The sequence below is a fragment of the Acomys russatus genome, chromosome 21, assembly GCF_903995435.1.
Source record: "Acomys russatus chromosome 21, mAcoRus1.1, whole genome shotgun sequence".
Lineage (NCBI taxonomy): Eukaryota > Metazoa > Chordata > Mammalia > Rodentia > Muridae > Acomys > Acomys russatus.
Genome location: NC_067157.1, coordinates 21562701 through 21706879, shown reverse-complemented (window position 1 = coordinate 21706879; position 144179 = coordinate 21562701). Strand labels below are relative to the sequence as shown.

Below are 144179 nucleotides of genomic sequence, written 5' to 3'. Positions count from 1 at the left end.
GAGACGTGTCTGTAAGGCGACAGCCTACAGACTGGGAAAAGATCTACACCAACCCTACATCTGACAAACGCGCAGCACACAAAGGAGAGCTGGGCATGATGCTCCACAGCTGGCTGAGGAACGGTCAGCAATTGTTAGCTGCTGGGAACTGGGCTGGTTTTCTTTAGAGTGTAGCTGCTGATAAGCCGACCTGCTCCAGTGCAGGACCACATATCCAAGAATACTTGAGCAGCACAAACAGGCTTGATTGGGGTGGGTGGGGATAGGCACATAAAACTGGGAGGGAAGGAGAAGTGAGGGTCTATATCCAAAATATATAAAGAAATTCAATACCACTAAACCAAATAACCCAATTAAGAAATGGAGCTCCGAACTAAACAGAATTCTCAACAGAGGAATATCGAATGGCTGAGACACACTTAAAGAAATGCTCAACATCTCTAGTCATCAGAGAAATGCAAATCAAAACTCTGAGATTCCGTCTTGCACCTATCAGAATGGCTAAGATCAAAAATTCAAGTGACACCACATGCTGGCGAAGATGTGGAGAAAGAGGAACACTCCTTCATTGCTGGTGGGATGCTAACTTGTACAACCACTTAGGAATTCTATCTGGTGCTTTCTTAGAAAACTGGGAATAGGGCTTCCTCAAGACCCAGCTATTCCACTCCTTGGAATATACCCAGAAAATGCTCCACCACACAACAAGGACATATGCTCAACCATGTTCATAGCAGCCTTATTCATAATAGCCAGAACCTGGAAACAGCCTAAGTGTCCCTCAGTTGAAGAATGGATAAAGAAACTGTGGTATATTTACACTATGGAATACTACTCAGCTATTAAAAACAAGGAAATCCCGAAATTTGTGGACAAATGAATGGGACTAGAGATGGTCATACTGAGCGAGTTAACCCAGAAGCAGAAAGATTCACATGATATATACTCACTTATAATTGGGCACTAGTCCAAAAGGCATGTCCCATGAAAGTCTTCACTTACCAGGAGATTGGGTTAGATGTGAGGACATCCTACTGAGACTCTAGGTAAGAGAAATATAGGAGATGGGGAAATAAAAGGACACAGAGGGTCCTAGAAACCTACAAGAAGAACATCATGATGGGTGGATTGGGGCCCAGGGGGTTCTGCTCAAACTATTGCACTAGTCAAAGACAAAACAATAGTAAACATTGAACCCCTACTTTGATCTACCCAGGACACAGGAGAGCGGGGACTGACTTTGACATGAACTTTGGTGCTCCATATTTGACCACGTCCCTTGGTGGGGAGGCCTGGTGGCACTCAAAGAAAGAAAATGCAGGCTACCAAGATGAGACTTGATAGCCTATGACCATATAGTGGGGGAGGAGGTCCTCCTCAGTCATAGACCTAGGGGAAGGGAATAGGGTGAAAGTGGGAGGGAGGGAGGAATGGGAGGATACAAGTGATGGGACGGCAATTGAGTTGCAATCTGAATAAATTAATAAAAAATAATAAAATTAAATTAAATTAAAAACCAAACCAAAGATCCATAGATCTCCAAACACTCGTGGGTTCAAATCTAGAATATTAGCCATACCTGAGCCTAAGTCTTAGAGTGGTGCACAGTGTGGTTCCATGAGCTCTCTGAAGTAAAATTGAATTGTCAGGAACCCATCCTAGAAGTCACAAACCTCAATTGACACTTAATGAGATTTCCAACAAATTGTGTCATTTTAAATTAGAGAGGCCCTGTTGTACACGCATCCTAAAGTAAGTAGTTAACCTCCTGAGGGTTCACTGTGGATAAACTGTACTTGCCTTCCTCTAAGGAAGAAAATTCCTTTCATCACTGGACAGTAATCCTAGGATTCAAGTTAATCCGATTTCTGGCATGGCAAATGCAATTCATAAAACAATGTCTCAGAAGAGCAAGACAGATTATATGGGGGGAAAACAGTCAAAAATGTAAGAGTCCTTCTCTTCTGAAAATGAGCCCCAGATTCTTTGAATGTGAATTTTGAGGGTATTCAGTTTCAGAGTAATATAACCGTAACTCCATCATCATTCTGTAAAATGATTAGAATTCTGCAGAATTCACTTGAGCCCATAGTTTACAATAAGATCAGTTTCCAATCACCTCATTGGAGTTTCAATCAATTTACTTAAAAACTTATCATCTTTAATTTTTTTTAAGTTGTAATAATGGAAATTGGGGCTAAAAAGTAATGCTGGAGGCTATTTAGTCAATTCATTTAATCGTTTAGTCTAAAGTTATTTACTCGTGCCATTAAAAGGAAATTAGCAGCAATAAAGTTATAGAGATCAAGAGCTATCTTTGATGCCAGATGTTATCGGACAAGATCAGATATATGTTAAAAAATCATTAGTTTAAATTTATTGTTTTTAATGTAAAAAAAAAAAGTGAAGTGAATATGTAAGTATAAAATCTTGGCTCTGTTGAGGTTGAACATTAAATTTGGAAAAGTCACAAATTTGATTCTTCAATAAAGTGCAAAAAAAAAAGGGGGGGGAAATTGTTGATAAAACCAAGCATGGAACAAAACAGGCTACACGCCAAGGGAACACTTGTAAAACTATTTTTAGAATGCCAGCAGAGAATATAAAGAAGAGTTCATGCAGCTGCTTGAAATCTCATATATAGATGCTCAGTTTGATCTAAACATACATCCCAAGAAAGATGTGGAAATTTGTTTTATAGTCAGTCAACCGTGACTGGTTCTTGAATATGGTGGTTTGAGTGAGAATGGCCCTCATTGGCTATTATGTTTGAATGCTTGATCACCAGTTGACGAAACTGTTTGAAAGGTTTTAGAGACTTGGTTTTGTTGGAGGGTTAGGTTGCAAAATTCTGCACCATTCTCAATTAGCTCTCTCTGCCTCATCCTTGTGGACCAAGATGTAAGCCAGCTCTTAGTTACTGTTTCAGCGCATGCCTGCCACCTATAGCTCTATTGTCATGCTCCGGCCATGGTGGTCATGGACTCTAACTCTCTGAAACTGTAAGTCCCAGGAAAACCCCTCTATAACTTTCCCTGGCCACAGTATCTAATCACAGCAATAAAAGCTAAGACACTGAATAAAGTCTAACATATAGTGAAAATTCCAGGACTGCTGAATGGAGTGAAACTGCTAATAGTGACAGTGTGGTTTAAATGCTTTAAAGAAAGCAGAGCAGGCTACGGAAATGTTGGGTTTTTAACTACTGCATTAACAACTAGCTTTAATGAGTTCAGTCTATGAGGAGTGATTAGCAAAAGATGGTGAGCAAACACTTTCTTTCCTTCCTTCATTATTCTTTATATTTACCTCTGGACCGCTAAAATATCTTTCGAATTTACCTTCCTGCCACCACTCTGAGCCTCCCACCCATTCACCACCAAGATACTTGAATTAGATCCAACATTTTCTTGTCTTATAAGGGAAGCAATAGAAAATAGTCTCACTGCAATTAATACACAAAAGCAATACCATCTAGAAGCCCTCATTTATCCAAAGGAAAGTCACGCACTCATAAATGGTTTCCCTAGCCTGATGCAATGTGTCTGTATGCGTTGTGGGCATGTAGGCATATGGTTGGGAGTGCTGAAATGACAAAAATCAGATGAAAATGAGACCTTGCTAACTACAGAATTATTCAGCATGAAGAATCTGGGACTGCACTGGGATTTCCTTCCTGAGAGACAAACTTAAAAAGTAGGAAAGCCATCATTGCATAGAAGGCTAAGATCAATGTGCTTTGGGGTGTTTGTTTGCTTGTTTTAAAGTTCACAAAATATACTTATTATAAGCAAGGGTGGTTCTAAAAAACACCAATATATGGAATAATCTAACACTGGCAGATGTTTTTCACACTCTTAAATATCTCATATCTATTTTTTCCTCCATCTTTGTCAATAGAAATAAAGGTGCATAGAAGACCTGTGGAGAACTCACTACACACGCACCACAGCCCCACTGCCTCCTTTACCTCGGGTCTCCCCCTGCATGCCCTCTGCCTCTCCTTGACTCCTTGGCCAGACTAGACCAGAAAAGATTTCTGATAGGTCTATCATCTAAAACTTGAAATACTTGCTCTGGAGATTAAACTTTCATCCCGTTGGTGTCTTACATTCACCAGATTAGCTACTAATGCAAGGTTATCACATTACCTTCCGTTAGTGCCTTATAATTCCCCTAGAGACAAAAAGTAACCCCTCAGCTTCCCGAACTGTCAGGGAGCCAGTGACTGTCCATCATTACCTCATTAGAGCACTAACAAAACAGTCCATGCAATGTGCGGTGTTGTAAGCTGAAGCACAAGCAGGCACACCATCTCCCCAAGATCTTAACAACTAGGTAGCCAAATGATGATGTTTCAAAGCTTCTGTGCGCAGCATGCTGACCCCTGTAATCTTCCCCAGTCAGCCTCTAAGTGTCCATAAGACTCTTAGCATCACTTTAACTAATGTCTGATGCAAAGGAGTGTTGGAAGGACCCTGCAGTTTGAGGTTGCAGCCCTTCCAGTCCTGACAGACAATCTGAGCTTTACTTAGGTGGAAGACTCCCTCTCCTCAGCAAGGCCTCCTACTCTCTGCCTGACTTCATCTGTAGGTGTCTAACCGCCTTTGATATATGGCCTTTGACACAGCTCCCTGCTAGCTCTCCCCTCCTCACACCTATAGGATAATTAGGTACTGTGTCTCGTTCATATGACAAGAGCGTTCTGCCGAACACAAATCAAGCATCACTAAAGTGCTTAATTTCAACCAATTATGTTCACCTATCCTGGAAGCTCCCCGACCCACTCCCCAAGGACTTTATATCCTTTGTTCTTTCCAAGTTGAACTAGCTCCTTGAAGGCTCTTGGCCTTCTGAGCTCTGTACCTCACCTGCTGCTCCTCCTGCCTTCATGGGCTCATGGCCAACAGCCCCCGAGGGGAGCAGAGAACCACAAAGAAGGCATCCACAAAGCTCTTCTTTCTAAAATAAAGCTTCATTTTAGGAAGATTCATTTGCCAGTCATAGGCTCAGAGGTTGAATGATAAACATATTTAGCCAGATAGCATTTGTCCTTACCAATGAGTTACTATTTGTGTACACTTTCTCACTTTCATCTAAAATATATTTACGTGTTCCCCTTTTTCTGACCCTGAATTTACCCATTTTTGTCTTATTTGCTGTAACAATATATATATATATCATTCCATAACAGCCAAAAGTGAAATTTTGATGTTTTTCCAAAAACATGAATAGCAAACTTTTGAAGCACTTACTAAAGACTAAAAATGTCATTTGTTTAATGTAATCTAAATTGACTTTGTTGGAACACATGATCATGTCTACTGTCTACTGTGAATGTCACAGTTTGAAGTTAGTAACATATGGTGGGATTTTAAAGAAACCGATGCTAGTTTGTGGATATGTAGCCTCAGCAGATCCCATATTCTTACCTACAGTAGTAGGAGCAGACAGAGATAAATCCTTAGAAAACTTCCCACATCCACACAGCACATTCCGGTATCCAGATGCCCATCCATTGAGTAAGGATGTAAAACGCACATGGAAGAAGAAAATACAAAGTAGGGACAGAAGTGTCTCAATGAGCAAGTGTTTATGCCAGGTTCAATCTTCAGTGCTGGGATGAAAGGGACTTACAGAGTTCATAACAAAAGGACTTAAAAAATAATTCCCAGAAACAAAGCAATGTGTAAAACAGATACAATTGAGAGGAACAGAGGTAGGCTATGAAATGCTTGTTCTTAGTGATGTGGTATCACCAGGCTGTAATCTCAGGCAAGAGCCGCCCTTAGCTATGGACCTGATTTTTCATTCTCCATCTCCAGCTCAAGTCCCGTTTCCTTGGTTGTTCTTCCAAGTATAGGTCCCTCATCTTCTGGACCACCAAGTGTAAGTCAAAGACTTGTCTGCTTTATAAAGAAGATGGAACCCTCAGGGTATTTGGGGAGGGATTTTTCTCAAGAAACCTTTTAATTTTAATCTTCACTAAAGACCAAATAGGAAAAAAACTTTCTATTCACACTTCTAAGATTCCTCTCCTTTAGCACTGAGCCTATATTTCTTCTCATTTGTTTAAGCATTATTTGAAGATATAATAGTGTCAAATTTGTGAGTACATGGACTGAGTATGCAAAATACAAATGATGTGAAGTGATCTGTACCATTGAATTATTAGTTAGCGGAAAAGAAATCTAGATTCATAGACTAGTTCCCCATCTGCCTTGGTAAGAGAAGCTTCTGTTTGCAATGGGTGATGGTTATCACAGATACTCATGACCGGTCAAAATGCTGGGAGTGATTGCTGCCTTCTCAGCCCTAGGCAGACTATCTGTATCATCCCAATACTGTGGAAGAGAGAGAAGAAATCACATAAGGGCCAGAAGCTACAGAGTATACCATGAAACACTGTGTTCTAGATAGGACAGGGCTGTTTTCACCATGAACTCATACCAGCTCTGTTTACCTGCAAACAGCCTGCATAAGCAGGAGCCATCAACCTTCTATCATGGATGAGGAAGGTACTCATGAAACCCCATGAGTAGTTGAGGAACTAGCTAATAACTAGGTAGGTAATGACTGCTGGGGAAAAGTAAATCAATTTTCTTTTTTTCCAACATAATATTTTTATTGATTATCTGGGAGTTTCACATATTGCAATCTGATCACATTTACTTCCCAGTCTTCCTAGGGTAACTTCCACCTCCCCCTCTTCATGGCCTTCCCCAAAGAAGAAGATGAGGAGAATAAGACAAGGAAAAAGAAGAAGAAGAAGAAGAAGAAGAAGAAGAAGAAGAAGAAGAAGAAGAAGAAGAAGAAGAAGAAGAAGAAGAAAACAAGAAGAAGAAGAAAACAAGAAGAAAAAGAAAAGAAATAAAAGAGAAAAAGAAAGAAGGAAGGAAGGAAGGAAGAAAGAAAGAAAGAAAGAATTCCAGAGTGAAGAGAGGAAGGAAACCAAGAGTGGTCACACACTCTCTGGAGCACAGTGATTTTTTATTTACACAACCAAGAACCAAACACAGTGGGCTAGGCCCTCCCATGTTAATTATTAGCTAAGAAAATATTCCACTGACCAATCAGATAAAGTCAATGTCTCAATCGAGGATCACTCCTGCCAAATGACTCTAATCGGTGTTAAGTTTGCAAAAACTAACCAGCACAGTCCCCAAAATATGATAATACTTTTTAAAGCAACAAAAAAGATATGAAGTTAAGAGAGGGACTTGTTGAAGAAGAAGTTTAGCTTGATGAGGAAGAAAGTGAGAGAGGGCTGTAGGTGGTGAACATATCCAAAATACATGTGGTATGAAATCATCAAATGATCAAACTAAGTTTAAAATACAGCTAGAAATATATCATAGAAACACAGTGATACAAAATTGTTATAATACAAGGATTGCCACACAAACCGCCGAGCACCAATCTCAATGAGATATTGATGGCTTATTAGAATGCCACACCCAAAGACTGACCATAGCCAGGGACACAGTGGACTCAGGAGCCAAACTGTGACACTGGTCTGCTTCTAAGGCAGGCTTTTTATTAGAAAAACCATAACCCAGTAACAATCAGGTAACCAGGTGGGAAGCAAGAGGGAGGGCAGCATTACATCATTTTAATTAGCTAAACGAAGAATCAGTTTTGTTCTGAGCACAATGTATCCAGGCAGCTAGACAAAGCATTTTAAGCTTATTGACTAAGATATAGGCTTGGGGGCTTTCCAGTTTCCCACCATTCTGGGAGAAGGAACATAGAAGGATGTTTCGGTCTTAACTCTAATAGAACATACATTTATCTTTAACTCAAGCAGAACATAAACTCATCATCTATTGGTTCATTCTAAGCAGCAAGTATTGAACTATCCTGGTCTTGGGCATGTAGGACCTGAGAATTTCAGTTTAATTTCATCTTATGATCAAAATGGAGATTTGGAGGCAAAATGGCTTCTGATAGACTAAAGGCAACTACAAGTGTTATCAGAGATCAGCTATGCTAAGAAGTAAAGCAGGTCTCAACAGAGGTATTGTAGAGTTTAAGCAGGTTACAACAACAAAATGAGAAACCATATTTTAGTATATCTAATTGTTAGACTATATCTAACAATTAGAACACAAATAAAGGTTATTCTAACCAACTGCAAACCTAGGCTTCTCTGTCCAAGTCTCCGAGTCTTAGAATCTCTGTCCCTCGCTATCTTTTCAGCTGGCTGAGAATTCAAATCTATGAATTATATTAATTCGCTTGGTCTTCATGGTCATTGCCATTTTTAGCTCAATAGATCATTGTTTATTCATAGACAGTTTACCCAATGACTCATCTGCTGAGTAGATAATTGTAAGCATGATTTCACAAACCCTTTATCAATTTGGTTGTTAATAATAATAATAAATTAATAAAATTTAAAATGGCTATTCCAATAGTTCAAGAAAACATACTTCACAATGTAAATTTTAGCAGCAAACTCAAAGTTAAGAAGCTGGGTTTCAGGTATCCTTTGATTAATTTGCAGTGTTGGCTTGCATAATTTAATTATATCTCTGGGGAGATGACTTTCACTGGTATGAGGAACACAGGGAGCACACATGATCTGAATGAAGCCCCATTCTGCTTGAGCTAGGAAAGCAGTTGGCACACATAGCCAGGCAGCCAGCTCTAGAGACAGGTGAAAGGAGAGAAGCTCAATGGCTCAGTGACGCTTCCTGCTCTCGGCACCTTGCCTGCTACACAGGGTAAACATGCTTCCATTGACCAGACATGTTTTAAGTAGGACATTTGATATAGTTAATATTTTGGTACCAAGAGAACTCACTTAGTTGCAACCTCCTGCTTTAAGATATTTTCCTAGTAGATTGAGGCCACTTTCATGCCTATAAAAAAAATAACAATGCAATTTAATCTTTCTTTGGTTGTATTCACTACTAAACTTATTCACTCAAGTCTCTCTGCTACAAAGTGAACAAGACTGATTGTTTTTAAATCTAATTTTGCATCTTTCTTGTAAACATGGCTTGCAAAAAAACAAAAATCCCACCAATAGGAAAACAGTGATTGTCAGAAATTTTTGTTGTCTAGGCTACTAGTTGTCTCTGTTTCTATGTCACAGACTTTTGCCTGCCAAAACCCAAACTTCTATCTACAACAGCCTCAAGATAAACCTGCAGTCTCGCCAAAATCGGGGAATTTTCATATCTACAGTCTGTGAATAACAGGCGTCTGACATCCTCCTATACTGCTTAGTTAATTCATTTATGCAAAACCAGCACTGGATGGAATTCTGTGGTACATGAGTTAATCTATCATTCCTCATAACATGCAACAGACATATCACCTTCATGCTGGTACAATTAAATTTTGTTTATAGACATAAATTTTTACTTTCTCATTTGATATTCTCATGAGATTAGAACAAATTATACTATTTGGGGAAATATGAAAAAATAAGATGGAGAAAATGCCCTGAACTGTTATGTACACTTGATCATTCAACACTTTTCACACTCCTCCATTTATTTTTTTTTCATTCCTCCATTTCTAAATATGCTTTTTCTTCTGATTTCTTGCTCATGTTTTAATGAAACCTTTTCACACTTACTGCCAACATTTAAATAGCTGTTTGCCTGGCAGACAATCTGTGTAAATGCTGTGTAACCTCCTCCAGGTAAAATTAGGTTATCTCAGCCTTCATGAACATAAACAACACCTTCCACAGTTCCTCTGTGGCTTCCCAATTTAGAGCCTCCTGCTCTGCCGACACTAACATCTAACTTTACAGCTCCTGGTGCAAATGAAACTGCCAAAAGAGGTACAGCCAGTCAGCAGAAAGTCAGACAAGCCTAATAATTGGCTGTCTGTACTACTCTCCTTGCCTTCAGAAGTGCCCATGAAACTGTTTAGCTATGTAGTTCTCATGTTAGAAACAATAAGTTAAAGGCTGTAAAAACAAACTAATACAGAAAAGCTTGGTGAGAGTCTACATATCATAACTTACTGTTGGTGTTTATTTTTGCCTAAAAGAAAAGTAAAAGGACACATAGGTAGGTGTGTGTGTGTGTGTGTGTGTGTGTGTGTGTGTGTGTGTGTGTGTGTGTGTGTGTGTGTTCAGTGTTTAGATGCATTCTCTTTTCTCATTTTTTTTTGGGGGGGTGGTAGGTTTTGGGTTTTCGAGACAAGGTTTCTCTGTGTAATATCCCTGACTGACCTGGAACTCGATTTGTAGACCAGGCTAGCCTCAAACTCACAGAAGATCTGTCTGCCTCTGCCTCTGTCTCTGCCTCTGCCTCTGTCTCCTTGAATCCTGGGATTAAAGGCATGTGCCACCATGCCCAACTAGATGTATTTTCTTAAAACAAATGGTTAATAAGAAAACAGACTCTGAGCATTTAACATATTAGCACCAAAGATTTAATACAACAACCTGGGAAGCAGATTAGAACATACACACACACACACACACACAAAAGTACCATGGAGAACCATTTCTAAGTAAATGGATTCTACAAGATAAATTATGAATCTGGACTTTAATGTTTCTGATTGCTTGTGATCCATGTACTATGGAAATGTGAGCACATTCTAACTCAATGTTCAGTGTATGAATATGGGAATTAAATGTATGCATATTCTAATAGCTATTTCCTTAAAATAAATAAATAATTTCCGGTCTTGAGACACAAAAGTCTCTGTTCTGTTCTACAGGAGATTCTATTTTAGTCTCTACCTGAAAATACGTATACATAGTAATATGTTGACATGACCATCGGGCCCTGTTAATTTCCTACAAATACCACCCAAAGCCACCAAAAAAGACAAGATGGCTGGTCACATAGCTTCCATCTATCACCTCCTAGCAGGTAGCACTGCTTAGTTTCAGCATGTTTACCAACATTTGGACAAGCACCTTGTACACTGTATGCTGGTGATCTTAAGTAATGTAGTCTACTGTTAAAATGTCCTTTGCCTTTTGCAGCCATCTCAATCTTCACACAAGGAAGAAAGCCAGAGGCTAACAACTGGTCATGTTGTTAAACGGTAGCCATATTTCACTCCTATTTTATATTGTCTTTTCCCCTCCATCCTCTCAGTAGCAGCTAGATACAAACAGTGTGGTGTTCTATGGGGAACCATGTTCTACCGCATAGAAAATGCTAACTTATGAGCAGACTTAGTAGGACTGCTCAAGGATGGCCTGGGTGAGTCTCATTTTAATTTAATTGTCTTATAAATTCAAAGTTTTACTATATTCGTTCCATGCATATTACAGAAAATAAGCAGCTACAAAGTCCTCTTATGTAACTTTAACAGGTATAAATGCTTTTTGAGCAACTGCTATATATACCATATAAAATGTGTATTCTATAAGACCATATATTATAGAGTTTATATAGAACTAAAAGACAATGTCTGCCCTCAAATAATGTGTGGAGCATATATGCATGTACCCTTACATGCAAAAGAAAGGAATAACTAAGCTGGAAGAAAAACATCTTATTTGTAGCATACAAACATGAAACATATCCTAAGTGAATTAACTAATATTTACTCAGTTGTCAGAGACACCTGGCACAGTTACAGTTTGTGCCAGCCCCTGTGCACAAAGGAGATTAAGATATAATAAGGAAGAAAGTAAGGAAGGGGGAAAAAAAAGAACTACAATCAAGGTAAATACACGCCGGTAACTCATGGATTTAAGAGGCAATCACTTCTAAAAGATTATGTTTAAGAGACAAAATGAATTTGTTTTAAATCTTTAATCCCCAGCTTTGAATTTTTAAACACTTGGTAATTGTTTTCAAGACATATACATGGGAAGTTGTTTAACACAATATTGCAATCTTCCTTCCCAACTTGATTCAAGCCCTTAATGAGGATCTCATTTGTCTCTCTTCTGTTCAGGGCCTCATGCTTAGCAATGCCTGGATGCAACTGCCAGTCCACATGGAAAAGAAATTATCACACTGTTAAAGAGATGCTGTTATTAAAACTAGTCTGGGGTCACTGACACAGCAGGAGGAATTTTGCTAAACAAAAATAAGGAAAGCTTACATTTTATACCAAGAAACTGATTCTAATATGAAGAGCTTATTCTACACACACACACACACACACACACACACACACACACACACACACGACCAGGGAAGCAGTTCAGCACTGAAGATGGCAGATTGCTCTTTCAGAGGACCTAGTTCTATTCCCATCACCTACACTGAGTGACTTACAACATCCCATAACTCTAATTCCAGGGCCTCCAAACTCTCTCAGCTCTGTGGACATCTGCCCATATGTGTATATGCTCCTCGCCCCCCCGACACACACACACTTAAGAATAATTAAAATAGTTTAATTCTTCCAAGTCAAAATGCAGACAGGTATTAAAGGTTTGAAATTTTTTAATTAAAATATAATTTTACCATTTATCCATTCACTATCGTCCCTCCAACCCCTCCTTATTTCCTCTCTTCAAACCCTCTCATGTCCCTCTCAAATTATTGGCTGCTTTTTCTTTATTATTATTGCACATACATACATACACACAGGTTGTAAATACAACCTGTTGAGTCTGTTTAGTGTTAACTGTGTGTATATATGGCTTTATTTCTATATCAACTTGATATAAGCTAGAGTTATCAGTGAGGAGGGAGCCTCGATTGAGAAAAGTTCATCATATGATTGAGTTATAGGTAAGTGTGAAGGGCATTTTCTTACCTAGTGATTGATGGGGAAGAGCCCACTGTAGGTTGGGACACCCTTAGCTGGTTGTCCTGTATTGTCTGAGAAAGTAGGCTGAGCAAGCTATGAAGAGCAAGCCACAAAGCAGCAATTTTCCATGGCCTCTGTCTGCATCAGCTCCTGCTTCCAAATTCTTACCCTGTTTGAGTTCCTGCCCTGATTTCCTTTGATGATGAACAGTAATGAGGAAGCAAGCATAAGCCAGACAAATCCTTTCCTCTCCAAGCTGATTTTGGAATCCTGACTAAGACAACCTATCACCCCCAGGAAAGAGTCACTGTCCCTCTTTCCACAGACAGTAGTTTCCTGTAGTTTTCTTGGGCTAGGGTCCCACAGCATTTTTTATTTTTACAAAAATTCTGAGGGCTACTTGAAGCACGAGTAGATATCCTGGATGTGCAATGCGAAAGTCCTCAGCTTTAGTGGGGCTGGAGGTATAACCTGAACACATGGCTGTCTTAGCTAGGGTTTCTATTGCTGTGAAGAGTCACCATGACCACGGCAACTCTTACAGAGGAAAACATTTCATTGGACCTGACTTACATTTCATTACAATTATTGTCCTGGTGGGAACCATGTGACATACAGGCCGACATAATGCTGGAGAGGTAGCTGATTGGCAGGCAGGAAGAAAAGAGGCTGACACTGGGCCTGGCTTGAACATCTGAAACCTCAAAGCTCATCTCAATGACATATGTTCTCCAACAAGGCCATACCTCCTAATGGTGCCACACCCTATGGGCCTATAGGGGTGGGGGCATTTCCATTCAAACCACCCTAATGGCAGATGGAATATTGAGGTTTGGCAGGTGCGAGTCTGTGACATAGAAGCAGAACCAGCCACCAGTAGTCCAGACAACAAGAATTGCTGGGAATCATTTATTTTTCATCAGCTTCTTCGCACAGACTTTGGAGAGGGTGTTGCATAGCAAATGCGTGCCACACAACCCAGTAGAAAGAAACACAAAGCTTATTCCAGCTGCAGGAGGCCTGACGGCAGGAGGCTGGGCAATCCTTGGCCAGAAGGGGCCACTTAAGAAGAGCATGCTAAGAAAGAAGCCAGCCAGTGTCTAAGAAGCACATGAGGGAAAATATAATAGCAGAAATTTATTTGTAATTTACTTAATGAGTAACATGCTAATGGCGCTAGGCTTAGCAATTACCTTCGTTTCATAGACTAGATGAAAACAACACAATTATGTGGTCAGATCATTTTCTAGAGCTCCAAATTCCCAACCAAATCACTAACTTCTAGAGGTTTATTTTTTCTTTTCTTTCTTTCTTTCTTTCTTTTTTTTTTTTTTTTCCTGTAACTCATAATTGAGTCTAGCAGAACACTGTTCTGTGATTATATTCCATTTAAACCTTCTGAAAGCTCAGAAAAATCATTTCAGTGCATGGGTTGAACTGCATTTGCTTGGAACATTTTATTTGTTTCCAAAGACATGGAAAACAAATGTTAAAAACTTTGGAGTACTTAGCCATACCACTACAGATGAAATATAAAATGGCGGTTAGCCCAGCCTGTAATCTCAGCTACTTAGAAGGCTGAAGCAGGACAGCCATAACTCTAGAGGAACAAAACACAGTGTTGAGGCTGGGGGATGGATCAGCTGGGGAAGTGCCATGTGCAAGCATAAAGACCTGAGTTTGAGTCTCTCAGCACCCACTCAAAGAGATGGGCATAGTGGCATGTGCCTACAGCCTACTGCTGAGGAAGTAGAGACAGGAGAATCTGTGGAACTTGTTAGTCAGTTAGTATTTGCAGATTTGTGAGCTGCATGTTAATAAAAGAGCCTGTCTGGAGAGAGAGAGAGAGAGAGAGAGAGAGAGAGAGAGAGAGAGAGAGAGAGAGAGAGAGAGAACATACTACAGTAGAGAAAGACGGCTGACATTGCTATCTGGCTTTTGCATATATCACACAAACCCACATACACATGTACACACATATACATACACATACAACAGAAACACAAAACACCAGTGTCATCTTTCAGTCTATTTTCTACATAAATCCTAAATGTGGGATCATGATTTGTATACAGCTTTTTAGCCCAAACAGTGGTTTCCAGCTAAATTTATTTTATATTCTTTGTTTCTTTTGGGGATTTTTGTTTGTTTGTTTGTTTGTTTGGGAGGTTGGTTGGTTCATTTTTTGTTTGTTTTTGTTGTCTTTTTGTTTTGGTTTGGTTTTGTTTGCTTGCTTAGTTTGGTTTGAGACAGGGTTTCTCTGGGAAAGAGAGCCCTGGCTCTCCTGGAACCCACTCAGTAGACCAGGCTGGCCTTGAACTCACAGAGATCCACCTGCCTTTGCCTCTCAGAGTGCTAGGATCAAAGGTGTGCACCACCACATCTGGTTATGTTCTTTGTTATAAAAATTTTAGAAGATATCTTTTCCTGCTATATACTGTTCCCATTGACAACAGTGCCGTGCTAGGCGTGGTGGCACACACCTTTAATCCTAGCACTCAGGAGGCAGAGGCAGGTAGGTCTCTGTGAGTTCAAGGCCAGCATGGTCTACAGAATGACTCTAGGACAGCCAAAGCTGCACAGAGAAAGCCTGTCTAGAAAAACAGAACAAAACAAAAAACAAAACAAGAAAAAAGAAAACAGTATCATAACATTTTGTCTATAAGTCTTGTGCACTAGGCCTGCACAGAGAAACCCTGTCTAGAAAAACAAAACAAAACAAACAATAACAAAAATAAAACAAAAACAGTATCATAACATTTTGTCTCTAAGTCTTGTGCACTAGGCCTTAGGCTAGCTCTAAATTTATAGGTTAAGCATAGAGACAACTGTGTGGTGACATGGCTATCAGGTAGATAACTGAATGCCTCACCCTATAGAAGCTGTTAATTACACAGTTGAATTCAATTCCCATGATACTATGGCCCAAACGTTACAGAAAAAATGGGCTCAGTGAGGAGGAAACATAGCTCACACTGACTGAAGAAAGAAGAGCACATGTTTAAGGCAAGACTTGTCAGGTGCCCTAACTTTTCTCTTAGGACATATTTATTTTTATTTTTTGTATATAGGTGTTTTGTCTGTGTGTACATCAGGGTACCCACATGTGTGCCCAGAGTCCTGGGTGTCCAGAGAGAGGAGATGATGTCTTGTAACTGGAGTGTTACTGGCTGTGAATGATCATGTGGAAACTGAGAATTGAACTCAGGTCTTCTGGAAGAGCAGGCACTGTACTTATACACCCAGCCATCTCTCCAGCTTCGGCTGCTCCTTTTCTTTGACTGGAAAGACCAGATTCTAATTGGACCACTATGGGAGAGTCTGAGGGAGCCAAAGGAGACCAGCTTTCTAAGATGCTATGAGCACATTTGAGAATCATGTCGCACTGCTGCCTAATGAGCATTTAGAGCTCTTCCATTTTAAATCTTTGCCAGTTTTAGAGATGCTCTTGACTACAGTAAAGTTCACTACAAGTTTATGGATGAATTTCTTTTGTCATAACCATTTTTTATTTCCTCTTTTAAAACTGTTGTTATGCGCGCTTCTGGGGTTTGCTTAGTTATTATGGATTTAGTAATGATTTCTGTGATCTTTACATTCTAAGAATATCATAGTCTTGATATTTAGGGTAAGTTTCTTGTTTAAAATTTTTCGTTGAAATTTTTAACAGTCAAAGCTCCATATTTTAGTGTTAATTCTGTCATGAGTTTTGCATTTGTAAAGATATTTTTATTTAGCTATCGCATGAGTTTTTCAAAATATTCAGTTAATTTCCTTTATTTTACTTCAGTTAGCTTTTCATAAGAACACATTTCAAGCATAAAAAAAGCACATAGAAGAATATGAACATCCTGTCATAATGATGGTAGTAAATATCTATTGTGTTGTTTGTCCACCACCCCTTTTATAATAACAGAGTTCCTTTGTTTTTTATAATTCTAATTTTTAAGGGCAGGTGATAGGCATAGGCTTATCTAGGCAGAAAGCATACAGAATGATAATTTGTGCCTAGCTAGGCATATTACCCTGGTTCATGCAACCAAAGTCAGCCTAGAATACTTTCAGGAAATCTGGAGAAATAGACGATGGTGTCTACAACTGTGTTCTGTTGTGACAAAATGTCTGAGTCTGGGTATTTATAATGTGTGTATGCTTGTTTAGTTCACAGTTCTGGAGGCTAAAGAGCATAATGCAGATGCGTACCAGGCTGTAGCGAGGTCTCATGAATGTACCACAGCATAATGACGGACAAAGGGATAGAGGATGTGCAGACAGAGGACATTACATGGTGAGTGAGAATGCCAAAGAGATTCAGAGGTCAAGCTCTTTCTCTCTGTAATATTTTAATTTTCACCAGGAGTAACTGCCATCCCGTAAGAATGGCATCAGTCTCATCTGGGCATGATGAGGCCAGTGACGTAATCAACTCCTTCTGCACCAACCCTCTAAAGTTTTTAGTAATCTCATCATCACCCAGGGGCCCTGTACCTTTGGATGATGAGGCATACTCACTCAAACCATAGCAAATAGTTTCTCAAAGCAGGCTTATTAAAATAACGAGTGATGGAAACCACTGTGGAAGTTGACAGAGTGCTTGTCTATCATTGATGAAACCCTGAGTGTAAGCCCCAGTATCCCATAGGGCCAGGAATGGTGCCAGACACCTGTAATCTCAGCACTTGAGAGACGGAAGCAGAAAGGGGGGGGGGGGAGGATTTCAAGGTCATCACTTAGCTACTCAATGAATTCAAGACCAGACTGGAATACATGACAATCTGAAACACAACAGCAAAAGCCTGAAGCTGCTTGCAGCTATAGCTGACAGCCCATTTAAAAAAAAAAAAAAAAAAAAAAAATCCTACCCAGGAGCAAAGGAAAGGCATCAGATGAAAGCAATTCAGGCTTCTGACAGCATGATTAGAGCGCTCCCTGGATAAGAACTGGCAAGATGGTCCAGCGTGTGAAAGCACTTTTGTTCCAGCCGAATATGACCCAAGTTTGATGCTTGGGACCCTATGAAAGAAGGAAAGAATCCATCCCAGAAAGTCACTCTCTGACTCACATGATGAACAGTAATAATAACTAAAAAATCATAATAAATGCAGTACTCAGATACTAGCCTAATTGTGCCCTTGCCATTCCATATTTGTGAACCAATTAGCAGCTTCCTCCTCCTCCTCTTCCTCCTCCTCCTCTTCTTCTTCTTCTTCTTCTTCTTCTTCTTCTTCTTCTTCTTCTTCTTCTTCTTCTTCTTCCTCTTCTTCTTCTTCTTCTTCTTCTCCTTCTTCTTCTTCTTTTCATTTTCTACCTACAGACAACTTAGCTAACATGGAAGACATTTATTACTGGCAAATGTCAGGTTGGCCAAACTGAAGTGGCCTTCAGGGTAGCGAGCAGTGCTCTTGTACTAGCTACAAAAGCAGTCCAGCTGGCTGTGCAGTAGGACAGCAGATGGCCACACTGCTGTCTGTCACACTTCACATTCAGCCTGTGTGGCTCCTGAGGCTACAACCATAGGCTATAAGGTAGGAAAGAGTCAGACTGCTTCAATGTCTTATCCAAGTCCTAAGCTTGCCTGCTTAAAACCAACCCCCCACACACACACTTATAAATCTATATTTAATAATCCAGTATAGCTGAGATTCATGTAGCCATAGGTTTTGAGATTAAAAAGGAAAGTTCTCCACCTAAGACAAAGTTAGCCTCAATGGCTTTCTTTTTGCTACCTTTGAGTTAAAAACTGGATCTAGGAGAATCAGTGCAATTCCCTAAGCCCTTCTCAGGCAACTTGAGTGCCGTTCTCTGGATGGGGAAATTAGGATGCTTAAAGTAAAGTTGACAAAAGCTTGATCTAATTATCTTAATTAAAAAACTGTGGAAAGAACATTCTGTCATAGCCACCTGGAGATATGGGGAAGATTAATTATCACCCCCAGTTCCAACCAACTGCTCTGTTTCACCACAAACCTGTAACCCAAGAGTTGAATTACAGCCTGGAGTTTTGGGGCCTAAATTTAAGAAACAGAAAACACAGACTCTCTTGAGAGGGTGAGTCACTGTAATCTTGGGTTCCAGTTACTAGTCCAAAACATTAACCAAATGCAAATTAACTGGCTGCCACCCAAGGCTTTAGAAGTTTTTTCAGTTGGGAGAAACTTCAATCCTGGCAAAGCAATTGTTTGGCAGTACTACCCACCAACATTCACCAGTAGGCTATAGTTTGCTAACATATAGCAACCATTAAATAGAGCATCTGCGCAATGTCAGTATCAAATGGGGCTATAAGATCATAATTATCAAGTAAAATCCTTCATGATTCAGACTGGCTGACTGGGTGAGCCAGTGAGTGAAAAATACCATCCCTGACCAGTGGAATCATTTCTCTCCTTTTATAATTCCAAGTGAGAGTTTTGTTGACTCCATGATCGTCTACTATGTTCATTGTACATGGTTAAACAAAAATACCATCTTAATTATACATTGCTGGGCTATCTGCAGCTATATCCTAAACTGAAAGAAAGGCAGACAGGAAACAAAGATTGTGGCCTAGAGATACATAGACTAACTATACAAAACATTATTTGTATGTTTTAGAGAGGGGATAATAGAGGGTTGTTATAACTTTTGTTGCATATGAAATAACTATAGCATGTTACACAAGAATGTTGCATGTATGAAGATAAACAGTGATTTATTAATTTAATAATTATATGTTTTATGAAAACTCAAATGTGTTGGAAACCTACTGATGTTTTTTTTAACCAACAACTCTAACAGCAGAGCTCTCCTTCTCATAGATTTTTCTGAGTGCTAGATGGCTGCCTTGGTTTTGGGTAATAGTCTTACTTTATGTGTTACATGTAGAATCCAGTTACTGGTTAGTATATGAACACTTGACCTGAGATTCAGCAGCCAAACCAGGCTTGGACTCATCTGGGAGAGCGTAAGTCAGGAACTGTCTGCACTCATCCTTGCTATGGATTACAGAGCTTCTGAGAATTAAACCTGTGAAGAAGGCAGACCAGAGAAGGATGGAGAGAAAAATTCTGGATAACATTCTGTAAATTCCTAAATTCAGCCATGCTTGAAGCATATAAATGCAACCTATACTCTCCAGTCATTTGACCCAACAAATTCACTTTTCTGCTTCACAAGTTTAAGATGTATTTCTAAAACGTATAGTCTTTAGAAGCATGACTGTACATCTCTCCATGGTACTCTCTGTGGTGATAACTTAATTCCATTTCTTTTACTTTGTTCTTGCCTGCTAATTTTTTTGTTATTGTTACAGTGGCGGTGATTATTTTGAGACAGTGTTCTGACTCTTCATTCCCTTTTTGTTACCCTGGAAATGAATATTGACCTCTTCTTAGCTTCAGCACTGAGAGCATAACTCATTTTGGCAGCAAGAAGACACTTTGAGAGTTACGGCTATTGCTTTCATCTTCATGCCTCTGAAAGCCTACAGGTTCTCTTTTGGTCAGTTCTAAATTACAATCTTACAAGGGAGACGATCTGGGGACCTGTGGTCCTTAGCTTAACCATGATGAGCCAGAACAAGCTAAAGCAGTCCTTTAGTTTAGGTTGCATATAAAACAAAAAGAAGTCCACATTTCTGCCTACCGCCATGCAGCCCTGTCTCGCACAACTGAGCACCTACTGTCCTTCTCCTGTTAGCCTGGAAATGGATGCTGACCTCTCCATTTCTGCACTGAGAGCATATCTCATCTTGGCAGCAAGAAGACAGAAAACAAAGAAAAAAAAATAGATTGTTTACTGTAGACACAAGAAAAGCTATGCTAAACAAAGGTGAAAATACTCATGACATGACAAATGAAGTCACTCTTGTTCACTTCACCGTATGGCTGTAGATGACATTTATAACCATCTTCTTCTACAAGCCACTCTGGATTTCATTTGCTCTCAGAAAGCACTTGAGACTCAAGTTGTAGGGAGCAGAGGAAACCCTGAGTGTGAGATCCTGAGTGAATGTGCATTGTTGGCATGAGCATGGCCGGGTCAATAAGCCTAGACTCACACTCAAAGGGAAATAGCAAACCGTCCTCTAGTCCATGTGTGGATGTTGACAGTATGTGTGGAAAATGTTCGCTATATCTTTCTTCTTCTCTGGCTATTTATAGCCTGAGGATTGTTCCCCTATAGACACTGCTCCTTTTGAGATCAGCTAAATCTATTGTCCTTGATGCACTGTGCACTGTAAACCCCACTTTCTTGTTTATCTGTATGTAATAACACTGTCTCTCTGTTCAACTGCATATAATAAACACACTGAGTGTCCAGCATGCTATGAATTCTCAATCAGAGATTCCAGTCCAACCAACACTAGTCTTTCTGTGTGTATGTCTGTATGTTTGTCCTTTCTTCTTTCCCTTGCCATACGGGTCACAGCTGTCCCCGGAGACTGAGCAAAGACTTGGTAAGAAGTGCTTCCCTACGGGTGTGTGCATTTCCAAGTCCCACAGACTTTCACTCATCTGTAGCTTCATATTAAACTCTGTCCCAGATAGAGTTTGTGGATCATGATAAGGACACCACACTTTGACTCCAGTCAGTTAGACAGCATAAGAAGTGCATACTGGTAGGTGCCAGTCTTAACAACTTGCTTAGTTAAATTATTGCTATGTCCCTTCATGAAAATTACCAGTTTGGGGTGGGGTATTGGAATCTAAGACCTCCAAACTCGTGGTCCAAATGTCTAGAAATGAGATGCATAAATGTCAATATCCACTCCTATTTCAATCATTTGAATTATAGTGCTAGGGAAAACAGTACCACATATTATTCTCAAACTGGTATCACTTACCACCTGATCCTAGAAGATGTTACTCCTTCTCCTGCAATATGGTTTTATAGTTGGCACCAGAGTTGAGTTCCCCAAATGTCTTTCCAAAGTCAGACCAGCTGTTTCAAGGTGATAGGTAGTATGCTAAGACCAGTGTGTTCTATGAACATGGGCCCACTGCCGTATTGCATTTGTTTTGATAAGCTCTGTTCTACCGATGGTTGGTAAAAATCCTATAATGTTGAATAAAGCATGCTGTATGGAGGATGAATTGGACTCAAAACAACCACGGGCAATTGGACAGTGGTTTTGGCGGAAGCACTGGAAGTGAAGAAGCCATGGCCACATCCAGAGGTAGATCTATTCCAGAGGAAACAAAGCTTCAACCTGTTTATGATGTAAATGATCTGAAGAATCACCTTGCCTGCACCCAACTCTTGGAGACTTCCAACAGTTATGGGAATGGCGCCGTACACCTGCCCAGATTCTGTCTGGTGGCAGGTTGGGCACTCAACATTCATGATCAACTTCCTTCTGTCAAGCCCATGAGTATCTTCCATTCCCTCTCCCATGGCTATCATCTGCGTTTACTTGGCTAGGATACAGGTGGCTGGGAAAGATCAAACCTTCACATGATTATTTAAAACCCCTTTTTGTTGTTGTCACTCTCTGAGGAAAATTCATGTAGGTCACAATGTTATTCTACTGTCTAGGCAGAGGCATTTGTTCATTTGCTTCTTCCGACTGTCTTGACTCATTCTCTAGCTGTGTTTTCAATAGTCTCTGACTAGTCACCAAACATTAAACACCGAATGTGGATCATAGTAGATTCATGACTTCAGCCATATTTCCTTACAGGCAGAAATAGACAACCCGCATCCTGCTCTAGTGATTTCCCTCACGACTGTCCTTTAGGGCTACCACTGAACAGAGGATTCGTGACTAGAGTTGCAGTTTTGTTCTTTTTAAATAGTGGCAGAAAATCTTGCTGAAATTCCTATGAACCATACCCAAAATTTTGTTCTTTCTAATCTGGTCCTCATAGGGAGTTCCACGTGCTATCACAAATTCAGCCTGATACGGAACAAGTAGAGGCAGAAGGATGGACCGTGAGCATCTCTAAGATTGGCTGGTGGACTAATTTGTGTCATCAGGCCCTGCTAGAGCCTAGTCCTGGGTAGGCTTCCAGATGATGCTAGAGTGCAGCACTTTGGTTAAGTGTCAAGTATGGTTCCTAACAGGCAGCTCCTATAGTGTGGCAATTTAATAGACAATGACCACAAATGTAGCTTGCCCAGTAGCAAAGCCAAAGCAGTTTTGAAAAAAAAAAAAAAAAAAAAAAAGTTTTTGTTTGCTTGTTTGGTTTTTGTTGTTGTTGTTTTGTTTTGTTTTTGTCTTATTTTTGCTTTTGATTTTTTTTTTTGTTTGCTTGTTTGTTTGTGTGTTTTACGTTTGCATAACCAGCATATATTGGCTAGGAAATCATCACATCTGTGCTAGGCTCGCTCCTGGGAATCTAGCAAAGCTCTCCTACAGGACTTCTCTCTGACCTTCCCGCTTCAGGAACCCTTAGCTCTACTCCCTTGGGAGAACCTGGTTCAGGAAGAGCTTTATGCGGGGGATTTCGTTTGCACTAGTTGTTCTCAAAATTGGCTGCAAAATTTGGTGAATGGGTTGAAACCATACACAAAAATGAGATGAATGTTGCCTCAGAAAAAAACCAAAGAAACCTCCAAGGTTCTGTAAAGTTTTGTTAGTGTTAGAGCAGGGTATCCATAGTACCATGTGCTTTATCTTCAAAAGTGATTCGCTGACGTGCTACAGGCCTCTGTTCCTAGAATAGCATTATGAAGGCTGTGAGCCCTAAACTAACTGACATTATACACACCTCCACATTCCCAAGGTTGTGAGCTTTCCTCTTAAACGTTGTGAGTCTGGTCTCTTTAAAAGCATCAACACTAATAAAGAACAGCTGAGAGAGAAGGAACAGGGTCTTTAAACCAGTCATCCAAACATGCCCTGAAAGAAAGCAGAAGCCCATGCTAAGAAAGGAGCCAAAGGCCACAGTTCCTCCTAATAGCCACTTACAAAGAGAAGAAAAGGAAAAAAGGGGGGCTGCAAAGTGCACAGCCACAGAATTATATGAAATTATCCCCTCACATCAAAGGCAGAATGCACGTGCCTATTTGTGCTCCTCTTCTTTCTTCCTTGCTTTTACCACCCTGTCTTCTACTCTCAGCCTAAGCTCTGCGTTTCATCAACTCTTCCTATGACATTATACAACGTTCAATGGACCTCTCTTGCCTACAAGTTTAATAACAAATGACTCCCGACTAAGAGGTTTCTTCAGATAAGGCTCCCAGTTGGGTTTACATCCCTGACTGTGAGACTTCACTTCGTGTAACCTTTTCTCCCATCGCATCAAATCTGTCAGGTGCCACAGGATGTAGTGTGTCTTTTCAGCTTCTAGTCCTCCCACTCCCTGGTCTCTTAGCAGGAGTGTTCTTTCTCCTCCCAGAGTGCTCAAGCCATTCTCGAGACTCAAGCCAAGTATCACCTCTCAGGCTTTCCTGACTCCTCTAATGTGTGACTGTATCCCATCCCTGCGTTCTCCCAGCCTGGAGAGTGGTCGGACATAGTACACATGTGATGCATAAATGAATGGATGGCTGTATCCCTTTCTGGTTTGACGAAATTCTTCACATTACCTCCCTTTCCCTATTCACTTGTAATTTACTCTTGATTTTTTTTTTTTTTTTTTTTTTTTTTTGAGGCCCTAAAGAGGAAATTTAGCACAACAGAGCAATTGTTTGAGAAATTATTAAATTCCATGATAGAATGCTTTTTTTTGCAATGATTTGCTTAGGGGTCACTTAGAAAAGCCTGGTATTTGATGTTTAATTCATTGGTTTTCTTTTGTTGATCAAGCCATGCATGAATTTCTATAATAAAAAAGAAATGATCCACTTAATTTAAATGTTAATTTTTTCATAGTTTACTCTGTTAAAATTATGTACTTGTCCCACTACAATAGGCACAGCTCTCTCTTAAAATTTCTCCTTCCAATATATTACCTGAGCCTTTTATACATGACCCCATGTGGTTCACTACTTCCCAGTATAGAAGGAAGAGAATTGTTACTGCCCAACTTACAGATGTTATAAATGTCTGGCTTTAAAAAAAAATAATAGAATCACTATTCAGATGCAAACATTCTGCATATTGTGTGCTGAATAAACACATTCAGACACTTTGTGTCATGTTCCATGGATAATCTCTGCGCTCTAAAGCTTATGCTACGTTTTGTCTGCACAATGTCCAAACAAAATAGGAACACAATTAACTCCTTTAAATGTCTGCAATTCAAAGCGTGTAAATGAGACAAGACAGGGAAATTTCAGGTCTCTCTGATTCTTAGTTGGGATTGTTTTTCTAAAAATACAAATGTTTACCAGATGACTGGACTATGATGAGGACTGATTTCCCCTAAATTCAAACCACCTGTGTCACTCTGTTCCACTTGGATACATTGTGAGGAACATTAAGCTCAAGCTTGTCTGACAGCTGCTTTGAAAAATCAGGATGGCACGGCTGGAACTGTGGGTGCAACAATGAAATAATGTCTTACACCAAGTGGGAGTCATTGTGTCGCTAACGATTTTTCCTTACCAGAAATCTTACCCTTATATTCATCACTCATTGCTCTATATGAGCAGTTGTGAATGAAATTCCTTAGAATTAGAAATGTTTATTCATTCCCCCAAAGGTGTGATAAGCTCTTTACATGTGGTATAAAAGAACAGCAAGCTGGGTCTGGTAAGACAAAGAGAAAAAGGCGTTCACCATAACCTCATAGACACAGACCTGGGAGCTCCACATGCAACTGTTCCAAGAAAAAAGCCAGAGACAGCTTCAGAGAGACAGAGATGACACTTGAGAAATCTTGAGAGATGGTGCACCAAACGGATGATTTCAACCATTTCTAGAGGAAGGATACCATAGTGTTTTAAAGCCCAGGCAACAATCTACTTTGTGAACTCTGAACCACAAGTAATTTAGGCTGTTTAGTAATAATGACTACCTAGCAATGGGTAGAATGTGGCGGGATAATCAGAATACGCATGGGTTGGATAGATAGGTTGTCTAAGTGAGAGAAGAAGGATATGGCAAAGGATGCTGCTGTCCTGTGGGAAAACCCCAGCATCTTGTGGACTTTCAGTCACTGTATTGGCTAAAAGAGAACCACAGAGGTTTGAACATGAAAAGGTAATTAGGAAGAAAAATACTACCCAGGGATGCTGATATACACCTGTAATCCCAGCATTCTGGAGGTTGGGGCAGAATGAGTGCAAACTTGAGTTCATCTGAGTTACATAGTAAGATTCTCTTAGTTTAAAACTAAATCCTAACAAGTTGAAAGTACTGGGATTATTAACTGTTAAAAGGATGGAACCAGGACTCCCTGCTAATAAGCCATATGGACTCCAAAGACTACAGAAACAGCAGATTAATGAGTGGCCATTGTGCCTTAGGATGAAACCGAGTTTGAGGATGAATTCACTTTTGCTTAACCTCCAGCCCTTTGCCCTATAGACTGAAATCTAGACCCACCTAGAGAAGCACAGAAGCATCACAACACAGGGAAGATGCCACAGTGGGATAATGGTGGAACTTGCTGAAAACACAACCTATGCGTTTTGAGAAGAGGTGGCCCATGGGAGATCCTGAAATAAACTGCATGGCTGCGGACATACAAGAAGGAAATACCTCTATGAGCTTCGCGGCCAAGTGCTGAAGAAACTGCATGTACTGGAGAGATCCTGGCCCTGCAGAAGGTCCTCACTCCTGCTGCAGAAGCCAACAGAAGGAGGGGTCTTTCTTCCAGAAACAAGACCAACACCTCTAGCAAGGAAACTTAACTCAGCCCCATTGCCATTTTCACAAAGCAGGTAAAAAGGTAGCTACAGAACGGTGAGACAGGAGCAAGAAGATCATGGATGGGCAAAGCCTTGGGGACTAGAAACAGCTTTGGCAGTGGACGTGGAGGCTAAGACGGGAGATCGCTGGAGAGATCCATGGATTCCTCCCATGAGTTTCTGCAGTGTAACTTGCCTTCTTCAACCTAGAAGACATCCTGGAATACTCTGAAGGCAAAACTGAGGTCTTTAGATTGGGAGATGCCAGGTTCAGTGTAAATAAATAAATAAATGGTAAGAATCGGCGAACAAAAACACACTGAATGTTGAATTCTGAGATCCCTGAATTATTCTTCAATAGTATCCTGAAGGCTAGCTTGACTTAACTTTTTAATCCCTGTACTTAAAAATGAAACAAACACAGGGCAACTGGACCCAAGAGGAAAACTGTAACATGAAAGATCCAGATAGAAAACACTGACTGACACATCGACCTAAAAAAAAAAAAAAGCATAAAAAATACTCTTAGAGATTTCCAAGACCATAATTACATGCACAAAACAAAACCAGGTACGAAGTGAAAGGGACCTTTTGAGAGTGAGGAGAAAACACTACAAAAACTGTCATGACAAGATAAGGAGCTCAGTAGTGATGGTGAGCAGCACCATCCAGGAAAGCGTCCAGAGGTTAGAGGGGGAAAACGAAGATGAGAACACAAGACAGCCCAGGAGGGATAGGTTTATATCTTAGATGCTCAGAAGAGCTCAACTTAAGCCCTACACCGGGGATCATGTTGTGTAATTACAGAGTATTCCCCAGCATTAGAAGACAAGAGGTTTTAGACTTACAATGAAAGCAAAAAGATCAAAACTACACTGGGCAGTGGTGGTGCTCGCCTTTAATCCCAGCACTTGGGAGGCAGAGGCAGGCAAATCGCTGTGAGTTTGAGGACAGCCTAGTCTACAAAGCGAGTCCAGGATAGCCAAGACTACACAGAGAGACCCTGTCTTGAAAAACCAAAAAATTTTTGAAAAGATCAAGACTGCATTCATAAAAAGACCATAAACCGAAAAGGCAAAGTAACAGATGAACTTAAAGAGAAAATAATAGGCTATGCCGAAATGAGGAGTGAAATTTGTTTCAGGTATTCAACCATACCACTGATGTCAGGTAGAGACTGAACCAACAGTTCCAAAATTGTGAGAAAAAAAAGTGTTTTTCAACATAGAAATTGATGACCAATTTATCAATGTTGTGATCAAACATAAATGTTTATTCTGGTAAGTTCTCAATGACTTTATTTCGTGTGCACCCATTCCCAAGAAATAAACAGTATTCTCCAATAAAATAAGACATAGAAACTGAAAATGTGTAAGCAGCAAGATGTCATTATTAAAAGAAAATCAAAAAATTTTTCAGCATAGTAAATGAAACAGACACCTGGAGGCTGTTTTTGCTTAAAAACAAAAACAAAAACAAAAAAACTAAAAACTAAAAACAAAAAAACCATTGATTCCTTATTTGAGCACAGAAGCTAACAAAAGCATGTTGAAACCCCTGATGTCACTGCCTTCATCTTGTGTGTTTAGGAAATGGCTGTCCTCTGAATGTAGGCATGTCAGTCACGTAATGTATGCCCAGTTACCTCTGTGCTTCCCTTTCAGGGATGAAGGCACAGAGATAAGTCATTTTCCCAGACCTACAGTCAACTTAGATGCCAGGAAGGACAGACCTCCAGGGAGAGATTTCCACCTCCAGGGAGAGATTTCCCCCTCCAGAGGAGGGAAATTATCTCTGTGCAGAGACCGGGAGCCAGATTGATGGGCTCAGGGGAATAATAGCGGCAGAAACTGAAACCAAGACAATGATGGACCAGATCAGGCCTCTACCAGAACTGCTTAATTATGCATGCCTCTTGTCTCTGGCCTTAAATCTTCCTCTGTTTAAATCGAAAGCTCTTGCAAAATGGCCTTGGGTCATTGCACCCACTAATTGTTCCTTTTTAAAGGTGAGCACATAAAATAAGCATGTTTGCTTCTCAGCATTACTAGTCTTTTAAAGTGGTATATAATGAGGGTGGGGGATGGCTAACGAAGTCTAGTTTTGGGGTGCTGCTTGAGCCCCTGGTTCTTCTCTGAAGCTGGGGTTACCTAAGGAATGTAAGTGCCTAGACAACTACTCTGCGGTGGCTCTAAAAAGCAATTAAAGCAAATGAACAAAATTGATGTCTCCATATGCCAATGAGAGTGACCTCTGGGAAAGAGGGACCAACAGCAATCGGAAAGCACATGAAAAATTGGCAGAAGGTTTAAGTGGCAACATTACCTTCTAATGGGAAAAAGAAAGCCTGTTACTAATGTCAAGAAAGGTGAGAGTTTTAGTAAAATTTTTAAATGGTCATTTATGTTATTTTTATCTTCATCATAGCAAGCAACTTTATTAGAGATAATAAGAAAAGAAAACCAAAGAGATGGATGTTTTTGAAGAGCTAAATCCTTAGCCCTAATGTCCAAGCGTCAATGTATTCTATCTAAAATGAAATAACAAAATATGAAACTCCTCTAGATCCCTAATATTTATAAAGATGGTGACATACAAGGAAGAAATCCGTAGAGCTGTCAAATGAGTTGTCTTCTAAGGAAGAAGGCTGGACCAGACTGTGCTAGAAAATTTTGTGCTTGGCTGTGTATCACTTTGCTTTGGTTACAGATTGTGTACATTAATTACTTTTTCAAAATTAAATTTAATTCGTACAATAATGAAAGAGTATGTTCATTTAGAAAGCTGACTTCATATTGACCCTTTATTGATCAAGCCCTGGGATAGACTCTGTTTCTAATCGTGCAAAGTTCATATTCTAGGCCAAAGAGAGAAATATAAAATGAACACACTAGAGGGCATTCTATGGAAATGCTACATGTGTGGTATGAAAGTGTAAGCCACCCATGCAAACTTTTCTACCAACATCTTTTGACTGCATCTTCAAAATTCAAATGAGGCACATTTTAGTAGCCTTACTGGAGAGAGGAACTGAGTCATAGATTTGTCACTTCAATGCGAAAGGCTGGCATGATTCAGACTCAGGGATGAACTACTTCGTCTTCTTGCTGTAAGACACGGTGTAGTTTGCAGGGTATGTGCCACAGTCAAGAAAAGCTGGGAAGTCTCTGGTACACATGACCAGAACGTAGCACTGCGACCACAGAAGATCTGAATGCTGCAAGATGCTTTTGTAAAGTAAAACATTCCTTTAAAAACCGAATTACAGCATGGTGGTGATAGTACATACATGCCTGTAATACCAGCAGTCCCCAGGCAGAGTTGGGCAAATCTCCATGAGTTCGAGACCAGCATGATCTACAGAGCTAGTTCCAGGACAGCTACACTAAGAAACCCTGTCTCAAAAAACCAAACACTGAATTGCAAATATCTATCTATATGGATGGATGGATGGATATATATATATATATATATACATATATATATATACATATATATATGTATATGTATATATATATACACACACACACACACACACACATATATATATATATATATATATATATATATATATATATATATGACCAAAATGTGTTTCCTTCTTCTTTAAAGAAACTTCTTTAAATTTCCACTTGAATGGATTCAAAGTGCAATCAAAATGTGTTTAAAAGCATACACTCCTCTTGTAATTTTCCTAATGCTAATATAATTCATCGTGTTGTTAATATAGTCTGGATAACTAAAATGACTGCAGATTTCGTTAGTTTCCTACAAGCGTGGTCCTTTGCAACTACCATATTTATCCCCTCACAACTTCAAATAAAGGATGAAAGCTGGTAACGAGCTCAGTTCTTAATTTGCCTTTTGTATTCATTCCGCCGACCTCCCACTGAGGCGGAATCTACGGTATAGCCCATATATCTCAACACTATATCATAAGTGAAATGAAATGATAGACACCATAAATATTTGATAGTCTCTTCACTCCCGCTCGCTGTGTGTGCTGCACTCTGGCATCAGATGACCACTTTAAAAGCAGTAGGATGAGATTTCACATTTGCTAAGAGACAGAATGCTTTAATATGCTCTGGAGTCCAGAGTTCACCCACTGCCAGTCTATAAAACATTATGTAAATCACAGAAGCTTCCTAAAAATTTCACCATTGAGGTCTTACGAAAGGCTACTTGTTTTCAGATTTAAATTTCCCATGAACTTATTTTCGGTGAGAAAATGAGTTGAGGGCTTCCATTAAGCTAGTGTGATTCCCTCACAGGTGTGATTCAAATTAATTGCAGTCATGTCAAAACAGGTATGTTGGAATTAAAGTTCCCTTGTTTTTTCTGACACATTTCCAAACCTGGAGGAAAGACATCCAGCAGCATCAAGCAGTAGGGGTCCTGGTGTGGGAAACAGGCAGATCTTTTCAGTGGATTTAGCTATCTAAAGCTGACCTCGTTTATACAATGCAAACAGCTGGTGCAAAGCCAGAATTAGGGAACTCCCCAGCTCTCTGAAGCTCAGCATAACTCTCCTGTAGCAATGGACTATGCAAAAGTCCATAGCTGTGAGAGTCACAGCTCTCCTGCCCTGTGGAGCACAGCTCTTCCAGAAGACGCCTTTCTTATTGCTTTTTACCCCCTGGAGTACCTGGCTGAAGTTTGAGACATATTTGATATCAACACACTAAATTTGTTAGCATTTTTATATTTGTTCACTAAAATAAGTTTTAAAAATTAAAGACATGTTCTCCACACCCTAATTTTCCAGAGGTAATATTGCCAAGTGTTCACCCTCTTTAGCTGGTATATAAATGCAGATATTCTAACATGCAAAGGAAGCAGGCATACAGTTCTTCCATTTACAATCGTCTATACAATAGCGTTTTTTTTTTTTTAAGAGATAAAATTAGTCGTAAACCAAGCTGAAACCTTAACATTATGATGTCTTCGGAATGCCATGCCCCATGTTGATAGGACTGTAGCTAGCCATCTGGTGATGAGACCACACCTAATAGTGTCGGTTTTAGAGTATGCCGTGTTGAGCTAAAAGACCACGATGTTACCCACAGCTCTGAACCGTGAGAGTGTGGGGTGTGTTTGATAATGATAATTTGTTCTGATTTTCTCCTTTGATCACCACAGAACAACTTCAAGGAGAAAGCAGGGCGGTGGAGATGGCTCAGTGATTAAAGGCGTTTGCTGCAGGAGCTCAACAGTCTGAATGGTTTGTTGATGCCACGAAAGCCTATGAAGATGGAAGGAGAAAACTGTCTCCACAAAATCACCCTATGATTGCTTCACAGACTACACCATACATGGCCACACACACATGTGCACACACACGCACGCACACACACACACACACACACACACAAATAAATAAATAAATAAATTATAAATACAATGCCTTTCAAAAGAGGAAGGAGTTGGCAGCCTTCAGCAGTAATTTGCCTAATTACAATCACTAATTTGCCTCAATTTGTCTAATTGACACGACTTTGCCATCCCATATATACTACTAATTGGATTATTTCTCTAAAGAGAAATGAGCCTTAAGGTAAAACTCTTATTCCTGGACTTTCCCACCCAGGGCCAAAACCTCTCAGTTGGGCTCAGAGGAACCTGGGTGATCTCTGTTGACTTTACCTCCCCTCTGCTCTTAATCCCATTTACCGTCCCCTGAGGGCAGCTGTAGCATAAAGTTCCCCCTGCATCTGACTCTCTTGAAGCTGGTGGCTTATTCAGAAAGCTTTGTTCGGGAGGGGGATGGGAAGTGGGTGTGCAAGTTCTGTCTTTCAAGCTCTATTTTCCAGGGTGTTCAGAACTTTTTTCTGGCCTTGTCTTGTGGAAGGAACTAGTTCAGACTCTGACTGGTTCTTTGGGATATACTTTATGCATCCCTAAATGATTGCCAGCATTATTTAATACGCTGTGCTCAGACAATTTGGCTTAAACACTTAAACTTTTAAAATTTATTGATATTGTATGGCCAAGTATATAATTCTTCGCTAACTTTGACATTGGAAAGAAAACAAAATATGTATTCATAGGCCACAAAAGCTTGCATAAGTTTATAAAAGTAAATGTTTTAAGATATAGTTTTTATATCAGTATTTTATTATCATCTGGCCCTGCCCTATTAAAAGATACCTTATGGTTATGTAATATCGAATTTTCTTTGTATTTTAAAGTATTCACTTTTGTGCATTTCAACAGATAATAGTGTATGTTGCAATATCTTCAATATTGATTTGATTTATAAAATATCGGTAGATTTCATCTGGCAACTGATGGGAGCAGATGCAGAGTACCACAGCCAAATATTAGACAGTGCCTGGGGAGTCCTGCGGAGATGGGGAGGAAGGATTGGAGGAGCCAGTGGGATTCAAAGATGCCTTTAGAATGCGGTGCACCGAATCAGCTTACCGGGACTCACGCGGGCTGACAGAGATCAGGAAGCCTGGACGGTTCTAACCGAGGTTCTCTGCAGATACATTATGGCTGAGTAGCTTAGTGTTCTTATGGGTTCCTAACCATGGCGGCAGGGCCTGTCTCTGACCTTTGGGACCCTTTTCCCCCTACTGGATTGCCGTGTTCAACTTTGATGTGAGAGTATGCGCTTGATCTTACTGTAGCTTGTTACGCAGTGTTTGGTTGATGTCCCTAGAAGGCCTGCTCTTTTCCGAGGAGAGGTAAAACAAGGGTGGGGAGGGGGAAGGGGAATTACAGTCATGGTGTAACATATGAGAGAAGAATAAATAAAAAAGGAAAAAGAAAAGAAAAGGCAATGCCTTGACAGGAAGAAACAGAGGCACTTACTAGCACCACCTAATGGTTGTCCATAGCCAGTTTCTGACTATCAGCAGAGATGGTGTTATAAATACCCCATAAAGGTAAAAGGGATTAGAAATACATTTTTTTTTTTTTAAAGCAAGCAAATTGGCATCCTACCCACCACCAATAACTAATCAAGGCTGTATTAGTATATAGGCCATGAGTCAGATATTGTATAAGCAACAAATCCTAACTTCACACATGCTTCTGTTCTTTGTGTATTTCATTTGAACATTATTACTGTATTAAAAATTATCTTAGACTACCTGTCAATGTTGTGTGTCATTTTATAGTATCTTTAATATTGTTTTGTTATATAGTACAAGTTCTAGCAAGTCTTCATTCAAGCCAAAGCATATGTTCATAAGGGCAGTCCATACTGTCTAAAGTATTTTCAGAGAGTGTATCTACTGTCCTAACTCAAAAGAACTTGATCCGAAGGTTCCAGGACTTGCATGTTTTTATTACCTTTGATGATCATGAGCAACAAGAATAGATTCTATTTTCCTTGTCATTTTCCATCCTAAACAATTTAAATGCAAGTAGAGATGCTCCTATCTAAAACATTAGTATCCCTGTTAATGGGAATATTTTCTAGAATTTACTACAGCTAGTTGCCCATTATGCCTCTTTTGTGGCTAGAGAGATGAATCAGGAGTTAAAAGCACTGGCAACTCTTCCAGAGGGCCTAGGTTTGATTCCTGGTAGCCACAGGGTGGTTCATAAATAATCTATGTGACTACAATCCCAGGGGGAATCTGGCGCCTTCTTCTGGCTTCTTTGAGCATTGCAGGCACATGATGCCCTGAATAAATACAGGCAAAATACCCATCCACATAAAATAAAATGAAAAAAAATTAAATACAAACATTTTACATGTGTTTTAAATAAAGCAATGCCTTAATAACATGGTTATCCCTTTATTCTCAACTACTTACCTCAGCTCTCTTAGACAACTTTGACCTTCTATGAATCTGAACTAAGAAAACATCTCTAATGAAAATAAACTTTTTTGCCAGGCATGGTGGGTGACACATGCCTTTAACCCTAGCACTCAGGAGGCAGAGGCAGGTGGATCACTGTGAGTTCAAGCCCAGCCTGGTCCACAAAGTGAGTCCAGGACAGCCAAGGCTACACAGAGACACCGTCTCAAAAAACCAACAACAACAACAAAAATAAATAAATAAACTTTTTTCCTATGAGTAAGTTATTTTAAAAATTAAGCTAGTCTTTTAAATCTGTATTCTTTTCAAATGGCAACTGTCAATGTTTATTAAACTCAAACAAGTCAGAAATTGAAACCTAAATGACTACATATTGTTGTGTGGCTTTCAGAATATGCTTCTCAGCCTGAAGTGAACAGTTTAAACCCACAATTTTATCATGGAGTTAGCTATAAGAATGGAAAACTATTTGGTACTGGGCTGGATTTTTAGTTTGGACTTTTGATGAATTAGTTATCTTCCACTCAAGTGTTTTAAGTTATTTTTCCATTTGGAAGAATATAAATTATTAAGTAATATCCTATATAAGTTGTAGGTTAGAAGCAGCATTACTGTTAGGTTATGGGTACAGTCATACTACAAAAAAGAGAGTCATGCCCAGGCTGTACCAGTCACTCTTGCAAAGACCTCAGTCTCTCAATCATAGAATGAAGTTGATGCAAATCCTGCAGAAAACTACTTTCTAAAGCAGTATTTTATATTCCTCCCCCATGGGAGGAAATTAAGTCAGTCTTAACTCTCCCTCTCTGTTTTTTTCTTTCCACTCAATAGACTGAACACTCAAACACTTACTCCCCTTACAAATCTGATTTTGTTTTATTTATTCGTTCTGATACGTCTCACAAAATGTGTTTTTCTAAGCATTTTTTAAAAATTACCTTTGCTGTTTAGGCTTTTCATTTTGAGCCACCAACTCCCATCATTGCCCAGGTTGGCCTCAAACTCTTGGGCTCAATTAACCCTTTTGTTTCAGACTTCTGAGTACCCGTGACTATAAGTACTTGTTGTGCTTCCCAGGATTAAAAACACTTGATATTCTGTAAGGAAGCTTCAGAAAAGACATTCTACTTTTTACTTTCGTCTACCACGAAAGGCAAAACCCTAGCAAACTCTTTGATATGTACCACATGAGAACATATGAAAAGCATACAATACCTAATTATTCTGTGGAAATCAACCATATCCAGACACCTATGCTCATATGGCTTGTCTAAAACCGTTGTAAGTATTCTAAGAGCAGTCACAAACCAAAGGAGAAGAGAGGAAGAAGGAGGCGGTGCCATGGGTTAAGTGGAGGAGAAGCACATGGCTGGCGTGGATGGAGATTTGGTCCAGATGACGATAATCAGTAAGTATTTGGGATCATGGATGGGAGGTAGCTGGATAGAGACTGTTAGAAGCAGGTGGCATAGAATTGGGGTAGGGTATGGGATACCTACCCCACTATGGGAAGTAATTTAGGGGATTAATATCTGCCCTGCCCCAGGTTAACTAAGGCTATTTTAAAATATAACAGGTGTCTGTGTCTTCATTGATTGCTAGCAGGGTTAGAAAACACTGCCATAATAATTGCAGGCCTGATAATAAACATTATTAGGCCATACTGATCCAACTGAATAACATAGACATTTCATACCAGCAATGTAGAAGAAAAAAAAAACATTTCTTGTACTAATTGTGTGATTTGAGTCTACTCAAAAATTTACCTGTAGGAAGAGGTTTAATAGACAATCTCTTAAGGGTCCAGATAGTTTTTACTAATATTTATTAAGCCCTTGCTGTATATTGCATATTGACAATAAAACATTGTATGACTTCATCTCTTCCAACTAGGAATTCATTATTTTCACCATCTCATTGGATAGCCAACTTGTTAGTACAAAACAGGTTATTGAGGAAAGCATTCTCACAGGGGCCAATCCAAGTTTTATCTCAATAAACTCATGATACCCCAGACTGACTTGTGGGCACATAGTTAGAAGCACTGGTTGTATGTAGCTGGGTGCCTTGGGACTTAGGTTCAATTCCATTCTATAAACTGTACTATTTCATCTTACTCACACTTTCTCAACTACATCATTCTGATGAAAATACTTATTAGTTAAAATTGAACATGGCTTACACATGAATTCCTTCTATGATCTTTGAAAATCTTGTAACATGAGACAATGCTATTGTAAAATGTTTGCGATTTATTTAAGAGAAAGTTGAAAGTTAGGTAGGGAACTTTCTTTTTGTTCATTTTTTTAATTAATTTATTCCTATTACATCTCAATGGTTATCCCATCCCTTGTATCCTCCCATTCCTCCCTCCCTCCCATTTATCCCTTACTCCCCTCCCCTATGACTGTTCCTGAGGGGGACCTCCTCCCCCTGTATATGCTCATAGGGTATCAAGTCTCTTCTTGGTAGCCTGCTATCCTCCCTCTGAGTGCCACCAGGTCTCCCCCTCCAGGGGACATGGTCAAATATGAGGCACCAGAGTACGTGTGAAAGTCATACCCTACTCTCCACTCAACCGTCCATTGGCTAGATCTGGGTAGGGGTTTGAAGTTTACGGCCTGTATTGTCTTTGGCTGGTGCCATAGTTTGAGTAAGGAACTCTCATGGAAGATAGTACAGGACATTTAAAGGCATCAAATGCTAATATCGTCTGTACTAAATATTTTCCTCAGACCAAAACAGAAGTGAGATTTTCTTAGAGGCAATTCTTCCTTATTCCTTTGCACTATGTCCCTGAACCAAAAGAACCAAAATATTTTCAAGGAGCTTATCAATTATCTGCCATGCTTCCAACAGGACAGCAAAGCGATTGTGGGTTAGACCATTCTCCGGTTTCACCACACTGCAGCAGGTATTAGAGAATAATTAACATCCGTGCCCCCCCATTTTGTTATTATAACAAATATAGACCCATGTGTTTTCAGCCGCCCGTTGAGAGCAGACACCAGCTGGTGGCACTGTCTGGCTCAATCCCGCTTCCCACAAAGGGAACAAAAGTCCTGAGAGGTTAAACAGCTTGAACTCACAAGGCTAATAAGAATTCAAATCAGCAGTCAGGCTTTCCTAACTCAATATCCTAAAGATGCATATTTGTTTTTGAATTCTGTTGAACTCAATTTTCAGGGAATTTTACATTTAGACTAAATATGAATCAATAAAACACTTCCAAACAAAGAAATAAGTAGAAACCCAGTTTGGTATTGGAAAGATACAGAGTTGAATAAATTTCATTATGTATGAAAATGCACATATATCTCTAAATAAACAATACTTTTAAAACTAAAAATAACTCTATTCAAAAGTGTATAAGATGTGTCAAAACTATGCTTAGAGAAACTCATATTTTTATAGTTAAAATTACTTGATAGGGAAAATAAACAAAAACTACAAACAGCTCAAAAAATAAAACAGAACATTAGGACAACAAAAAGTGAAACTAAAAATCTAAGTTGAGACAAAATGTAGCTAGATAAACAAATACAAAGGGTTTTGTTTTGTTTTGTTTTGTTTTGTTTTTGTTTTTTGAGGAAATCTTTCTGTCAAAGTACACTATCTCTTACCTCCCTTATCACGGTTTAGGACAGAGTTTAGAATTAGTAGGATAAAATATAGACTTATGACATTTTTTCTAAGGCCTGTTGTCACACTTTGTTCCACAAGTGCTGGATGTGAGTGCTGCGGAGTCCGGAAGTAACTGTGGCTCCTAAATTCTCCAAAGCAAGCTTCTGAGCTTTTTTTTTTTTTTTTTTTTTTTTTTTTCTTCTTCTTCTTCTTCTTTTCATTATTTTTTTTTTCTCCCCTAGTAAACACTACCCATTAACAATTGGTGATTCATCCAGTGCTTATTAAGTTCAAATACAAGCTTTACTTCTAGGCGCAAACAAGTAAAACTGTTTATTGATCTTTTTTTTTTTTTTATTAATTTATTCTCGTTATATCTCAATGGTTATCCCATCCCTTGTATCCTTCCATTCTTCCCTCCCTCCCATTTTCCCCTTATTCCCCTCCCCTATGACTGTTCCTGAGGGGGATTACCTCCCCCTGTATATGCTCATAGGGTATCAAGTCTCTTCTTGGTAACCTGCTGTCCTTCCTCTGAGTGCCACCAGGTCTCCCCCTTGTTTACTGATCTTGATATCCAAAACCCAGAAGACTTGGTCGCAAAAAGCGCCTACACTGTGGCTCTCTGCTGCCCCCTCTTGGTAGTAGACAGGATTCCTTCAGACACCAGGACATGCATTTAAGGCTGTCTTAGCTGTTGGTAAAGTAATAAAATCGCCAAGAACTTTTGTACTTCTAATCGTCACGCACACAGATAAATGAAATTGCCCCGTTGTAAAAGCAGCGTGTATATATATATATATATATATATATATATTTTTTTTTTTTTTTTTTTTTAACTGTTGGTTCCAATTACAACTTCATTTCAGCTCAGTATTTTCTAGATTAACTTTGGTTTTCTAAATAAAAAATGTTTGGCCTACTGAGCTCTCCCAAGTTTTCAGTGATTCATGGCATTTTTTATTTCAAAACAGTTCTAAAATAGTACAAAACTGAAGTGTGCATGTTCAAGGGGCGTCTGCCAGGACACTGTGTTGTGCTTCCTGGATCCATTTCCCATAAAGGACTAAGTGAACCCATTGAGGTGAGCGCTGCCGACAGACGGGCTTCAGATAGCCATCTTTTCATCAAGCACAGACTTTCTAGAAGGCTACATCAGTGATGAACCAATGCCTGGGTGTGAAGGTCTGGCTATCTTGGCTCACAGAGGCAGCTTGTCGCAGGCCCTACAGCACAGCAGGCAGAAAGTTGAGGCTGCGGCTTTGCCTGGACCAGCGTCTTCCGGTCTGCGTCTTTCCTCTCCTGTCTCAGGTTCTCTTTTGCCAGTATTTTTTGGGAGCCCAACATGAGGCAGCTGTGAACATAACCGAGTGAAACTGCTCACAAAGTCAAGGACAAAGGTAGAAAATAGTCTATAAACAGTCTACTAGCGCCAAAGAGGGCTAAGAGGTTGAGAGCACTTGCTGCTCTGACAAAGGACTCGAGTTCGAATTCCAAGCACCCATAGCAGATATCCCGTTAACCCCCAGTAACTCCAGCTCTGAGAATACATTCCCTTCTTCTGGTGTCCGGCACTGACACATATCTGGTATACATTCACACAAAACACAAACATAAATTTTAAAAAGCTTTCATTACCTTTTCCATTTATCACCTACTTTTGTTTGTTTGTTTGTTTGTTTGTTCGAGACAGGGTTTCTCTGTGTAACCTTCACTGTGCTGGACTCGCTTTGTAGACCAGGCTGGCTTCAAACTCACAGGGATCCGCCTGCCTCTGCCTCCGCAGTGCTGGGATTAAAGGCGTCTGCCACCACGCCCGCTTTATCACCTACAATTTATGTGGGCTTAGGAATGTCGGTCCTACCCTGGAGACATGAGGCTTGCACCAAAGTTGTCCCCCGTGGAAAGGAATTTGGGAGACAAGAGTTGAAGAAAAACGTTAGTGGCCAAATAATAGTGACTATCATACATAAAAACTTCAAAAGGTGAGATGTATACAAATAATTCAGACGTCATAGACTCTAAACCGGTGCTTCTCAACTTTCCTAATTCTGTGACTCTTTAAATACAGTTCCTCCTATTGTGGTGACCGCCAACCATAAAATGATTTTGCTGCTACTTCATAACTGTCATTTTGCTATAGCTATGAATCGCAATAGAAATAATTGTGTTGTTGGTTACCAAGGGGGTCGCGACCCACAGGTCGCGGGGGTGGGGGATGAGGGGGGGGGGGGCAGGGGTGTGAGGGGGAGTGGCACACATCTTTAATGTCAGCACTCAAGAGGCAGAGGCAGGTGGATTGCTGTGAGTTCGAGGCCAGCCTGGTCTAGGAAAAAAAAAAAAAAAAAGAGCAAAAACAAGCCTGAACATCTTTAGCACTGCTGTTTCCTACTGTTAAAACTGTCTGTCCTTACCAGATTCCGCCTTCTTCTACTGGAGACTTGGAAACACAGTAAATACTTGTCTGTGTTACTTGTTCTTGTTTGTTGTGTGATTCTCATATGTACTAATTTCTGTACTGCAGTTCCGAACTATAGATATTTTTTCCTGATGCCTTATTTCCCACAGGACTTACTGTTTTTCTTGCTGATCCATTTCTGACTAACCTCAGCAACTGTGCTACAACACTTGTGGCCGCACCTCCCTGTAGCCCCAGAGCCCAGGAAGATGAGACAGGAGGATCATTAAAATATTTTAAACCAAGTCCAAAAACTACAAGAACAAATATACAATTTTCTGTTCTATTTTAAATGAGATGCTATCTCTCTTTTCTTTCCTGTTTCTTACTGTTATTATCACCGCCGTCGTTATCCTGGTAATGCTGGGAGGTTAAACCTAGGTTCTCAGGAAAGCAGGCAAGAGTTGCACCGCTAAGCTGCAACCTAACCCTTCTCATTTTACTCTGGAAATATTGTTAGTGTGTAACATTTTCCCTTTTGTCTTGTATTATTCCCAATAGAAATGCAGATGACCCAGATATATTCGAGGAAACCACATACTTTAAGAGTGTTTTCCCAAATAATGACTCATGGCATGTGACATGTGTTTGCTATACTTCAGGGAACAGAAAGTGTTGAACTCATATAAATCTGTGAAACAGTAGACTAAAGAATGATAAATATTCCTGGTAGAATTTCTGAAAGTCTTTGTAAAGTATAGTGAATTTCTAATAGGAAATCAATCAATCCTACTTGAGAGAGATCAACTTGAGACTATTCTCACGTTTTCTGTTAGTTTTATTTAATCCACATTTTGAAATTAAATATCCTTTTCAATTAATGTACAAAAACACATATTTATAAACTCCCATATGATGTTTCAATACAGGCATAAATTATTTAATATTCAAATCAAAGTAAATGTATTTATTTTCTCAAGTAAAAAATCTTAAAAAAAATACTTATTTCTATCTTTTAATAATACACAGTATTGGCTGGGGAGATGGTCAGGTGAGTAAACTGCTCACTGCACATGAATGAGAATTTAAGTTCAGATCGCTGCACCCATGGAAAGGCCAGGGTATGACAGAGATAGGGGGATCCATGAAGCTCACTGGAGTGCCAGCCTAGGCAAATCAATAAACTCCAAGTTTAAGAGCAACCTTGTGCAAAAGAATAAGGTGAAGAGCAACACCACTGTAGCGTCCACATACATGCATACATGCATAGACTCACACACACATGTACCACAACACCCACATGTATGTGTACCACATACACAAATTCAGTTCCTGTGGCTATGTGTACTCGCTCTCCTATGCAACAGCATATCAGAGATCACTTTTCCTACCATAACTATAAGTCAGTGGCCACATTTGTCCAAGTCCTCCTGTGCTCCTACTCTCCCAGTCCCTGGAGGCCACACTTCCACACTCAACTTCTGTGAGGTCAAGTGACATTGGGGGGCATTTGTCCTTCTCTCTCTAGATTATTTAACTGGACAGTATCATCCATTTCCATGCATGTGTAATAAACGACAGGGTCCAATCTTTTCCCCCACTGAAGACTGTTCTTTTACGTCAGAATTCTCATTTTAACAAAGATATAAATAATGAATACTATTCCATTTCCTGAAAGAGCTCCTTAGAGAATATGATGCTCCCAAATTAAATCAATTATCCTTTATAACTGTCCACATTTCAAGAACTGATGAGGCTTATTGTCAGTTAAGACATAAAGTGGGCTTTGCATTCCAATGAAGATGCGCTTTGAAAATTAGCGCTGGTCAGGGAAATGCAAATCAAAACCATTCTGAGATTCCATCTTACACCCATCAGAATGGCTAAGATCAAAAACTCAAGTGACAGCATATGCTGGTGAGGATGTGGAGACAGGGGAACACTCCTTCATTGCTGGTGAGAGTGCAAACTTGTACAACTACTTTGGAAATAAATCTGGCACTGTCTCAGAAAATTGGAAATAGTGGTACCGCAAGACCCAGCTATACCACTCCTGGGCATATACCAGAAAGATGCTCCACCATACAACAAGGACATTTGCTCAGCTATGTTCATAGCAGCCTTATCTGTAATAGCTAGAATCTGGAAACAACCTAGATGTCCATCAACTGAATAATGGATAAAGAAATTGTGGTAAGTTTATAAAATGGAATGCTACTTACCTATTTAAAAAAAAAAAAAAGAAGAAGAAATATTGAAATTTGCAATGGCAGGCACATGGATGGAACTAGAAAAGATCATCCTGAGTGAGGTAACCCAGATCCAGAAAGACACACATAGGATGTACTCACTTATAAGCGGATTTAGCCATATAGTACAGGATAAACTTGCTATAATTCACAGACCCAAAGGAGGATGATTAACTCTCACTCAGAAGGTGAAATAGAATAGACAGTAGAAGCGATTAGGAGAGGGAGCTTGGAGAGTAATGAGGGTGGAGATCAGACCTGGGGAGATCTGGGGTGGGAGGACAGAAGGCCTGCAGAGAAAGAGAGAGAGAAAAAAAAGAAAGAAAGAAAGAAAGAAAGAAAGAAAGAAAGAAAGAAAGAAAGAAAGAAACATGGGTGGAGATATCTCTGTGACAAGCTGGAGACACACCACAGGGTAAGCTTCTGGGAGGACATGAGAGTGACTCTAGCTGAGACTCCTAGTAGCAGGGGTCAGGGAGACTGCAGAGGACACCCTCTCACTAGACAGGACTCCTAGTGGAGGGAGGGGAACACTAATCTACCCACAAAAACTTCAACCTGAAATTTTGCCCTGCCCACAAGATGTGAAGGAATAAAGATAGAGCAGAGATTGAGGGAATGTTCAACCAATGACTGGCCCAACCTGAAGCTGACCCCGTGGGAGAGAACCAATCCTTGACATTATTAATGATACTCTGCTATGCTCACAGACAGGAACCTAGCATAGCTGTCCTCAGAGAGACTCCACCCAGTAGTAGATTGAAACTGATGTGGAGACTCACAGCCAAACACTGGGCAAAGCATAGGGAGTTTTGTGGAAAAGTGTGGGGAAGGAGAGAAGGACATGGAGGGGACATGAGCTCCACAAGACCAACAAAGCCAACAAACCAGGGCCCAGAAGCTTGCAGAAATTGAAGCACCAACCAAGAACCATACATAGGCTGGACCAAGTTCCCTTATACAGATGTAGTCAATGGGCAGCTCAGGACTCATGTGGGTTCCCTAGTAAGGGGAGGGGGGTGCTATATCTGACATGGATGCCTTTGCCTTATTTATTTCATTTTATTAATTTATTCATATTACATCTCAATGGTTATCCCATCCCTTGTATCCTCCCATTCCTCCCTCCCTCCCATTTTCCCCTTACTCCCCTCTCCTATGACTGTGACTCAGGGGGACCTCCTCCCCCTGCATATGCTCATAGGGTATCAAGTCTCTTCTTGGTAGCCTGCTATCCTTCCTCTGAGTGCCACCAGGCCTCCCCATCCAGGGGACGTGGTCAAATATGAGGCACCAGAGTACGTGTGAAAGTCAGACCCCACTCTCCACTCAACTGTGGAGAATGTCCTGTCCATTGGCCTTTGCCTTATTTTGTGATCACTTCCCCCTGGCGGGGTTGCCTTACCAAGCCACAGGCCAGGAGGATGTGCTCCATCCTGATGTGACTTGATGGGCTACGGTGGCCTGGTAGAGGGGCTCATGTTTTCCGAGGAGTCAGGGAGTAGGGGGAAGGAGGAGGGAGAGTGGGACTGGGAGGAGAGGAGAGAAGGGGCTATGATTGGGGTGTAAGGAGAATAAATAAATCAATGAATGAAAAATATAAACAAACAGGGTCTGGAGAGATGGCTCAGAGGTTAAGAGCACTGGCTGCTCTTCCAAAGGTCCTGAGTTCAATTCCCAGAAACCACAGGACGGCTTACAGCCATCTCATAATGAGATCTGGTGCCCTCTTCTGGCCTGCAAGAGTTATATGCAGGTAGACCACTATATATGTAATAAGTAAGGAGAATTAAAAAATATATATATATAAATAAACAAACAATGTTGGAGATCCAACCCAGATTCTCACAAAAGCTAAATGACACTCTGTATATATGTTATATATAATCCAAATATGTTCATTCATTTTACATGATTGACTTAGTGTTTGCAGAGTTATCTTCAAATTAGATTTTAGATACTTCATAATGTATTTTGGCCTTGGAAAATTATATTTAATCTTTCCTGAGAAGGATCCCATATAAAATAAGAAAGATACAATTAAATGCATTGATTCTGTCAACAGTTGCTAACTGAAACCTCCTGGAGTATTAGCTGGATAATGAAAATATTAAAGCTGTGTGTGTGTGCGTGTGAGTGTGTGTGTATGTGTTCATGTCTGGTGTCTGTGGTGTTTTTGTGGTGTCTGTGGCATTTATTTCATTGTGGTGTGTGTGTGTGTGTGTGTGTGTGTGTGTGTGTGTGTGTGTGTTATCTGTGGTGTTTGTGGGGGGCATGTGTGGTGTGTGTGTGTGAGTGACAGATGTGCTCCCCCTGAGCTGTTGTAGCATAGCAGAATACATATCCTAATACTCTCTGGCCTCCATCAGGACATAGATCCACGCAGGTATCCTGTCTTACCTCTGCCAGGAAGGACAGGATGTAATTGCCAAAGTTCCTAGAGACTAAACACCCTCTCCACCATCCTATCATTTTTCCAAAAATTTGCTTTTCCTTACTATATGTTAGTAAGGCCGGATTCTAATCAAACCTTTGAATTGCCCATATATGGGTATTGCTGTGTGCAGTGTATTTGCTAATTAACATCTTTGTCTTTCTCTTGCCTGCCTGCCTCTTGAGTTCAGTTTATGAGAGCATCAACCAAAGAATCCACAGTACTAACAAGGAATCTATCTGCAGCTGCACTGCACACCACAGAAGTTTCTGAAGCATCGGGGCTCACGGCAGATAGTTACATAAATTATTTTTCTGTTTTCATCTGCATCCATTTGGATGTGTGCAAGAGAAGTTTAATTTATAATTAAGGACTGTTATTCTCATAATTCTAATTAAGAAATTTGATATAAAGTAATTGTTGTCTAGTTACTTTCAATTAATGTTCATGAAATTTTTACATTGTTTGAGATTTCAGAACTGAGCATGATTATAAAATGAATTAGAGAATCATAAATGTTTTATATTCATAGCCTTTATGCCTAGTTCCTTTTCAAACATGGGGAAACTAAGCATTAAAAAGCACCAACTTAACGTAAATATAATTAATGAAAACTGTTGTTTAATTTCCAAGCTTTGGTTTAACAAGATTGTTAATAAATTCATTTACTTTTATAGTTTGGAAACCAACCATTCAGTTATAATAAAAAGTTAATGCAATTTCTAAATTTTTCTTTTGAGTTAATTACAAGATTCTGGAAAGTCACAAGAATTAAACAAATGTTTCTGTATGGTTTTCATTTTCCAAACATCAGGATTTCATCTTGCTTGCATTATATATTATGTACATTTGTACACATGTACGTGCATATTTTTATAAACTTTTTAAGAGTAAAATCCCAAGATGTTTCCCTTTATTCTTAAATATCTTACTGTATATTTCCAAAGACATACTATCTCAACACTGCCCTGTAGGGCAATGAGAGCCTTACTGTTTGTTGTTATTATTTTTGCTCCATGATCACGTGTCATGCATAATTACCAAGTGTCTTTTAATCTGGGCATGTTTTTCTTTTCCTGCCTCGCTTTTCCCCCTTTAAGTTAGACCTCAATTTCCCTATTTTCACAAATTTGTGGGCATTAATTATACAAAAAAAATGGTTTCATTATGACATTTGCATGCATGTATGTAATACACTTTGATCATATTCACTCTTGTCTCCTTGCTTTTCCTGTGGGCACTTTCTTGATCTTCTATGAATTACAGCTTTTAGAAGCACACAGGCCTTTTATATTGTAGATGTTCCTTATATTGAGTTTCTCTGGTGTTTGATGATTCACTTCATATTGAATGATTTTGACGAAAATAAGAGCACAAAACAAACAAACAAAACATACACCAGCAAAAACAACAACAAGAAGGCCAGTGTCTTCAGGTCAAAGGTGTGGAATTCTCCTTTGTCCCAGCCATGGTGCTGGTAAACTGTGGCCCTCTTGTTTAAGAGGAATCTGCTCAGTTTACACTATGAAGCATTTCTGTGCTCTAAAACAACTGCAGACTTAAATAATTCCAGGACTAAATTAGCTGATATTTTGAGACTTGTTACATTTGATTTTACAATATTTATTTGCATAGTAATTTTTAAAACAGGATCTGAAAAACTTACATCTATACATGCAGTCTTATAAATACGCACATTATTGTTCTTTAATAATTTTACCTGTCTATAACTGGTACTCATGGAATTTAGAATGTCTGAAAATGTTAAGTGTACCCAATACTCTTTATTCAATACCACTTCTAAGTTTAACACAAAAGCGCAGTTCCAGTTAGAGAAATTGAGGTGGGTATTACAACCCACCAGCAAGTATTTGAAAAGAAAACATAGCCATCAAAACTAAAATTAAAAGAAGAAATAGAAGCAGAACCTACATTCTAGGCAAATAGTTAGAAAAATAACAGTTTCCCAAAAATCACTACTACTACATATTCAGAAAGATTATTCTCTTTGAGTTAGGTAAATTATAATCTGAGCTGAGAGGCTTTAAAATATTATTTAATAGTTTAATCTTGCTTTTGTCACAATTGACATTAAAATATTACATTTACCTTAATTCTCACATTTTCATAAAATCAAAACTGAAGATCGGAACCTTGCACTGCTTGCTGAGTATATTAACTGTAGATGAGCATTTTTATTCAGAATTATTTTAATCAGTCATGTGATTGCTGGTATGCACCAACATAGGGCAAAGTTCCTTTATTTTCATGAGTAACTGCAGAAGGAATGGAAGTATGGGTCTTATAAAAGACAAGCAAGGAACTGCTCCCTGTTAACAGAGTCTCCATCAGGAAGCACAGAGCTGAGCCATATGCAAAACATCTTCAGACTTTGTTGTTGCTGGGGGAGGGGAGCGTTGTTTGTTTGTTATTCTGAGACTCTCATGTAGCTAAGGATGGTCTTAAACTCACCTTCCTGCCTGTTCCTCCCAAGGGCTAGGGTTTTTGGTGCGTCACACTACACCCCTGGCAATAACCTAAAACTTGAAATTGGTTAACATTCAAGACAATTTTGAGGAAGTACCTGGCCTATAAATGCTCAGGAGAAGGAACCCTGTCTCTCTCTCTCTCTCTCTCTCTCTCTCTCTCTCTCTCTCTCTCTCTCTCTCTCTCTCTCTCTCCTCTCTCTCTCTCTCTCTCTCTCTCTCTCTCTCTCTCTCTCTCTCTCTCTCTCTCTCTCTCTGTGTGTGTGTGTGTGTGTGTACACGCACGCTTATGTGTAAAGGCAAAAGTTTAATGTAGAATGTCATCATCTGCTCTCCACTTGTCCCTCAGACAGGGTCTCTCACTCGCTGGTTGCCTGACTCCCTGGCTGCTGAGCTCTGGGGACCAGCTGCCTGTCCTTCCCCACCACCCTACCAACACAGCGGTTGGAGACACAAGCTAACCTGCTTGGCCCTTGTGAGAATTCTCGTTTTGATCTCTTTAGCAATCAAGCCATCTCCCCAGGCAGAGGAGGACAGTTTTAAATAAATCAAGGGCAGAAAGTAATCAACCGAGTCAACATATGAAATTGATTTTAGCGTTATAAAAACTCCCTGGAGAGAAGGAAAGAAAATGAGATATTTGTAATATGTAAGTGCTTTGGGCAAAGATGTTGTATTCTCGCGTCTGTTTGTGGCGATTTTGTCAAGGGTCTAGAGCTGATTCTTGATCCAAATTGATGGAGGTAAGCCACATAGTTATAACCTACCTGGTTTTTTTCAGTCAATTCAAGTATGGGTTAGAGAACATTAGACCTTGTAGTTCCTTAATCCCTCAAAATTCCCAAGTGATCAGTGTCTTCCTTAAGGGAAGGGAACGAGAGACTTCCTGTGAAACTAGGTTTCCTGAATAGGATTGAAGAATAAATAGGCTGCACAATCATTTAAATTAAATATATATGTAAATATACATAAATATATGTTCATGTATATATGTATTATGTGTCTGTACATATATATGTGTGTGTGTATATATATATATACATATATATATATATGTATATATATATATATATATATATAGATAGAGAGAGAGAGAGAGAGAGAGAGAGAGAGAGAGAGAGAGAGAGAGGCAGAGAATGTCTTGTAGCCCAGGTTAGCCTCAGACTTGCTACAGAAATGATGATGACCTTGAACTTCTATTCCTCCAGCCTCCACCTACTGACTACTGGACTTGCCGGAATTGCCATGTCCAGTTTCAGTGGTGCTGGAGATGTTAGTCAGGCCTTCATGTGGTAGACTCAGCACTCTAGCAGCTGAGCGCTCCATCATAAGCCCTGCCTAATCCTTTCATCCTAGAATATTTCTAAATGAAAGTCACAGTAACTTAAACACCAGTGACCTCCATGAAAGAGACAATACACACGAAAGAAAATATGAAGACTGCAAACAAGCAGGAGACAACTAGAGTGGTACCAGCTTTTAGGGTCCTTTTTTTAGCACCTACTGAGAAGTGTCCTTTTTCCTCCACTTTCTCTGATTCTGTTTGTAGGGACACTAGCCCACTGGAGCGTGTGGCTCTGACAGGCTTTGCCCTTCTCCCTCATTTCCTCTGTCTTGCTAAGAAACCATTAGATTGCATTTCTAAAGCCAGTCACCAGGGCCTGTTCCCTTATTTGGCCACTTGTTCCTTCTGAAGCTGACTGCCAAGGTCCAGGTATCAAAGTATTGAAATCCAGCAATCAAAATCCCCCTTCGGCTCACCTCATTAACATGCCTAATTAAAATTAGACACCTCATCCTGACACAGGCTTTCCCTTGTATCTTTATAAGCTGCTGTTTTCCTCTGTGCTGTGCCTGTTTCCTCCATCCAGAGGCAGCCTGTGGTCCCACTCCTAGACAATAACCCTGCCCCCTCCCCCTTAGTTCCTTCTTTTCCCTTACTCTCTATCTCCTGTCTTGGCTCTCCCTCCATGCCCTTTGTCCCTCTAGAGCAAATCAATCTCTTTTGTGCTGAGAACTTGGTCTTGGGACTCCTGAGTCAAAACCGGTCTCTTACACTGCTCTTGATAATAGCACCAGGGCCTATGATGTTGGTTCTGATGTGTGCTGCAGAGCACACATCAGCTCTTAGAGAGAAACTCTTTTAAATGTGACACCGTCTATACCCCCCAAGAAAGTTAGAATGGGCTCCCAGGACACTGGCCACACCTGAGTCAGCTAAAGGGACAGCCACCCTGTCCCAGTTGGGCAGTGAGGGGAAGCACGCTCTTCATGCTGCTGCTGTCAGGGAAGGTGGGTTTATTTTCGATCTAGGATCAAAGAGTCAGAAGCACAAAAGTGCGCCCAGGAGCTCCACATGGAGCTGCCCTCCGAGGATGGTGGAAGCTTCCTGGTCAATGCTTGCATCCACAGTATTCACAGTTAGTTTTGTTTTGTTTTTTTTGTTTGTTTGTTTTTGTTGTTTTTTTTTTTTTATCTCTGCATTGCACAGCAGTTCAGCAAATGTCCCTTTATGGGTTTTTTAAATGGCATTATTATTATTAACTGTGAAAGAAAACATGAATGATGTTTGTTTATTTTCTTTGTAGCCAGTCTCCAACTCTAGGAAAGTAGGTTAGGTTATTCACTGTGAAAGAAGTTTTAAAAAAAGAGAAGTAAAAAGTCACTATGTGGGACTATTATGATGCTTCAATCAGAAAAGGCTTAAAGTACATAAATGGGGAGCTAAGACTAAGCCAAAGGATAAGCAAGTTGGTTGCTACATTTAGCAAATTAAAAACACACACAATCAATCAATCAAACAAACAAACAACAAAACAGTTACATTTGAATTTCCAATTCCAATTTGTTTTGTTGTGTTGTTAAGTAAGAATTTCATCAAATAGCCCAAACGGGCCTACAATTCACTGTGTAACTTATGCTGGCTTTGAACTTGCAATCCTCCTGCCTCAACCTCCTGAGTAATACAATTACAGGTACAGACCACATATCTATCTTGAATTTCCAACATTTTTAAATGTTGAAATAGTTATTAATGTACGTATAGTTCAATTGTTGCATGATACAAACTTACACTAAAAATTACCTATTGTTCTAAATTCCAAGTCACTATTTTTTATTTAAATCATTAATGCATGTTGGGAACTACTATTGACGGGGTCAAGAAGTGGGCAACTAGGTTAAAGATCCTATAATGCTAATTTAGTAATGATAACTGATGTAGAGAGTTCTCATATTATGGACACACAGCCTATCTGGGCTATCTGTGCTCTAATCACTCATTGCACACCTCTGTCTGGTCTAACATCCTTGTGACTACCAGATAAGACAGTTTTGAATATATGAACATAACAGCACACACTTCCACCAACCCAAAATCTAAGGTGTCGTCAGGTAACATCTGAGACTCATTGCAGAAATCCCCTCACTTTTCTGTAGCCAGGTTAGCTGATGTTCTAATGCCCTGACTTATGACTGTCCATAATTGAATGTGTTGTTTGAGGACACACAAAACCATGTTCCCCAGTCATAATCACTCATATTTGGCTCAAGAGTAATCCACTTTGTTCCCTTTGAGGGAACAGTTATGCTGTGCATCAACAATGTAAGTATGTATAAGAGTGGATGGCAGGTAATATAAGTGCCACCATATGCAACAGAGAAGAGGGGCTAAGTGACTCCTTTCCATACTCTGGGGGGAAAATGTCTGCACCTACAACTTAAATGTAAGACAGAGAGACTGCCTTGAAAAATAAACATTCTTGTTGGATGCCTTAAACATTCTTGTTGGAACTGGGGACATAGCTCAGAGGTAAAAATGCTAATCTAAGATTCATGAGGCACCAAAACCCGTCACCAGCAAATACCTGTCAGCCTTTGCAGTTGAAATGAAACAACATATCGTAGTATCAGCTCTCTTCATTTCATAGGAAAATGTTGTATTACATTTTATAAACAAGTATCTTTTACAAAGAGATCAGTTATTGATCAAAAACAACAAAACGCCTTTCCTCGGCTCTACAGAAACTGATACAGACAGGTCGCAGCAAGTTTGAGGCCAGCCTGAGCTGCTGATGGCAACCCTGTCTCAAAGTGCCAAAAACTAACTAAAATAAATAAGTAAACACCCCTTTGAACTTCTTAGATTCGAAGATTGCCCACGTCAAGTTCTCAGAGTACACCACACCATCTCTTTTAAATTGCAGGCTGCTACGTGGAATGGCTCACATCGAACAACAGCTTCATGAAACAAATCCAGTTTCTTAAACTTGGATAATCTACTTTTAAGCTCTACCTGTTAAAACATGTAGTTTCCGGGTGAAATCTGAGCATCTCTGTAGACTAAAGCCCTTATTTGGACCAGGACTAGAACTACACGAATGCAGGGCACCGTGCAGCAGCCTCATTTTAACAGAGGCTGTTCTACTGGTCTGTTCAACTGCTCCACTTTCCCAAACAAAACAGTGGCTTTATCTGTACAATAATAGCTCCACCAATCTCTCAAGCCTTAGAATACTTGCATTTTATCAAAATCTACATTGTGCCTTTAAATGCAATGGAAGGGCTTAGCTGTGAGAATAAAAACAATTATATTGTCACATGACAGGGGCCTTGCAGAAGGCAGTATTGTTGAAGGAACAATTTAGACTTCTTACAGAATGGAAATTGATCGTGTACACTGTGCAACTATAACTGGCTGTGAGCATTTTGGGAAGAGTGCCAGATGTACCAAATTTACGTTTTTTTCCCCCTTCAAATCAAATTCTAAGTTAAAAGTCCCTTCAGAGGTGGAGACACAAATGGCAAAGTACACCCTCAGTGATGGTATTATTTAAATGATGTTTAAGGTATTTCAATTAACTTGTCACTTACTCCCCACTGAATGAAAGTATCTCATGTTAAAAATAACCGGTTTTCCCCCTAAAACCTACCTTCTTCGTCTCTTTAGTCCTGACTTGTGAAATATTGGTAGCTCGCAGTTATAATCCCAACATCAAAGACACTGAAGCATTATTGGTGTTATTCAAGGCTAGCCTAGGCTCCCCGCTGAGTTCAAGGTCAGTCAGCCTGGGATTCAGTTTAAAACCCCTCAAAACAAACAAGAAAAAATGCATAAGTTTTGGATTATTTAATCCTATAATTTAATGCTGTGAAATGCAAAATACATTTCATGGATATCTGTAAAATATAATTTAAAAATGTAATAAGCAGCAACTTATGGCAAATTCTTATTTTTACTTTTTTAAAATTAAAGTCTATAAAATGTCATGGGTTCAGCTTTAATTCCTAGAACATCACTTATTCTGCATACTTACGGATAATGAAGGTTTTCAGTCCTATCCAATAGACAGGTAAGGGTTGTTGTTTTAGATTATTACTGCTTATTTCATGACAACGTGGCACACTCTTTTACCCCTGCTGAGAAAGAAAAACATTATAGAATGTAAAACTTTGCTTTGTGGTTTACAATTCAGTTGAATATTTTTTTGTATTAGGATTTCTGTTTTCTTGAGATCTGGGGAATGGAGTAGGAGGCAGAAAAGGAATTCACCATTTTCTCAAGAGATGCCAGAGACAACTTTTCTCCAAGGTTACTGAGTACTATAAAGCTTAGTAATGGCAGTTCATTCAGAAATGTCAACCTACTGGCTCACAATTTTTGTCATAGAAATAATAAGCAATCTAAGAAAATAAACAGGATCCCCTGGATTTTATACTTTGTAAAGTATTTTTAAAAAGTATATAAAAGTATTTTTAAAAGTATAAAGTTCCCGTGCCCTTCCTCTTCCCCAAAGAAAACAGCTTTGAAAAATATCAGAAATTTTGGCTTTCAAAAACAAAGGGGGGGGGGAAGGGGCTGGAGAGATGGCTCAGAGGTTAAGGGCACTGAGTACTCCTCCAAAGGCCCTGAGTTCAATTCCCAGCAACCACATGGTGGCTCACAACCATCTATAATGTGATCTGACGCCCTCTTCTGGCCTGCAGGTGTACATGCAGGCAGAGCACTGTATTCATAATAAATAATTAAAAAGAACAAAAGACAAAAAAGTTTTTATTATAAGATCAATTAAAAAGGGCAAAAGAAGGAAGCAGAACATCGGCAGCCAGTGAATGACAAGTCCTCATTCATTCATGTCCCCGTACTAGCAAGTTCATTTCTCCATTCACCTAATTAAACACTATGTGTAGGTTCTTATATAACAGATGCAAGGTTGAGCACAGGTGCAATCAGAGCAAGCGTGCTGCTCCAAAGACCTTAGAGACACTAACCGGAAGCCTCACCAAAGTGCTCAGGTAACTTACAAAAACTCTCAGATGCCAGAGTGTGGTGAGCGGGCATCTTGGCTAGCAATAACATTGATGCTGGTTTGATGGGAGCCAGGAGGTTGAGATCGGAACTGAAATAAAGGCCAGGTTTTAAGAGAGTTTTCCCTGGTCACCAGCACACCCAGAACGGCTTCCGTAAAAGTGTTTAACGAGATCAAATGCTTCTTTAGTACACAGTCAGTCATTCCTCCCAGCCCTCCACTGCGCTTCTGGAAGCACATTATAGATCTTAGGTATTGACAGCTCCAACCCTGATTTTACATCTTTAGTTATGAATGGCATGTCTATCCCACGACTTAGGAGAGTATTATAAAGCTCGAAGTGTGACTGGTTCCTTTCTTCTCCTACTGCTATTGTGAAAGTTACCTTGGGGTGTGTAGAAAGCTGTTCAATAGTAGTCACCCCCCTTGCCAGCTCTGAATGCACCCCTTTCTTAAATGAGGGAATGACTTAGCCTTGCATCCTCACGTTTGTCTTTTGAGAAGGTCCTCAGCGTAATTACTATGGCTGCATTTGAGTTCACGGTAGAAAACACAGCAGCAAACACCTGTGGTGCTGTGTCCTGTACTGCCTGTACTGGTCTACCAAGTGAACACCCCAGACCATGTCTTTAGGACTCACACCGGAGCAGAAAATTTGGATTCAGCACAATTTTAACAGTAGTGGAAAACCAGAAAAGACTGCCAGGGTTAGGATTTGTTGGTTTGTTGTTGTTGTTGTTGTGGGTTTTTTGGCATGTTTGTTTTGTGGGGTTTTTTTTTTTTTTTTTTTTTTTTGGCTTTTGGTTTTTTGAGACAGGGTTTCCCTGTGTAGACTTGACTGTCCTGGACTCACTTTGAGACCAGCTTGGCCTCAAATTCAGAGATCCACCTGCCTCTGCCTCCCGAGCGCTGGGATTAAAGTCGTGCGCCACCACGCCCAGCTTTGTTTTTGTTTTATGCTGTTCACATGAATTGATTTGTCTATTTTTTTATGAGGAGATGGGGTGGACAATTAGCCTGTTAAAACCTGGTGCTGATACAAGGAGCCATATTCTGGACATGGCATTGCTTTGTCTAATCTAAGCACTTTCCTGAACAGCCATTGGATTTCTTGTTTTTTTCCCACTGCCTCTGGTTAATGGCAATATGTTGACAAGATGCTGTGCTCCACAGGCAGCGCTTTCCTTCTCCCTCCACAGCCATAACATGGCTTGACAGCTGGACACCAAGCTGTATACACTTTAAAGAAAGAACTGTTCCTAAATGGGAACAATTTCAGTATTTAAGTAATTCGCTTTGGGAACTGTAGTGGAAGTTTTGGTTTCTTTAAAAACTCAGTTATGTTATCTAAACAGGTTTTGTTTTAATCCCAAGTATAGGATATGGGACTGCCTTACTTTATCCATAGCTGATAATAGACTCTTCTGGTCTGAGGAGGGGTGTGGTCTTTGCCAGCTGAGATAGTCAAACTCTGAGGACTCTGAGAGAGTATAAATATCAGAGCCCAGAGAGAAAACAAGAAGGCGTTGAGAAGGCTACAGGAATGCTTCAAAAGGGGCTGGAGAGATGGCTTAGTAGTTAAGACCATTGCCTGTTCTTCCAAAGGTCCTAAGTTCAATTCCCAGCAACCACGTGGTGGCTCACAACCATCTATAATGTGATCTGATGTCCTCTTCTGGCCTGCAGGTGTACATGCAGACAGAACATTGTATACATAATAATAAATAAATATTTTTTTTAAAAAGCTGCCGGTGGTGGTGCATGCCTTTAATCCCAGCACTTGGGAGGCAGAGGCAAGTAGATCGCTGTGAATTCGAGACCAGCCTGGTCTACAAAAGCAAGTCCAAGACAGTCAAGGCTACACAGAGAAACGCTGTCCCGAAAAACCAAAAACCAAAACAACAAAACAAAAAACAGAAAACAAGAATGCTTCAAAGGATGCTTCCCGGGATGCTAGGGGCATGTGTGTTGGGAAGAGGCTTCAAAGAGATGGCGAAGGAAGAAGGCTGCTGCTGGATACCCTGATGACTGAGATTAGTATTGCCCCAAAGAACCCAGCAAACTTAACCAGCTGGAACTAAGTCTAAAGAGACCTACATCCCCTTTCCCTTCTAACCTACTTTCTCTCCTACCTAGGGTTGGGGGGTTGGGAAGGGAGTAGAGACTTAAGGAACCCCAATTAAAATAGTTTTAAAAAATTACACCTACAGGGAACAGTCATATACGTGGGGTTCATCAGATGAATAAGGCAGTCATCCAAAATATCCATGTTAGTTTACCAAAGTGGCCAATGAGATGGAGGGTGGAGGAATGCAGCCTTGTGTGCAAGGCCTTGTGCTTGAATTACTATGAAAGCCTTTCTAATTAATATAGTCCTTAATTTTGTCATTGACACCATGGTGAATAGATTTTCAGAGTAAGTAACACACCAGAACCTTGGTAATTACTTTTTTCCCCGCTAATGTTCTATGATGTAAAAGTAGAAGTCTTTTCAGAATGTCTCAGCAGTTCACAAATCTCAGAACTGCAAAAGGCTGTAACTAGTAACCCAGAGCCAATGAGCACAGGGAAAGTCTTTGTTCTCATCCCTCACATGTCACAAGTGACATTCTTCTTCTCCATGGCACTGCATTATTATCACATTCATTCAGAAAGCAGGCCTTGTACTTTGAAGGAACCATACCCATTTCTTGCAAGAGGTACATTAGTGTAGAGGAATTTTAATCCAGCAACATGGCTGCTCTGGCAAGAGAACACATAGATCTATGTGATCTGACTGGAATGAAGACACTCTCTGAATTACAATGTGATTGAGCTGTAATATAGACAAACCTTTAGTGCACACCTTTGATGCCAAAAACTGGAGGTAGTTTAGTTTAAGAAAGCAGCCATGTTTGAAAGTGGTGTCTAATTGAGGGGCAGACAAAGTGGCAAATCAGAGAAAGATGCCCAACTCTCACAAGAACAGGACCTGAAAGAGAGGCTACTTAGGAGCAGCAGCAGCAGCAGCAGCAGCAGCAGCAGCAGAGAGATTTTTACCAAGAGTTGATTACTAGGAAAGTTTTACAGAGATAGGTTGCAGAGAGAACAAGCTGCACACAGATGAAGACAGAATGAGGCAAAGAATGAGAAGGAGCCAGAAGATTAAAACACATTGTCAGAATGAGTTAGAGGCCAACTGGAGCAATTCAGTCAGAAGCCAAGAGAAGCCAGTTTGAGTCAGTCAGCTTAGAGAGGAGTTTAGGCCAGAACAGCTGAGTTGAAACAGCCATCAGGAGTTCAGAGAGAAGTAGAAAAGCCTGGGAATGGCTCTTCTCATCCCTTCATCTGAGGAAACAGAAGCATTTACACAGTGGGATCCAGGAAGGAATTGAGCAGAAGTCTACCTCTGAGGACTCTGATAACTGAGAAAATGCCCTTTTCCCATCTCCATGCCAGCATCTGTTAGGGGTGACTATGACTCTAATGCTGTAATTATCTGTGCAGGATGCTAGGGATGCCTTATCCCACCTCTGATCCTACCCTCTCACATACCAGCAGTCTAATATTCTTTCCATGGAATCCTTCATGGATAGTTTCTGTATTGTAGAGTCCACCAGGATCATTATCCAGATCTAAGTACTGCCTGGCATGTGGATCATGAATGTAGACTTTCAGTGCCTATATTGAGCCTGTGGTGGGTTGGCAGGGGGATACATATAACTTGAGTAAAAGAAACATTAAGGAACCATTATGAATGAAAAAAAAAAAAGACACGAGATCATTACTACTGTGCCAGGACCTGCCAGTATGCTGGTTCTCATTGTTAGAGAACCAAAATTATCTCATCAAGATTTACTCAACGCTGCCCCCACTATGCCAAGCAACCCCTAAACTGACAGTTGAGCCACACCAGGAGGAGCATGTGTCAGGAGAACACCCCCATGTCATCTAGTTCATTTTCTTTTCTGAGGGTTAGAGCTGAATGCCCTTTTCTGGATTTCCTACCAATTTCAGACAGAACATACTCCTGAGAGCCGAGGCCCATCCTACAGTTTCTTCCTGCTCCTTTATCCCACCCCTTCTCTTCTCTTGGTTGAGCTGTCTGAAGAGAGGGTCCACGGGCTCAGGCCCTCTTAGTCTGTCATTGTCGTGTCTCATGCCATTTCTGTAGATTCTCAGAAATCAATGTAGAAATTTGAATACTTTAATGAGAAAATTTCGGCAGCAAACTGGTGAGAAGATGGTTCTCCAGTGAGAAGAGGTGATGTTCACTCCCTAATGGCTGAGTGGTAGGTCGTCACTGAGACAGGCTGAAGGTCCTAACAGCACCCTGGCTGCACAGTATTCCATTCTGGCATGTCACAGTGCACACACTCTTCTCGTGTAGAAAAAAACAGAAGGATTTTACACAGAGAAAAAAAGACAAACACCCATGAATGTCATCTTTTGGTTTCAACTGATACTGGGATTTTGTTTTGACATGCATTTGTAAGCCAACCTTGAAGATACAGGCTGTCCTGGCTTTTCACATTTTTTTCCCTTCTGTCTTGACTGCTGATGTTCCTCAGAGACCTTAATGCCTATTTTATGGAAAGCAGCCCACACCACCCCCCCCCCAAAAAAAAACAAGATAAGAACTGTAACTAACCTCATGGGGAATTTGCAGAAAAATCGTGTAGCTCACCTGGAACAATAGGTTGATATTTATTGGCAACGTTTTTTGTTTCTAAGCCTGTGATAACTTAAAAATAAATCCCTTAATTCTACATTAGTGTGTTCTCTCAAAGTTAAACCTGCTTAAATCATCTTTTAATCCTGAATTATACACAGGACATTGGAATATATTTCAAGTAGAATTATTTTTGTCTTGGGGTAAATCTTATTTTGACCTATTTTTATATTTGTATTTTCATCTCAAAGAATATGTAATTGATTTCATTATTAACTTTATAGGATTAAAAATTGCTGTGGAGCCAGGAAGCAGTGGTGCATGTCTTTAATCCCAGCACTCAGGAGGCAGAGGTAGGTGGATCTCTGTGAGTTCAAGGCCAGTCTGGCCCACAGAGTGAGCTTCAGGACAGCCAGGACTACACACAGGGAAACCCTTTCTAGAAAAAAAAAATTGTTGTGGGCTTCCACTTATAGATGTGACAATAAGGTTGTTGCCAAAAATCTTTACCTAAAGAGGGAAGAAGCACCTTGAATGTAGGAGGCACCATTGCATGACTGCATCCTGGCACACAGATACATTCATACAGTTAAAACACTTATTCCCATAAAATAAAATTTGCAGAAAATTTAACAACTTCAAAGATACTTTATCCTTTTTCACCCCTCTCATTTCTTTTGTACTATTATTTTTACACACTTTAATTATAGAACTATTTAAGAAAATTTTTGGGGGAAAAAGACCATGTCTTTAAAAGGCAAGTAATTTTTGCTGTATGGCATTAAATATATATTTGGAAGTCATTAAAAATTGTATCATTTCATAATGAGTGAGTTCACCCAGAAGCAGAAGAAGTCAAATGGTATATACTCACTTGTATCTGGACACCAGCCCAAGGGGCATGTCCCATGAAAGTCTTCACGTACCTGGAAAGTGGGACAGAAGGGAGGACATCCTGTTGAGACTTTGGATGAGAGAAGCATGGGAGAATGGGGAAATAGAAGGATCCTAGAAACCTACAAGAAGAACATTATGATGGGAAGATCTGGGCCCAGGGGTCCTCCTCAAACTATGGCACCAGCCAAGGACAATACGTGCAGTAAACTTCAAACCCCTACCCAGATCTAGCCAATGGATAAGACATTCTCCACAGCTGAGTGGAGAGTGGGGACTGACTTTCACATGAATCTGGTGCCCCCCATTTGACCACATCCTTTGGAAGGGGAGGTGTGGTGGCACTCAGAGGAAGGATAGCAGGCTACCAAGAAGAGACTTGATACCCTATGAGCATATATAGGGGGAGGAAGTCCCCCTCAGTCACAGTCATAGGGGAAGGGAGTAAGGGGAAAATGGGAGGGAGGGAGGAATGGGAGGATACAAGGGTTTATGGTCCCACAGAGGGGCTCCATTGTGGTAAGAGAGGCGTTGCAGAAGGCATCCAGAAAAAGACCACATCTTCAACTACAAACACAAGACGGCGAGCCAACTGGAGGTAAGCTGAGGTTATGAAGTCTCAAAGCCTGTCCCCAGGGACATACTTCTTCTAGCACGGCTGCCCTTCCTAAACTTCCTCAAATAGCAACACTAACTAGAGACCAACTGTTTAATCACCTGAGGCTTTGAGGGACGGACATCACCATGCCACATTTTAGAAGTATATAAATATATTGTCAAGCTCTATCTAGACACTGTATGTACTTAGTAAAGCAGAATATAAAACATACTTTCTGTTTGCCCACACACAAGTGAAAATGAAAAAGTACCTATAAGAAGCAGTCTTCCAGCTGGGCGTGGTGGCGCAGGCCTTTGATCCCAGCACTCCTGAGACAGAGGCAGGTGGATCTCTGTGAGTTCGAGGCCAGCCTGGTCTACAAAGTGAGTCCAGGACAGCCAAAGCTACACAGAGAAACCCTGTCTCTAAAAACCAAAAAAAAAAAAAAAGGAGAAGCAGTCTTCCTCAGGTAAGAGGACCCCCGCCCCAGTTGTTTATCCAACAGCAAATTGTCAACCTTGAAAAGAGATGCATACAAGGAACATTATATTGACTGAATATGCTGTACTTACAGGTTTAGGAACAGAGACACACACAGACACACTCACACAGACACACACACACACACAGACACACACACACCAATTAAAGACAAGTAGGCCATGAAAGAGAATAAGTAAAAGTACACAAAGGAGTTAAAGAGAGGAAAGGGAAGGGGAAAATTATATGATGATATTATAATCTTAAAAAAAGAACTATAATAAAATCAGCACCAGTATGTATTTTAGAAATTTTTACAATTTCTCGTATGTCATGATCCTTTATTAGTTCTATTGATAACTATGCATGTAACTATTTTTGCTGTATATTTTATGTGGTTAAATGAGATTGGCCTTTATGTTTACTATGTACAATATGGAATTTACTTAGTACTGCATTCTTTCTAAAATAGATATAACACATACATATTATATATACATATGTGTGTATATGCACATTATATATAGTGTGTGTGTGCTTTTATTTTATAGATTAGCTAATAACTAATTAGTATTTTCAGTTATGCACAAGCTAACAAGGTATATATAGTTTATATTAAGCTATGTCTCCCAAAGGCTAAATGCAAGTCACTACACCCTTCCACTTACCCTTGATAATCTGATTGTCTCAATATGAAAGCAACTCTTGCTTTTTTGTTTCTTTTCAAGAAGCCAGCTTTTCTGGCCATTTACTGCAGGGAGGATAATAGCTTATTTCTCTCTAGCTGCAGAGTGAGAATTGTCAGATAAGATGCAATTGGAATAATTGTTTCTGATGAGAAAGCAAAAGACAGAAATAGCTCTATTTGCTGACAGCTCAAAGGTGGTGCGTGGGCTTCTGGATAGGAGCAAAAATCACATTTTCTATGGAAGGAAAACAAACTTGCTATGAAAATCTCTAAGAAATACAAAGATCCTAATAATTATAACCTTAATCACACCAATCCATAGTTTCTGAGTTGAACTGCTATTTTTATAGCCATCTCTATGCTAGTACCTATCAAACTTTTTTTTTTTTACAACAAGTATATTCATTTGTATTTGGAAATAAATTGTTGCAAATTTAGATTCATCAGAACAAGAATTTTGAGTGTTTCAAATTAAAACATTTTTTTATCCATTCAATTATCAATTTTGCATGCCTGTGGAGTATGTGCATATGTATTAACGTGTGTGTGTGCGTGTGTACACGTGTTTGTGTGTGTGTGCAGATGCCTATGCACATGTACTGGAGGCCACAGGTTGACCCTGAATGTCTTCCTCAATTACTTGCCATCTTATTTCTTGAAACAAAGTCTTTTATTGAACTTAAGATGACCCCTGGCCTCCAGGGATCCCCCCATGTCTATACTGCAGTACTGAAGGGGGCATAGGCATGCAGCCACATGCCCGTATTTAGAGGAGCACTGGGGATCAAACTGGGGTGCTTATGCTTAGTAAGCAGGTACTTTACCACCTGAGCAACATATATGATTTCTGTCTTTGCTTTCTAAACCCAAATACATGTGTTTGTAAATGGTTTTAGGAAGTTTGCTATGTAATTGTATAAATATGGCTATAAAATACCAGTTCAAAAGAAAAATACCAGTTGAGCTCAGAAGATATAGATTGGTGTGATTGAGATCATAATGATTAAGATTTATATTTCTCAGGAATGTCATAGCAAATTTGTTTTTCTTCAAGGAGAAAACATTAATTTTGGCCAACAATTCAATTAGATGCATCCCAATTCCAGTACTCAAAGCTTCACTGGATGACAAGAGATGACCAGTTAGAGATCTGTCTTCCCATTATTCGCTGATTCCAATCAGATTGCCTTCATATACATATGGTCTGCTGGTTCTCCCACCATAATCAACACTTTTCTTGCAACTTTAGAGTTTTACGTTGCATATAGCCGTTGTTTTTCTTTTCTGGTTTTTGTTTTGTTTTGGTTTTTCAAGACAGGGTTTCTCGATGTAGCCGTGGCTATCCTGGACTTGCTTTGTAGACCAGGCTGGCCTTGAACTCACAGAGATGTTTCTGCCTCTGCCTCCCAAGTGCTGGGATTAAAGGCATGAGCCACCACGCCCAGCTCGTAATTCATTTTCTTAACAGCACATTTGCATGTGCACCTGCACCACCAGCACCAGTTGATTCTCTCCCTCTATCATGTACTTTACATTGCCCTGGTGACAAGAGCCTCTACCTGATGAGCCATCTTACTGGCACAAAGTCATAAACACATAACCTAACCGCCATTCCGAGGTAAGCTCCGTTGGAAATTGCCTTAGTATTTTTAAAGCAGTCACTCTCCCTCTCTTCTTAATTCTTAGGAAATAGCATATTCAGCAGTAGAGACATGTTTGCATCTCTGCCCATGTCATTGCTTCTACTGTGAGTATGCACTCTTTTCCTGAATCTATGGAAGTCAATAAATTCTTGTAACATTTACTTCACTAAGGTAAAAATATCTCATTGTCATGGAACACACAGCTTAATCTTCAGCAAAAGAAACACTGTGTGAAAGGAATATTGTTCATTTGCTATTTTAACATCAAGATAAAGTTAATAAAGGAGATTTTTTTGCCTTTGAATTCATATTATAGTTTTTGAGTTTTTTTTTTTTTTTAATTTTATAAACTCCTGAAAAAAGTATATCACAATGTGGTATCTTCCAATTTTGAGTTAATACTGACCCCTATAGGTTATTACATTCTTTTTTTGTTTGTTTTGTTTTGTTCTGTTTTTTTGTTTTTTGAGATATAGTTTCTCTGTGTAGCCTTTGCTTTCCTGGACTCACTTTGTAGACCAGGCTGGCCTCAAACTCACAGCCATCTGCCTGCCTCTGCCTCTCAAGTGCTGGGATCAAAGGCATGTGCCACCACGCCCAGTGGGTTATTACATTCTAATCTCTCGATTTTTCTTTTTTCTCTTTTTTCTACACCCCGCAACCCTCCCTGCCAAGACTGAGTTTCCCTGTGTAGCCTAGGCTGTTGTACTGGACTCAACTTTGTAGACCAGGCATACAAAGTGAGATCTGCCTGCCTCTGCCTTCCCTAGTGCAGGGATTAAAGGCATGCACCACCACACCCAACTCTAATTTCTGGATTTTTCTTACAGAAAATTTGGTTAATTGTTCAAATATTTAGTTAAATATTTATAGGTTTAAATTTGAGATTGAATTACTTTAGGAAGAATGCCATAAAATATTCTTACGTCTTTTCTCTCCTTAGATTATACAACCCAAAACTCTTTTTAGATTTTTTTGAAAAAAAGATTTATTCATTTTATTTTATGTGTATGAGTGTTTTGCCTGTGTGTATATATGTGCACCACCTGTGTGCCTGATGCCTGTGGAGCTCAAACGAAGGCATTTGATGCCCTGTGTCTGGAGTTACAGATGGCTGAAAAACTGCCCTGGCCCGCCGGGGTTCGACTAATGCTCGGGAGAATTTTCCTGTACAGGGACAGAACACTAGACATGAAGAAGGGGGCAAGTCTGCATTCTGATCAAACCCCGTTTATTGAAAACTTTCACAGAGTTTATATAGGCACAGAGGCATGGGCATTTGCGTAAGCAAGAGTTGCTATGGATACCTAACTCTGGAATGCTCCAGCAGGTGTCTACTTTTACAGCTGCTATAATTGCATAAGAGAGAATTTCCAGAGAGAAAGGTAAGTTGTGAAAGATCTGGTTAGTCAGGAAAAAGTTCCCGGAACTGCTGCTCGCAGACAGCTGGCCTTTAGTCTGATTTTATCAGTAGTCTCACCGGAAAAGGAGTAGCTCGAGGGTCTAGAATGACCAGCCCCCACAATAAACCACAACAGGTGTCTAACTGCCGACCTACGACAAGGTCAGCTGGTTTCTGGTGAATGGCAGACTGCTGGAGAAATAGGAACCTAGGCTCTGACAAGATGGCTGAACATTGGCCATGTAGCCTGTCTCTTACAAAACACCACTATGTAGGTGCTGGGAATTGAACCTGTATCCCCTGAAAGATCAAGAAAGGCTCTTAACCACTGAGCCACCACAGCAGAAACTGTCCTCTGATTTTATTCAAACTGAGACCATTTATTTTTAGGAGCCAAGATGGTTTTGACTTTTTTAAGAATTGAGAACAATGTGATTATGGGGTATAATTTATAACTTCCATATAAAATGGAACTTGGGCTGGAGAGATGGCTCAGCTGTCCAAGGCTAGGCTCACAACCAAAAATAAAATGAAACTTAATTTTCCTAAAAATTCTGTTCCATTTCCACATTGTTTCTTAGAGAGTGTGTGGTGGGCTCATTGATTCGAATGCTTGGTCATCAGAGAGGAGCACTGTTAGAAGGTGTGGTGAAAGTGTGGTACCTACCAGAGGTGGGCTTTGGGGTTTCAAACGCTCAAGCCGGGCCTAGTGTCTCTCTCCGCCTGCTGCCTGCGGATCCGGAGGTAGAACTCTCAGTTACTCTCCAACACCATGTCTGTCTCCATGGTGCCATGCTTCCTGTGTAGAATGAATATTCTTTTTATATTAAATCATTCATGAAATTATTAGGGCAGCATGCTTTTTTTTTTTTTTTTTTTTTAAACCAGCTAGTTCCCCAATGATTGACACAGAGAGACTATGGCGTATTATTAAGCTATGGGCGCTATGCTTGTCAGATTCTGAGCTACTCTAATCCTAGTACCTTTAAAACCCACATAAAAATCAATTACTTGCTAGTGAAGATGAAGAGGCCTGGTTAAATAAGTCTAGTTGGCTCTACAGGAGGCTTCAGTTTCTTGTTAGCTTGGAGCAGGCCTGAGCCTCCATTCTTCAGAACCGAGCTCAGTGGTTTCTGAGAACACCACAGATAACTGGCAGCCAATCAGAGACGACGGCCAAGCCACCTGGCCTAAGGAAGATACGGTTTCTCAAGGTTAGTTTACTTCCAGTCTAGAAATCATGTGTTTTGTGATTAACCGACTTAAGGGAGCCCGCCCCTTTCCAGTCGGCCCGCGCTTTTTCAGTTTGAATGTTTCAATCACATTAAAGGTCTCCAACCTCTGGTTTGGAATTCCCTCAGTGCATTTAAAAAGACCCAGAGAGCTCACCTCAAGTTCGCCATTTTATCTGATGACTCCTGGGCAGCTCTGCTCCATCTGTTCTTATAGCCATGCGCTCATCCACTCCTCCTTCACTCCTCTCTCCCGTTTCGCTTCCAATTCTCCTGCTCCGTATTCTACTTCTCCCTCTGCCCTATCCTCCTCCCTATAAGCCCCGCCCCCGTCCTCCACCCCCACCCCCACGCTCTGCCGCCCCCACCTCTCCCTTCTTCTGCCCAGCAGGCTTCAGCATCTATATTTAGACCATCAGGGATAATTGGAGAACATTCCTTATTATCTCAAGGTTACAGGAGATAATTCAATGCCCCAGGCAGGTCGGGCACCAGATCCCAATGCACTGAAATCAGCATTTGAAAACACCATTGGGAGCTGGAAGTGGTGGCACACACCTTTGATCCCAGCATTTGGGAAGCACACTGTGATTTCAAGGCCAGCCTGGTCTACAAAGCGAGTCTAGGACAGCCGAGGTTACACAGAGAAACCCTCTCTCAAAAAACAAAAACAAAAACAAAAAAAAAAACCAAAAAAATTAAACAGTTAGATCTTCCTCCAACTTTCCTGCCAGAATGACAATGAACTAAACCTATGGACTGCAAGCTAGACCCAATTAAATGTTTTCTCAAGGTCATGGTGTCTCTTCACAGCAATTGACAGTCCATTTGAAACTTTCTTTTAAAGATGAGTGGATTTTGAGACCTAAAAGGAATTCTGTACTAAGATGTAAAGTTTAGAGCCGTTTTCCAAGTATAAACCACATTCTTGGAAACTATTACTAGAAAAAGAAGTTAAAAATGTTTTCGACAGCAAACAACTCAAAAGTATCATAGTTTGGGGGGGGGGTGTGTATATGTGTATACTGGTAAAATATGTTCCACATATCCACATAGTGGCTGCAGGCATAAATCGCATAACTAAATAGGAAAAAAAAAAAAAGAGAGAGAAAAGAAAAAGAAAGGACACAAAACTAGAGGAAACTGAGGTTACATCCCAAGAGGAAACAACGTCTCCAAAACCAGTGAGAAAATAGCCCTGAGTTTCTAACCTCCACATTCAAATAAATGGTAAGCAAAGGTCTTCTCTAACACTCTTTAAGCGAGGCCACTCCTCAAAGCCAGAAATCTACTTTCTAGCAGTGGTGCAGGGAAGTCGCACGACTGGAGATGCTGCATGGCATCATTGCGCGATAACAGAGGACGCCACACCACCTTCTACCCTCCTATGTCTGAGAGGAAGTGACGCAAGCGAAGCTGGGGGGGGGGGCGGGCGCGTCTGCGCCGGAAGTGCCTGCCAGACAGTAAATAAGCCCAGAAGCAAAAAAAAGCAGGGAAGAAGCTGTCTCCATCTTGTCGGCACGCGCTGGGCTGGCGACGCGGCGGCGATGGGGAGCGTGCTAGGGCTGTGCTCCGTGGCGAGCTGGGTAAGGCGGCGTGGGGCTCGCGCCCGGTGTGGCCCGGGTTTATCCGTCCTGCTCTGGTCTGTGCGGCTCCGCTTCGGGCCGGAGCCTAGTGAGGGCGAGGCGGGGCAGGGAGGGGAGCCGCCCGAGCGTAGCTTTCCCTGGGATGTGAACCTCGGCTGTCGCTGTTCCCCGCGTCTCTTCTTGTCACCTCGTGCCCGGCGACCTGGCACTGCGGCAGTGTCATTTCCCGGAGGCCTCTTTGTTCTGACGCGCAGCCTCCGGGGAATTGGGGACCCGTTATTTGGGAGAGCTTGACAGCAGCAGGGACGGTGTATGTGAATAATAAAATAGTCTAAATTCTCTTACTGTTTACCTTCTTCGGCTTTGGTGGCGTAGGTTCTTATGCTTCCAACTTATATGTTTCTAGAAAAGCTATTCAGGTTTGTGCTACCATTTTTTAATTTTTACGTAACGCATGGGCGTGCAATCTCAAAGTCAGCGCTGTCGTAAGGGTATATTGCGTTTTCGTTAGACAATAAAACCGTCTCTAGTATAGTGGCAAGATTTTGTAACCCAGATGATCCCATTCCCCAGTAGACAAAATATTGCCAGTGCAGTTTATAATAAAGAGCTTATTTGCTTTGGACGAGGTATTTGGATTCAAATATTACTGTTCAACCTTCGCTTTCTAAGTTTAACCCGTAACAAAATTTGAGGAACCAAATGGTTCATTAACTAATTAGTTAATATTCATTAACTAATGTACTGTATAATTTACGCGCTTCTTGTCTTGAAAAATGCTTTGCTATCGCTTAAATTATAAGTGCTTAGTTTTTATCAAATACTGTGTGGAAGTCCAACAAGATATTCCCTTACATTTTTCTATTTGCGGTAGGACTGGAGAGACGATTCAACTGTTAGCTGTGTTTGTTGCTAGATTATGGATTTTAGTTCCCAGCACCCACACTGCAGTTCACACCTGTCTGTAACTCCAGCTTCGTGATTCTCTCTGCTGACATTGGTCCTAGGGGGCCTTGAACGCATGCGTGCACGTAGTAATGCACGCAGAGAGGCAGAGGCAGGCGGATCGGCATCCTTAGTTCAAGGCCAGCCTGGTCTACAAAGTTCAGGACAGCCAAGGCTACACAGAGAAAACCCTGCCTCGAAAATCAAAATCAATAGTTATGGAACTTTTCCTTGGTTTTTGATAAGATGTTGAGTTATTTAATTTTTAGTGCTAGAATTAGTTTGGTTGTGATGTGGGCATACTGAGATAGAGATATAGGGATATGTTTTCTCATTTTCCAATTCAATTATAAATATTTTTTTTTTTTTCCGAGACAAGGTCTCTCTGTGTAACCTTGGCTGTCCTGGACTCTTAGATCAGGCTGGCCTCGAACTCACAGCGATCCACCCACCTCTGCCTCCTGAGTGCTGGGATTAAATGAAGGCGTGTGCCACCACCGTCCGGCGATAAAGTAAATTTTATTCAAATATTCCTATGGTTGAAATTGTTACATTATGTCAAGTGACCCATAATTTAAAGTTTGCTTTTGGAACAGATTTTTGCAGACTTAGTCAAATTTAGTCATACTTTCCTTCTTGTTCATGAAGTCATTACAGACCATTATTACTGGACTACAAAAATGTATGAAAGAAAAATTACATGTGAGCATCTCTGGACCTTTCATCCAATCCAAGGCCCATGAATACTGCTAGCCATTAATTAACACATGCCCTCCCCCCCCCAACCATTAGGTCAGGTCTGCATTGGTGTTCTGAATAGAATTGATTTTTTTTTAAAATAATAACTAGACCTTGTAAACAATCATTTCTTTACCCAAAATAGTTCATGAAGTTAAGTAATTAAGAAGTAGGAATTACCAAATACCAATTTCTTCCCTGTCCCCCACCCCCCACCCCGACAGGGTTTCTCGGTGTTATCTTGGCTATTCTGGACTCTTTGTAGACCAGGCTGGCCTTGAACTCACATTGATCCACCCGCCTCTGCCTCCCAAGTGCTGGGATTAAAGGGGTGCACCACAAATACCGATTTCATACCAACTTCTGCCTAATTTTTATTTTGTAATGCAGTGACTTTCTTCTTTTGTAGAGATTATTCGTGGTTGCTATGAGACACAGAACTGTTTGGTAGGACTTGTCAGCTTTGACTTTACAATGAAATGATCTGATTTTGCCATTTGCAGCAGAAAGCTTATCTGAGGGTTTTTGGTGCACCCAAGTGAAAACTTGCAGCGTTTTATTTGGATAGGCTATGTGAGGGAGCTAGTTGTGGTGAAGTGCTACCTTTTGCATTTAAGGTCTGCTTTTATGTAGTTAGTATGTTGTCAACTCGACTTGCTGCTCATATCTATCGAGAGCCTTGTTTATTCTCTTCAGTTTTGTCTTCCACTCTTAAATTTTTATGTGTTTTATTCTTGCCTCCTGTGATGACTAAGATCCTCTATATAAATGTAAAAACCCATGCTTGCCTTGTTTCAGATGGTAGTCTTTTCTCTTTTATTGGTATTAAATTGACATCATTTTTAAATCTCTAAAAATTTAACAGGGTTCTTTTAAATTATCTTCCATACCTCTCCTTTTCATGCTCAAGTCTTCCTCTACTATCTTGATTAGGTAAAGTGTAGTTAACAATAATATTAAACAATATTTGTAAATGTTACCTTCCAGATTGGTTTGGACTACTTGGTCCTCGCGGATTGTATTTCTTCTCCTGTTAGATGTGAGGTGCAGTGTTTAAAGATTTACTTATTTATTATGTATACAGTGTTCTGCCTGCATGTACACCTTCAGGCCAGAAGAGGGCACCAGATCTTACTTATAGATGGTTCTGAGCCATCATGTGGTTGCTGGGACTTGAACTCAGTACCTTTGGAAGAGCAGACAGTGCTCTTAACATCTGAGCCATCTCTCCAGCCTAGGTGCAGGTTTTACCTTGATAAAAGCTGAAACACTTCCATGCTTAAATACTAGTCTTGGGTTGTGTTCTTGGACATAGGTGAATTACTTAGAGGTTTTTATGCCTTTGATTTCTTAGAAGTAAAATGAGTCCAGCCTGTTTTGTGCTAAGTAGTCCCAGTACTATTGTTTCTCTGCCCAAAACCTCCCTGAGTAGTTCATTCAGGTGTGTGTGTCAGGAGACAGAACTGGGATTCTGCCTAGGAATGCTAGCTGCTTTCACTTCTCTGAATTCCCAGCTCTGTCTTAAGGTGGTAGACTGCTGTGCTGAGCTGCTTGTCCAGCTAGAAAGATGGGCAAGATCTAAGGCTTACACTGTCTGGTTTCCAAAAGCACTACCTTGTGTGTTTTCTTTCCAGTTTTATTAGTTCATACTGGTGTATCTATAATTCTTACTTATTTCTTCCATCGTCAAGGCAAAAAATAAGTCTGATCACTGTTACTTCACTATGTCCTGCATTTAGGTAATTATCCTAGGGATTTATTTTCCATCTGTAATTTTGTTATCAGCTGTGTCCTTTTGTTCCTGGGCAGCATGCTTGTTAGCTCTTTGGGTTTTTCCTTTTCTTTTATTATCCTTGTGACTTCATTCTCATCCCTGTATGCTGTTTTCTCATTTAGTTCTCAGCTTGCTTCTGTCTTTACTTTCTTCCATTCCTCCTCTCCCTTCCTACTTCTCTGGTTTTTGTTTCTAAAGCTCAAATGAAGTGCACTGGCAAGATATGACCTCTTATCAGAATTACTTTTATTGAAAATGTCTTATTTTTTTATCTTGTAGACATAGAATTCTTTTGTGCAAGTATGTTTGCATAATTGATTTCTGTACTGATTTCTGTACAGCCGCTATAGAAATTTGTCTACTACAACACTGTTTGCCTGGAACATCTATGAATCTTTTCTCCAGAGCTAGAAATTCCTTTTTCATCCAAACTGAAGTCTGACCAATGGAGTTCAGTCCAAGTTATGGCCAGATTTTATGAGAATATAAACTTTGCCTTTGTGAGATATTCCTTGTTTATGCTTGTACACATTAAGCTCTCCAGCATCCGTAGTTCAGCATAGAGTTCATTAGAGAAAGTTAGCTAGTTACTGTTAAGCAGTTGTTCATTAAGCCTTTTTTTCTTTTTCTTTTTCTTTTCTTCTTTTTTTTTTCTAGTTGTAGTTTTTTTGCTGTTAACAAAAAGGTGGAAGAGGAAAAACAATACCAACTCACTTCCGCTGCCCCCACCCCACTTACCATTTTCTTAGGTTGAGACTTCCCAGAGTTTTATGGCTCTACTTTCTCTCCTCTGGGAGGAGGGGCCTGGAGGGGAGCTTACTAACTGTGCTGTTTAAGAATTGTCCGTTCTTAGCTAAATCTTGGTTGCTGTTGGTTATTTTCCATGTTTTTAAACAACTTTACTTCGTGTAGAGGACAAAGGCTATTCATGTTTAACCTTGTTCCGTCTTTGCTTTTAGGTCTTAGAGCATCTGGATAATTATGTGAACCAAGTCATTTTAATCTTTTTCAGTTGTCACTGTTTATCCTTTTTTCAACAAGTAGAGTCAACAAATGTTGAACCAACAAAAATGATTTGACATTTTTATTGAACCATTTTAAACTGTGCTGATCTTTAATTTTTTTTCCGCAGATACCATGTTTGTGTGGCAGCGCCCCATGTTTGCTGTGCCGGTGCTGCCCTAGTGGAAACAATTCCACTGTGACTAGATTGATCTACGCACTTTTCTTGCTTGTTGGAGTGTGTGTGGCTTGTGTAATGTTAATACCAGGAATGGAAGAACAACTGAATAAGGTCAGTCCTCTGTTTACTATTGATGGACTAAAATTGTAGACTATACATAAGGTAACTCTGGAGTATTAAAAATAAATATAAAAGTACAGTAATGTAGTAATATGTAATCCCAGTTTGTCTTTTAAGAAGTTCACTACACAGAAAGGAATATCCACCTCATATTGTAAATCCTTTCACTGTAAGCCTCATCAAAAGCCTGTGACTAGAGAGCATTGGGCCTATTGAGGACGCTTCTACAGTTTTACTAAATGGACCCACACATCAAATTTCCTTCTAAGTAACTATTCTTTGACCTATAGATCAGTGGTATTGATAACTTTGCTCAGAGAGGTTTTGTTTTTCACAGTTGACAACAGTACCTGCAGAGCCCTGTAAACTGGTTAGAATGTTGGTTGAATGGTCAGCCTCAGCCGTTAAGTAGGGTCTCTATGTCACTGCTTCAAGGCTCAGGGAACATCACTTCAGTAGGGATAAAAAGAATGAAGGAGCCAGAGGAAAATGAAGAAAGGTGTCAAGTCCTGAGCTTGAGACATAACGTAACCATTCTACTTGCAAACGCACAGCATCTGTGATATGCCCAGGATTGGACCCACGAGCAACCAGTGGTGGAGAAAGGAGGGCTTACAAGGCTCTGCCTCTCCATAGACCTTCCATGCAGTTAGTAGGTGCTGGGGGAGGGAAAGGCCTTTTCTTCAGTAGTGTAGCCAGTGGTAAGGTTCCTGTGCCCTGCAAACAACCTTTCAGTGCTTTAGGAAACAACTGTAATGAAGCTGTCACTGGGTCAAAGGGAAAAAATAGCTGAAAGGAGAAGCAGGACAAAGAAGACAGCAGGGCTCAGCAGGAGTGGGAGGGACGCAAGGATGATGGTCTGAATATGATCAGAATACGTAATATGTATGTACAAAAAATGTTACGGTGGAAGTCACTGTGTATATTAACATATATCAATAAAAAGGAAAGAAGCTGGACCTTTGGTAATGTCACTGGGACAGGAAAGCAGACTTTCTGTTTTCTTTTTGTTCCTGAAAAGAGGACATTTTACAAATAAGTAAACCTTAAGTGGAACACCTGAAAATGAAGCAATGACTGAGAAAGGTTTTGAGCAAATTAGGTCTGCCGATTGCCTTTGTGAAGAGAGACGTCAAGTCCTGGATGCAGACTCTGCAGTGACAGTCATGAGACAGCAGGCCTCAGGTGGACTTTGTGGATGTTAGTGACTGGAGTTCAAATATTGGTAGTGCTAGACTCCTTCCACCCAGATTCCAGTTCTTGGAAACTAGGGGCAAGGTGCTGCATTTAACACAGAAACAAGGGCTGGACAAGCAGCTCAGTGCTTGCTTCTCTTCCTGAGGACCAGAATGCAGTTCTTCTCATCCATTGTATGGTGCCTGGCAGCTGCCTGAAACTCCAGTTTCTAGAGATCTGATGCCCCTCTTCTGAGTACATGGACCCCTGTAGTCCTGTGCACATATCTACACATCATCATATAATAAAAAATAAATCTTTTAAAAAAGAAAATAAAGTTTATACACACATATAGTTTGTAATATGTTGACTTTAAGTTGCTATATTACACACCTGTATGGATGTAGTTTAGGCTTCCAAAACAGTAGTATTACAAAAGTGGTTTAACAGGAATTATTTCTTATGTTTGGATGTGGGAGATTTGCGTCAAGGTGCCAGAAAGGTTTGATTCAGTGAGAATCTTCTGTCATGTGCAGTCCTGCATTTTCATGTTGGAAGGAAAGAAGTAGCAGGCTGTATTGTGCTTTTTCATAGAAAGGCACAGGTCTTTTCATGAAGGACGAATCTTGATGACTTAATTTCCCCTTCCCGGTCTTGTTCTGTTAAGGATCAGGGTTACAAGACAGGACTTTTAGGGCAGTAAGATGGCTGGTGATGTGGCTAGAAGTGATTGGCACCAAGCTTGATGAACGGGTTCCATCCAGGACCCCACAGGGTTGGGTGGAGAGAGTAAACAGCTAATCCATTGCTCTGCCCTCTGATCTACGTGTGTGTACTGTAGTGTGTGCACATACATGAGTGATTTTAAATATGAGTTTAGGGCAGATGTTATGGAGGCCACTGTATATCTGTGAGGAAATAAAATAACATTAATTTAGATCAGAGTAAGTACCTGTTTTGAGATCTAGACATTGAAATCCTGGCAGTATATGCTTGTAGATGAAGACTTATACAGGAGTTGACAGAGAGGAAGGACAGCACCCAAAGAAGCAATGAGGAAAATCGCAGATGGGCTGCAGACAGAATGGTAGACAAGACTGTCAGTATACATGGACAAAAGAAGTTAAAGACAGCCACCACACGCTTTTAATCCCAGCACACAGGAGGCAGAAGCAGGTGGATCTCTGTGACTACAAGGCTAGCCTGGTCTACACAGCAAGTCTAGGACAGCTAGGGTTCTTACACAGAGAAACCCTGACTCAGAAAACAAACAAAAAACAAAGAAGTTAACGACTTCAACAGCGGTTGGATATAACTGGTACAAAACTAGTATCTAAGTTCAATATCTTTGGAGTACTGGGACTAGGGGTGGGAGAAATAATTTATTCTTATACATACAAATAATAAATGTGATTCTTAGTAATACTGCCACTTACCTCACAAAAGTTCCCTTTTTGCATTCTGGTTTCAGTGTGACTTTGTGTCTGTGAGTATGTGTTAGTAGACATCAAGCCCAAGCCTTCACTGTGTGCAAAGGCTTTATTGCATCTCTCCACCCGCACCCAGTGCACCTTCTAAAACAGGTCACTGCTATTTCTCAGGAGTGTCAGTTACAATATAAACATGCTGTCAGCTCAAGTCAAGTCAGTAATCTACTTATAATCGCAAATTTAAAGGTCTTATGCTCAAAATTTATGTAAAATAGCCTTGGCTTCACTTTTTTATGCTCTATAGGTTTAGAAGTGACTGTTTTATGTAATTCTTTAAGGTTTTGTTCACTTCTTCCCACCTATCTTATATATGTAATCCAGTATATTACAGTAGAATGCAAGACTTATAAGATTTAGAATTATGGTACATTATAAATATATACCTTTTTGTTTGTTTTTGTTTTTGTTTGTTTTTCAAGACAGGGTTCCTGTTACATAGAGCCTTGGTTTTCCTGGACTCTCTTAATATACACCAGGCTGGCTTCGAACTCACAGAGATCTGCCTGCCTCTGCCTCCACATTTTTGTTTTTATGTAACATTCAAATACATATTTAAAGAATTAAAATGAATTCATAACTCAAAATTATCATCCATCTAAGATTTTGCCATTGTTTATTATTGCTTACCTGAAAGTTTTTTTTTTCCCCTAGTGAGTAAAGGTCTCACTATGTAGCCCCAGCTGGCTTGGATCTTTGTGTAGACCAGGCTGACACTGAATCTGCCTGCTTCTGCCTCCCCAAATGATAAGATTACATTCCTGTGCCACCATGCCTGGCCCCAACTTCCCCACCACTCCCCATTTTACCTGATTAAAATGCAGCAGGCTGTGTGTGTGTGTGTGTGTGTGTGTGTGTGTGTGTGTGTGTGTGTGTGTCAGTCTGTCTGTAAAGCAGATTACAGTTTACATGGAACTTTTAGTTCCTGAAAAGTGTTGATCATAAACCCATTTTGTTTTTCTAGATTCCTGGGTTCTGTGAGAATGAGAAAGGTGTTGTTCCCTGTAACATTCTGGTGGGCTACAAAGCTGTGTATCGCTTGTGCTTTGGCTTGGCCATGTTTTATCTTCTCCTCTCCCTCCTGATGATCAAAGTGAAAAGCAGCAGCGATCCTAGAGCCGCAGTCCACAATGGGTACGCTTTGATTGCCTAAGAGAAAAGTCAGGAATAGCCTTTTCCTCCTAGGAATTTTGAAAATTATCTAAAAGAAATTTCAAAGCCGAATTATCCTTTCCATTTAAAAAGTTTTAAAAACAGTTGATTTTTACTAGAGAAAGTCTTGCTTTTGCTATTAAATCAGAGCGGCGGGCCATTTATTGGTGTCACCTCTGATTATTTTAATTTCAAAGGAAGAGTGTTGGTGCCCCTTTTAGCTTTTGGTGAACCAGTCCTATTATATAGAACTCTCAGTTTCATAGATTTACAAGGCAGCCAAATAGAAAGAGACATTATTATTGAACAGGTACTGATTTTGTAGATGATTGTTTTCCACAACCTAGAAAGAAAAAAATGCTAATGAGTCTCCTTTAATATTGAATAGCTCATTTGGTATTTTATTTGAATGTTTTGAGTTTTTTGTTTCTTATGAACTAATTTTTCTTAATATGTTCTATTGCTTGTCAACATGCTATGCCAAAGACAGGGAATAAAATGCTCTACAACAGGATTTTACCATTTTAATTATTACCTATCTTAAATTACTGCTTTGGATGTAGGCATTTGTCATAATTTATTAAAGCTATTCATTCATGAAATAAAATTGCACTTTATGTATTGACATTATCCAGCTCAGTCCTTTGTTCTTAAGTGAACTGGTGGCACATCCTTCTTAAGGCCATCTTTATGGTAGCCTATATATTGGTCTCTTTTATCTTCAGTATATGCACAGAACTATTACATAAAGAGTAACTGTTCTTTAAGTGGTTCTGAAAAGATTTACTATTTGAGTTGTTTTTTGGGTGCTCATTATTAAAAATTATATTTGTTTGTTTTAGATTCTGGTTCTTCAAGTTTGCTACAGCAATTGCAATTATTATTGGCGCTTTCTTCATTCCAGAAGGCACTTTTACAACTGGTGAGAATTTTTTAAAAATTCTGTGATAGGCTGGGTGTGGTGGCACATGCCTTTGATTCCAGCACTCGAGGCAGAGGCAGGCAGATCTCTGTGGGTTTGGGGCCAGCCTGGTCTACAAAGTGAGTCCAGGACAGCCAGGGCTGTTACACAGAAAAACCCTGTCTTTAGAAAAAGAAAAATCTGTGAAAACGTTTTGTATAGGAAACTGTAGTAACTGCTAATTGAAGTTGTAACTCTTTTAGTGTTTGGTTTTAATTTTTTCCCCAGCTACAAAATGAATTTGCATATAATTTTTTTTCTGTTTTTGTGTTAAGATTATTAAGAAAAATAATAAAAAACTAAAGTGATTGCTCCTTTGCTTAAAATACATTATTTTTCCTTTCAGTGTGGTTTTACGTAGGCATGGCGGGTGCCTTTTGTTTCATTCTCATACAACTAGTCTTACTTATTGATTTTGCCCATTCTTGGAATGAATCGTGGGTTGAAAAAATGGAAGAAGGGAACTCAAGATGTTGGTATGCAGGTAAGCTTTTATTTCACAAAATATCAAGTATAGTGAACATTGTTGAGAACAGAATGGACCAGGGAAATCAAAATTTTGTGTTCTAATTTCCTATGAAGGGGTTTTCAGTTTAACTGTATGAATGACTGTATCAGCAACTTGTTAAAAATTTCGGGACTTATTAACTAGGAATTTATGTGGGAACCAGTAAAGAAACCAAAAGATCCTTGAATAGCCAAAATGACACTCAGGATCCATTTCTTTAAAGTTGTATTTTTATAGTCAACTTTCTCAGTACATTAAAAGTAAAAATTAAAGGAAAGACTACCAGAAACAGAGTTGTGTAACTCCTCATCAGCAATAAGCTTTGGAACACTTTATAAAAGTATAAAGGATGCCTAAAATCTAAGAGACTTCTATGGGAGTATAATTATAACAAGGAGCTTGAGTTGATTGGTTACATAAATCATAATATTTATTTAAAAGCAAGTGCCGCCAGGCATGGTGGCGCACGCCTTTAATCCCAGCACTCGGGAGGCAGAGGCAGGTGGATCACTGTGAGTTCGAGGTCAGCCTGGTCTACAAAGTAAGTCCAGGACAGCCAAGGCTACACAGAGAAACCCTGTCTCAAAAAAGAAAATACCAAAAAACAAGTGCCATGCTGAATTCCTAATGTTTTTATAAAATCAACTGTGTTTTATATATTCAATTTTGTGAATTCGGTTATGTTTCTTTCACAGCTCTGTTATCAGCCACAGCTCTGAATTACTTGCTGTCTTTAGTTGCCATCGTCTTGTTCTTTGTCTACTATACCCACCCCGCCAGTTGTTCAGAAAATAAGGCGTTCATCAGTGTCAACATGCTCCTCTGTATTGGGGCGTCTGTGATGTCTATACTGCCCAAGGTCCAGGTATGCGCTTCCTAGCACTCATTTTTATGAAGCCTTTACCTTCCAAATTTTCATAAATGAGAGCGATGTCAGATATTTATCAGGCATTACTATTTGGTTTGCAGGAATCACAACCAAGATCCGGCTTGTTACAATCGTCAGTAATTACAGTCTACACAATGTATTTGACATGGTCCGCTATGACCAATGAACCAGGTATGCTTTATTTATAATGAGTCATGCTGTATTTTGTTTTTTTAATTCAGAACTGGTCATTTTAAGAGATGAAGTTACTTAATTTGGCTAATAGAGGAAGAAAACATGTGAGAAGTGCCAGTTTATCTTTCAGGTGTTGCTGATTTTCCTTTTCATTTAGCGTCTTCCTTCACTAATAAAATGATATGGCTCTAAAACACCAAATGAGAAATATATACTTAAGTTTTCAGTCTCTAAGTTGAATATAGGAAGAAATAAAATATTCTCAAATTTTTGTGTTTTGCTTGAGACAGAGCTTTTTCACTTCGTCCCTCAGGTGGCCATGACCACTTAGTAGCCCTCCTGCCTTAGCCTCCACAGCGCTGACTGTGAGCCACGCCTGGCTTTAGCTGCTGTCTCAGTTGTGCATTAGTTATAAAGTTTTCACATTTTTTGTAACTATTGTGTAATGGATAATTGGGGTTGTGATGAATCTTTACTCCAGTTACACTGAGTCCTGTGGGAAAATAGAAACCTGTCTGTTTTGATGGAATAACAAAATTACAACTTTTGTAATAAAATAATACTGGTATAAAATACTTTCTCTGACTCTTATCTCAATTTGCAAACTCATTGAATGTTTTTTTAGTTGTTACAGAGACAGGGCCCGTAGCATATAGAGAATCTTTCTCCCCTGACCCCAAAATAAATAATTTTAAAATATCACTAATGATTTGCTTGAGAAGTTATCCTTATGTACTTTTCATTAATAAAGTGGGGATTAAAGATTTGGATTTAAAAATGAATATACATTAGATACTTTAGTGCAGTGGTTTCTCATTCTTCCTAATGCTGGAACCCTTCACCACAGTTCCAGACGTTGTAGTGACCTCCAACCAGAAAATAATTTTTGTTGACACTTCATAACTGTAATTTTGCTGTGATTATAAATTGTAACGTAAATGCCTGTTTTCCAATGGTCTGAAGTGACCCGGGTGGAAGAGTTATGACCCACATGTTAAGAAACGCTGCTTTGGAGGAAGCGTTTCCTTTCAAAATAACAGAAATTAGCCGGGTGTGGTGGCGCATGCCTATAATCCCAGCACTCGGGAGGCAGAGGCAGATGGATCGCTGTGAGTTCGAGGCCAGCCTGGTCTACAAAGCAGGTCCAGGACAGCCAAGACTACACAGAGAAACCCTGTCTCTAAAAACCAACTAAATAAATAAATAAATAAATAAATAAATAAATAAATACAAAAAAAAAAACAAAATAACAGAAATTGGTAGCAAGGAACAGAGAACTGTGGATGTCTGTATTGCATCTCTTCTCTCTTCTCTCTCTCTCTCTCTCATACAAGATGGGTTTTATTTTCTTGAGTTTTAGGAGGGCAATATGTTATAGACATGGACTATGTTAATCTACTGGTCCATAAGAATGGAAGATCTTTCCATCTAGTATCTTTTAATTTTTTTTTTTCCATCAAAGAATTTAAGTTCTTATCATACAAATTTTCCACTTGCTTGGTTATAGTTAATCCAAGATATTTTATATTTCTGGCTATTGTGAAAGGCAATGCTTGCCTGATTTCTTTCTCAGTCCCTTTATCATTTGTATAGAAGAGGTCTGCTGCTCCCCCGCTCCCCTCCCATCCCCCAGTTAATCTTGTATCTAGCTACTTTGATGAAAGAGTTGTTTCTCAACTGTGGGAGTAGCCTGGTGGAATCTCAGTGGTGACTTGTGTATACTATCCTATCATCTGTGAATAGTGACACTTTGGCTTCCTGGTTTCCTCCTAACTTGTTTCCGTTTGATCTCCTTCAGTTGTCTTATTGTTTTAGATAAAACTTAAAGTACTACATTGAAGAGACATTTGTGGGCAGCCTTGTCTTGTTCCTGATTTAGTGTAATTGCTTTGAGGTTCTCTCCATTTAACTTGACATTGACTATGGGTTTGCTGTAAAATTTTTATTATGTTTAGCTATGTCCCTTATATCGCTAATCTCTCCAGGACTTTTATCATGTAGGGGTGTTGGATTTTATCAAAGGCCTTTTCTGCACCAAATGAAATGATCATGTGGATTTTTTTTCTTTCGATTTGTTTATTTGGTAGATTACATTGACTGATTTTTTTTTTTTAATTAATATATTGATCCATCCCTCCATTCTTGGGTGAAGCCTACTTTATCATGGTTGATCTTTTTGATGTGCTCTTGAATTCGGTTTGCAAGTATTTATTATTTTTGTATCTGTTCAAAATGCAAATTGGTCTGTAATTCTCTTTGAACCTTTATATGGTTTGAGTATGGAGTAATTGTGGCCTCGAAATGAATTTGGCAGTATTCCTTCTATTTCTGTTTTGTGGAATAATTTGAAGAGTATTGGTGTTAACTCTTCTTTGAAAGTATGGCACAATTCTGTGCTAAAACCATCTGGCCCTGAGCACTTTTAAGTTGAGAGGTTTTTTGTTTGTTTGCTTTGTTTTTTGTTTCAGGTTGAGAGATTTTTTTAATAACTGCTTTTATTTCACTAGTAGTTACAGGTCTTTCAAATTGTTTATCTGTTCTTGACTTAACTTTGTTAAGTGGTACCTATTGAGAAAAGTATCCATTTCTTTTTAGATTACCCAACTTGGTAGAGTACAGGTTTTAGTTTGACCTTATTGATTCTCTAGATTTCCTTAGTGTTTGTTGTTTCCTTTTCATTTTTAATTTTGTTAATTTGGATCTGTCTCCACATTTTGGTAAGTTTGGATAAGGGTTTGTCTGTTTTGATTTTTCTCAAAGAACCATCTCTTTGTCTCATTGATTCTTTGTATTGCTCTATTTTATTTATTTCATCCCTTAGTTTATTTCTTACTGTCTACTCCCTTTGTGTGTACTTATTTCTTTTTGTTTTAGAGCTTCCAGGTGTTCTGTCCAATTGCTAGTGTGAGATCTGTTCCATTTCTTTCTTTTTACTTTTTTTAAAGGCAGGGTTTCTCTCTGTAGTTTTGGTTCTCCTGGACTCATTTTGTACTCCACCTGTGAGAGTCAGGTGTGGACAGTTCCCATTATCAGTGTGAAGATGTAATTAAGTTGTAGTAGTATTTCTTATACATTTGGAGCGTAGCTGCAAAGGATTGAAATGTCATCTTGGTGGGGTTTTCCTTTGAGTAGGTTGTTTCCCTATCTCTTTTGATTGTGAAGTGTTGTTAGATATTAAAATGGCTACAACTTGCATCGTATTTCTAAATGTGCTAACTTTAGCTAGGTGATCTAACTTTTACTCATTTGCTGATCAAGATACAAGATAACTTGGCTCTAAGGAGGTTGGAAATAATGTGATTTTAGTTTTCTAAACACTTTCCAAAGTCTCATTCTTTTTGTTTTGTTTTTGAGACAGGGTCTGTGTTAGCCTTGGCTGTCCTGGAGTCACTTTGTATACCAGGCTGGTCTCTAACTCACATCCTGCCTCTGCTTCCCAAGTGCTGGGATTAAAGGTGTGTGCCACCATACCCGGCTAAAGTCTCATTCCTACTACATACAAATTATGTTTAAATATTTAAATTTGTGGCTTTTTAAACTCTTTCAGGTTCCAGTGTTAAATATGTCCTAATTTTTTTTATGTTACTCTTATATTTAACTTGGCCTTAATGTCCTTTATAGAAACAAACTGCAATCCAAGTCTACTAAGCATCATTGGCTTCAATACCACAAGCCCTATCCCAAAGGACGGGCAGTCTGTGCAGTGGTGGCATCCTCAAGGAATTATAGGACTTGTTCTTTTCCTGCTGTGTGTGTTTTATTCAAGGTAAGACAGCCTATGAATCTACTTTTACAGGACTTATATAGATTAAGGAATCATTTATTTAAAATTCTCTGATTTTGTTCATGCAGCATCCGTACCTCCAATAATAGTCAGGTTAATAAACTGACTCTAACAAGTGATGAGTCAACACTGATAGAAGATGGGAATGCCAGAAGTGACGGATCACTAGAAGATGGTGATGACGTTCACCGAGCTATAGACAATGAAAGGGACGGTGTCACCTACAGTTACTCCTTCTTTCACTTCATGCTCTTCCTGGCTTCGCTGTATATCATGATGACCCTTACCAACTGGTACAGGTACTTACACCTCATGGTAGCTGCAGATGGCTACTGCAAAATATATAACAGTACTGTAGTGTGCATGTGTACAATCTGTGTATGTGATGGTCAGAGATGGAGCTCAACTTGTTTTCCTCAGGCATTATGCACATTTTCCCCCACTGCTCTGGAATACTAAATAGACTAGACTAGTTAGCTAGAAAACTCTAGAGACTCTTCTCTTCCCACCTCTCCTGTGCTGGATTACAAATGAGTGTCACCGTACCTGGCTTTTTATTTATTTATTTATTTATTGGGGTTTTTTGTTTGTTTTTTTGAGACAGGGTTTCTCTGTGTAGCCTTGGCTGTCCTAGACTCGCTTTGTAGACCAGGCTGGCCTCAAACTCACAGCGATCCACCTGCCTCTGCCTCCCGAGTGCTGGGATTAAAGGCGTGCGCCACCACGCCCGGCTACCTGGCTTTTTAAAATTGAGGGTTCTGAGGATTAGACTTGAGTCTAATGTTTGCAAGGTAAGTACTTTACCTCCTGAGCAAATGAATTCTGAGAGAGAGAAATGTAGACTTACTTCTTTAACAATTACACAAACATAGTTGATCCAAATCTTGAAGAAGCTTAAATGTTTTACTTAAGCATTAACAGAAATGCATGCTTAACAGTTGTTTAATGGTGTTTAGTTCTTATTTTGATGTAAAATTATTCCTAACATATTATAGTAACAACAGTTTTTAAAAAGATGATTCTTTTAAAACTATATCATTAGCTGGGCGTGGTGGCGCATGCCTTTAATCCCAGCACTCGGGAGGCAGAGGCAGGCAGATTGCTGTGAGTTAGAAGCCAGCCTGGTTTACAAAGGGAGTCTAGGACAGCCAAGGCTACACAGAGAGACCCTGTCACAAAACAAAACAAGAAACTGTATCATTAAAGGATGTGAAAGTCTGGGCTGGAGATAGATGACTCTGGTTCAGAACACTGGCTACTTTTCCAGAGGAACCAGGTTGGTTCTCAACACCCATACAGTATCTCAACAATTTTATCTATCTCCAGAGGATGTGATATCCTTGAGCAGACAAGGGCATTGTATGCAGAGACATACACAGAGGCAAAACCACACAACACATAAAATAAAAATTTTATATTTAAAAGGTATCTGAAGATTTTTGATGCAAATACGAGTTGATTTTTTTAAATTTTATTTTTGCAATATAAAAAATGTTTGTCTTTCTCCATCCCAATCAGTTTCCCCTCCGTCTTCTCACCCTAGCTCTTCTCTCTCCCTCTGCTCCCCACTTCCTCATCCATGCCATTTCTCTTCAGAAAAAGGCATCAACCAGCTATGGCATATTAAGTTAGAGTAAGACTAAGTACCGCTGCTCCTATTGAGGCAACCCAGTGGGAGGAAAGGGTCCATAAAATGGACGAGAGTCAGACAGCCTCTGCTCACACTGTTAGGAGTCCCACAAGAAAGACCAAGCTATTAGCTATAATTTGTTTGGTTAATCCCTTCAAAGTTAATTTGTAAGTACTTTCCTGATAAAAGTAACTGTTTAGAGAGTTTGTTTGTAAACTGGCATTGTCTAAAATCATTACTAAAAGATTTCACACAAGGTAGACATTGACCTGTATGGTTAGATATATATTAAATAATTTTTAAGTCTTTAAATAGCATGTAAGATTACTTGTAGAGCCAACAAAAAGACGGAGAAAAATATGTTCTTTTCTAGTGTTTTTGAGGCTAGTATTCACTTTTATTATAAAAAAGTGTATTTTATAAAACTCCTAAATTACATCCTATTAAGCTAAGATATAAATAGTTCTCAGTAATTAATAACTTTGACTGTAATAGCAAGCGTTAAATTTAGACCTAAGCCAGGGAGTGGTGTCACATGTCTTTAATCCCACCAATTGGGAGGCAGAGGCAGGCATTTTTCTGAGTTCAAGGTCATCCTGATCTATAGAGCGAGTTCCAAGAAAGCCAGAACTATACGGAAAAAAATTCTGTCTTGAAAAAATAACAAACAAAACCCACAACAAACTAAAGATGTGTGTACATGCTCGTGTGTGTACGTACACAAAAATCAGCTAACTTGAAGATATATTTCCTCCCATCTGTCAAATCTGAGAAGGGGAAGGAAGCCGGGTTGAGAGGGAGGCCTATAAACATTCCAACCTTGCACACGATTGTGACACATCTTATGCACTCAATTCCCACCTGCTTTTTAAAAAATGACATGTACAGATTACAGACTGCCTCCCAACTGTGTAAAAGGTCTGCTGCAGCAGTATGAAGGGAGCAGGCATGGCAGCAGGGGAAGCTACTGCACAATGATATCTAGGTCCAAACAGAGGCCCCTTGAATCAGGGGCCCAGTAGCATGGTAGCTTAGTAAGAAATCCTTCTGTCACTTCTGCTTTTCCTTAAACTAGGTATGAGCCTTCTCGCGAGATGAAGAGTCAGTGGACAGCAGTCTGGGTGAAAGTCTCCTCCAGTTGGATTGGCATCGTGCTGTACGTGTGGACTCTGGTGGCACCGCTTGTTCTTACAAATCGGGATTTTGACTGATGGGACTTCTGGCATGAGAGTCCCACTTTGGTCGCTGTTTATTTGACATTAACAGTATTCTCAATTTTTGTAAAGTTGTATGTGCTGTTGTGTAACCTACTGTTTTTCTCTTGCATGAATTAGATTTACTCTGCCATTTCAACATGTTCTTACTAAGTGTATTGATGATATGAAATGTAAAGGAAGAATTTTGATATAGTGGCAAATTAGGAAAGATGGACATTGATAAGAGGCATATGCATATCATCTGCACATATGAAATTAAAAGTGAAAACAAAAATTCTTGACAGTTGGTTTCAAAATTGTGTTAGACCTTACGCTACTTTAAAAACATAAGTGTATGGCTGCTTTCTGCCTTACAGAGGACTGCAAAGCAAATCAGCTGTTCTAAAATTATGTAAATAAGTGAAAACTAGTTGTCTGAAAAACACAAGTCACTTTAATTTTGTCAGGATTCTCTTCCTACGTACAGAATGTTGTATGTTTAGTGGGAAACAGTGTAGGATGTGGCCATGTAGCAGACAGGAGCCTTCCCTGTAAGAAGGGTGACCTTCGCCAAGAAAGTGGACTGTTTGATATTTACGAACACACGACCATGGATTTCATGGAGATAGTAGCTCCTCTGAACAATGAGACAAGGCTTGGAACAGGGTAATCATGTGTTAGAAACAATTAAAACTAAAAGTCTGCAAATCAAAAAAGGAAACCAGCAAGACATGAAGATACTCTCGTCCAGCTCTCACTGTAAAATGAAGTCAACCAGCTCAAAAGCTAGTCAGTGGCAGTGTTGGGAAATTAAGTCTACCACTCTGACATAAAAACTTTTGTATCCAAAATATGTAATTCACTTTATAAATTATTATTGGTGAATAATTTGTGTGATATATATTGCTGCTGTCCAGCATGCTTTTGTATCCAAACACACACAAAGACCAGGATAATGAACTTGTAGAATAGACTTACATTACACTACATATTTAAACATGCTTAAAATGTTTGTTTTTACTAACATGTAATTGGTAATAAACATTCAACTTGAAAATCAGTATGCCACTTAGTTTAGATAAAAATGCTTCAGTTATTTATATGTGTTAGTATCTAGTTACAGCTTTTAAACATACACATTTGCTTCTTTGAAAAAAATATTTATTGTGCAAATAGAATATAACAATTCAAATTCATCTTAAATTTCCCAACTTTATTCTTTGTTAATACTATGTTTCACACTTTTGAATGGCTATGTTCTATCTCTTAAATAAATGAACTCAGAGAAAATGTATGGTATTAGTTCTTTAACCTTACAAATTTAGGTGTATTTAACTCAGTTTTCTTTTTTTCCTGTGTGAAAAGAACTTGTCAACTACCCACTTTCTGCCCTGAGTTCTGACAATGAAAGTAGTTTTACTCCCTTTGTGTCTGAAGATAGTTCACTCTGGAGAATGGATTTAAGTTCTGAAAATTGTCAGTGCACACCTCATGTCTTCTACCAGCCTTTTTTTTTTTTTTTTTTTTTTTTTAAATTGTGGTCACTGTTTTTCTCTGGCCAACTCTGTAATTGCTATGATAAAACATCGTGACCATAAATACCATGACCTTTGAGGAAGAAAGGGTTTATTTCATCTTACAGTTTGAAGTCCACCACATCCAGGAAGTCAGGGCAGGAACTGATGCAGAGGCCATGGAAGAGTGCTGCACACTGGCTTGATGCCTGTTACTTGGTTTGCCTGCTCTCTTGTACCATTCCAGAACCACGGGCCAGCGGTGGTACTACCTCAACAGGCTAGAACTCTTCATCAAGGGGATTTAAGAAAATGACCATCAGGGCTGGCTACTGGCCAGTATAGTTGGGACTTTTCTCAGGTGACTATCCTGTTTAAAATTGACATAATTTTCTATCACTATAATGGGATACATGAGAGGACTTAAGATTCTAGTACATAATTAAGTATTCTCATTTGGGGTATCAAAGTATCATACTAGTGAGAATCCATAGCAGAACAAAATTCTGGACTCTTCACCCCTCAAAATGGGTCAGGGTCACATATTCTTCACAGATCTGCCCACCAGACCCCACCTTCTGAAGTTTCTAGCACTGCCCATTAGTTTAGTATCCTGGGAACTATGCTGTCAACATAGGAACATTTGACATCTAATTATAGCAGCTACCAAACTGGTGTATTTTATTTGTAAACTCTTTATAGAGTTTCTAGAATATTTAAGCAATTATGTGGGGGTGGGAGGGCACTGGATTTTCTGCAGCTAGTTTCTGAGCTTTCTGACTGGTACTGAGAACTGAACTCTGGTTTCTAACCATTACAACAACAGCTTATAATAGCTACGAGTAGACAACAGAGGTCTCTTGGTGGGTGAATGACTAAAAATGGAGTACAAGTTTAGTAACAAAATAGGCAACTCAAATTCTGGGTTAGTGGAAAAGCAATCACAAATGTGACAGAGGCCTGTCTAAAAATATTTCCTGTAGCTTGTCTTTACAAATAAAACTTTAACCTGTGGTCAGCTTTGAGAGCATTTAAAACCATGCTTACAAGCTATATATACCAAGCCAGTTTAATATTATCCTTCAATAAAACAATGTAGTCAATCTTTGTATGCTTTAGGAACCCATTGATGTGCCATATTCCCTATTTTTCCCTTAAGTCAGAATACCACACATGTATGTAAGATGTGGTGGCCAGACCAAAGACCATTTGCTGGATACAACCAGGGTTGAAAGCATTATGTAACTGTTTCCTCTGAGATTAAAATACTGCATCCTATACTAGGAAGCTCTTCAACAGGGAGGAAAACAACTCAAAATAGCTCCACAAAATTCCTAAAACTTACCAGATTCACTAGGCCCCTTCCTGCTAGAGTAGCACAAGGAAGTCAAGCTGTAAAGACAAGCCAGCCCCAGCGTCCTGAAAGAAGCAGAAACTAGCTGAGCTGACAGAGAAGTGTGGGAAGTTCCTTGGGAAGGACACTCTCCGACCCATACCTTACGCCCATATTGTGTTTGCCGGGCTGTTCCATAGTGTATGGCCTTTATACAAGAGGAAACAGCTGAACTCTTCTGAAGAACTCAGGCTGGCTTAGGTAGATGACTCCAAGTGTCAGTTTCATTTCTTGTCTGTTACTTTTCACACTTGTCTATATCGTTCTGATATTTTGCTTTCAGAAAAATTAAAAATGGCCTGATGACTAGCTGAATTCTCATTTAGAATTATGAAAGTGAAAGGAATTAATATTTACCATAAATTCCTTCATATTAATAAATGTTGGCTATATAAAAAAAATCAAACTGATGCTCAACAGCCCTTATTAAAACCTTAAATCCTGTTTATGCCAGTAAAAGATGTATTTGTGAAAAAATAATACCTTGTAATGTTTAACAAATTTCAAAATTTGGACTATGCTGTACCAGTGAAGACTAAATGCTTTATCAGACCAACCTCATAATCTCAGAACATAATCAAGACGGTTAGTTGGAAGTAAGTATGCAAGAGGTTTGAGTGGCCCTCATACAAGCTGATTTCCAAAGCAAAGTCAGTTCCTTTTGTGAATGTGTATTTAGAAGCTGTGTACTTCTCAGTATGAAGCCAGCAAAGGCATACAGACTGGAGGACAACACAAAGAAGGTGAGAAAAGACCAGGAAATGCCAGACTTGTGTTTTTCCTCTAAACTTAACTAGAACTAATTTAACCACTTAGAAGAAAATTTCCAATACCCAAGGCATAATATGGCCAAAAGAGAAGAGTCCTCGAAGTACCTTACTGCATGATTATATATATTTCACAGTTTCTAGCCTTCTGCCAGAATGTAGTCTTTTCTAAATTTTAAACTACCCTGGCCTTAAAATCTATCCAATTGGGCTGGAGAGATGGCTCAGCAGTTTTTCCACAACCATCTATAATGTGATGTAATGCCCTCTTCTGGCATGCAGGTGTACATGCAAACAGATAAATCAAACAAACAAACAACAACAAAAAAAAAATCAGGCCTGGCGGTGGTGGTGGCACACACCTTTAAATCCAGCACTTGGGAGGCAGAGGCAAGCGGATCTCAGTGAATTCCGGGCCAGCCTGGACTACAGAGCGAGTTCCAGGACAGCCCAAAACAAAACAAAAAACAAAAACAAAAAAAACCCATCCAATTCTTGAAAGGGACATGTTGATTTGATTCTCTTATCCTGTATTGGGGCAAAAATGTTGGCATTTGGTAGCATCCAGTGATAATGTTCTCACTTTGTTTGCAACAATGAGAGGAAATTTTCTCTCAGTTCTTTATTAGAAACATAAAAAGCAAGCCAGTATACTTTTTAAACAAAGAACACTAAAACACATTAAGATTAGAAGCAACATATTCCTCCCTTACTGCAATACACAGTCTGTTTTTCAGGTAAAGCACAAAGGCCTTGACACGACATGATTCACAGTTGTGACAGAATGGACATCACATACAGTTTACAGCCACCTCCTTCCTATGAGCAGGAAGATCATCTCGCTTGGACATCACTTCCAAAGATGACTCAACAAATACTAGTACTTGACATTCGTCATATTTATTTTACTAAATACCATGGCTCAAAAGAACACAAACCAGAAACCATACTAAACTAGTCTAAAGGGCTGGGCTAACTGCAGCCAGCCTCCACAGTCTCTGGAAGCACTCCAGAGTGGCTGGTAACTTGTGCACACTTTGCCTTTTCTGTTAACATGAATATATTTCATGAACATAAAAGAATTTCTCTAAACAAAAAGAGACATGAAATATTACAAGATACAGGCACTTTTTGTTCCCAGTTTTAAAAATAAGCCAAGTGGAAAATATCTAATAAAAGCAACTGGATTGGAGTTTTCCACTTCAGGTCTCAATTGAAAATTAACAAAACATGTTTAACTGGGATTAATGGTCATATTTGCATTTAAAAAAAATTCAAATTACAACTGGAGAAAACAGTCATTTGAATTCAACTTAAGATAGCCAATAATGTGCATTAAAATGTATACACCTAGGCAGCTGAGTAACATCTGAAAGCTTTGTAAGAGTGTGGTTAGTGAGAAAAGCAAAAGGTGCTTTTAGTCCACAGTATCTGATTAAACAAAAAGTAATTTACAAAACAAAGTACCAAATGATACTTTAAAATAAATACTTCATCATTTTGATGAATATATACATGGTGTCCACTCGGGGTTTAACTGTCTAAAAGCGGCATATCGCTGTCCAGAGGAGCAGGAGCCAGTTCACACAAGTAGAACAGCGTGGCTTCACTGGCTTCGGCTTCAGTCAAGGGCTCCAGGCGAACAAGCTTACTCTGGGTTGGTTCTGGGTCAAGGCTGTTCTCTAGCAGCTCACCAACTTGTACGGGCTTATCTACAGAGGGCACGCCTTCTGACGATGCTGTCGTGCTGCCCTGCTCAATAGCAGAAGCAGGGTTCCCATCAAGGAACGCAAGAAGTGGAAAGGCAGTATACTGGATAAGCTGTTTATCTATAAAGATCAGAAAAAAAAACTTTTATATACCCAATTAAGAAATTATACACTTGACGTCACTAAGTTTTAAACATGCGAGTCAGGAAAGTTAACCATTTAGCTGTGAAATTTGTCTTTTAATGGTAAGCTCTAAGAACCATTACCTCACCATTTAAGTTTTGTTTAGGTACTAGAAACTTGCATCACCATCCACAGAAGCCAGGTCAGCAGTTGGCCTTCATTTGTTTTGCAGGTCTATAGTGCTGGGGATGGAACCTGGGCTTTGCACATGCTCTGCAAGATCCCAGCCATTGCAGCTTGGAGCATGACAATTTTCCATGGCTTGTTTGACATTCTGTATTGAAACTCTCAAAAGAACCTGCAGAAAGTAAGACTACTTTCAGACCTACCTGGTTTGGACTTAGATTTTCTTCCATCTTCAGAAACTTGAACAACATTGCTCTTGGTAGCTTCTAATCCCTTATTTTCAGACTAAAAAATAAAATAATTTAAGAATTATATATATATTAAATATTTTTTTCATTTTATATTTCTTAAAAACACAAATTAAAAACTGATAAAATAGCATCAACACATCTGAAATGTACTGGAATGGAAAATATCAGAAAAAATGAACTTTAAGACAAATCTCACTGAAGTCAGCAGACTAGCTAAGAAACTTGTCCTCAAGGTCCAAATAAAGTACCCAAGTAGGATGAAAGAAAAGGGCATTTCAGTAACAGGACAGACAGAACCGCCAAAGAAAAAGGATGGGAATAAACCAAAGACAGGTGGCTTCACATGCTAGTGAGGATAAATAAAGGACGCGTTTTAGAGTTTTGGTCAAAAATGCATCACATATGCTCTCTCTTCACATGAACAGAAAAAGCCTGCACAGATAAATGCACTCAAGTCTCCAAGGATGACACGGTGACTATGCTCTTAGAAGCCTCAATTGTGATGGTTTCTTCTTGTCCTTTCTGTGATTCTGTAGTTCTTTGATTTAGTTCATTTCAGTCAATTCTTTAGCCACTGTCGTTTTTCCTTCTGGTTAGCATGGGGACTTAAGTCTACACTGCTGCTGAGATGTCAGTGAGCATCTCATCAAGCCCTGAGCTACGACAATGCTAGGTACCACATACTGCCAAGCAGGACCACATTTCTGCAGTTGCTTTAGTATGTGTGGCATAATAAGCACCTGTGGAATTCCTGCATTCCTGATAACTATCGTAAGTGAAGCCATGAAAGCTTCCAAGACTCTGGAAGGATAATGACCCCAAGATGAAAACTAAACCATTCCAAATATTTAAGGAAAAATAGTTCATCATTTAGAAGTTGTAATATGTAATTGTTAATACATTTTTATACTCCTTAAAGCAGGCATTTCCCAAGGCTGCCACTGTTGATATTCTAAACCCGAGAATCAAGATTATGAATCCACTTCTTCCATGTACGTTCTTACTCTTTCCTAGTCGCCATTCAGCTATACTGTTTGTGATACATGTTATATACCCTTGTCAAGAACAAAAGGATGAGAGATAAAAATGCCAACAATTGTTGATTACTCTGGACTTAGAACTGTAATAAAAAGATCACCCTTATAATAAAATCAGAAAGCAACATGTATTTTCTGTGTTACTGGAATTTTTGAAAATTCTAAGTAATTGGTTTCTAGAATAAAGAGGATAAGCAAATTACAATGACTCAGTTTTAGCAATAAATATGCTGTGACTTGATAACACTCAATATAATGGCAAAATCTTCTACTATAAACCTAGGTAAATGATGGTGAAATTCAGCATATGCCTGTTTATTTAAAAACTCTATCAAAGCTGGGTGTGGTGGTGTGCGCCTTTAATCCTAGCACTCAGGAGGCAGAGGCAGGTGGATCTCTGTGAGTTTGAAGCCAGCCTGATCTACAAACTGAGTCCTGGACAGCCAGGGCTGTTACACAGAGAAACCCTGCCTTGAAAACAAACAAATAAACAAAGTATCAAAACACAGCCACACATTTAGGCATTATCCGTATCTAACTAATCTGCAATTACAGCATTCACAGTTGTGACATGCAGTTTATAAAACCAAAAATATTTTGGTTGGGCTTTGTCCATTTAAAGAAATAGCATGCCATATGCCAATCATCCAACAAGACACAATGAACTTTCTACTCTGTAATTTCATAGTTTTGAGGCTCTGAGTCAGCCAAGATGAACCTTCAAAAATGTAGGAAACCTGGTCAGGCTATCTCCTCACACGCAATGGAAACTCTCAGCTCATCAGCTCTATGATCATTCCCATTATTTGAGATGCCGTTTACAAAGAATGAAGTGACTTCACTAATCCAGAATTTGAGCTTGCTTTATTTTGTAGCTGATAAACATTAAGGATTAAACAATTTGGTATACATATTAGATATGGGGAGTAAATTAGTCAAGACAATTAAACTATACAAAAATAACAAAGATTTGCAAGCATCAACTATGACAGATTGTTCTTAAGAATGTTCTAACAACTTGCTAAGTCCAACTGGATCCTTTCTGTTGAAAAAATGCTTACAGCTTACAAATCAATAAATATATACATATAGCCCCTGCTTAGTAAAACTGGCCCTTGCTTTAGATACTGGTTTTCATGCTAATCAATTGAAGGGACTTACAGAATAGGGACCAGTTATTTTCAACCTAAAAATTTGAAAATTGTTTATGGAAAAATACATAAAATTCAGAAATTGTATTTTAATCACTTTATTTAAAGAAATACCTGAACAAGTCAAGGCCAGATGATTTCATACCGAGAATGAATCCCACATGGCCAGAATTGGGCAGTGACAGAATAACCCATAATCAAGTGATAATTCTCTATCTAGTACTTGACTATCTCAATCACACACATTAGGTAAGAATACAAAATGTTTTCTGTAATTGAGAGTGATAGTGTTTTCTATGTATGTTTATTAGGACTTTGTTCATATTTTTTAATAGTTATGGGCCCTGAGCAACATGATTCAAAACTTACTTTTGTATTATTGATGTAATCTGTGGGATTCATCTGCACAGAACTAGTGAAAAGCTGAAAGACCAAACAAGAAAGACGATAAGTTTAAAAAATATTTTAAAAGATCTGTGTGTTAAAAATTGTTATACAACCATGATGAGTGAAGAGATGTCACTCCTACGTGAGGAAGTCTCCACAGATTAAAGCAAGTTTGGAAAAGCAGGGAAGCAGAAAGAAAAGCAAGCAAAGGCAGAGCAAGCTCACCATGCACTAGGTGGAATTTTATACAGTAAGGAATTCTTCAGTTAGGGTAAATCATGAAATAAAGCTTCCTGCAATTCCCCTCTCTTCACTCATCTCCATTCAATTTTATATCTTTTATTTTTCTCTCTCTAAATGTCTTTGGCCATATGCACCACCAAAGGCTGAGTGCTAGGTCTTGTCGCTAAGGTTTCACTGACTACCAACCTACTAAATAGGTGACAAATTCAGACTCTACCGACAGGGAAAGGTGACATATGTGTCCAGTGGAGCCCTCTGACAAAATGGCATACCTACTTCATTTTATTTCCTGCATATCAAAGGAAGTTACTACGGGCTAAGATAGTACCAGTGAGCTTTACTCACAGTCCAGTCAACAGATAAATACAAAGTTCAAGTAATAAGCTTCAAAATCCTAGTAAATCTGTTTCACAGGGATTTATTAAGCCATGTAAGAAATCACTGACACCATGAAAACATGTATTTCTGCTCTCCGGGAGCTTACAATCTAAAAAAAAAAATATATTGATATTAAACAGCCAAATTATATGCATATATAATCCAATTTTACAATTAAAACTTAAAGCACTTAAAGAGGAGAAAGCACGGACAGAGGCATACACAGATGACACAGGGGTCTTAATAAAGCCAGGTGATACGGACTTAGCTAAAGTAATGCCAAGAAGGGAGAAAGCATGTACTAGCAATGATTAATCCAATCCAAGGAACAGCAATTCTAACCCAAACAGTTAAACAGAAAAGTTAAAACAAGAAAAAGCCTAGTGAAGCCACCAGTGGACAAGGCCCCATCCAATCAGGCGTAATACTCCCCAAGAATAGTCTGAGCTCTGAAACAGACATTAGGTTTGCATTTTATGAGAATGACCAAAGCTAGTGCTTCACAAAACACCACGATGCAGAGGTCACACTTATCTTTCTTCTTCGAGCTTCTTTTAGACACTGACTCCTTTCTTTGAAAATCACAGCTGTCATAAAAATATCTTTGGCTCTCTTTCCATTTTAGTTCCCTCTTTTTTATATCACCTGCTGGCCGCTGAAGAGGTAAGGAGCTCAAATCCCTGGTGGCAGACACTATCTGTATGCCAATGCAGCCTGTGCAGTTTCAGAGAAGCCTGATGCAACTCTGCACCTACAGACAGGGTGGGAGCTGAGTAAGACCAGTGATGTAAGCTCCCTTCTCTCTTGTGCCTCAGCATCCTATTCACAGACTTAGAAGCCTCTCATACGTACTCCCAGAGACAGAATATACACAACCAACTAAAAGAAACTAACCCAACTTCTTAAATCCTAAGGCCAAACCCTCCTGCTAACTTCACCGTGATGCCGAAAAGAACTGAACTTCACAAAGAGAAGCCAGAACTCTACAATGCACTTGGTGTACATCTTCACCATCTTCACTATCTTAGAGAATAAGACAAGCCAGAGGTAGACTTTATAATTTATAACACTACACTCTAATTCATGGGTGACGTAAGTCTTAGATGAGAGAAGCTAAAATACAAAATTAGGGAGGTTTGTCATTGGTATTTTGAAAAATATTACCTAATGATCAGATAAAGAAAAATCAGTGTGATTCTGCTACATATACCCTGGAAAAGTAAATGTTACTGTAAAAATTAAAAATGCTCCTTATGGGCAAATAGTTTCAGGAATAAAGAAAATGTTGGCACTGAATTAAAATAATCTAAAGATAGGTAAATGAAGCAGAATATATAAAACTCAGAGTAGAATTTGAGCCAAGTTTACACTTAAAAGTATAATACAGAGATATATACATTTCAGAGTAGGATAATTATCAAAATGTCTTCATAGAGTTCATAGAGGGAGAACAGAAAGAAACATACACACACACACACATATATACACACATACACATACACACATACACACACACACATATATACACACACATACATACACATACACACATACACACAGACACACACACACACACATATACACACATACATACACATACACACAGTTGAGTGTCCCAAAATAGAAGACATCAGGAAAAACAAACTACTTATAGGAAGCAATGATTAAGGAGACAAGAGAAGAAAGATGCTGAGACCCTGCACACCACCACAAACAGGTGTATGGAACACATCAATGTTCCCAGAGACTGGGAGGTAAGTCTTAGACTCAAGGCCAGTCTGTGTTATTAAGAGACAAGGTCTCTTTGTAGACTACTCTTGTAGTACTAAATACAGTATTAGTAATAGCCTAATTATTTGTAGTTCTTCATGTTAAGCATTAGCCCCCCACATAATCTATAAAGAAATGAAAAAGTGAACTCTTCCATGTTGAGGTGTAGGGTAGTGTCTGGGTAGCATACATAAGAATCTGAGTCTCATCACCAGCACTGTGTAAACTGGGTGTAATGGTGGAGGCCTGTGACCCTGTCACTTTGGAGGGAAGTGGGAAGATCAATAGTCCAAGGTCATCCTCAGCCACATACCAAGTTCAAGGCTAGCCTAGAGAATACATGAGACCAGGCTTAAAAAGGAAAAGTTCCTTTTTCTAAGACTAATAACATTTAGTAAGTGTCAAGAGACAATATCAGAACTCAGACGTGTCTAATTCAAAATAAATCCTCCTCCACCACCCCAACAGATGAAAAGTAGATAAAGGAAGCAAACGAAACCAGAGAGAGACAACAGACAGACAAGACACACCCATACCCAAGGACAGAAATCTGAATTGGGCTTAAGGGGCAATAAGCATTACCTCTAAGGAAGGATACAAAACTGCAGAGATCCACAGTCCGAGAGCACTGGAGTATAGTAAAGTATTCCCAGCACGTATGGAGGATTGAATAAAACTCAGTAAATGTTTAAAGTTAAATTGAAATGACGCAAAGACCACAGAAACTTGTCAGGAGTCAGAGTTATTAGTACTTTTAACACCCACATTCTGAGTTGGGATGGGGCTGACTGTTCGTCCTCAGACACAAAAGGGACTGGTAGGTTCCTGTTGTCAAGCTGGAATGGGATATCCAAAGCTTAGCTCACTCACCATGGGAAGGAATTCTCAAAAGACAGTGAAATACAACCCTGGGTGGTACTGATAATTTGGGAAGGGTGTTCAAGCTATGTGACAGACTAGTTTCATGAGAAGAGATACAAATGACTAATTAACCAGAAATAAGACTGAAGAGTAAGAAAGAACTAATCCTTTTTGATATTATTAAGAGGTTCTTAGAATGATAATAATACAGAGTCCTTTAATGTAAAAGAAGATTTACTGTAAGGCATTTCTCAGATCTGGAAAAGAAGAAGGAACAAGATCCATATGAGTAGAACAAAGCCAGGTGGATCTAGAAAGCTCTAGAGCACATGAAAAGAGCGCCAGAGAACAGAAACAAAATGGTTCAGAAAGATGCTTAGGGCCTGAAATCAAAGAGAAAAGATTATCAGTCCAATATTAGAGTTAAGTTTACACAGATGGCGACAAAGACTGGAACAGAGAATCAGATTCAATACATAAAAAAATATAGTAAATATAATGAAATGTATTTTACTAGAAAATATTTATTCCCAAGTATTAAGAAGTGTCTCTATAATATTCCCACTTCTATTACTAACTTGTAAAGATCTTTCTTCAGTGACAACTTACCCTAGAGTAAGATATACACACAGTAACATACAGCAGCAAGTCTAGACTCAATCGGTATTTAGTAGTAGTAATGTTGAAAAGACTGGCATGCTACAGGAGCAACTGCTGCTCAGAGGCAGACAGAAATCCCACGTCAGTGTCCTATATCCGACTGCTTATGCTTTCTAATAAAACCATTCGTTAAGAAAGTAAAACGCAGAAAGCATAGAATACAACAAGTATTAACTTCAAATGACATATATAAGTAACAAAACTACCAGTACAGTAAAGTGTGTCTGCAATACCTACATCAACCAGAAGATCTGGGTCTATGCTAAACTGTCTTCCTGAGAGCATGGCTTGGAAGTCCTCTAAACTGCAGTCAATGCTGTCAAGGTAATCCAACAGCTCCACCCTAAAGGAAGAAGTAACAATTTCTTATTTAGTAAATGTTATTATTCTTACAGATAAAACCACTGTTTGTAATTTAGCTCTACAAAATAATCTTGGTACTTTGTAAGTCCTTACCAGTTCGTTTTTTGTTTGTTTATTTTTCAGACAATTTCTCTGGGTAGCCTTGGCTGTCCTTGAACTCACAGAGATCTGCCTGTCTCTGCCTCCCCAAGTGCTGGGATTACAGGCATGTGCCACTGCACTCAGCTTCCTTACCAGTTCTTAAGACATCCCATTTAATATTTGGGATTTCTGAAAACTGAAAAACTCATACACTGTATACAACCTTAGTAATTTCAGAACAGATGTGCTACAATAAAGGTAGCTTTACCTTTTTCTTCTATACTATCTCACTCCTTTAATACAACTAATACTTGAATTAATTACTTCTATACTATAAATTCTCTATTTTAATACAATGTGTCCCTTAGTAGAAACTATACAAGTATACAGAATTAAAACAAGAATTTCATTTAAAAAGTTTAAAGAATTGTTCACCAAACTCCCAAGGCCACTCATGAGAATTAAATCCCTTTCACTACAGATATCAACTTTGATCAACAGTAAAAGGCAACACAAGAGTTCTTATCCAAAATTACATGCACTGTATCACTTAAATGACCATTCATTATTACTTTGAATTTATACAAATTTAAATATTACTTCAGGTTTATTACTGGACTGAATATAAGAAAGTAATTAAAAACATGTAAATGAACACTCACTTTCCCAAAAGGTTAATGTTATCATTCAATATGGAATCCATCATTGTCACAGGATCTTCTGAGGTCAGACCAGATGAGCCATTTAGCTGCACAGCACTGGACATGAGCGGGCTGCTGCCGCCTGCACTTCCCAAACTTAAGGAGTCTCTGCTTGGTGCACTCTGCTCTGTACTCTGAATGACAGGTGCATACTCATCTTCATTGTCATCCTCAACAATTACAATATCAGGGTACTGGCTATAGCCACATCAGCAATATGAAGGAAAAAGAAAACAATTACAGCTTTAGACAGGTAAGTTCATTTTCATCTCTGGAGGAATTCCGTATCACCTACTGAAAGGTCTCCTTTTCTGAAAGGAATAGAGAACCACAAAGAATCAGGAAAAAAGGTTTAACTCCAAATAAAAACCATAAATTGTCATTATTTTCTCTTGGAGGTAGGGTTTATCTGGCTCAATACTCTAAACATGAGAAAGAGATTAGTACTTAAAATATGAGAAAAGGGTTAGTTTTTCAAAGAACCAGTGGTTTTTAATATAATTATTTGGTAAGAAAAATGACTAGTACTTTCCCTTATTTTATATTTTGATTCCTTACTTGGAGGGATCAGATATAACGTCTTCATTAGGTTCTGGAATAACTGGAATATTTTCTTCATCCGCATTATCATCAGTAACATCATAAATAATTATGTCATCTGACATCCGCTCTCGTGATTTTAATCCTTCAGTCCTGCTATGTGGAACCTGAAGCATCAGGAGGAAACAAAACATACGGACACTATAGAGACTATAGAGGATGTCATAAAACAAGGCAAAAATAAATAAATAAATAAATACAACAACAACAACAACAAAAAACAACTGGACACATCCTATTTCCTAAATATCGAGGATACAATAGCAAACAAAACAGCTTTGTTTTCTGTGCTGGGATGCATATTCTACATCATTTTACAGAGCTATAAAACACACACTCATTTTCTACTTAATAAGAAATTCAGAGACCCTGAAGATGACATACCCAAAGTGTGTTTCTAAAGAGATCTTCAAATTCTAAAGTAATTTTTTATAGATAAATAGTGAACAAGCTCTAGGCCTTCACACACTTCCGTCATAACCACACAGCCCTGCGCTGACAGCCAACTGTCCTATCTGAACTCACTGTGTCTGAAGAGGTTGACAGCCAACTGTCCTATCTGAACTCACTGTGTCTGAAGAGGCGTCGGTCTTACTCATTAAAGAGCCTCACTGAGAGAAATACAATTTCATAGTTAAAAGTCACTGGTTATTTTAGCAACAGCTTGCTCGTTTTAGTGTTAGGATGCAGTTCACAGATAGGCTGGAAGGCCCAGGCCTGTAATTACAACTGCTCAAGAAGCTGAGAAAGGAAAAATTCGAGTTCAAGGCCTGCCTGGGCTACAAATTGAGTTCAACAGCAGCCTAGATAGCTTGGTGGGATCCTAATTGCAAAATGAAAAAATAGAAAGCTGTGGGGGACCCTAGGTTCAATCCCTAGTACCACCAAAAGGAAAAAGAAAAAAAAGTCAGCATTAAGAAGCAAGCAAGGCATTATAATGCAACTTTTTTTTTTACATTAAACCTTTATCTACTTATGTAAGCTTTCAATCCAAAACTTAAGCTACATTATACTTGGTTTAGAAAAAGAAGAGGATAAAAACTGAGGTAAGATGAAGATAATGCTGCTTTGTCCCAGAGGGGTAAAATAAACAGACATACATCAACAGTCAGTAATAAATCTGATCAATATTTAACATTTCTAACCTTTCAAATTAGCAACAGTAACTTAGTGGTATAGCATTTGCCTGACCTTTAATCTCTAACACATCCCAAAAGAAAAAAAAGAATTATCAATGAAAGAGTGAGCAGTACCATAAAAGGCTTAAGTTAGTTTGATGGCAGACTAGTCGGCAATTAGATATAAGACTGCCAAATTATATAGTCTATAACAAAAAACAAAAATACAAACTACTTTGAAATTGCTAGAGAGGAGTACTCTGGTCAGCATAGATGAAAAGAAAATAAATAGCAGGGAATTCCAGTAATCACGTTACACTATGATGACATCACATGACCACAGCAAACTACATTCATCAATTCCATAGGAAGAAAAAGGCCACACTGTGGGCATACCACTTCCTGATAGGCTGCACGCTAAGCACGTAAGAGGCCCACTTCAACCATTCCCTGTACCAAAGTGGTAAACATTGCACAGTATTTAACCACCACCATGTATTGCTATAGTTTAGATATCAGCACAGTAACAACAGCATTCCTGACTCACACACAGAAAGAGTTATGACAATGATAAATAATAAAGCTTGGAAATTAGCAACTTTTTTTTAAAGCAACTGTATTTTTAATGAGTTATTTCTTAAAATACTCTAAAGCAAGTAATCAAAGTGTCACGATTTACTAGAGCTGGGGAATGAGGACTTACATTCTTATTCACTAAACGTCTTTGATTGCATGAAACACTGCCATAATAAAATTTACTTTGAGACAATAAATATAAAATACATGAAAATTTACTTTATGATGGTGATGATCAGTTGGTTCTTTGACTATGTGCTGAAATAGATTCTTCTTTGGGGCACCATTAGTGTTTAGAAGTAGAGGCCTGCAAATAATAATAGTAATTACATAACTCCAACAAGGATCTTTCACTCACAGTACCTCAACAATACTTACTTTAATAGTGAATAAAAAATCTTTAATAAGAATACAATAGAGACAGGGGTAGCAGTGCACGCTTTTAATCCCAGCACTGGGAGGCAGAGGCAGGCAGATCTTTGTGAGTTCGAGGCCAGCCTGGTCTATAAAGAGAGTCCAGGACAGTCAAGACTCTGTGTAACAGAGAAACCCTGTCTCGAAAAACAAAACAAAACAAACAAACAAACAAAGAGTAGAACAGAAATTCTTTAGAACCACTCAACTCCTTACAAAGTATTTGCAGTTTTTAAAAAGGTAGCATCACAGAGTAAGAGGCAATAAATTAAAGCTAGGCTTTTATTTATAAACTGCCAAAATCTCCTTATACGTCATCTTTTTCCTCTTTTGTGAAGTATTCTTTTGGCATCAATAATTAATATATTTATAGGTATTATAACCTATCATTAACATTTTAAAGGACTGGGCCGACTACATATTTGATTCTCTCCCTATTTCATAACAAATGGTCTATTTTTAAAGAGTTCTCCTCACTGAGGCCTCCTAAACTCTACTTTAAACCATTAACATGAATGAGGAATCAGCCAGTAGCACTGCAGGTCTGCAAAGTGACCATCGAGCTAATCCTTACTTCTAGGAAACTGGGTGTGTTGGTGCCTGCCTGCAGCCCCAGTACTCAGAAGGTAGAGCCTATGAGCAGGGTGAGGCGGAGGCTACCTCCAGGTATGCAGTTAAAACCCTATTTGTAGGAGGGAGGGTGGGAGGGTAGGAGGGTGGCCAGGCAAATCATCAGCAGGGTGACAGGGATAAGAAGGTTGCATATATCCAGCTTTTCAACATTACTATGGCGTAAATGGAAAACTCACTCATACTTATGTTATGGGCCACGGTGAATCAAGGGCCTACAACATGAAAGTCTTCTCAGCCCTTTTAGCTGTCTGGAACATAAACTACCTCATGTACAAAATTATTAAATATATTACATATAATTACTGTCGGATTACATGTATGAAGTATGCATAACAAATTTTGAATTTAGATATAAATTTCATAACAGGTAACTCATATATATGCAAATATCCCAAATCTGAAAAAGTTAAAATCCCAAATACTTCTCGCATCCTTAGTATTGTAGTAAGGAATGCTCATCCTGTTAAGATTATTTCCTGAAATACTTAGATAATTTAACAAAGAAAGCTGCTCTTTGTACCAGGCATGCACTCAGCAGACACAGGTGCTCATGACTCAACACTAAGACGTTTACAAGAGAAAACTCAAAGCACGCACCTCTTACGTTTTAAGCTCACAAGCTGATTATTCTGAACCAATGTAACAATAAACTGGACAATCTGAGAAGAGAATGTAAATAAAATTTTTTCATCAAAAACTGTCCACATTGCATCAATCAGTCACCACCCAGCTTCCTGCCCTCCTGCAGTATGCTCAATAAATGACTCTAAAACACACACCAACTAGTGCCATTGCAACTTCTCACACTCTGACACCTGAGATTCGCTTTTCTCATGAAGACTGCAGTGTGATGTAAAAAAGACAAATTGGTGTTTGATAGCATTTCCATAAGAAAGGTAATATGGCTGTAAGCAAAAGGATTTACTAACGCAGAAGAGATCATAAAATTTAGGTTTGGAAGAGTGCACTGGCCAGTTTTTTAAATTTTTTTATTATTAATTTATTCAAATTACATCTCAGTTGTTAGCCCATCCCTTGTATTCTCCCATTCCTCCGTCCCGCCCGCTTCCCCCCCCATTCCCCTCCCCTATGTCTGTGACTGAGGGGGACCTCCTCCCCCTGTATATGCTCATAGGGTATCGAGTCTCTTCTTGATGACCTATTATCCTTCCTCTGAGTGCCACCAGGCATCCCCATCCAAGGGACATGGTCAAATATGGGGCACCAGAGTTTGTGTGAAAGTCAGATCTCCTTCTCCACTTAACGGCAGAGAATATCCTGTCCATCGGCTAGTCTGGGTAGGGGTTCAAAGTTTACTGCCTATATTTTCCTTGGCTGGTGCCATAGTTTGAGGAGGACCCCAGGGCCCAGACCCGCCTGTAGTTTTCCAGGACCCTCTGGATCCTTCTATTTCCTCATTCTCCCAGGCTTCTCACACCTAAAGTCTCAATAGGATGTCCTTCCCTCTGACCCACTTTCCTGGTAGGTAAAGTTTTCCATGGGGACATACCCCTTGGGCTAGTGTCTTGATATAAGTAAGTATATACCATTTAACTCTTTTTGCTTCTGGGTGAACTCACTCATTATGATAATTTCTAGTTCAATCCATTTGTCCACAAATTTCAGAAATTCCTTGTTTTTAATAGCTGAGTAGTATTCCATAGTGTAAATGTACCACAGTTTCTTTATCCATTCTTCTACTGAGGGACACTTAGGCTGTTTCCATGTTCTGGCTATTATGAATAAGGCAGCTATGAACATGGTTGAGCACATGTCCCTGTTGTGTGGTAGTGCATCTTCTGGGTATATTCCAAGGAGTGGAATAGCTGGATCTTGAGGAAGCCCTATTCCCATTTTTCTGAGAAAGCGGCACTGGCCAGTTTTTTAAGTATTACTGTTGCGATACATCCATGGAAGCTTACCCAACCAACAGACACAGTAAAAATTAATTATCTGCGTGCTTAACTGAAAAACAGATGGACAAAACTAAGTCTTCTTATTCTATCCACGTGTTTAAGAGAGACACAGGCCCAGCTGCATTGTGGCAGGGTCTTCTTAGACATTTATGTCCTCAACCTCACTACAGAGCTGCTCCATCTGAATTCTGACAGGTCCAGCAATGCCTGTGTTAACTACGTGTGGCAAGCCTTCTAGGTACATTTGTGAGAACCACTTTGGTTCAAAGTATGACTTGATATTTTACCTCAGCTTCCTACTATAGATCCAAATAAAAGCGAAGACGTGAGTAACAATGGAAAGAAGTGTCCCAGTGAATAAAGGCCAAAGCGGTTGGAAGACTGTTGAGACACTGTAGGGTCTTATACACTTTATGAAATTTAATTACAAGAATAAAACAGAATCTCCCAACTAAGGCTATTAAACAACACATTGCAAATTCGGAGCTGAGCAGGAAAAGTGCTGGTAAAAATTTCAAGCGATGTCTTAACCATCACTATCTATCTATCTTTGCTGTTGGGAGAGAAAAAAAATGCAGATTACACAGTTAATATTTTACCAAAATGCTGCTTTGTGAAAAATAGTAACAGACTATTTTCATCAACTACTAAATTAAAAATGCCTGTTATTTTAACTGAACTATCCATAACAAGACATTACAACTGCCTATAGTATATACATATATGTTTATATATAAAAGTTTTATATATATATATATGCTGAGAACTTAAGGTTAATTTTATTTTACAAAACTAGTATACTGTTTTGATCACAAGCCAAATGTGACAACTGTTAGTCATCTCTGTCCTAAGGCTGATTCACTACATGCAGAGTCTGTCAGTCATCAGCTTATTTTTAGCTCAAGTGCCTTTTCAAGCAGGAACAAGATTCATCTTCCCCCTGCTCCCCTCCAAAGAACCTGTTGCTATGAGTCTGGCTTACTCATAAGCAAAAAATAGAGACCTTATTACTCTCATGTTTCTTAATGACAAATGGAAGTTGGGATGTAAAGATTAAATGACAAAGACGCCATGCCATGGACGGATCTTAATTCTTCCTTGAATTTTCAGCTCAATATCTTGAATTTATTTTATAACTTTATTTTACCTACTTATTTTACTAAGCCCAATTATAATATATACTGAAAAAAGCACTCACTGGTGAACTTCTAACTTGTCCAAATGACTTAAAAATTAACTATATTGAGCCGGGCGTGGTGGCGCACGCCTTTAATCCCAGCACTCGGGAGGCAGAGGCAGGCGGATCGCTGTGAGTTCAAGGCCAGCCTGGTCTACAAAGTGAGTCCAGGATGGCCAAGGTTACATAGAGAAACCCTGTCTCGAAAAACCAAAAAAAAAAAAAAAAAATTAACTATATCCTCAGAGTAAAAAGCAACAAAAAACGGCCCACCCAACACAGGCAAATGCAAAGAACAGTGCAAGCGGGTGCCTTACCTTTCTAATAACTTGTTGCTGCTGTGCGTGCTTTGCTCGTAACTCTGACACCTCCTTCCAAAGGGATTCATTCTCACTGTTAGAATTTATTTAATAACCAAAACAAAGAAAGATTTGGTCAGAAGCCCAAGATTCAACAACTTTTAATTAAGAAAGCCAGAGAACTTCAGAACTCAGAGGTGAGAGGAGGCAGACAGAGGCAGGAGCAGGTCAGGTTCAAGACCAGCTTAAGCTACACAGTGAAACCCTATCTGAAGAAACAGATAGCTATGCTACTACCCCTACGCCATAATCATCTCTCCTCAGCCGGATCATCTACTAGTCATGGCTATTCGGGGAGGAAGCCTTACGATACAAACTTATGATACATATTTACATGTACACAGTAGTAGGTACTTTACTCCTTTTGATATCTGGGTTTGGTATGTTTTGCTTAGAAAAAAAACTAAGTTTAAACAGGATAGCAAGTATAAACAGATTTTGTTCATCGCTTCAGCAAAGAATGCAACGTGACACTGACCACCATCTTATATATGTGAGTCACTTAAAGTTCCATAAACACTGTCAAGAAAAGGCTCGTGGTCTTCACTGTATAGATGAGGATACACACTGCAGTATGGCAAAGTGAAGGAATTCTGCCCAGTATCATAGAGATCACCACACAACTATTAAAAGTAAAACTAATGTCTGTCAGACTGTAAGGCTATCTGAAGATCTGTCTCAAACTCTCTAAGGAAGGAAAGGAATACCTCTAAGTGTTTTTAAAGAAGAAAACTCAATAACTTATAATAGTTATAATTCCTTTACCTTCTTTCTTGCCTTTGTAAAACTGAGTCTGTAGTTATTAATCATTAGCAGAGCTAATAAAGGATAAAGGATAATCCAACTATCAAATGCTTATATTCATTTCTATTAATCTACCAAAAGTTATCTTTCTCAAGGTGTCCTATTATTAAAAAAAGATGGCAGGTTGACATATAGAAGTATTTGAAAAGGAAACTGTTTTTAATACTTACTAAATAATAACTGTATGTTTTCAACAATCAAATTTTAACATGCTGCTACCTGTCTACTGAGGCAGAAGATGACTGTCTCTAAGACATAAAGGATAATTAAATGATCAAACTCTTGAATTAGGTTAAAGGACACTACTGACAGAAGAGAAACAAACAACACAGCTAAATTAGGAAAAATAAGCAAAATTGACAAGTTTAACGGTTATTCAAACAAGGAATCAAAGTCCAGAGTCACTCATGAAGAAAACATCTGAATTAGAAACGAAGAGCAAAACTGTAAGACAGTGTGTGCATAACTACTCTCAGGCTCGAGAATAAAACAGCTCATCTCCACACAAGGCAGCAGGGTGGCAGTAAGGAAAACACTACTAAGTAATGCAGTGAACAAGATAAACCACGCTTGGAAGGTGAGAGGTCTTTGCAGTATCAAGTAGGGCAACTCTCTTGCGCATACTCCTTTTCTTGTCTCCCATGCCCTACTTTTTCCTAAGAGATAGGCCACAGTGAAACATATTTTAAGTCATTTATATATGAAGACCATATGCAAACTAATCAATGTAGAACTATTTTTACTATACTATCAACCAGTTATATAGAAGATTTCTAATGTGTACCCGTATTAACATATGAAATCATGAAAACTAATCTATGTAGAATTACTACCACTATCTTAAAGATCCACTATTACATAAGCAAGACCAGTTTCATGGCTAGATTTATCGTCTTCTGACAACCATAATTAAAACCTATTATTAGGACAAAGTCTATAGCCACAGACTAAAAGCAAACTAACACATATGGGGGGGGGGGGGGGGGGGGGAGGCAGAAGTGACCTTTGATTTGGCTACTGAAGACTACTTAAAATAAAATACTGGACAATTTCCAAACCCCAACACACACACCCCAACTACTGTAATATTAGAATTGTATTTGGAAATAATATTTTTACCTTTTTAATTCTGAGAGCCTGGACTCAATAGTCTCTTGTTTTATTTGAACCTTCTGAGCACTACTTATAATTTTTGTTAAATCTTCCTGACGAATTTTATTTTCCTCTGGTTTTGAAGATGAAACCTTCCAAAATACAAATTTAGAAAATTAAATATATTCCAAGCCCCTTTGATTGTAATTCAAAACTTCCTACTAGAAGAAGTCTCTGTAGCCTATTAAAGAAGTAAGGTCATTACAAATTTCTAAATTCTAAAGCAAAAATAAACTTCACAGCTCAATACAAGAGAAAGCATGGAATAATCACTATTTTTTCCCTAGACTACTTAGGATTAAACCATCTCCTTTTAATGGGATGAGCAGGAATATGAGTGTCATTTCCCAGCCTCTTTATTATCATATTCTATGCTTAATTAAAAGAGTCACACCGTAGGTAATTTTCCTTCCTGGGCTCATCACCTTTTATTTTTACTCTGCAGTTTAGGATTGAGCTCAAGGCCTTGCTCATATCCCAGCCATTGAGCTATATGCATCCCGTTTGCCCCCTTTTACCACCACGTCCCACTTTTGGGTGATGGGAACTGAAGTCAGAGTTTTAAGAGTGCCAAGCAAGTATTGTATCACTGGACTACAGGACTATATTTTTGGTTTCTATCCACCTTTTACAGACTTAGTAAAGACATTCATTTTATCAAAAGGTAGTTGGTTTTCCCGTCTCAGCTAGCTTAGGAGTAAGCCCTCCCAGTAGGATGGGTGACTCTACCCTCGGTCACACACAGTGACTACTTTGCTTCCCTCTGCAGTACATGGTGGGAGCGGAGGGACAATTAGCCAAAGCTCCGTCAGTCTAGTTCATCTCAATGAGGAACAGCACATTTTCATTATTTACATATTTGTTATTACAGGGAGTTACTGAGACAGGGTCTCACTCCAAAGTCCAGGTCTGCCTGGAACTCACTATTTACAGCAAGCTGGACTCTTTAACTTGCAGCGATCGTCCTGCTTCTGCCTCCCAAGCGCTAGGATTATAGGTGTGCACCACTACACCTGTACACTCTTACATCCAGCAGCTTAAAAGAAAGTTGTGTGTCATGTTTAGAACCTAGTTAGTGCGTGCCAGCAGCAGGCAGCTCACCTTCCTTTTAATGTTCTCCAACAAGTTATCCTGGCCTTGTCTGAAGTAAGGGTGCTGAAATTCAACAGGGCCATCTCTTTCCTGTTTTACCATTCCCGAGTCGATATGTACCACTTTACGGAAGCCATCTGACAAAGATGCAAATTTACATGAGTAAAATTAGGTCAAAAATAAAGTTTATATAGAATACTGTAATGAGAAAAACTGGCTTAATCAGTGGTTATCAACAGCACAACAAGCCAGCCACTGGTCATACTCACACATATTTAGTTGTCTCACAAAGCTGGCCATGTTATTGTGCTTGAAATACTTGGGAAGAATTTCTTTTGCAAATCTTTGCTCATCCAAGACGAGAAAACTTTGTCCATTCTAAAAATCAAACAAAGCCCAGAAACGTCAATTATTTATGTCCTATGACAGAAGCTATGTATGTGACTCTCTATCAGCTCTGGTACCTCTTCCTAGATCCCTTCAGACCAACTTTTTATATCTGATAATGTAAATTTAAACAACAACAACAACAACTGCAATTATAAGTCAACAATTTTGGTGTCAGCATCAACTCAAAAGCTGCATCATACTCTGATTAACTATTAGAAGAACTTCCATTGGGAAAGCAAACGGCCTAATATGCAGCCAGTGCTATTAAGTTACTTTAAAGCTAATGTAACCAGGCAAAAATAAATTGATAAATCACCATTTTATCTCTATCCATAACATGTATACCTACATTTTAGCACATGACCTGAAAACTATAAAGGAATTCAGAAAGATTTCCAGTTAATTAATTAATTGAGTAGGGTGTAGTACTGGGACCTGTGTTTAGAGCCAGGCAAGCTCTTGCCCACTAAACTATATCTCCAGCCCCCTTTTTTATTTTCTAAAAGAAGATTCTTTAATTGTACGTAAGTATTTTGCCTCTATCTACATATGAGGACCACATATATGCCTGGTGTTCATGCAGGTGAAAAGAATGCTTCATATCCCCTAGAACTGGGGTTAGACATGTGCCAACATGTGAGTGCTAGAACTAAACCTCAGCTCTCTGCAAGAACAAGTGCTCTTACCACTGAGCCATCTCCCCAGCCCTTAGTTTTTGAGACAGTCTCTGCAGTTGCCCAGGCTGACCTCAATTTGGTGATACTCCCGGCTCAGCCTATGAGCAGCTGCAACACCACCACCATCAGGCCAGGCTGGTTTCAAGTCACTAAGTGGTTTTGATCCAAAAGCATAAAAATTATTATAGGCTTAACACAAAACCACAATAATCAAACAACACGAATCTGGAGGAAGACAGATCAACAGGAAAAAAAAAAAAGCAATAAAGTCTTCAACAAGTTTCATGGCAACTTGAAGGAAAAATGACAAGTCTTTTTGGCAAATGGTATTGAAAAGAAAAAGAAGCTATGCATATGTAGAATACAGTTGAGCCCTTAACAGACATCATATACAAGATTTAACTCAAAACAGATAAAAACTACAAACCCATCAGTATCAAAGACCTAAATCTTAAGAGAACAAACATTTTAAACATTGGATATAAAAATGATTTCTTCACTATACACACTGAAATATGGGCAACATAAATAACATCAGAAACATGGGACCATATCAAGTTTAAAGACTATTGCGTATTGAACATCACCAAGAATGAAAAGGCCACTCACAGGATGGAAAAAAGGATCTGTCAGTCATATATATGACATATTCACAATGTATATAGGCCATTTACAATTCAATAACAAAAGAACCAATTAAAAATAAGCATTTTTAAAAGATGCATTAATTGCCAATAAGCACATGAGAGATGCTTTATATTCACAAATCACTAGGAAACAAACAGTAAGATACTACCTCACCACAATTTAAGTGGCTTTTATCAAACAACTATATTATGCTAAAGGTATGACTCCACTTACATAAAGATTTTTTTTTTTCTGGGGCTAGAGAGATAGTTCAGTGGTTAAGAGCACTTGACTGCTCTTCCAGAGGTCCTGAGTTCAATTCCCAGCAACCACATGGTGGCTCATAACCATCTGCAATGGGATCTTATTGCCTCTTCTGGATGAAGACAGAACACTCATACATAAAATGCATAGATAAATAAATCTTTTTTAAAAAAAGATTTTTTTTTTTGTGACAGGGTTTTTGTATAGTAGTTTTGGCTGTCTTGGAACTCACTCTGTAGAATAGCCTGGCTTTGAACTCACAGAGATCCACTTGCTTCTGCCTCCCAAGGGATGGAACTAAAGGCCACAAAGAAGAATGAGGGTGTGGGTAGTTCATAATGAGAGAGGTAACTGTTACTGCCAACAAGCAGGCACTATGTAGTGGTCCAAATGGAAATGGCTCCCAAAAGTTCCTATATTTGGAGCTTGGTCCCCAGCTGGTGGAACTGTTTAGGAAGGATTAGAAGGTGTGGCCTTGTTAGAGGAGGTGTCACTGGGGCCAGCTTTGAGGTTTCAAAAGCCCACACCAATTCCACTTAGCTCCCTCTGCCTCTTGCTTGTGGACTGCATGTAAATCCTAGCAACTGCTCCAGTGTCACAGCTGTGTGCCTGCTATGCCACTCACCCTGATGGTCAGGTTCTCACCTTTTGAACTGTCAGTCTCAAGCACACTCCTTCTCTAAACTGCTTGCTCATGGTGTCTCATCGCAGCAATAGAAATTAAGCAACAATTTCAGTTTGGAAAGATAAAAATTATTCTAGAACTAGGCAGTAATAATGACTATGTTTAAAAAAAAAACTGCAGTGTAATTGAAGCCTACACTTAAAAATAGCTACAACAGCTAACTTGATGTCATGTTATTTTACCAAAATTAAACACACACACACACACACACACACACACACACGGCAGTGAAAAAAATTCACCTAGGAAAGGACAATTATTTAATAAAGATGCTGGACAACTAAATTAAAACAAAAAGTGAAATGGATCTTTCAAACTATCCACAGAAGCTTATCCCACATAGACTTCACACGGAAAAGTAAAAACATATTTCTCTCAATAAAACATGAGAAGACAATGTGAAACTACAATAGAGTAAAATGCCCGAATAATAAACTATCAAAACATATTAGGGCTTTCAATTAAGTAATAACATAAATGGACCTAGGAAAACAAATATAGCTTTGTAAAGCTGCTAATTCTCCTTTAATTCAAGCAATGAATGACACTGTCTTCATTTTAAATTGTCTTAATTTTCAAAGGATTTTAAAGGTGAAGAAATACAACAAATAGAAGGTAATTACATACTTATTATAAGGAACTGCTATAAATAATAATACTAATAAAAATCTACAGCATAAATTTCCCACAGAACAAGAAGCTAAGTGCCTAGTAAGTAGAAGAGAACATTAGGAATTCATTAATTAGTAAACAGAAATATAGATTAAAGGAAAGCACTTTTGAAGCATATTTTCTACCTGCTACGCTAGTAGCCTCTAATGGTAACATTCTCTTTGAAGAGGAAGTGAAGGAACTGAACATCCAATGCACAGCTACCAAGAGAGAAAGCTGATTTGACATCTTTGGAAAGCAATGTACAATCTGTGGTTAAGCCATTGACACCTTATCTCCACATAACTCATAAAGTTCATATACACCAGAAATTTGAAATATATTTGTTTGCAGCATGTAAACTTTAATGACCTCACTCTCTTGATTCTCCTTTTTATCCACTTCCTTCCCATCTAATTGGCTTTTCTCTATCTCTAAGTATTTAAATAGCACATCTTTTAGTTCTTTTTGTCTTCCCAAGTACTTTCATTCAATCCTGTGACTTTATCCTCATAAGCTCTACAGGACCCCAAATGCCAAAGTGGTACCCAGTAACCTATTCCCTGCTTCCACTAGGGTGTCTTGAAGTATGAAAACTATGCTGCTCAGAAAGATCTCTATTCCTGGTACTGCACATCACCACACCTTTTTGTTCAGGACCAGAAGAGTTTCAAAACATTTATAAAAACCTCTTCAGTTGAACAGCTATAGTCCAAAACTACCTAACTGGTTTAAGATATGAAACATTTCAGACTCAAGAGAAGGCACGCGTGGCTCACACTAAATCGATCCACTGTTATCTCAAATATAAAATGTGACCATACAGAATCCCCACCTAACATGTCTCCCAATCCTCCACTACTTCAGCAGGTAAGTTCATCCAGTTCCCCCAGGCCAAATTGGAGACCCTGCCCTTCTGATTTTCTTCTCCCCTTCCTTCTGGAGGTAGAAGGAAACAAAGTGTTGGGGATAGAATCTAGTCAAAACATGCCATGCAAGCTTCTTTACGCTGAGCGCGCGCACACACACCCACACCCACACACCCATGAGCAACTCTTAATTCTACTCAGAGTCTTCCCCAATGAACTCCCCAGCAATCTCCAAGTTTTCCTTTACAGTAGGTATCAAATCAAAAACCTCTCACCACCACTGCAACTGCTCTGGAGAACTGATTCTCTAACTGGTTCCCTACCTCCAGTCTCCTCATGATACAGAAGCATCCCTTAAAACCCCAATGTCTCTGCTTTGCCCACCACAACCTCACAATCTGTCTGCTTCCCCGAGTATGGCATAGCCACAACTCCTACTTTTAACTCTTCTGCCTCAACCATCCTTTCTAACCACTCAGGTCTCCACTCAAATGGTCATCTTATCTTTCCCTTTCTTGTTGGAACCTCATTCATTATGTCTGTTCTGCAAACATCAGGGTCTCTTACATCTTTTGGGTCACAACCTGACACTTTCTTTAGCCAGTAGGGGATATTAGTGACAAACACAGAATGAACGCATCCCTCTTGGTTCTAATGTATTTACGTGAGTTTCCTGCAACACAAACAGGCTCTGGAGTACTTGGCTCATGTACGGTTAAGAAGAGTTAAAATAGCACCTTTTCTCTGTTACTTTCTCCCTCCCTTGGAAAGTTTTAAAGCAGTGTTTCTTGCAAGACATTTCTTATTTTATAACCCTCTAGCAATCAATCAAGACACAGACTCTGGTTATACTTTTAAATAGCCTTAGTTAACCTGGAATAGGGCAGATATTAATCCCCACGGTAGGGCAGGTATGGGATATAATTCTAATAATTTCTATCAAGCTACATCCCATCCATAATCCCAAATACTTGCTAATGTTCATCTGGGCCAAATCCTCCACCCACGCCAGCCACGTGCTTCTCTTCCATCTAACCCATGGTGGCCTTCCTTCTTCCTCTCCTCTGGTCTTTCTTCTTCCTCCCAAGATTCTCTGTCTCCCTCAGCCCTGGAACCTTAGCCACGCCTATCCCATTTGCCCTGCCCAGGAGTGATGGCCTTTTATTGGTCAAACAGGTTAGGCTCTTAGGCAAGGTAAGGTGGGTCACAGAGACAGCAAGCAGTAATTAGCATCAAAATACATCAGACCAACATCCAACACTCTAAGATGCAGGTTGACAAACTTTTTCTCAAAAAGTCAAATCAATATTTCAGACTTGCTATCGATAGAGTCCATAATTCTGCTTTTATCCAGAAAGCAGCTGGGACAATATGTAAACACATTTGGGCATGAAGGTGTGGCAAAGTGCTTTCTTAGCATTCCCAGCACCACAAAAATAACAGTACAAACAAACAAATAGGCAGGGGTGTGTTCCAATTAAGTTGTGTTTGTCGGGCAGATGACAAGTGTGCAGGCTAGCCTTTTGTATTGTGACACAAGTCAGAGCCACTTAGAGGGAACCTCAATTGAGAAAATGCCCTTCAGACAAGCTTACTCAGCATTTTCTTCAATGACCTTTGATTTGGAAGGGCCTAGTTTCCTGCCTATCCTGGATGGAGTGGTGTGAGAGAACAGGATCGGCAAGCCACAGGGCACAGGCCAGTTGGCAGAGCTCCTGTAAGGCTTGGGCTTCAGGTCCTACCTTGAGGCCTACTTTGAGTTCCTGTCTTGGCCTCCCACAGTGAACCAAGGTCTGGGATATGTAAGCCAAATAAATCTTCTCAAGTTGTTTTTGATCACGGCCTGTGTCACAGCAATAGAAGCCAGACTAAGACAACAGGCCTGCAGGTTAGCCATCACTGTGTTGTAGACTTCCGTTAAGTTCCAAAAGCGCACAGTAAGTGATTTTTCTCCTGCTCAGTAACACAGGAATGCACTTTCCCCGAAGGTTTGCATCTTGGCCTTGTGAGCCAGGATCCTACTGGTCGGCTATCTCCTCTCACCACCACTGTTTGGCGTGCAAGTAACTAGCCCTAGACTCTTAAGCTTGTCATTCCCATTTACTTGGTGTAGAAGTCATTCTACTAAACTTGTACTGTTGAAAAGAGCCATTATATGACTACTATGATATGCCTAATTGATAAGACTATGCTTATCCGGCTTTATTTTCTGGTTTGGGTACTAGTTACCACCCAAGATTTCATTATTTTCTTTCACAGAGCTCCATTTCAACATACACTGATTACCGGATTTTAATAAAAGTAAAACCTTTTTTTTTTTACACCAATGATGGGAATCTCCTTTTAACCCTCATAAATTCTTGTCTGTATCAAGTTTCTCAACTTGTTTCCATGGTAAACATGTGGTCTATTTAGGACAGTGTTACACTAAAACATCCTTGGGTGTCTACAAATATTATCTCTCTCTGTCCTAAAATCTGTTTACCAAAGCAAAAAACAAAAAGAGCTATGTTATGTTCTGAAGCTACCGGAAATGTTTAAAAACAAAAACCATAAGGGAAACTTTATTGGGAGAGACTGAAAAAAAATTTTTTTTTAAAGACAGTATGGATCTAACCCCTACTATTCTGGTTTGATAGCATCCAGTGTAATTTTGATAGTTCAGACGATCATATTTTTATATTTAAGGAAAATGAGAATATTCTTTTTCAATTTTGTCACCAAAAAATTGCAAGGAAAAGTGAACCTATGCAGACATGCAGGACTATTAGACCAAGCTTTCCAGAATACAGGTGAGAAGGTTTTTTTTCCTTAGTTTATCCTCAAGCTAGAGGAATCTGTTTTTCTACCACTGTGGAGAGTTGGGGGTTGCATAAAAGTCTGCTTAGTCCTCAAAGCTTCCGCTTTTAAAAGACCTTAAGCCACTAAGACAGTGTAAAAGCTCACTTCTACAGTTCAATACACATGTAAAAGGAACAGTTAGAACAGCACAGCAGGGCTGAAGAGAGGCCTCAGCAGTTAAGAGCACATACTGCTCTCACAGAGAACCCCAGCTTGATACCCACTGCTCATGTGGGTAGACTCTTAATAGCCTAAAATTCTAGTACTAGAAGTCTGACTCCCTCTTCTGCCCTCCACAGGCATGTGCACACAACTGTACATATCCACACACAGACACGCACAAGATTACAAATAAAATCTTTTAAGAAGAGAGAGAGAAAAACTTATTTTGGTTTTCCATCTAACACCAATTACAGCTGTACCTTTCTCTTTTTCCCCCCATTTATTTATTTAGTCACTTTACAGCCCAATCCCAACCCCCTCTCCTCTTTTCCTCCCAGTACCCGCCCCATATCTCCCTCCTCCTCCTCCCTCTCTCCCTCCTCTCAGAGAAAAGGAGGCCCCCAAAGTGCACCAATCCACCCTGGCACCTCAAATCACAGCAGCACTAAGAACATCCTCTCCACTGGGGGAGTGTCAAGGCAGTCCAACTGGGGGAAAGTGACCCAGTGGCAGCTAACAGAGTCAGAGATAGCCCCCATTCCAATTGATAAGGGATGTTTCAGTATTGGCATTCATTTTAGAAAAACAACTGTGAAAGCAAAAATAAGAAATCTGTCCTAGAGAAACTAGGATTAGCGCAAGACAACATTTATCCAGAATTTCTCAGTAACTGTAGAGGGCAACACTCTCTTATAAAACTAAAGATAGCACGAACATGTATAAAAAGTTGGGGAGATTTTGGAGCTCAAAACTTTGCTGGGAGCCTCACTGACCCTGTAAATATGCGAAGCCTCTCTATGCTTGGAAATGACTATAAAAGAGCTGGCTTATCTAGAGGATCTATAAGCCACTTTTCAAATATTAGCTCATCAAAGGTGTCCCACCTTTGACATTACAATAGGACCTTGTCATCTGCAAACATGCTGGGCCACATTGTAGCTACCCCAGGACACCTGTGATCCTATTCCAACATCCTGTAACAGCTCCACGGATTCATCCAACATTAAGCGCCAGCTCTGTCTCCAGAACATTGACTCTAAGAGTTTACAGGTTGACTATCCTACTGGTGTTCTAGAAACAGGCAGGTAAGATATAAACTGAGGCTTACTGATATAAACATAAGTAATTAAGTAGTTTGTTTCATTTAGAATCAATAAGATCTCACGTTTATGCACTGGTTTAATTCTCCACATTTCACACAAAACAAAAGCAAAAAAGCTATTAAAATGTTTTGGCTAATTCAACTGTTATCAGACCATAATACAATACTCTTTAATTAGAAACAAGTATCAGTATATTTGGGTAGTACTTTTAGGCAAACAAGCAGCCTTTTACGAGCTAAAGGAGTTCAATAAACTCAGCTTGGTTGGGGAAAGTATTTCAGTCCAATTTCTAATACTAAAAGACAGCTGAGTAACAGCCTCTACCAATCCAGCCTTGTCAACCTTTAATCCTTCTGACTGACTAAGAGCATGAGACATCTGTTTATTTTAAGTACATGCTGGTAGCTGCCTTTATTTTCACTTCTATGTACAAATGTACCGAATTAATCAATTGCTTAGTATACACAACCTGCAGGGGGTAGGGACGGGCACCTGTGTGACAACACTTACACAAGAAAATTAAATCCTAGAAAGAAGTTTTTTAATAAGTGATACACTAATACCCTAAATCAGTGACATAGTTGTCAAAATATCAGGTATTCTGTTGCTGTTCCCTATTAAAGGCAAGCAAGGCTGAAAACTAGTTTTAGCAACAAAATAAGAACAAAAGAAATGGAGAGAGCTATCATTTATTGGACACACAGCTAGGTATTTTGTACTCATCTCAAAAACCGTGGACATGAAAATACCCCGAATAAGTGACTGACTACCTTAAGAGAAGCCAATCCTCTTCATAAAGCGATTCCGACAATCTAAGAATTGCGTCTGCTTAAAGGAAGGGCACTAGTGGTGTTAACAATCACTCTGCAAAGAATCTTTGTGTGGAACTGGAGGGGGGGGGGGGGTTTCCTTGGGTCACCTAGGCAACGAACGCATCCATCTTACGCATAACTTAGACCAGGCAAGATACCGGGCTTGAGTAAGGTCATCTTTATTTATAAGTAGAATCTGGACCAAACTGATCAAGGCAGCCACATAACCACTCGGCCAGCAACTTATCGGTTAAATTCAACGACTCGTTTTTAATTCCCCGGCCCCGCTAAGTTACTAAAACATGCTCTTACCGGCACTCTTACTATAATTATTTTTAAAAAGCTGATTAAACAAATGGCCCTGTTTCCAAACAATAAGGGGGAGCCGGGGAAGACGAGAAACTTACTGGAAGAGCAGTCTGAGTCTGCACATTTTGCCTTGGCCAGCAATAAAAGAGCTCAGACTCGAGAACGAGCAATCCCCACGGAGGTGATTTCCTCAGAGAAGCCCAACGCTGCTCACCCCGCTCACCCGCCCGCCCGCCCGGGGCTCTGCGCCCTCCGGGAGCCGACGACGGAGGATGAGTGTGCAGAACGCGCGGCCCCGGCCGGTTCCGAGCGCCCGGGCCGGCGGGACCGTTACCAGGGCGCCCCTCCCCCACCACCGCCGCGGCCCGTGGCGAGCGGAGCCTGAGGAGCCGGGCTCGCCGCGCACACAAAGCCGGGGGTCCGCGGCGGGAGGGGGAGGGGGCGGGGAGAGGCCGCAGGCCGCCGGAGCCGCCGAGCCCAGCCGAGCCGAGCCGAGCCGGTTCGACGGGGACGACTCCTCCGAAGCCACCGAGTCCCCAACCGTACCTGACTCCAGGTGATGAACTCGTTGGTGTGGGTCTCCTCCACCAGCGTCCACAATTTGCTGAGGAAAGCCGGCACGTTGGAACTCTGCTTCATTGTTAGCCAGGCGCAGGGATTCCGAATTCTACTCCCGAACGCGGAGGTCGCGGCGGCGGCGGCGGCGGCGGCGGCGGCAGCAGCGGCAGCGGCGGCGACGGCGGTGGCGGCGGCGGCGGCAGCTGCTCCCCGGGAATGCACACCGAGCATGCGCGGCGGCTCCCGGACTCCGCCCTCTCGGCGCCGCGGGGCGAAAGAAGGCGGGGAGACCCTGAGGCAGCACGTGATGGACCGGGATTCGCGCTCCACCCACGCGCTCCGCTCCCGCGCCTCTGAGTCTGCGGGCGTACCACGGAGCAAAGCGATTGGCTGCTGCCTCAGGAGGGGTGGGTGCTAGAGCGGTTTGGCCTTTCCCTTGTACCCTTTAGACGTGATCCTTGCTTAAGGGAACAGTGCTGGGTACTGGGAAACCTTGTTTGGTTGGTTCACGTGGTTTGGGGTGCACGGGCTGTGGCTGGTGGAGTGCAGAAACGCCCAGGGGCCTTGACTCATAAGTTTGGCCGGCCAAGAGTAATTTGCTCCAGTCTAAAGGAAGAAATAAATCACACGGGGCAGGGAACCACTTGCTAGCAAGATGTGCTAGGCCCCTGGGTGAAACTATCTTAAAGATAAAGAGCTTTGTTTTACCTTTTTCACTGGGAGAAAATGGCTATTTAAGACACCCCCCCCCCTCTTTTTTTTTATCAAAACCTGAAGCTTAAATAATAGCTCGCTCTTTACTGAGCACTTGTTAATTTATATACTATTAGACGCCAGCAACTGTTAAGAGCATCCAACATGCTGTTTTCAATTCAGCAAACATCAGGTGGCTGCCATAAGCCCAGTTCAAAGCAATTAGTCCAGTTTACAGTATTTGAGTCAAAATACCTTGCCATGTACCTTGCAGCGGTTTCCTCTGGCAATGTGTGATTTGCAACAGTTCCTTAATCTATTAGCACAATCCCTCCCCTCACTCCACCCCCATTTCTTCATTGAGAATAAGACATTTTAACTATTAAGAGTAGCTGTAGTCATGTGGATCTCTCAGAAAGAATTTTTATTTTTCTGAGTATAGTGTTGTGTACCTGTAAGCCCAGCACTCTGGAGGCTAAGGCAGAGTTATAGAGCAGAGGAGGCTAACCTGAGTTAAATAGTGAGCTCGGGGTCATCTTGGGCTACACGACAAGCTCTCTCAAAAAAAGTAAACATATATATGTATATACATACATATATGCATGTATATGTGCAACTTTCAGTAAGCAAAAACTGTCATATACAGCACTGTTTGCTACCCAAAAATTGGCTATATGGTAGGGTAATTGTGATTTTTTTTTTTTTAAAGGCTAATATTTGATGAGATCTTTCTTATTTGACAAGGGCTTTACATGTATATTATCTTATTTAAGACTCAAACCAACCCACAGAAGAGGCTCCAAAGGGTCCGATTCACTTGGTACAAATTCGATTCACCCAAGTATACAAAGCTACTTAGAACCCACGCTGCGGCCAGATTCCCAATGTGGGCTGGACAGAAGTTCCCAAGAACATTCCAATGTGGCTGACTATGTGTCGATTTCCCTCAGTTTGGGGATGGTCTCCAGCCCCGGAGCCTCACCAGTAAAATGCCAGTGAAAACTCTGCAGCAGTTACTTCCCGAGGTGAAGACCAAATAAATTGCTTCCAGTCCATCACTGCAAACTTACAAATCTCTGTTTGAAATGGGAGCCTGACCAGCCACTTGGAGACTCGAAACCACCCAGTGGCTTCCATGCTTCACAGAGTAAGTCCTGTCTGCTTAAACTGGCACAGAAGATGCCTAGTGGCGCCATATCATCTTCCAGTCCATCCACTGTCAATCACTCTTCATGTCGTGGTCACACGTGATAGGCGTAGTGCCGGTAACTGTTCACACTCTTTCACGTCTCTGGATGATTCTGACATGTTGCTAGCTCTGTCGTGTTCCTTCTTAACCTGCAGGGTCAAGCCGAATTCCACACAGAATTTATGATGACTGTTCTTGGTTGTCAACTTGACTACATCTGGAATGAAATAAAACCCAAGTGGCCGGGGACACCGGTGACAAGTTTTTCTTGTTAGAATGATTAGAGGTGGAAAGACCCACTTTTAAATCCAGATCTTTTAAAGTGGGAAGACCCACCTTAAATCTGGCCCACAACTTTTGCTTGCAGCCTCTGTAGAACATGGGAGGAGGAAGCACTTGCTGGCTTCCCTGCTTGCTCTTGCTGTTGGTGGCAGCCTCGTCCCTTCTCCAGCATTGGCGTCTACTTCTTCAGCTTTCCAAAGTACCCTGAAGATCAGCTGAGACATCCAGCTTCATGGGCTGAACAGCTAAATGGGCTCTCTGATTCCCAGAGGTAGACAGCCACTGTTGGACTAGCTGGACCACAGCCTGTAGGCAACTCTAATTAATCACATATATGTGTGTATATATACACAAATTATACATATACATAAATTATACATAATATAATGTATATACAACAATGTATATAAAATAATATACTCATTTTATCAGTTCCATTTCTCTAAAGTACCCTGACTAACACAGAATATGTGGGGTTTTTGTAAAACCTTCCTTAATAATTTGGCATTGTCACATTTAACATAACAAAGTACATATTTTTATTTACATACTTTTTCTGTTACATTATAAGAACTTATTATATTTATACTAGTTTATGGAAATAATTAATAGAAACATAGTGTACATAGTGCCTTATGTACATTCACCTCTCTAATATTTGTTTAACAAATCAATGAATACAAAGCAGATAAACACTAACCATCTGCTTAGTCTTCCATGACCCCCAACTCTGGATTAGTTGTTCCTCCCACATGCTCCCATAGCTTGTGCAACCTTACCTTCCACAATATGAGGATGTTTATCGTGCCACAGTTGCTCATTTACCACTCAGCATCTCATTAGTCTGGCAGACTGCTTATCTTGGGTACCCTGTATATCTAGCACTGGACACCGTGCTAATAACATAGGCACTGCTCAATAAATATTTATCACATGGATAATTTCAGCTTTAGAAAAATCATTTGGGTGAAATGTACTCTAATAATCAGAAAGGCCCATTCAATTTACTCTCAATCACCTCAGACATTTTTGTTTACCTGAGAAGAAATTGGGAGAGTGGGAGCAGGTCGGACTAGCTCAAATTAGAGCTGTGTGGCTAAGGTGTTATTAGCACTGAGAGGGTATCAGAATCTTGGAAAGGTCAGATAATAATGGAACATCATTAAAACCTGGGTTTGAGGTCATTTCTGGAGTCAAAACACAAATTGCAGTAGCAAAATGCTTAAGCTCTTTTAGGGAGACATTTCTCTAAGTGGAGAACTCAAAAGAGGACTATGAAAGTTCAGTACAATTTTTCAAGAAGGCTGATGCCATACTCTGCTTTTTAAAAAAAAAAAATTCTCGAGACAGGGTTTCTCTGTGTTAGCCTTGGCTGTCCCAGACTCACTTTGTAGACCAGAATGGCCTCAAACTCACATCAATCCGCCTGCCTCTGCCTCCCGAGTGCTGGGATTAAAGGTGTGTGCCACCATGCCTGACCATATTTTGCTTGCTATTGCTACTGTAAAACACCATGGCCAAAAGCAACTCTGGGAGAAAATAGTTTGTTTCAGATGACAGCTGCAGTCCATCCTGAAGTGAAGTCACGGCAGGAACCTGGAGGCAGAAGCAGAAGCCGAGGCCATGGAGGAGTGCTGCTTACTGGCTTGGTCCCCATAGCTTCCTCACCCGGCTTGCTTATAGCTCTCAGGACCACCTTCCCAGTGGTGGTGCTCCCCTCAGTGAGCTGGGCCCTCCCACAGCAATCATTAATCAAGAAAATAACCTACAGAGTTGCTTGCCTCTGGGCATCTGATAGAGGCATTTTCTCAACTGATAATTCCAACTTATGTGAAGTTGGCATAAACGAAAACAACAGCAAAAAACCAAACCAGAATAATAAATGCCTTGTTAATGTCACTCATCAATGCATATTAAAAAGTAATCTCTCCTTTTTTAATCTCTAAGGTCCCATATTCATATCAATATAATAATATAAAACATACCAACTTTTAAAAGCCCCACAGTATTTAAAATTCCAAACACTTTAAAAGTTGTCTCTTTCAAACATCCAGAGTATATTAATTGTGGCACCTGTAAATCAATGAAGATGTATATCTTCATTATATATTTTTAAATTTATTTGTTTGTTTGTTTGTTACTTATTTTGGTTTTTCGAGACAAGGTTTCTCTGTGTGTATCCCTGGCTGTCCTGGACTCACCTCGAACTCTCAGGGATCCACCTGCCTCTGCCTCCGGAGTGCTAGGATTAAAGGCGTGCACGACCACGCCCTGCCCTATCTTCATATTTCAAGCATGAAGAATCAAGAGGGCCCAGTCACAAGCAAACTAAAGCAAAACCAAGCTCCAATGGTGTAAATCAAATCCTATAGCTCAATATCTGGCGCCCGAGCTTTCCTCCTGATGTCCTGGGCTCCAGAGAACTCGCGCAGCTCCACCTTGGGGTCTGCCTTTCACAGAACGTGTGGCTTCTCTTGTAAGCTTAGGCCAGCACCACTCCACACTTGCTGCTTTTCTTGGCAGTCGCCCCATGATCCTGCCATTCCCAGTATGTTGGGGTCTGCACAGCACCTGAGCTGCATCTTCACTAGCAGCCTCTCCCGGGGCTCTGACCCACCAAATGGTGCCAAGCCTCAGCTCCTCTACCGGACCCCTTAAGTCCCAGGGTTGCCACTGCCTTTACCACCTTTACCAATGCCCTCTTCTGGCTTTTCACAGTGCCAAACCTTGATTCTCCAGGATCCCTTCATGCCTTCAAAACCAGAGTCACCTGGGAGATTTTTACACGTTACCAAATTCAGCTGATGGCAAGAGTTGCAGCCTTGGTCCTCTCTAAACAGTATCAGTGTCCTGGACATGAGAAAATACTTCCTGAAAATTCCACTTCAACGATGCTAATATCTTCTTAATCAATAGCTGACTTAACTCCTGCTAACCAGAATCATTTGTTCCAGTAAAAGTTTCACTTCAGTGGTATTGGTCTCTTCGTAATCACAGCTAATTCTTTAGCTCCAGCTGAGCAGAAATGCCAGATTGGTAATACAAAGTATCATGTGAATAACTACTATAAAATCTGTGAGAGACTCTCAAGCTTCCTTCTGAAATATGCCAACCCCGGCCTCCATTTTCTCCCAGATAATGCACTGTTCTCACAATTATCTTCCAAGTCTCCACAAGAGCTCATTAATCCCTAAACACTCATTGTTTTTTCCAGCCCACTGTGTCAAACTCCTTGCACAACCCTCCCCTAAACAATATGGTCAGGACTGCCACAGCATTCCTCCACTCTTGCTACCAATTTTTGCCTTAGTTTTCTTTCTACTTGTTGTGATTAAACATCAGGACCAAAAGCAGGAGGGTGCACATCAGCTTTTACTTGTCCACCCTAAAAAGACGAAATGGAAAAAGGATAGCATCTTCAACAAATGGTGCTGATCTAACTGGATGTCTACATGTAGAAAAATGCAATTAGATCTGTATTTATCACCATGCACAAAACTCAAGTCCACATGGATTAAAGACCTCAACATAAAACCAGAGACACTAAATTGGTTAGAAGAAAAAGTGGGGAAGAGCCTGGAACACATTGGCACAGGAGACAACTTCCTGAACAGAACACCAACATCCCAGGCCTTAATGTCAACAATCAATAAATGGGACCTTGTGAGGCTAAGAAGCTTCTGTAAGACAGAAGACACAGTCAACAGAACAAAGTGACAGCCTACAGACTGGCAAAAGATCTTCACCAACCCTACATCTGACAAAGGTCTAATAGCCAAAATATATAAAGAACTCAATAAATTAAATACCACCAAACCCAATAACCCAATTAAGAAATGGAGCTCAGAACTAGACAGAGAATTCTCAACAGAGGAATATCGAATGGCTGAGAAACACTTAAATGCTCAATGTCTTTAGTCATCAGAGAAATGCAAATCAAAACAACTCTGAGATTCCATCTTACACCCATCAGAACGGCTAAGATAAAAAACTCAAGTGACAGCACATGCTGGCAAGGATGTGGAGAAAGGGGAACCCTCCTTCATTGCTGGTGGGAATGCAAACTTGTACAACCACTTTGGAAATCTATTTGGTGCTATCTCAGAAAACTGGGAATAAGGCTTCCGCAAGACCCAGCTATTCCACTCCCTGGATGCTTCACCACAGAACAAGGACATATGTTCAACCATGTTCATAGCAGCCTTATTCTTAATAGCCAGAATCTGGAAACAACCTAAATGTCCCTCAGTAGAAGAATGGATAAAGAAACTGTGGTACATTTACACTATGGAATACTACACAGCTATAAAAAACAAGGAAATCCTGAAATTTGTGGACAAATGGATGGAACTAAAAATGGTCATACTGAGTGAGTTAACCCAGAAGCAGAAAGACTCATATAGTATATACTCACTTATAATTGGACACTAGCCCAGGAGGCATGTTTCATGAATGTCTTCACTTACCAGAAGATTGGGATAGATATGAGGACATCCTATAGGGACTCTAGGTGAGAGAAGTATGGGAGAATGGAGAAATAGAAGGATCCAGAGGGTCCTACAAACCTACAAGAAGAACATCATGATGGGAGGATCGGGGCCCAGGGGTTCTGCTCAAACTTCTGTACCAACCAAGGATAGTACTTGCAGCAAGCATCGAACCCCTACTTAGATCTAGCCAAGGGAAAATACATTCTCCCCAGTTGAGTGGAGAGCAGGGACTGACTCGGATGTGAACTCTGGTCCCCTATATTTGACCACTTCCTCTTCGTGGGGAGGCCTGATGGAACTCAGAGAAAGACTAAGCAGGCTACCAAGACGAGACTTGATAGCCTATGAGCATATAGTGGGGGAGGAGGTCCCACTGGGTCACAGACCTAGGGCAGGGGAATAGGGTGAAAGCAGGAGGGAGGGAGGAATGGGAGGATACAAGGGATGAGATAGCAATTGAGAAATGGCTCAGGGGTTAAGAGCACTGTCTGCTCTTCCTGAGGTCCTGAGTTTAATTCCCAGCAACCACATGGTGGTTCACAACCATCTATCAGGAGATCGGTATCCCTCTTCTGATGTACAGGTGTACATGCGGCAGAACACTGTATATGTAATAAATAAATAAATCTTTAAAAAACAATTGAGATGTAATCTGAATAAATTAATTTAAAAAAGAAGATGAGAGGGCAGGCATTCAAAGCAAGAACCTGGAAACAAGAACATGGAGGAGTGCTGCTTACTCGTTTGCTCCTTATGGCTTGCTCAACCAGTTTTTTTTTCTTTAAACAGCCTAGCCCAGGGTGGCACCACACATAGTAAGCTAGGCCCTTCTGCATAAATGTTAACCAAGAAACAATACCCTCCAGGCAATCAGATGGAGGCATTAGCTGAGGTTGTCTTCTCAGATAACTTGTGTCAGAGTGACAAAAAATACTAAGGCAGTTCAATAACATTCTTCTTCCTAAGGCCACAATGTGTGACAGACACATAGGTGAGGTAGGGAGTGAGTTGGTTTGGTTTGCAGCAGGTGTGGGCTTAAAATGCCATATGGTGTTGAATTTGTTAGCATCCAACTGACCTTTCCAGTTAATGCAATGATGTAGTCTAGGTTTGCACACAAGTGTATCTTAAGTATTGAGAGTCCTACGCCCCCAAAACAGTGGTGGTTAGTCACCTCTTATCTAATCTCTTCTAGCTATTGCTGCTGGACAGGAAGCAAAACTTGGCAAGGTAAGCACCTAATATGGGTAGGCAATTTAAACACTTTAATACCATCTGTCTCCGTTAGCTTTTGTCAATTTGACACAAACTAGAGTCACCTGGAAAGAGAGACCCACAACTGAGGAACTGCCTGTGTCACATTGGCCTGCAGACATGTCTGTGATGCATTTTCTTGATGACTGTGTAATATAGAATGGCCCAGCCCACTGTGGACAGGGTCATCCCTGGGTAAGGTGGTCCTGGGTTCTATAAGGAAAGGTTGCTGAGCAAGCCAGAGGAAGCAAGCCAGGACATTGCATTCCTCTATGGTCTCTGCTTCAGTTTCTTCCTTCGACGATCAACTGTATCATGTAATCTATACAAACCCTTTCCGATCTGAGTTGCTTTAGATCATAGCCTTTATCTCAGGGACAGGAGGTAACTAGAACACAGTCTTTAGTCTTTTCAGAAACAGAGTGGTGGTGTTCTTTGACAGACAATCCAGCAGACCACAGGAATATAGATGTACTCTCTATGTCCTATTTAAACCCCTGTAGAGTTTGCTGTTTAGAAATAAAGCAGGTCTAGATAAGGGAAAGATCTGGAAGCAGCAGAAACATGTATAAACGACCCCCAACTTTTACAGTTAAAATATAGTTTGGAATATAGTGGCCGTATAAGACTACCTTCTTCCTCTTCCAACACACACCCTGTGCAGCAGGTGCGGGCATGTGTCTATATTCAGGCAGGGCACAGCCAGCCAGTGCCAGCCTACACTGCCCCTTTAAGGCGGTTCCACACGCAACCGGAAGATGCTCCGCCCTCAGAGTCGAATGGGCGGGGAATGCTCAAATTCTTCTCCAGGTTGTAGAAGACCGGTGCAGCTTGAACCTCCCTGCTTCATACTCCCCACAGAGAAGCAGAGAGCGGGAAATCAGCCCTGGTACACACACCGCCACCACTGTAGGCACCAGACATTAAGAAGCAAGTGGAAGCAAGCTGCAGGTAAGTACCCAGCATTTAAAGACAACTCTCGACTTTGGCACAGCTTTTTCGGGGAAGGCGGCGGTTAAAAAGCTGTCTTATATGCTGGAAAAATACAGTAGTTAGTTGACACATAAGTGAGTTGCAATCCTTCTGTTATTTTCACCAGAATAGAATTATCTTAAGGCTACAATTTCCATTCCTCATCATTTCAATTGACGTTGCAGGTAAAGATAAAGGAGTTTGTAGTTTATCTTTCTAAATAATGGAATTTAAGTGACCTATTATTGCAAATTATCTCATTGCAAATATCTCTGAAGACAGTTATATTTGAGCTACTGCAAATATTAAATGAGTTGTATATGGACTGAGCTCAGAGGTATACTCTTAATTTGAATACTGGATTAAAATGTAAATATTGGCTTCTAGAAGATGCAACTGCTGTCATGACCTCAGAAGTGTTTATGGAAAGGTAAGATTGGTGGGAACACTTCTAAATTTTTGGTGTTTAGGCAATATGAACAGTACCCAAGCACCAGCTAGAGTGAGAAAAATTATCTTTCTATTCTGGTAAATTGATACCAAGACTTGGGGAATGATGTGACAGACCTAACTACATTATTTAGGAGAGTATTGTGGAAGGAATTTGAAATGTTGGGTTGGAAAAAGCAGTGAGTGTTGAAGGAATAATTCATTCATAGTATGTGATATGATACAATCAAGCAAAGGCTCAAGCCATGGCCCCAGCATAGAATTACGTAACGATGACCTTCCAAAACAAAGTTTGATGTTATCTTAATCATGACCTTGTAGGACATAAGAAATAATTTCTAATTAATAGCAGAAGACTTAATTTTTATTCCTCTAATATGCAATGGTTGTTACATTTACTCTACTTTGCTGTGAAATACCATTTAAGCAATATTATAGAGTGTAATAGTTCATTGTAATCTGTACTCTTGGGTAAATTAACACTTGAAATATTATAATGATGGATGCATACTTTTTGGGCAGTTAATTAGCATTAGAAAGATTATCAGACGCCTAACATGTGAAAGCTTATCTTGTTCTCCTTTTAAAAGGACCATCAGAAGTTTTGTTAGTTATAATGATGGATGTAGAAAGGAATTTTTACTTTTTGGTAGTACAAATAAAATTCAGAGTAATTATATCAACTAAAAGCAGTGTTTTCTTTTGAACCATTGGCCCAATTGGAAGTCGTAATACCTTGAGTGATAACCCATGACCTTGTGAAGATATCCACACCTTTGGGTTCTCATAAATTACATCGTTATGTAATTCTATCCCTGAGGCCAGAATAAAAAATGGAGGGCCACCCACCATTCCTAGAGCACTTAAAGCCCATGAATCACATTAACAAATTGTTCATCAAAACATTAAAATGTGTCTTTTTTTCCTGCCTTGTTTAATGCGTGTTCATGACAACAATGTATAAAGCTTTCTAAGATGATTTAGAAGGTGAACATGTGGGCCAGTGGTAGGGCAATTGCCTGATTCCCAACCCTAGGCATTGGTGGAAAGGTGTTTTCTAATGAATAACAAAGATATTATAATTATTATTGTTGTTAATTTTTATTTATAATAATAATAATTATTATTATTAATTTTCAGATAGGGTCTTGCTGTGCAGCCCTGGTTGGCCTGGAACTCACTATGTAGAATAAGCTGGCTTTGAAGTTGTGGCTTTTGAGTTAGCTCCCCCCATGTGCTGGGATTATGGCCATGTTATACCATACCCAGTCTGTGATTCGGATAATTATTAACTATATAATTTAAATTATGTAAGTATAGCTTATAATTATATAATTATTGTTACATGGTCATTTAATATAATTATTGTTATAAATCTTTATTGCAGTAAAGCCACTGGTTGGTTTGTCCTTATTAAAGTTGTCTCAAAATTTGTGGTTAGGGGTAATATTCATCAAACTCTTAAAAATAAACAAAATTCAAAGCACAAAAAGCGAATGTAGTTTTCTAAAGTATAAAAGTAAATACTGGACACTAAAAAATTATGAAATTATGCTCATGGATTTAGATTGTGAAAATTTAGAACTGTAAACTCTTAAGCTAAATAGAAATCTAATTAATAACTTCAGATTTTAAAATAAAACTATCCACATGAAATTGCTACTTTAAACTTAATGTTTTGGGAATATAGCCAAATCCTATTAAACATTTGGAGAAGTGAGTTCTTTCCTTATATTGAAGCCACTTCTGTGTCTGATGCCCACAGACTGCACAGCCCATAACCTCTGTATTCAGGCCATGCGAGACTCATGCACATTCCTGGAGCTCTCCATTGCTGCAGGGCACAAAGCATCCCAGGTTATTAATACTGAGTGTTGGATCTTGTGCGACAAATGGTGTCCATTTTAAAGTTTTATTAACAAGTTTATTAATTGGTTTTATGTGGCTTTGATAGTTTATTTTTTAAATCATGGCAGAGACCCAGCTTTCCAGACTTTAAAGTATTCCTCACTTTTCTATTGTTGTGATAAAATACCATGAACCAAGGCAATGTACAGAATAAGGAGTGTATGTTAGTTTACAGTTCTAGAGAGGTGGGAGTCCATGAAGACAGAGTGCATGGCAGCTCGAGGTGAAAGCTGAGTGCTTACATCCTGAGCTGCAGGCAGATGGGGGGCGGCGGGGGGAGAGAGGGAGTGAGGGAGGGAGGGAGAGAGAGAGAGAGAGAGAGAGAGAGAGAGAGAGAGAGAGAGAGAGTACGGTGTGAATGGTGCAGCATGTAGAAACTCAAGGCCCCTCTCTGATGACATTCCTTCTTTAGCAAGGCCACACCTTCTAAACTTACCCAAACCATGCCACCAGCTGGGGACCAAGTACTCAAATACCCAAGACCAGGGAAGAAGTTCTCATTCACACTGCAGTAGAAGCCAGCTGTTTTGCCAGCTGACTTTTGCTTGAGCGGCTGCATGTAGTTACTGTAATGTCTTCTAGGCAGCACCCTTCCTCGGGTTCATATACATGCCAAACAACTTTTGTGTTCTCTGGATGACTCATCAGTGTACGTGTAGAAGAATTCCAACTGAGATTTAGGTTCCCAGGGGTAACATTCCACAGCATGTGGAATTCTTTGAGAGCTACCAGAACAATCCAATCATTGGGAATATTAATTTAATTGAGTTTAATTCTTCCAAGTGGGAGTGTGACAATGAAGTCTAAACTTGAGCAACAAACGAGATTCTTCTTTCTTCCAACAATGAGTTCAGTGAAGAGGCTGAATCTCAGTGCTTGCTTTTACAGATTATTACAAATGACTGCAACCTCTCTCCATGCCTTAGGACTATCTTCCAAGATCTCACCAGCCACCACGTATGGCAGCTTTGCGTTGTGATGACCTCCCATTGTTTCCACATAGGTTGTGTGTCACTAACAACTAGAACAGTTGTTACCCCTTATCAAGTTACACAAGGAAATTCATTTGACAACCTGGTGGCAACCTTCCAGCTCTTCTGCACTAGAGCGTATATATGTTTATATACACATGAAGGGTTTATTGACATTTCCACACATAGATCTTTAGGTTTGTTGCTTTTTTTCTTGTGGGGTGTTGTTGGCTAGGGTTATAGGCTTGTCTTGAACCTCTTGCCTCAAAGTAACTGGGACTACAGGCAGGTACCACTCTGCCTTTCTAAACTTCGTAAAGTTTAATTTTAACTTTAGTATAGTTGAGTGTTCTGTGCTTTTGTGTGGTGCTATTTTTGTTTTTGTTTGAGACAGTGTCTCAGGTCTCCAGGCTGACCTGGACGAACTCTCTATGTAGTTGAAGATGCCCTGGAATTACTGATCCACCTGCCTCTGCCTCCTGAGTGCTAGGTCACTCATGTACTACCACACCCAGTCAGTGGTAACTGTTGTAAGTGCAAGGTTTAATAGTGTTAAACACGTTCCAGTTGTGCAACACAGCTGCAGATCTCCTTTTATCTTGAAAATCCATAGCGCTAATACTCATAAAACTACCACCTTCTTCTTCTCTCTAGTTTCTTACAGAGAACCCTTTACTTTCTGTCTGCAAATTTGGGTACTCTATCTCTTCTACATAGGATCACATACTATTTTTCTTGTTGTTTTTGTTTTTTTTGTTTTTTTTGTTTTTTCTGTGAATGGCTCCTTTCTCTTGGCACCATGTCCTTAGGGTTCATTTATCTTGTAGCATTTATCTTATATATGTTGGGAACATACATTCGGCTTGTCTATTCCATACATTGGTTGCTCCCCATTTTTTGACTATTGAAAATAACAGGCTTTGCACATTGGTGCCTATACATAGGTTGATATATTTTGCTTTTCTGTCTTGACAACACATAGTAGAAATCCTTTCAAGTCAACTAACACAGCTAAACTTAGATTACTTAATAATCAATATACTTACATTCCTCCTTTTAATGATCCCATGGCTTTCTGCGGTGTGACTAGCACACTGTAGTCATTTTGCTACCAATGGGCATCTTTGTCTCAAGGCTTAGATTCCTTTTTTTTGTTGTTGTTCTTTAATGACACTGCATACAAAATTTTTTTCTTAGACACAAGTCTCTAAATACTAGAGCTTATGTTTCTCTAGATTAGTGGATTTAGGTTTTTGTGTATAATTTGAATGGTAAGTCTAATCTTTCTAAAATTGTGCAGCATGTAAAAAAACAGAATCCTGCTGATTAAAAAGTCGCACATTTGAGCCAACAGAATGCTACTATTGTATATGCTTGCAAGGATATGATGTGTCTAGCAACCAGAAATGTCAACGGCCTGCTTCTATAGCAGTAACAAATGCCTAAGCCTCACAAAAGAATTTAATAATGAGAGTTCGGGTAAGATTTCATCACTGGTTAGAAATGGAAGAAAATAATTTACTTCTTTGTTATTTTAATAAGATAGTATTACAATGCCAAGAGCTAAATTCTGTTACTAGCGACATTTTTTTTTTTGACTTTTTTTTTTTTTTTTTTTTTTTTAACATTGGCTGCTGCTGATGTAATTTTATGTTGCTCTGGGACCAAATTCCTTGTTCTTTAGTTTTTACCAGATTAAGTTCTAATTTTCTCCAACTATCTCCTTTGCTCCCACTCAGCTATGAGATGAAAAGGAAGGGAACAAGTATTTATGAAGATGTCTATAGTATTGAGACCCAGAGAAGCTTGTTCAGACTCTCTCTGGTTCACTATTGCAGTGTATGTGTTTGTGTGTGCAGTATTGGAGATGTGTCTTCCTCCTACTTTATGATTTATTCCCTGTTGTTCTAAAGGAATTCAAACCAAACTTCACATTCCAGGTCTGTTGTATGCTATACATCTGAAATGGGTGCCTACTAACCCCATCTCCATCCAGAATGGAAGCCTCTCAAATTTATAAATTGGTATAGTTACAGTTTTCTAATTAGTACTCCAACTTTTATGCAATTTGCTAACCATGCATCCAAAGATACCACTTGACTGGGCAGCTTTCTTGGCTCTTAGTCATGGGCTGGTAAATGAAAGTACATGAAGATTTGAGAGGCCAGTAGAAAGTACGGTAAAATTCTACTTTCTCCTCCATGATCTTAGTTTAATGATTCATAAAATCTCAAAATCCGCAACAAATAAATCCCTTCCTTACCCCAACAAAAGTATGCTCCGATTCCTGTGTTTATAGAAAAACACAAATAAACTGAGTATTCCAACTCAGAGCCTCCTTGCACCAGATAGATCACTTGGATGTTGAAAGTAGATGTTAGAGACTCTTTATTTACCCCCACATCAAAGTCTGTGTAGAAAACTTCCTTGGTACCTCAGAATGCAAATGACTGTATTGTAGATAAGGCCTTTAAGATGTGTAATTAGGGTAAGTGAGGTCATGTGGGAGCACTTGATCCTGGATCACTGGTATTCTCTCAAAAAGACTTTAGGGTACAGATGTGGTACAGACTGAGGGGGACTGTGTGTGCACAAAGAACCGGCAACGATCTCAAAAGCCAAGATGAGATATCTCTGAAGAAACCAGACCTGACGATGCCTTGACCTTGAACTGCTGGCCTCCAGATATGTGAGACAATATGATTACATTGTTTGACGCACATAGTGATAATTACGATTGCAGTCCGGCCGCAGCAATATCGAGTGAGAGATGGAACTGCTCACCCACCTTCAGCCTCCTTGTCTTAGGAGTCAGTGCTATCCCAGACAGAGAACTCACCATGCCTTCTGCATATGGTAACTGGATTTGCTGACCGCCTAGTCCCAGCTACTCTGAAGCCCAGCTCCTTCTCAAGCACTGGTTTTATAAGTTTACTCTTCCCAGATCAGATCTCCTGCATCTGAAACTGTTAACGCGTGCCCCACGAGAGGTGACTTCTTTCACTTAAATCAAAACTTAGTAAAACAATGTATTTTACTAAGATACTTGATTTCTAGTGACTGGATACGCTGTGGAAGATCACTAATATTTTCATTTTAATAACTGGAAGTTATTAATAATGGAAGTATTATTCTAAGCCTACATAAACAAAACATTTTCACTTGGGTTAAAATTAAGGTTACCTGTATGCAATAATTTATTAATTACTATATAAACTTTAATTAACACATATTCATATCTAAGGGGAAAATAACTTGATATTTTAAATGGTGTGACATTTTCTTCTTTGTTTGTTTGCTTGTTTGTTTGTTGGTGGTTCTAGGGATTTAACCAGGGACCTCACAGACTGTAGACAAGCACCTGAAAACTGAGCTCTTTTTGTCTAGGTTTTGTTCAGATATCTCATCTTTTCCTTGAGACTCTTCCTGAATTTTGTGGTTTGAACTGCAGCTCTCTCAATATCCTCCTGCCTGGCAGACCCCAATACCTTCATTCTTTCCTGGGGTGTAGGAATGCTGCTGAGCACACTGCCCATGCTTGAATTATCACCACTAGAGAAGCAGAGGCAGGGGGATTGCTGTGGTCTGTGTAGTAGGATCCAGGCTTGCCAGGGCTCCATTTTTTTTGAAATAAGGTCTTGCTAAATTGCCAAGGTTTGTCTTGAACTTGCCATCCTCCTGCCTCAGCCTCTTGAATAGCTGGATTACAGGTCTGCACCAACAGGCGTAGCTTAATTTTCAGCTTTTAAATGGTTCTTTAACAATAATTGCTTGGCTTGCTGCTATTTACTTTGAAGAACAGATAATATTCGGCGTTGTCAGTGCTGTAACTCATTTCCCTCTAAAGTAAAGCCAGAACTCTTTCAAGGTCTGCATGTATCTACCTGCTTAGTCTGCTTGCAGCCTGCACTCTCCTTAGACCAGCTCATCTCTTCCTGCTCTCGTCTGTTTCTGTTCAGATGTGCTGGACACTTCATCGTCCATCAGACATGTCAGAAGGACTGTGCCTTGGGACCTTCTCCCTGGTGGCTTTCTTAGATTTTGTCTAAGATTTTGTTCAAATATCTCATCTTTTCCTCGAGGCCTGTCCTGAATTTCATGTTCTGAATTGCAGTTGTCTCAATATCCTCCTGCCTGGCAGACCCTAATACCTTCATTCGTTCCTGGGGAACAGGAGTATTGCTGAGCACACTGCACATGCTTGAATTATCACCACCAGAGAGGCAGAGGCAGGGGAATTGCTGTAAATTTGAGGCCAGCGTGGTCTATGTAGTGAGATTCAGGCCAGCCAGGGCTTCATAGTAAGACCTTGTCTCGGATGAAAAAGGGATTTTTTGTTATTTTGTTTTTTCTCTTAGTGCTTCCTCCCACCCCTCCCCTCTCTTTTTGGTTTTTGGAGACAGGGTACTTCTGCGTAGCCTTGGCTGACCTAGACCAGGCTGGTCTTGAACTCACATCGATCCACCTGCCTCTGCCTCCCGAGTGCTGGGATTAAAGGTGTGCGCCACCACACCTGGCTTAGTGCTTTTTTTTTTTTTTTTACAAGTGTGTTCAAAGTTCTAACAGTGTGCCAGAACATTACCGGTTCTTAGTAGAAACCTGTTGAAAAACAGATGAGCAAATAAGAAAAGCAGACTGTTACGGAGCGTTCAATCAAATCAGTGGTAGGCACTGTTGAAGAGTGTCATATGAAGGCAGTTTATTAGTTTATGAGTTTACTACAAAAGAGCCAAGAAGCGATTCTCTGTCCTACAAGCTTTGATTCTCTCAACAATGCATGCTTATTCATGCTTTCCCATACCACGTGTAAGAAGAGTGTGTCACACCACTGAAAAACTGTCCGTGTTGATATATTTTGGGGCTTTTGACAAATCATAATTATTTCTAATCTTCCACATTAATCAATTTTATTGCATTGCTAGACCTACTGATATTTCCTGGATTAACTCTGTAAGTATGCCTTTTCCTCCCCTTTTCTTTTTGTTTACTTTATTTGTTCATTTAATAATTTTCTGTCTTACACATTTGCTTAGCCTAAAAATAAGAATTACTGCCCCCAACTTGCTTATATCAGTAGAAGGCTTACAGGAAAAAGTGCACCCTTGGTTTATAGACACAGATATGAATCTTAGCCCCTCCATGATTGGAAACATTATGACTGAGAGCCTCTGTGAACCTCATTCCCTTACAAAACCTGCAAGGCTCTCACACAAATTACAATCATAAATTCTGTGCACAGAAATATTTACTAGTAGATCTCAAGTAAATGTTTCTGTTGTAACCAAGCAACATGGACACAGGAAAATTTGTTGGAGAAGGCAGGTTTCCTCGGTTTTCTTCCAAGCCTGTGTGTTATTTTCACTGCCATTAACCAATACACAGGCCTGCAGCGCACGCTACTTATTTCTTGTGAAACACTACTGCACCGTGAGTTCAATAGGTGGTTGTGCCCTGAGTCCTAGTCATTCCACAGAGAGCTGAACTAGCATGACAGTGGCTTACTGTCCCTTCCACAGGGAATTCACCATCCGATGGAGACGCAAAACAAACATGCACAAAATAATTAGAGACTAAGAAAAGGTGATCCAGGCACCGCTGATTAGGAGTACAGTGAATTAAAAGAGAAGAGCAGGTTGGAGAGATTTTAAGAGCTCCTGGCAAGGGCTGGAGAGATGGCTCAGCAGCTAAGAGCACTGACTGCTCTTCCAGAGGTCACGAGTTCAATCCCCAGCAACCACATGGAGGCTCACAACCATCTATAACGTGATCTGATGCCCTCTTCTGTACATGTAGGCAGAGCGCTGTATATACAATAATTTTTTTTAAATCTTAAAAAAAAAAAAAAAAAAAAAAAAAAGAGCTCCTGGCAAATAACCTATAGTACAGGAAAAATGTTAGTGGTCAGAAACACCTTCATGACATTTAGTAGCTCCGAGGTCAGTTATAAGTAATTTATGTGCGTTAACTTTTAACACGCTCACCAAGTTCCTAAGAAGAGCGTATGAATTTTGATCTTTCTTTACAAAGGAGGAAGAAAGCAAGAATGCAGTAATCATGGTCATTAGGACTTCTGTCTTTTCCATTGAGATGGCAGAAGATGAAAGGGGGTTCCTAAAATTCAGTGTCTGAGCTGAGCGCTGCATAAGCATCATCCTCTTTGTTATACACGATGGACAATGTCTGGCCCTGCATGTCACCTTTGTGTCCTTCACCCTAAGGACTGCCATCCCTCCTACTTGCTCCACTCCACTCATCCATTAACTCGTTCAATGTCATTCATTGCACTCACTCATATCTCCCTCCCTCCCTAAGGTTCCTCACAGCCTTTCCCCCTTATAAGCAGTTTTCATGCCAATTCCAAGTCCCAAGCAAAACGTTTGTGAATTTTGGGGGTGCCGGATGGTAGTGCTTTTATTATAATTTATTCTTATTTACTATAACATTTAGGCAAAAATCATTTTTTTTCATTTTTTTTAATCTGCCTTATTTCATATTTATATACACCAATCCCAGTGCCTGATACATGTCTTAGCATACCATGCCTGGCATTTGATAAACATTTCCAAACTAAATAAATGAGCAGAGATAAATATACCTTCTACTTTACAAAAGTAGAACGGACAGATTGACAAATGGATAAAAGGCGCTGTTTAAGAAGGTGGAGTGTACCCATTGTGTCAGCCTCTGACTCCAGGAGGCACTTCAGCCACTCCAGCCAAGGAATCAAGGAGCCTATCTTCACTTTCCTTTCCACCCTCCAGTTACATCCCTGAGTGTTATCCTCAGCTGTGTAGCAGCTGCGGCCTCTCCTTCCCCTCTGCCTCCATTGTCAGGGGTCTGCACAAATCCATCCACTGTGGACCTCCTCAGCCTTCCTCAATTCTAGCCCATCGTAACTCCATAGTATCAGCTCCCAATAGCCAGAATCACATTCTATCCTGAACCCAGGGTTCATACTTGGCAGTATCTAAGAAGCATTCCCTACTGGGCAACCCACAGCTACCACCACACTCTCCTAAGAACCAGAGACAGCAACAGAAACCAAGGAACAGAACACCCATCCAACAAAGATAAGACCAGCACTAGAATTACAATCATCCCAAACTTAGATGCCCAGATGCCAGGGTAAAAACACAAACAAGCCAGCCAGGGCAGTATCTTTCTGCTAGAGCTCAGTACTCCTACCACAGCAGGCCTTGAAAATGCAATGTAGCTTAAGCACAAGACAAAGACTTTAAAAGGCTACTATAATTATGTTTAAGGACATTAAAGAGGATATGAATAAATCCATTAATGAAATCTATGAAAACAAAACAAAACAACAACAACAACAAAAAACAATGGAATGAAACAACAAACAAACAAACAAACCAAAAAAAAAAAAAAAAAAAACAAAAAAAAGCAGTGTAAGTCATGAAAATTAAAATGGAACTAAATTTCAATCACATTAGAATTAAAAATCTAAACAGAGGTAAAACTGGAAATGAAAAATTTAGAAACTTGAACAGGAAGCTCAAAGGCAAGCCTTAGCAACAGAATACAAAAGATGGAGGAGAGACTTTCAGGCATTAAAGACAAATAAAAATGTGCTCCCCCACCCCAGTCAAAGAATATGTTCAATTGGGGCTGGTGAAATGGCTCAGTGGTTAAGAGCACCGACTGCTCTTCCAGAGGTCCTGAGTTCAATTCCCAGCAACCACATGGTGGCTCACAACCATCTATAATGTGGTCTGATGCCCTCTTCTGGTCTGTGGATGTATATGTAGGCAGAGCACTGTATACATAATAATAAATAAATATTAAAAAAAGATATGTTCAATTAAAAATCATCCAGGAAATATGAGACTATGACAATACCAAGTCCATGAATAGGCGTAGAGGAGAGCCCTTGCTCAAGGGACAGAAATATTTTCCATAAAATCATAGGTGCTGACAAAACTAAAGAAGGAGGTGCCTATTAAGGTACAAGAGGCAAACAGAATATCAAATAGACTGGCAGAGAAGAGAAATTACAAATGACGACAACAAAAGACACTAAATGTTCAGAACAAAAATATTAAGAGCTGTATGGAAAAAAGACAAGTAACTTACAAAGGCAGACCTATTAGAATAATGACTGTCCAATGGAAATTCTAAGGGAAACAAAATCCCTGCTTTGTGTTTTGTAAACTCTAAAAGGCCACGAATGGTAGCTCAGATCACTATACTGAACAAACGTTTCAATCACAGTAGATGGAATAAGAAAAGCATTTCATAATAGAACAAAAAATTCAACCTTAAGAGGTTAATCCTGCTCAAGAAAACACAAGGAACAAATCATCTCAGACCAGCAAATCACCAAAAGGAGAAAAGAAAAAAAACAAAATACCCACAAACACGCTCAATGGTTGACTTTTAATATCAATTCCCCAGTAAAAAAGACACAGATGAACAGATTCGATTTAAAATTAGGATCTGTATTTCTCTTGCATCCAAAAAATATATCTTAACATAAAGGATAGACATTACCTCGGGGTAAAAGAATGGAAAAATATTTGCCAAACAAACGGACCCACGAAGCAAGGCAAGCTACCTTAATATCGGACAAACTAGACTTCAAATCAAAGCTTATCAGAAGAGATAGGAAAGAGAAACCCATCAAAAAGAAAATACACTATGAGGATACTACAGTTCTTAACAGACATCAAACCCAAGGGCCCTCAAGTTCACAAAAGAAATACTATACAGCTCAAATCACATACTGACCTTCACACAGTGATAGTGGGAGACTTCGCCACAAAACAGCCATCCAGACAAAACCAAGCAGAGAAATGCTGGAGCTAAAAGGTATCATAAACCAAATGGGCCAAACATAGTTACAGAACATTCCATCCAAACACAGAAGAATAGACTGTCTTCTTGGCAACCCATGGGACTTTCTCCAAAATTAGCCACATACTTGGAAACAAAACAAGTTTGAAAAGATATGAAACACCCTACATCCTGTCTGACCATCAGAGAGTAAAGCTGGATATTAACAACAGAAACAATAGGTCACAAAGTCATGGAAACCGAACAACTCACTGTTAATGAAAAAAGGATCAAGACAAAAATTATGAGAGTTTTTAGAATTAAATGAAAATGAAATCACAACGTACCCAAATTGATGGGACATAAAGAATGTGGTTCTAAGAAGCAAGTTCACTGAGAACCTACATTGAACAAACAAACAACAACAACAACAGCAAACTGGAGAGCCTGCATGTTAGCAACTTAACAGCACACCTGAAAGCTCTAGAACAAAAAGGAGTAACACTCAAAAGGAGTAGATGGCAAGAGATAAATACACAGCTAAAATCAATAAAATACAAACAATACAAAGAACAAATTAAGAGACGGTTCTTTGAGAAAATTAAAATGGTTGAGCAATACTTAGTCATATCAACTAAAAAGTGAAGATGTAAGAACCGAATTAACAAAATCAGAAATGAAAATGGGGACATAACAACAGAAATGGAATCCCAGAAATTATAAGGACAAATTTAAAAACTTGTACTCTTCAAAATTGGAAAATCTAAAAGAAATGTATACTTGTCTCAATAGGAAACACTTACCAAAGTTAAATCAAGATGAGACAAATTGGACAGACCCAGTGAAATGGAAGCATTAAACAAAAGTCTTCCAACCAAAAAATGCCATGGGCCAAATGATTTTAGCACAGAATTCTGTTGGACTTTCAAAGAAGAGTTAATGACAATGTTTCTCAAATTATTCCACAAAATAGAAACAGGAGGAAAATTGTCCAATCCTCTTTATGAAGTTAGGGTTACCCTGATACCCAAACCACATAAAGATAATTTTGGACCAATTTTCCTTATGAACAAAGATATAAAAATTCTCAGTAGAAACTTGAGAAATGAATTCAAGAACACATCAAAAAGATAATCTACCATGATCAAACAGGCATCATCCTAGAGATACTGGGATGGTTCAACATATGAAAACTGATAAATGAAAACAACCATATAAACAGACTGAAAGACAAAACCACACGAACATCTTGTTAGACGCAGAAAAGCCTTCGACAGAATCAAACACCCCTTCATAATAAAAATCCTGGGGATATTAGAGTTACAAAGAACATGCCTAAACACAATAAAGGCAGTCTACAGCAAGCCCAGAGCCAAAATCTACTTAAATGGAAACTCAAAACAATTCCACAAAAATCGTGAACAAGACAAATTTGATATATATTCACTTACATGTGGTTATTAACTGCTAAGCCAATGACAATCAGTATCTGTTGTAATGCCCCCCCCCTTTTCATCTCTAATTTTGTTAATTTGGATCTTCTTTCTCTCTCTCTGCCTTTTAGTTAATTTGGATGAGGGTTTGTTAGTGAAAATATGTTTAAAAGTAAAGCAATAAGCAAGTGAAATGCCAGGGAAAATGTTGTACATGAAGATTTGGGAAAATTATCACCAACAGGAAAGAGCAAGCAAACAGAGACAAGAGCTTTGCCTCATGTGTGGCGGGCGACCCGCAGCAGGGTCACCTTACAAGCTGCAGGACCGCGGTTATTCCACACCCCTCCCCCTCTTCTCACCCTCTGGTAGTAGACTCATAAAAGGAACTAATAGAGATGCTGAAATATTTGAAAATAGTGTTTCAAAATGTTTAAAATAAATGGACGTGCGACCTTTTCCTAAGCAATTTGCCTTAATGTGATCCTTGGCAAGAACAGACTCCAAATAGAGTGACATCTTCGTACTACTGAGAATGTAGAAACCTGCTATTTTCCACAGTATGGTTTCTGTATCTTTGCTGTTATCCCTGTGTGATTAAATCTGTGAAGCACTGGAAGTCTTGTGGACAGTCACAAGCTTTGCCTCTCGCTCCCCCTACTGTTCATATTATGGTACTGCAGTCACTCAGCATTGCCTAAGAAAAAGCTCCTGGGCTAAGAAATCTGCCTTTTATTTTATAAGGTGCGCTCATATGACTTTTAATCTGATTAATTCCTTAATTTTAACTCACCCAGAATTTTAAATACTCATAAAAGTTACGTTTTAGAAAGTAATTTAGGGCATTGTGCTTTCCGAGATCAACTCTTCTTCCCTTCCTTAAGATGCCAATTTCCTTGTGCACAATGAAACGCACAGCACGGATTTCTCTCAGAAGGTATAGTTTTACAGAAACTACCTAGGCGTTGTTACATGTGAACAACGCATCTTCAGGAACAGAATTTCAAAAATATTCTTAAAGTGTGCTTCACATTTCAATATTTAAAATTTTTTTGTTTGCGTTTTGGTTTTTGGTTTTTTTTTTTTTTTGAGAAAGGGTTTCTCTGTGTAGTCTTGGCTGTCCTGGACTCAATTTTCAGACCAGCCTGGCCTCGAACTCACAGAGATCTGCCTGCTGGGATTACAGGCGTGTGCTTCCGCACCTGGCTAAAAACTTTAGTTCTTAAATTGAAAATTGTTGCCAACTTTGAGATCTTGGGGAACAATTGGAGCATTATAATGTGTTTATAATATTTAATAAGTTGAGTTTATATAGGTATTAGTATAAAAAACACATATGCTCGAGAAAGCATGTATCATGATAGAAGGTCGCACTTGACTTCAGAGTAGGACAAGAGGCTGAAAGAATGGCTCAGCTGTTAAGAGCACTGGCTGGTCTTCCAGAGGACCCAGATTTGATTCCCAGCACCCACAGGGGGAATTCCAACACTGTGTAAATCCAGTTCCCGGGGACCCAGCCCCCTCTTTTGGCCTCTGCAGGCACCGGCCATGTGATGCGTATATCTGCATGTGGGCATTCACTTGTATTCATACTGAAAATGTAAAATTTAATGTGAAATTTCATACTTTGCATTACAAATGCCAGTTCTAGTTGTATATATGTTTGTTAAGTTGTATAGCCTTTAGGCCTGGCTAATGTTTTTGGTTTTTGCAAGTTATTTTCATAATAAAGTTTGTTTAAAGATAAACAACATAAAATATATAAATCTAAAAATAGTAACGGCAAAGTGCACCTTGACAATGTGACAATTGGCATCCAAGGGATATGAGTGAGGAAAACTTGGGGACAGACAATTCTGTGATGCCTTCATGAAACTACAACTGATTAAAACTATTCCAAAACAAAAACTATATTTTAAAATTTCAATTCTTTAGTTAAATTAAATTAAGGAAATTCATGGGTAAGTTTAAGATTTGGACTGAACTTCCTCACTGCTTATGTGTCTGAAAATATTTACACTTTTCTATTTTTGTATTTGGTGAACAGCTTTTGCTGACGAAGATTCCTTCGTGAAAATCATCACCCTTCAGAACTTTGAAGCGATTACTGTACTTCTTTTTTTTTTTTCTGTAACCAAGTACTTACAATCCTGATGGTAATCTGTGTTTGTTCCTTTTAAGGGAGTTTACTTTTACCTTGCACACTAGCAAATCATTCCTAATGTACATGTGTACTGGTTTTAGTTTTCATGTGAATGTGCTCAGCCATTCTCTTTCTTTCACTCACCGTGCCGGATGTTGGCTATTTGTGCTTTCCCTGACCTGGACTCCCTTTGTAAACTTTGTATACTTTGCCGTGATTCCTGCCTGAAGAGCTCCAGCAAGGGCCATGCCCCTTCAAGTTTTGCCCCTGGGCACCTCCTCTATCTCTCCCGGACACCCCCTCGTCAGTTCTTCAGCTCCCCCTTGTGGTCGCTGAGAGGGGTTCTTGGGGATCTTCAGCCAGTGCTGCTGGCCCTTCTACACCTCGCACAGGCACAGCAACTCCCCAAGACTCCAGAATGGCTGAGGCTAAATCTCCACAGCCCTGGGGCTTGACATCAGACGCCAGGAGAAGCTGAGAAGATGAAGCTACGGAGAAGGCAGCAGCCACTGAGGCCTCACTTACGGCTGCTGCTGACAGAGAACTCAGGGAGGAAGGAGGCATGCCCAACTGAACTAACTAGTCTGTGAGGTCCTGGCCATGTCTGCGGCAGCAATGTATATAAACCAGCCATTTTTCCCAGGCAGGGAGCTTTACATGGTCCGGCACTGCCAGCCAGGCAGCAGGACCAGGGCAAGGAATCTGGCCCCTCAGTATTAAGTCCACAGCTTATTCCAGGAAAGTTGTTTTGCTTAGGTCAGAGTAAAAGTTTATGTAAATCCCCTGAGGCATGAATCAATAGGCTTCTCCCCCACACATCTGTCATAATGGCGTTTCCAGCCTCTGTAACTGTCACAAAGATCACCTCCAGCCCCTCAATGGTACTCTTCCCGTATGACGCTAATTTTAGGTGAAAAGTTTGAACAAAAAGCTATCAGTCCCTGATCAGGAAAACCCAGCGATCCCAGAGCAGGGAAACCCTACCAATCCCTGAATAGTAAAACCCACTAATCCTTGAGCTCCCCCAAGCTCAGGACTTGAAATCCCACCAATCCTCACCCTGGAAATCTCTGCCCTAGAAAGCTCCACCCCTTAAGAAATCCTATATAAAGGCCATGTCTACTCAGTTCCCTGCTGTCCTCTTCTGGGAGCAGGAGCCCTAGACCATGCCAATAATTTTTTTTTCTGTCTGCTGTGACTCTGTCATGAGAAGATGCCAAGAAGCATTGAAGAGAAGACGCAAGGAAGAGGAGGTGGGCTGAGGCTTCTCAGCTCCTCAGCTCACTTGGGGAGACCCTCCTCTGGAGCTGCAATGCTCTGCTGTGGAGGCCTCCTCTCAGAGCTGTGTGGTTCCTGAGCTCCCCTGTCGCGGGGTCCTTTCCTTGGGACACTGTCCCACCTCAGAGCATATGAACAGGCAGGCCAATGCCAGGCATACTGTGGTATCGTTTGTTCTAACTACTTTCAACTGAAGAAACACCTCAGCTCGAGGAATTTCCTCTACCACCGTCTATCGCTATCATCTCTCCCTCCCATAGTCTCTGGCCTCACTCTATCATAATGGGTCATTTAGGCCGGGCATGGTGGCACGTGCCTTTAATTCCAGTACTCGTGAGGCAGAGGCAGGCGGATCGCTATGAGTTTGAGGCCAGCCTGG

The 144179-nt window shown here is 39.8% G+C and overlaps 2 protein-coding genes across 3 annotated transcripts; one reads left to right on the top strand and one right to left on the bottom strand.

The window, feature by feature from the left end:
* Positions 1–66728: 66728 nt before the first annotated feature.
* Positions 66729–85108, top strand: Serinc1 (serine incorporator 1). The gene is made up of 10 exons (XM_051164549.1): positions 66729–66866; positions 71456–71617; positions 75254–75423; positions 76284–76363; positions 76749–76886; positions 77606–77775; positions 77880–77970; positions 81595–81739; positions 81826–82056; positions 84463–85108. Exons 1-10 carry the CDS (start codon positions 66828–66830, stop codon positions 84596–84598), a joined length of 1362 nt encoding a protein of 453 aa, XP_051020506.1. The 5' UTR covers positions 66729–66827; the 3' UTR covers positions 84599–85108.
* A 3987-nt stretch (positions 85109–89095) lies between these two features.
* On the bottom strand, positions 89096–118114 carry Hsf2 (heat shock transcription factor 2). 2 transcript variants are annotated; one of them, XM_051164546.1, is made up of 13 exons: positions 117936–118114; positions 108269–108377; positions 108009–108136; positions 106875–106999; positions 104910–104985; positions 102097–102158; positions 100672–100759; positions 98717–98865; positions 98120–98356; positions 97251–97356; positions 93084–93137; positions 90479–90560; positions 89096–90086 (listed from the first exon to the last, which is right to left on the bottom strand). In XM_051164546.1, exons 1-13 carry the CDS (start codon positions 118026–118028, stop codon positions 89791–89793), a joined length of 1605 nt encoding a protein of 534 aa, XP_051020503.1. In that variant the 5' UTR covers positions 118029–118114; the 3' UTR covers positions 89096–89790. The 2 variants fall into 2 exon arrangements, with proteins under 2 accessions (XP_051020503.1, XP_051020505.1); XM_051164548.1 differs by lacking the exon at positions 93084–93137.
* Between the last annotated feature and the right edge of the window lie 26065 nt (positions 118115–144179).

What these genes read in the sequence shown, in the direction of transcription:
- Serinc1 (XM_051164549.1), top strand. Translation starts at nt 66,828, where the DNA reads ATGGGGAGCGTGCTAGGGCTGTGCTCCGTGGCGAGCTGG. An exon ending in AGAGCCGCAGTCCACAATGG is followed by an intron (nt 75,424 to 76,283) that starts GTACGCTTTGAT and finishes TGTTTGTTTTAG; the next exon opens with ATTCTGGTTCTTCAAGTTTG. An exon ending in CTGTGTGTGTTTTATTCAAG is followed by an intron (nt 81,740 to 81,825) that starts GTAAGACAGCCT and finishes TTGTTCATGCAG; the next exon opens with CATCCGTACCTCCAATAATA.
- Hsf2 (XM_051164546.1), bottom strand. Translation starts at nt 118,028, where the DNA reads ATGAAGCAGAGTTCCAACGTGCCGGCTTTCCTCAGCAAATTGTGGACG. An exon ending in AGGCTCTCAGAATTAAAAAG is followed by an intron (nt 104,986 to 106,874) that starts GTAAAAATATTA and finishes AAATTCTAACAG; the next exon opens with TGAGAATGAATCCCTTTGGA. An exon ending in GTGAGCTTAAAACGTAAGAG is followed by an intron (nt 100,760 to 102,096) that starts GTGCGTGCTTTG and finishes TATTATTTGCAG; the next exon opens with GCCTCTACTTCTAAACACTA.